General features: G+C 33.6%; 3 protein-coding genes and 4 long non-coding RNA genes across 8 annotated transcripts; 3 read left to right on the top strand and 4 right to left on the bottom strand.

Annotated features, from left to right (window-relative positions):
• Nucleotides 1-27872: 27872 nt before the first annotated feature.
• LOC136274337 (uncharacterized) lies at nt 27873-55262 on the bottom strand. The gene is made up of 4 exons (XR_010712631.1): nt 55141-55262; nt 50906-51003; nt 35778-35907; nt 27873-29775 (listed from the first exon to the last, which is right to left on the bottom strand). It is a non-coding gene; the product is annotated as an uncharacterized lncRNA (long non-coding RNA).
• A 7122-nt stretch (nt 55263-62384) lies between these two features.
• On the top strand, nt 62385-65196 carry LOC136274334 (uncharacterized). The gene is made up of 3 exons (XR_010712629.1): nt 62385-62618; nt 63468-63523; nt 65046-65196. It is a non-coding gene; the product is annotated as an uncharacterized lncRNA (long non-coding RNA).
• A 32573-nt stretch (nt 65197-97769) lies between these two features.
• Nucleotides 97770-102885, bottom strand: LOC105336680 (uncharacterized). 2 transcript variants are annotated; one of them, XM_066080872.1, is made up of 12 exons: nt 102640-102885; nt 101463-101537; nt 101120-101218; nt 100798-100869; nt 100410-100517; nt 99983-100075; nt 99779-99854; nt 99470-99624; nt 98918-98982; nt 98735-98826; nt 98305-98414; nt 97770-98093 (listed from the first exon to the last, which is right to left on the bottom strand). In XM_066080872.1, the coding sequence occupies exons 1-12, from the start codon at nt 102796-102798 to the stop codon at nt 97770-97772; spliced, it is 1428 nt and encodes a 475-aa protein (XP_065936944.1). In that variant the 5' UTR covers nt 102799-102885. The 2 variants fall into 2 exon arrangements, with proteins under 2 accessions (XP_065936944.1, XP_065936941.1); XM_066080869.1 differs by having other exon boundaries at nt 101120-101221; nt 102640-102883.
• LOC117685221 (uncharacterized) lies at nt 100070-101135 on the top strand. Its single transcript, XR_010712625.1, has 3 exons — nt 100070-100219; nt 100427-100533; nt 100818-101135. It is a non-coding gene; the product is annotated as an uncharacterized lncRNA (long non-coding RNA).
• A 219-nt stretch (nt 102886-103104) lies between the features above and the next one.
• On the top strand, nt 103105-110999 carry LOC117683854 (uncharacterized). Its single transcript, XR_010712621.1, has 4 exons — nt 103105-103263; nt 105055-105154; nt 106845-106965; nt 107267-110999. It is a non-coding gene; the product is annotated as an uncharacterized lncRNA (long non-coding RNA).
• Nucleotides 111000-118198: 7199 nt separating this feature from the next.
• LOC136274330 (uncharacterized) lies at nt 118199-122826 on the bottom strand. The gene is made up of 2 exons (XM_066080863.1): nt 121400-122826; nt 118199-119714 (listed from the first exon to the last, which is right to left on the bottom strand). Exon 1 carries the CDS (start codon nt 122632-122634, stop codon nt 121408-121410), a length of 1227 nt encoding a protein of 408 aa, XP_065936935.1. The 5' UTR covers nt 122635-122826; the 3' UTR covers nt 118199-119714; nt 121400-121407.
• Nucleotides 122729-124367, bottom strand: LOC136273718 (uncharacterized). Its single transcript, XM_066078954.1, has one exon. It carries the CDS (start codon nt 124217-124219, stop codon nt 122729-122731), a length of 1491 nt encoding a protein of 496 aa, XP_065935026.1. The 5' UTR covers nt 124220-124367.
• Between the last annotated feature and the right edge of the window lie 19812 nt (nt 124368-144179).

Raw genomic sequence — 144179 nt, 5'->3', positions numbered from 1 at the left:
AAGCAGCAATGTGGTTTAGGAAAGAAGAAGGGATCAGTAAAGAAAACAATCAAGGCACAAGTTGATAATCAAGTTTTATCCAACCAGTTCACCGGAGAAACAGATATATCCTCACTAGATCTTAGTGCATGCACAGCGTTAACAGAAATCGCCAATGAAACTGTAGGTCAACTAGCTCACGCCCTTGCCAACGGTATCCTCAAAGGTTCGTTCCTCAATTTTAACGACTTGCTCCCGCTGCTGAAGACTTATGACTTTTCAAAATGTCATCAAATAATCCCTTCAGGCATTAAAAACAATGTCTATTTTGTCGTGCAGAACTCATCGAGTATCTGGAAACGCTCTCAAAAGGAACGGAGTTTTTTCCCTGACGACTGCGGAACTTGGAATGGATCCGGAGCAGCTTCGCCGACGACGTACTTCATCAAAACCGAAACTTGTGAATACAAGTCAGCATTACTGAAAAACGACCAATACTGCTACCGAAGGATTGTAGATGGTAAAACCAGCTACTCGGTAATCGAGCCACAACCGGACCCTTCAGATGTATTGAAGCTTTGTCGTTATTATACAAGTCTGAAAGTCGACCCCTCTTACAAGAAAAGGGTGTCATGGGTAGATGATGGAGGTATTGAAAGTATTGCTGTCGTAGAGTACCTTGGTATATTTCCAGGTATTCCGGTATTGAAAACCACAACAACAGAAAAACCAAGACAAGCGAAACGGAAAATGCCTAAACAGAATAACTTGACCGAGAGGTATGGTGCATCAGAATCTCAGATTGGTGAAGAAAATGATCACACGCGCTCAAAATTGGTAAAAAGAAACTCTCCTCAGAAAGTTACTGAATCCGGAACCAAATCATTGCCAGTTTGGACTCTAACAGACGTTGAGGGTTCGACAGAGTTCGCTGCAAGTTTATTGTCATCTATTAACGACGATGTTCCAGTGAATGAATCAAAACGAGCAAAAGACAACGGTCGTCTTAAAAAATCATTCCTTAAATTAGAAGATTTAATGAACATACTTGAGAGTTGCCCTTATTTAGATTCGCACCCAACAATTCCCTTAGGTATTAAAGACAACGTTTATTTTGTTGTTCAAAACTTTGTAAGCATACGTAAACGTTCTTACAATGAACGGGGTTCTTTTCCGGATGACTGCGGATCTTGGAATGGGTCGAATGCTGGCTCTCCACATACCTATATATTCAAGACGGACTCCGGGGAATACAAATCAGTGAGGGTGAAAAAAGGCCAGTTTATGTTTAAAAGGATTGTGGGGGGTAGAACGGAGTTGCTTCCCCTAGACCCTCAGCCCGACCCCTCCCAAGTTGCGAAGCTCTGTCGGTATTACACTACTTTGAAAGCCGACTCGTCTTACAGAAAGAGGGTTTCATGGATTGAAACTGAGAGTGCAAAGGAAGAGTGCATAGCAGTCGTGGAGTATCTGGGAAAATATCCACGTGAACCGACTCGTGGAAAACATGAGGACAAACCGACCAAGATGGGCAAAAAACTCACTTCTCAAGCAGCTGAAGGAATTGAACCGCCCAAATCAAGAAAAATGTGTGGAGAAAAAAGTGTGTCCAAGAAATCATCGGAATTGATCTCAAATAGTATGCCAGTTTGGACGCTGGAGGATTGCCATATGTTCACACAAAATAAATCTGACGTGTCAGTGAATGAGTCAACGTTCCCTGTTAATGAAACTGTTTGTGCTGAAGCCAGTGGTGTTCTCCAAAACTCCTTTCTTAGTTTAGAGGTTTTGATAGAAACTCTCCAAAACTTGTCACATTCAGCCGTATATACATCTATTCCGTTAGGCAGTAAAAACAATGTTTACTTTTTAGCTCAAGAATCTGCTAAAATTTCGAAGAAGTATAGACAGGTGCCGTTTGTCGATGATTGTGGGGCTTGGGATGTTTCTTCAGCAGGCTGTACCAAAACACACCTATTGAGATCAGAGACAGGCGGATACAAGACATTAGTATTGAAAAATGGCGTGTATGTTCGTCGGAAAGAAACAGCGGGAAAAATCAAGTACGAGGAACTTGATCCACAACCTGATCCTTCTCAAGTACTGAAGTTGAGTCGTCGCTATTCTTGTCTAAAAGGAGTCTCCTCTTACAAGAAGAGAATATCGTGGTTAGACAGTGGGAGCACAGATCTGGTTTACGTCGTGGAATATTTGGGAATATTTCCTGGGCTACCTGTTGATTCCAGCTATGAAGTAACCAGAGCAAAGAAGGATGAGGTAAACGAAGACACGTCTGATGTTGATTTTGACGAATTCAACGAACATCCAGACGAAGGTCGTATTCAGGATGTGGAAGATCGGAGCAAGAAAAAGAGACGCAATGACACGGAACAGCCCAAACTAAAACACAATATTGAAGCACACATTTTGGAATTGGAAATGTCGCCAGCAGAGGTGAAAACTATTGTGAAAAAAGACAAATATACGCCATTTTGTATTGTTCTTTATTCAGATGATCAAATAGCAGATATAAGAAACATTTGTTGTACCAGGAAGAGTGTACTTACCGTGGAAAAAACGTTCAAATTCGGTGACATGTTCGTGACGAGTACGTGCTTTAAGCAAATTAAGGTAATGAAAGAGAAAACTGGAGAATGTCCTATCTTTATAGGGCCTTTACTGTTACACGATAATTGCGATGTGAAATCGTATGAAACCTTATTCAGTCTCATTGAAACTTGTTTAACTGAAACAGAAAAATCAAAACTAGTTTTAAGTTGTGACAAAGAACTCTCACTTGTGACGGTATTAACGAACGTTTTTCCAGAAGCCACGCAGCTACAGTCTGCGAAAAATGTTAGTGAAGGCAAGACACAGAGCTTATGTGATGATGGAGACAAGAAGGCCACAGGAGATCAGATAATAGATCTTGACGAGGTCATTCAAGCTGTAGACAGCATCCTCCCAGATGGAGTTTCAGTAGGATGTTCAAGCGAAATCAATCAGCGAATAAGTTCAGAACTCGTTGAAATGAGTTGGATGAGCGATAAAGGTAGACCGTTACATCAGGTTTTGAAGCAGTGCGTTCGCTGGAAATCACAACCACTAGAAAGTTTGACTAGCACCTTATCAAACCTGATTCGATCACAGTACAAAGAGTTGAGAAAAGCGCTTATTGGATTTGGGAATTATAAGTTAACAGAAACATATAAACAGTTCAGAATATCGCAATCGGCTTGGACATCTAAATCTACAGAAGAACGAGACAGACATTACCATCGATTTTGTTTGTATTTCCCAAGACACCAAACTCAGGTTTCACCAAAAGATGGGGGAAAGGCGACAATAAAAAGGCCTCTTAGTAAATTAGGCAAAAGAAATGCTGCAAAATAGACTGATTCAGTTCTCAGTAGTGTGGTTTTGATTTTCCCTACACATTATTTCATTCAATTTTTTATTACATGAACTCGGATATTTACTAATTAATTTGTAACCCTGGATACTATTGTGATTGTTGATTTACGGCCTTTTTTCCCTAAGATTACAAATGAAGATATTTTACATTGTATCAGAAAACACAGGGTGAAAAATGGATTTCTGAAATCTAACGTAAAGGAAGTTAACGAGGTATTGAAACTTGACTAAAATTAATAGTTAATCAAATTAAAAATACAAGACTGCACGGAAACACACAGCTTAAATGAAATAAAACCAAAGGAAGTTGCTTACAAAACTCATATTTTTATGGGCTTTTCAACCTCAATTTTATGTTTGATGTAGAAATTTTAAACATAATGATAATGTATTGTTGGTATATCATGCTTGGAAAAATATTTTACCTGGAATTCTTCAGACTGTATTATGGAGTGTACAATGTATATTCATTTATGTCAAATACAAGTCAAACATACTATTTTATTTTGAGGATTTATTGTGAAATACCAAGTGCAAAATGTCATGATTTTGCTAAATTTTTGCTGTACCACAGCCTGTCAAATATCCGACGTGCATTGCTTATAACACAGTCATTTATAAATTGTATGTAAATTAATTAAAATACATGTGTTTAGTGAACCAAACAAGGTTATAAAAACGATTTATATGCAGGAATTGCAGAATATTCATTAGATTTATTACCATTTATAAAGAACATGTATGAGTTACAACGACGTAATACAAAACAAAATGTTGAAAACTTACTGCAAATAGAGAAATATTGCCCCCCCCCCCCCCTTAATAAAATAAAATGGCACTCGTTCGTTTTGCCCTCATTGTCAAGGGCGTATTTAATGGTTTTATAGGTTCGTGTTGTAGACGTAGTTTCGAGTAAATTATCTTTATCTTTCAAAAGGAAATATTACTAAATAACTGAATTTATTAATTCATGGATCAGAGGTATCTACGAATTTACAAAAATTGAACCACCACGAAATGTAATAAATCCAGCACACTGTGTTATACTATTGTTAACTTTTTTTTACCTTGATTGCAACTTATTGACCTTTACATATTTTGTATCTCAAGGTCAATCATTGGTATGAAAATATGTCTAAATGACATCATAAGGTTCCGTTTTTAAGTAGCCTTAAAAACCGTAGATAATTGACCTACATGTTAGGAAAAATTAGATATACTTTGTTTTTAAAGGTCAAGCGTTTTCTGAAAAATATAGTCCGGGCACTAACTTATAATTTCTTGATCATATATACTTTAAAAATGTATCATAAATAGATGATTTAAAACCTAGCTGAACTCTACCAAAACCTTGACCTAATAATTCAAAGTTTGAGATCATATATGAAAAAATCATATACTGAATATTCTTTTCTGAAAGGCTTCGAACTTAAAACAGATTTTAAAAGAAGAACAATGATAATACAATACCCTCTCCGAAAGAGAAGGGGGTATACTGTTTTGTCCTTGTCTGTCCGTAACAAAAAATTCTGTCGCTAAGTTCTCAGCAACTATTTATTGCAGATAGTTGAAATTTTAACACACGATGTGTTTAGGCATGCCATATCGTGGTATATATTTTTGTACCAATTGGACGTCAACTTCCTGTATAATGACGACTTTATTTTTAGCCTAAATTTCCAACACATTTTCGTCAAATATTTCTCAGCAACTATTTATCGCAGATGCTTGAAATTTTAACACACATTTTGTTTAGGCATGTCATATCGTGGGATATATTTTTTTTACCAGTCGGACGTCAACTTTTTGTTAAGGTTGTCCATCCATAACTGTCATATTTCATATCTCATGAATTGCAAGTTGGATTACTAAAATCTTAGTGTCATTTCAAAGGGTTTATTTAAAAATATAGATTCATCTTTAAGATTTTGAAAATTTTTGAATATTAACAAATTTATCCCATCTTGAAATTACCATTGAAGTTTATGGGAAAAATGCATTTTTAAATATATCTTTATAGTACAAAGAATTTTCTCACAAATCTCTTGGTAAAAAGCTGCAAAAGCTTCACATGTCTTTGATAATGTTAAAAAAATTAACATATTACCGTACATATTTTTAATAATATAATTTTACTAATTTATGCAAGAGGCAGATAACTCTTTAAAAAAGTTCTCCGAGTGCAAAAAGTTCATTTAATGGACTGCATACATATTCCCGAGTTTGGTTTAAGTCGGCCTCATATAAATTTCAAAATAGATAATCAATATAGTTCATATCAACCAAAGTTGTTGAATTCACCTCAGTTATGGATGGACTACCATAAATGACGACTTTGCGTATTTTGCATATTCACATTACAGCGGGGAGGTCACAAGAGAGCATTGGCTCACAGGTATCTTGTTTCGTTCGGCGGTTTAAAAAACCGCGTGTTGTTTTTCAATGGCTTTTTAAAAAGTGTATAACCTCTTTCACACAAATCCAAAACATTTGCGTTTTAAAATTGACATCAACTGTTTATATTTCGTTGCTAGTACCACTTTAACGTACAGACTTTGATATAAATATATTTTCCCCAAAAATATGAAAATTAACATAGTAATGAGTTTAAAATTATGAAGCAAATTCTTAGTTTTGGAGTTATGATAAATATAGAAAAGACCCGAAGGGATAAAAACGAAAAAAGAGTTGCTTTCATTTTGAACGCAGATGGTCAAACGTTGTTAATTACGTTTTTATGAACAGATAACCCAGTCACCATGAACCTTTAAGAAAAACAATTAATAAAACGTATAATATTAAAACAATCACAATTTTAATCTAGAAAATAAATTCGATATTAACAAATCTGAACCATCGTTACTCATTGTTCAGTTGTTAGGTGTATCGCTCTACTGTCATAGTATGTTCAAGTCTCAGTTGTATCGCTCTACTGTCATAGTATGTTCAAGTCTCAGTTGTATCGCTCTACTGTCATAGTATATTCAAGTCTCAGTTGTATCGCCCTACTGTCATAGTATGTTCAAGTCTTAGTTGTATCGCTCTTCAGTCATAGTATATTCAAGTCTCAGTTGTATCGCCCTACTGTCATAGTATGTTCAAGTCTTAGTTGTATCGCTCTACAGTCATAGTATATTCAAGTCTCGGTTGTATCGCTCTACTGTCAGAGTATGTTCAAGTCTCAGTTGTATCGCTCTACTGTCATAGTATATTCAAGTCTCAGTTGTATCGCTCTACTGTCATAGTATGTTCAAGTCTCAGTTGTATCGCTCTACTGTCAGAGTATGTTCAAGTCTCAGTTGTATCGCTCTACTGTCATAGTATATTCAAGTCTCAATTGTATCGCTCTACTGTCATAGTATATTCAAGTCTCAGTTGTATCGCTCTACTGTCATAGTATGTTCAAGTCACAGTTGTATCGCTCTACTGTCATAGTATGTTCAAGTCACAGTTGTATCGCCCTACTGTCATAGTATGTTCAAGTCTCGGTTGTATCGCCCTACTGTCATAGTATGTTCAAGTCTCGGTTGTATCGCTCTACTGTCATAGTATGTTCAAGTCTCAGTTGTATCGCTCTACTGTCATAGTATGTTCAAGTCTCAGTTGTATCGCTCTACTGTCATAGTATATTCAAGTCACCCGTTTTAATCCTCTCCGTCGCTTTGACCAAGTTATCGCGGTTAAGTTAATACTTTAGCTAGTTGTTCTTAAACTATTTTGTATTTGGTGTTTTTTAATAATGTGTATGACCCATTTTCATAGTAATGACAATTCAATAAACTCGATGTCCAAAAAGCACACTCCATAGCAGGCTGATCCCCCCCTCCCCCCCCCCCCCCCCCAAAATTAAGACATGGCAGAATCTTTGACCATATTATCATGGTGGAAGGCAGTATTTATAATGTAGCTAGAATTTCTTGCACGCTTTATATTTGGTGAACCAAGAGTTCACCGATAATGATGGAGAAACCTTGTGTTTTTGAATGTATGACCCATCATCATATCTATGACCATCTAAATAAACTCGATGTCTATTTAATAATGGAGTTTATAAGGTGTACGTATCTTTGATTTCTGCTTCTGTTGATATACTGCTTCTGTTGATATACTACTTCTGTTGATATACTGCTTCTGTTGATATACTACTTCTGTTGATATACTGCTTCTGTTGATATACAAATGCAAACACTGCCAATGAACGCTGAATTGACGAAAATATGTTTGAGCGTTTATGGTTTGAGACAGCAACAAAACGAACAATTATTCTTTTAAAATTCAGAATTAGACACGCACCTAACTTTCAGTGTCACTTAAATATATTTTTGTGAAAAAAATATAATAGTTTTAGCCACCAGCATGACAATTAATGTGACATGGTAGAAATATAATCTGGTAGATTACCAGCGGCAAACAAAGCCAAGTTTTCTCCTCCCGACGTGAATGTATTTCTGTAAAATACACGGCTCAGGATATGAACCGAGAAACGCTGGCCCTTTTCAGTCCGTTAGAGACTTTGTAACCTGTAATGAAGATTTATTGAAGTCCTTAAAAAACGTCTCGTGAGAGTATTACGTGGATGGCCATATATTTACAACATTCTTAAAGAATACTTTGCAAATGTTACAAAAATAGATTTTTTTATACCTTGAACATGCTATTTTAATCAAGAAGACAATTATGTACATAGACAATTTAAATAAATGCCTTCAGAGAATGAATAAATCTATTACCTTCATTCATGGCATCCATTTGTCCAAGAAATTTTCCAACAGGTAAATCTTCCCTCACTGCAGGGAAGCATTGAAAGATACTTTTATCGATTGTCATAGAATGTCAACTGCGCTTATAAAATAATTCATGTTCACATGCTGATACATCTAACAACGCATACTCTGTAACAACATATTGCCTCATACCTTTAGCATCCATTCTTTCTTTCTGTTCTGCTTTCTGACACGATCTGTTTACACAATCCCAGCCAACTATGTGGCCCGTGGAATTTTTAGTATTTGGGAAAACAAAATTGTTGTTAGGTTTAATTCCTTCTGCTCCCCTAACTTTAACATTGACTAAACATTCTTTGTTTTCAAGCGATCGATTGGGATTATGTTTGGGACAAGTTCTGCAATTTTGGAATCATGGACATGTGCTATTTTAGTGTAACCAGGGTTATATAATTAAATATGTACTTGCGCTTTAGCATTTGTTTTGAGAGTGTTCGTGTACGTGTGAGTGTTTATTTTTAGCCCAGTGACGACAGACTCATCTATAAATAAATGTCACATGATATCTAAAACCTGTTCTACCTGTTCCCGCCAGTATTCTGCACTAAATGCTATATGTGAAATACCTGGACACTTTCCACTTCGATGTCCAGACAGACACATCGGTTGAAAATCCTGATGATATGCATATTGTCTGTCTTGGGGGAAGCTGTCCCGGTAAGGCGTTTAAATAAATGTAATTGTGTAATTGCTTTATGTGAAATTATTATGTGTTTAAATATTATAATGAATTATTACAGGTTTTTGTATAACTTATAATACTAAATGAAGTGAACCTTTGACCAAATCGCGTTGTCTGAATTATTTCTACCGACACCAGCTACATTAGTATCACATAATTTTTTTCAAATTCATCATTAACAAAATCTATCATGCTCTTAGCTATCAAAAGAGTATATTCAGTTGAAATTTAATATCCCTTGCTCGAAGCATTCCTTTTTCGTTCCAGTCCTGCTTCCTGTCACTTTCTGTTGACATAGTCCCATCCAATAACATGACCCATAGAATTCTTAGTGTTTGGAAAAACATTGTTGGGGTTAATTGCTACTGATCTTCTCACTTCAACATAAGTTAGAATACTTAACGCTTTCAAGCAATCTGTTGGTATTATGACTGGGACTAGTTTAGCAATTTTTGAAGCAAGAAAATAAGCTACTTTTGTATTACACAAAAACTCTTTTCATTTAATCTTGAACAAAATGAATTCTGCTCCTGTCTACCCACTGTCTTGGTACTTGGTTCTCCTCCTCTTCTTTCTTTGAATTGAGTGAGTCTTGACAGAAGAGCATCTCTTAACTTACTGAAGTCCAGCAAGCAATACCCATTCTTTGTCAGATCTTGGATAGTTTTCTTTGTGTGGTCTCTAAGTTGCATTAATAAGAGTAAGTCTGGAAACGAGGGCATCTCTAGGTTTACAAAAAATGCATTTTGAAGTAAGATATATCCATCTCCTGTTAAATCTTGGATTGTTTTCTTGGTATAGTTTCTAATTATAATTTTCATGATATCAGATTTTTATCGGGGAGCTTGACGGAAGCCCTTAGTTCTGTTATTATTTTGGTAATTACATATTCTTCTGCATTCTTGAATGATGACCATGGTTTGCTAAGGACTACCATATAGTTTCAAAAATCAGCTGATTTTTGATTTTCCTTTTTTTCAGTGAAACACACATTTTTCACCAGATATATCAATGTAAGCTTCAGACCATTCTTAATAATAAAAGAAAATATAGCCACGTTTCGGAGGTTGAATCGTCTTGTCATCAGTTATATACACCAGAGATTTTAGCCTGAAGACAACAGAATCAATGTCATCGGAAGAGTTTTAATTATTACCTCTTACGTAAACTTGTTTCTAAAAGCGGAAATGACAGTTGACCTATTCCAACATGCTCAGGGACCCCCCCCCCCCCCCCCGTTAGGACAGGTTTGGCGCTTGCGTAGAGCAGTCACAGAATCTATAAAATGAAAACAATGCATATTATCTAAAGATTAACAAAAAATATATACAAAGTACAAACACAACCAATTAACCATTTATATACATATCTATATAAACCCTTTTATACTTATTTTAAAATGTGGGTTTTACATACTGTGTGTGTTTCTGCCTGTCTGTGTGTCCGTCTTTTCTTTTGTCTTTCCGTCCGTAACAGAAAGTTCTGTCGCATTTTTCTCAGCAACTAATCATTGCAACTGCTTGAAATTTGTACACACTGTTTGGTTAGGCATGCCATACAGTTGGAAATGTTTTTGTACCAATCAAACGTCAACTTCCTGTTAAATGACGACTTTGTTTATTATTAGCCTACGTTATAAACAAACAAAATAACTTGGTTGTGACCAACCTTTATAATTTCAAATCATGTTGCCTCAATCTCCTGGCACGTTGCTTCCTTAACAGCAGTTTCTTCGGCTGCATCAACTACAAAAACGAGAAAAAGAATATAAATGATTTGAACATGCTATGATTTTAGTTAAAAAATGTGCTATATCAAGAGAAGTTGTATGAAACATCTCAAAATTATGGAGCTCATCAAAAGAACAAAAGCATGAAACTGCAATGTACACTACTTCTTATAAGATCATCATAAGGAAAACTAAGGCTGCTGAATATTTTGGTTTGTATTTACATCTCATTTAAATTACTATCTGGCTATGACGTAATATATCACTCTATAAAGCAAACAATGAATCTCTGTTAGGAATAATCTGATGTAAGGAAGAGGACTGTGTCTTTCGTTAGGACCCCCATTGGGATTTTTGCCACCTTCCCGACTTTACCCTTAATCCTAATTTCTGTCCCAGGAGTGTTTTTAAGATCGCAATCACATCAGGAACTGCAAGGTTCAATGACAAATCTGATGATTTTTTTTCTCCTAGAAAATTGAAATGTAAGAGAAGGTGGATATGTTAAGATAAATATCATTACTTTTAAAGTGTACTTAGTGATAGTTATATGACCTCTTATATTTAAATACATGAACTCACGTATTAGCACAATCCTTCAAGTTCTTTCAGTATCCGATTCGCTGCTTGGCATGGTTGACGGGTTAAAGTCGTTTTCTCATGGTAGGACAGCAGCACATCCTTGACATAGGCCCGACCTCCTGCCAAAAATGCTCTTTGGCTGTTACCTCCAACATATAAATAAAAAAAAATATAAATGCATTTATTTTCTGTCATTGAAAAGCACCGTCTCTTCTATTGTGTCATGCTTTGTTTGAACAGGTGCTCTGTAAACATCAGGTTCTGTGACGAGTGGCGCACGGGCAATGTACGACTCAGCACTTTTTAGAATTCGGTCAGATATTTTAGCACGTGGACTTTCCCTATTATCATTTAAATCAACAAAAGTTTGCTTTGATTGACCATCTGGTACCCCGTAAAAATCTTTTTTTATCCATTTTTTGCGTGAATTTTATTAATGTTTATTGAAACAGGCTATAACAAAACAGCTGACTGAAAAATACGTGGGCGTGAAATACACAAGTGGTTTTACCAACAACCAAAAAATCACTCAAAAACCCAATTACAGCGGGCTCAAATCCTGGGTAGACGGCACCATTTTTTGTAATAGGACGACTCTGAAATATGTTTACCGTTTCCCATGTTGTTATAATTTATTTCCCAGTTTCTCTGTTTGTTTTTTGAGATTCTGCTTGGTCTGAAAGTTAAATTATATGTTTCACCTTTTGACACCTTTCAACACACTGTAATGAAAAACAGCAGCTTCAACAAACAACAATATTTATTGACGACTTTATGAAAATTAATAAAAACAAAATAATGATAACAATTGTAAATTACTGCCACGTATAGACAACAAAATATGTCGCCATCAATATCACCATCAAAATTATCAACAAAAATCACCCCCCCCCCCCCACCAATCTAGCGCACGGGAACGCTACCCCACCTAGCTGGGGGAAAGGCCATGGTTAAAATACAAAAATCACTTTTAATAAGAACCTAACAACTAACTTTTAGTTTAAGGGCCGAAAATAATTCAACAGGAGCAAATGACGACGACAAAATGATCAAACTATTCTCCTAACGGGTGCAACCTGTTAAATATCTAATAAATCGTGTTAGAGAAGTGAGAAACTTACAGCAAATTAATGCTTAACAAGTCCCCAAGAAACTACGAATTTCAGGACTTTATATAGCAAACCATGACAATAGTCAAATAAAACGTTAAATCTTGTGAATAGACTATAGGGGTATTACCTTTGACTACATTTAGCATAGACTATAGGGGTATTACCTTTGACTACATTTAGCATCACTCGAAAAAGGTTACTTCCGGTATATTAACCAATAGAAAAGTATAAACAAAAACTGGGTATTTTCTATGATGATCGAACACGTGTGAAGGATTATTATCGATCTATTTGTAAAAACGAAACCTATTTACAGTATCCACGGAAGTAATTATATAATCTAGAAACTTCCAAATATTATTATATGCAAAAGTAGGGGCAAATAGGGGATTTATAACGTGAATTGAACCCATTTCTGCTACACTCCCCTTGCTTAAGAATAAATAATATCATCATTTATTTTAAGTATAACGTTATATAATCATAACAGGAACTAATATAAAAATAAAACATTTTTCTTTCGCTACAAACCAAATTTAAAATTTAACAATGATATCAATCAACATATGGCCAATGATTAACAATCATTATAAAAACTAAGACAAAATGGTCATATGTTTCTTTTCCTCTGTAGAATACTTAATCTAATTCAATTGTTCCTTAATCGCACAACTTTCTCCTTGCTCTTCGGCCCCCAGAGTTTCTATGTCACGATTACAGTTTCCGTTCGTCGCAGGAGTTGGTTTCCTCTCTAACCAAAGGGCTCTCGTTACACGTGGCAAGCTTCCTAGTCTCTGAACTGTCTCCCACATATTGGCAAAAAGCCATTTCCTGGGTTTTTATATTTCTTGTTTAAGAAGGTGCTCGGCTCCAGGCCCTCGATCGGCTTGTTAGGATGTACGCGACTCATATGTCTCGTTGTCTGGTTTCTCCGCATGGTCGAAAACCGATACATGGTGCACTGGTATCTAGAGACAAACTCTGTGTGGATTTCCGACCAGTGTTTCCGACATTTCGTCATGCTGTCCAAGAAGACGTCACATCCGTTGGCTGGACAGCTCATTCCACCTTCTTGTCAAAAGGGACGAATATCCGATTCCACAATTTCCTCGTCATTGACTAGGATGTCCAAAATAAACTCCTCCATAGATATTTCTGAAATTATTCATGACAATTAAGTACATACAATATATACATAGCATTATTCATTATCTGAGAGTACTAGTAATTACAGGGTTTGGAAAAACGCGCTCAATAGACCAGCTGTTTATATATATATATTCCAATCCCCTTCTTACAAACAAAATTTAAACACAAATTTTATGAATATATCTGCATAAAAGATATTGATATAAAGAATTTATTATTTTAAACTTATCTGCAAATTATGGAGAGTAGATTTCTCTTGGTGTAACTATTCTCCCAGTTCTTGTTTTCACAGGAGAATTATTTCAACTGAATAGAATAACAAACACGTCTGTTGGCAGTTTTTTTTGTCATGGCTTTACTTTAGTAGTAAAATAAATGGCAAAGAATACAAAATATAGAATAAGACTTTAATCAACAATGAATTGAGGTATCAATGGTTAAACAACGGTCACAACAAAGATGATCAATGAAGTTTGATAAATAATCAATATGGTTAACTGACACAAATTCAATGTCAATGTTTTATGCACAATGGTCTACGCCGAATTTTTCAATAGTACATGACGTAGAAAAACAATAACAATGACAAAATGACGGAAGCCCATATTACTGGCCAGAGACACTTGACATAAACAGAATCTGGGGCGGGGCTTCATGCAAAATTCGGCCATATGTACGAAAGCATCAAGATGACTTGCTTGATGCTTGCGGACATCCGCATTTGAATGTTGCAACTTATGCAAATTAACACTATCGGCCTGAGTAAGCGCATGGCATGGTGTGATGTACTTGTTTGGAAATTGATAATATGGACTAAAGCCAAATTATCTGTATTTATATGTATTTTTGCTTACAAAGTAATCCTGCCATAAGCAGATTGCAACAACTATTGGTACAAGCTCCAAAAATGTAATGTCTCTGCAGACTTCAGGTGACCATGCATGAGTTAGACCACTTAATCACTATCACTGTCCAGTCCCCCACCACAGGAACCACAACTGTCAGAAAAAAGATTGCATGCATCATTACTGGACCAGGCTAACTCAGGGAATGGGGTTTTACCATTATAGTTTTCAGGAAACTGGATCCATATTCTAGCATCCTCCTTAATTGCATGGGTCACTTGAATTAGAAAATGTGATTTCTTTATGCCAATAGTAGCATTATAAAAGCGACAAAATGCCCTGCCACCAGGAAGTGCCTTAGCAAAAAAATTAAGTGAGCCGCAGAGTGATTGCATTTGTTTCAAGGTAACCTTTTGTGTTGTTAGTGCAGTCTGAAGCTCAGAGCATTTATGTGTTGGGATGAAAATATTTTGTGTAACAGTATCTTTATCCAAACCCAGGAAAGTTAGTTTGCTAGTAGGACCTTCAGTTTTGCTAGAATTGATAGGTATACCGACACTGTTGACACAATGTTTGAAAAGACTCTGCCAACTGGGTACAATGAGATGTGTCCCTACTACCCGCAAACAGGAAGTCGTCAAGGTAATGAATAATGTTTGGACTATTGCAGTTCTTAGCTAGTACCAAGTGAAGGAATGATGATAATTTTTCAAATGTAGAGCATGCTAAGACACATCCAAAGGGCATACACTTGTCAAAATAGTATTTACCTTCAATACACTTAATAAAATTCAGAGCTTACGAGGATTACAATAAATGTATCAAACATTAAAAAAAAATAGAAGAAAAATTTCCAGATAATGCCCAATAAAACACCAAGGATATGGAAAATACACATATTATTAACCTGACTGTGCAAATTGCACATGCATTGATTTAAGATTTACATGTAAAGGTAAAGACTGCGACATCATCTATTATTTTTTTTTTTTTTACATTTAACATGTAAAAAAAATCCTGTTCATTCACCTGATTTATTGGCAGAATAATATTTAATTAAACACCCTTTTTGCATTGTGCAAAAAAAAATAAATATCCAAACATACGTCAGGCGCAGAGCATTGGGCAGCCCCCCCCCCCCCTCTTCTAATTTTGATATTTTTGTCCCCCGCCACAACGCGGAGCGGTGACATAGAAATGCCGGGCGTCCGTCCGTGTGTCTGTGCGTCCGTGTTTCCGTCCGTCACATTTTTTTTGTAAGCGCTCTCATGCCTACATAATTTGACGGATTTTCATTAAATTTATACCACTATTACCGTGGTCAAGTTCGAAAATCAGATTTGGTCGATACTTTTTGTTGGAGTTATGGGACTTTGACCACAATAATGACTCCGTTTTATTCAAAAATTGACCTTGTAAGCGCTCTCATGCCTACAAATTTTGACGGATTTTCATTAAATTTATACCAAATGTTTATATCATTATTACCTTTGTCAAGTTCCAAAATCAGCATTGGTCGATACTGTTTGTTGGAGTTATGGGACTTTGACCACAATAATGACTCCGTTTTATCCAAAAATTGACCTTGTAAGCGCTCTCATGCCTACAAATGTAGACGGATTTTCATTACATTTATACCAAATGTTTATACCACTAATACCTTGGTCAAGTTCCTAAATCAGCCTTGGTCGATAGACTCGATACTAGTATACTGCTTGACCGGCGGGGGACCCAGGAATTCTATTCTTGTTAAAATATACGAGTGTAAATTAACATAGAATTTGCCCCCACATTTTGGGAGCATGTAAACATAAAGGTAAAAGGGAGGACATTAATAGTGAAATTAATGTTATATGAAGTTATAGGATATGCTTCGCTAAGCTACCCCCCTCCCCTCACGGATTAGAATTCTTATGATTTAAAAAAGGACCCCCTCCACTTTCAAAAACCATGCTACTATGGGTTGAAATACCACAAGCAAAAAGAATTGTCAGAGTAGACTACATATCGCTAGATATTCAGCTACGTTTCATAATATAAACGGATCGTTTATGTATGAGTAGTAAAGGGAGTAGTCTGCCGGTAGTTTGACGGCAAGGTCAAGGATATAGGTCAAGGAGATAGATCAAGGATATAGGTCATCTTCAAGGTTCATCTTCAAGGTCAAGGATTGAGGTCCTGTTGAAGGTCAAAGTCATCTACAAGATCAAAGATATAGGTCATCTGCACGGTCAAGGATAAAGGTCATATGCAGGGAAGTATTTTAAAAACATCTTGATGTATGAATCACCTCGATAAATAAGATTGATCATTCATGCTACCTACGCCTATAATGTGGAACAAAGTCAAGGTCATAATAAAGTAACAAGGTCATACCAAAGTCAAGGACAAGGACATTAACATTAACAAAGTCACCAGGACAATATCACGTCAAGGTCATAACAAAATCAAGAGCAAGGTCATAAAGTTTGAGGTCATCTTATTCGTCTGCAGGCACAGACAATACAGTGTTCTAAAACCTATATAAATCAGTATCTCAACACACGTTTTAATTCCTTCTTTTTTTCAATTATTGGTGAACACATTACATAGTGTAATTGGAAAAGTGTAGCGTGGAACTGCATTAAAGGAGACTAGAAAAAAAAAGTTTGACAATCATTCGGACAAAGAAAACCTTTTAACACGGAAAAATGGTACGTCTAATTTTTTTTCATTCTTCTTTCTCTATTTGAAAATTAGTAGAAATACATAAAGAAAACAAATTAGTATTTCACAGCTAGAATTAATTTAAAATAACAATTATGCTTCTTTTTTTAAAATAACCACATGTATTCATATATGATTTGTATTTTAATACTTTCCTAATTTTAAAACACCAACTCATATATTGCAAAATGCTTATAATGTCACACATTTAAATATTAATTAAAAGAAAAATACATATTAGAACGATTAAAGATGAAACAAGATGGATTTTTGTTCTTTTCATCATCAAAAACAATTTTTATCGAAAATAGATAGTTCCTTAATATCCATATAGAAATGCTTCAAAGAGATTCTTTTTCACAAGGGGAAAAAAATGAATCCCTTCATGTTTGGTTCGACTTATCTTTTCCCATCTTCCAAGTGCTGCTTCGTTGAGGTACGGAATATTAACAGTTAACATAAAGTGTTAAACTTGACTCTTTTCGGCGGTGGTTCATATTTTTCTTCTAAGTAATTCATGATTATCTCACTCTGCCTTCAACACTTAAATTCACTTGTTGATGTATTGTTGGGGTCAGTCAATCTTCTCTCAAGGGCGTAGAATTTCTTGTGATTGTTTCTTCTTAAAAGAATATTTTTATATGATTAAAATAAGTGATTAAAAATATATATAGAATAAATTGAATCAATTTAATTTACAACCCTTACAAAAATATTTCCAGTATTGTTTGACTCTATGATATTCAACTTTTTAAAATAAAACATTGTTTTTATATAAAAGATAATTTCCAACACAACTTTGTGAATTAGCTTACCTTAATGTTGTGAGGATAGAGTCTTCGGCATTCAAAAAGAAGGGCTTGTTTCATCATCAGTAGGTATAGATGGCGGTCAGTTCTCGTCATGGTCCGGAGAGTAATAGGGAGTGGAGTCGGTGGTCTCGCATGTAGCATAACAAAAATATATATTTACATTATTAAAAAAAACACGTTTATTTTGTTCAATGGAAAGACAGTTTATATCAAAATAAAATATTTATAACACCATACAAATATATCCTTACCTTTTAAAAGGTACTTCTGCAATTTACAGTCATTTTCCTCCGATACAACTGGCGTAAAAGATATTGGTACATTAGGTTTTTTTGACGGAAGTTGAAGCGGTCGTGGTTGTTATCGATTTCGTTGACGGTGTTGAATTTTTAAGCAAGGTTTTCAGAAGTGATGGTTTTTTCTCAGCGTCTTTTGTGTTCTGAGGGGTAGGCGTTTCTTTAAGAACGGAGGACACTGATGTTGGTTTAGGTTGGATTTCCAACTTCTCGGATACCGGATTCCAGAACTCTTCAAAGTCAGCAGATGTTGTAAAGTCACTGTATAAGTAAAATAAATAGATTCAATTTCAATTTGATAAAATAAAATAAATTTTACCCATAAATAGAGAAAAAAATATATACTAGTAACACAAGATCATGTACCTTATTTTTAATTCTTGCATGAGAACATTTCTTATAATTATCGGAATATGAAAAAATATCGCAATTGCATATATGTTAAGTTAAAGGCATAGTGTCTAAGTTAACGATAAAATTTTGGATGTGCAAAAAAACTGTGACAAAAAGAAATATAACACAAAAAAAAATGACTACAAATGTTGTAAAATGATTACAAACACATTCGATATGACAATAATTACAAAATGAATCTAACTGTACTGAATTCAGTTCATAACACAAGATAAATGACAAATCGTGTCATTTTCTCAATGAAATTAAACACTTAGATGTCCAATGTACATGGAAAGTAACGTGTAGTTGAAATATACGCTGCTGACATCCTATATAAGTGGTCATTTAGGCAAGGTCAAGGTTGTTGGAAAATATGGTGCAAAATTCGTGTCCGGTCATCATCTGTCTTATGGAGAAGCAGAATGTTCTCACTTCACACAAATATTGCTTAGGACCAAAGGGTGTGTCATGATCTTGACCCAAGGTCATCTTGGCAAGGTCAAGGTCACTTGCAGAAAAAGTGCAAAATTCGTGTCCGGTCATTATCTTTCTTATGGAGAAGCATTGAATGTTCTTACTTCACACAAATATTGTTTATGACCAACAGTTTAAAAAAAATAGAGCAGTTGTTATTTATAGAAAATGGACGGTGAAATAAATTCATCTAATATTTTCTATAATTGCAAAAATACACGCATTATGATTTTTATCTTAGCGGGGGGTATCAATTGTGAGTTTGCTAGTTACTTCTGAGATGAACTTTATAGTTTTTCTACTATTTTTTGTCAAGCCATTTTTGGGAAATAAGATAGATTCTATGCCTTTAAAAAATAAAAGCTTTGTTAAAAAGAAACTATTAATTGACTGTACTTACAGAAACTCTGTTAGGTTAGACATTTTCAATCGTCCGATACTTTTGTAACCGTCTTAGGTCTCTGAAGTTTCTTTTTCAAAAGAATAATATTATTACATCTTCTCATTTTATACTCTGGTGAAAAGTATGTGGGAGCCTGACCAGTGTAAGAATATGGTTTTCCACGATAATTTCGCTTGCGGACGTCGCGATTCACAGCACCCCGTAACTTTATCGTATCGTCGTTATTGTCGGCCAATGGATCGTCTAAATACTCGTTCACAGTGTCCCAACCGTGTCTGTCCGCTATTTTTAAAATTTTGTTACGTTGACGCAATTCAGCAATTTCCTTATCAATAATCGCTTCTGCTTTTTCCAAGTCGTTATGCGCTATCAAAATCTTCAATTCACTCAACCTCTCCAATCCCTCGGCATTAAATGAGTGCTGTATTCTGTGTCCTTCATGCTGGAAGCCAAACTGACCGCCTTTTGCCGATTCCTCGTGTTCTTCACACGTGTTCGCGCGGTTTTCACTTGGCTGAGATTTTAACTTCTTCACAATGGAACTTACAATAACTTCGTTTTGCTGTTGTAAAGCCTTTCGCAGAGAACTGTTCAACAAAGACACAGCATCGTCATTCGAAAGTTGCTCACCGTTAGCCTCGCCTAATAAAACATTTTCAGACATATGTATGTCCGGATCAGAACTTGCATTACTGGTAGCCATCACTCCTTTACTACGTCCTAACGAGCGGTAGAATGATATATATATATATATATATATATATATATATATATATATATATATATATATATATATATATATATATATAATCCAAAATGAGTAAAGTTAATCCACACAAGTAATAAATAATAAAAAATAACAGAAAGCCGATTCAATTGAATCGGCTTTCTGTTATTTTTTATTATACATATATATATATATCTTTGGTCTCAGAAAAGTGTAATACTTTGACCATGATCTATATGGGTGGGGTCCATATGACGTCATTGCCTTTGTAGACTACAGACTACAGCGTCAGAATCATATCAATTCGAAATTATGTAATTAATGATTACCAATCGAATTAATTGACACTTGTATCAATTTTAATGAACAATTCATAATCAATCAATTTGTTAAATAAACTCAGTAGATGACGTCATAGGTATCCTCACACCCTGTGAGAATAATCAATCAAATTGTTAATTAAACTTATTAGATGACGTCATAGGTATCCTCACACCCTGGGAGGATACCAGGAGGAAACCCCATTTCTAATTTTTGAAAAATCCTAAGGGATGTTTAATCTAATTCAAAATTTTCTTAGAGTTCCTAGCTTGGGGAATTACGGCAGCAGTCCTCATTAAGTTGAAACACCTCTATCACTAAAACCCCAGATTAGCCCGTCCCCTGTCAGTGCGCATACAAGATCCAAAATAAGCCAAAAAAGTTTCAGTTTGAATCAATAAATTTCTTTTAGGTTAAATGTAAAAACATAAGTGTTGTCTGCTGGGTTCGAGCCTGCGATGTTTTGGTTGTTGAGCCATCGTATGTTCCACACGGCCACTCACGCTGTATTATTCTGGATATTTAAACGTTTCAGTCGTGTGTGTTATATTATAAGTACTATATTATGTATCGTAGCGATTTATGGGTACTTGGGCTCTAGGGTATTTAAATCCAGGAATCGGTCATAGTAATCATTCGACATTAGTTAGCCACACGACTGACAAGTTACTAAATTTCTCATTTTATTATTATAAATTGAGTTTTATTTTCAGATAAATAAGCATTGGGAATAAATTTCAGTCTTCAACAGTTGCCATGGTTTTTGCTGCATCCATCAAAGATCCAATCGATGTTTATTCTATGGAAGTAGAACTGTCCTCCTAATTACTTATGTGCAATTTGTAGTTTAATAAATGGCTAACTACGTCTATCCTATATTATGTGTTTGTTTTATTTTATTAGAATAGGAAATAATTTATGTTCGGCTGAGCGAAGCGAAAGAGAACATAAAAGGTTTAAAGCATGGGAGTGCTAAAAACTGACATGGGGTATGATGACACAAAAGTAACATTATTTCTTATGTAAGTGAAAGTAGACATTTATAGTTTGTATGCTGACTGTGTATATTTAAGGTCTTCCGTTTCCAACGGAAGACCTTATAGTGATTGTAATGTTTCTTATTAAGGTCTTCCGTTTCCAACGGAAGACCTTATTGTTTTCGTTCTGTTTCTTTTTCTTCGCTATTTTTCTTTTTTTTCCAACAAATTTTGTGCACGCGATTTCTCAAAAATGACTCAACCGATTTTCATCAAACTTTCAGATATGATAGATACGGATCTAAACTTTATACGTAATTTTTTATTTTGATGACGTCATTTCCGTTTTTGATATATTGATTTTAGCGATTTTCAGAGGGTCGGCTTGTCCTGGGATCTTCTCCTTAACGATTGAAGATATTGAGTTCAAACTTTCAGGGATTGTAGTCGAAAGATTGTAGATGTGTCTTTAGGTATTCATTTTTGTCTGACTCAAAAGGCGCTGAAGCTCGCCTGGACCCGAAAATTGAGATTAAAAAAACGTCGTTATTTTTTCTGGTTTTCTTTGTTTATCTCTTTTCTGAAAAATATTTTGTTAAGACATGTAATGTAAAAAACGTTTGTATTTACATGACCTTTTCTTTGAAATCAAGAAAAAGGGGCTGGCTCCTCAAATAAGGGGTCAAAAGGGCTCTAAAGTCTTTAATCTGTAGCTCTTTACTGAGAGATATTTTGTTAAATGTTATAGAAGCAGATATGTTTATCTCACAGTTATGTATCCACGCAATGTAATGATTTTGTCATGTATTACATAACTAGGGGTTTTTAGGGGCCAAAAGTATAAAATTTTGATCATCCATATCTCAGAAAGGAAAAATATTTTGTAATGCAATACAGAAGAAAAGTTGTTCAAAATGATGTTCTTAACGATATGCAACCTTCAAAATTTCGTCGAACGGCCCCTATAAGGGAATAAGGGATCGGCCCCTAAAACCTTCTTTCTCATTTATCTCCAGAATGCTAACGAATTTCTAAACACTTGTTGAACAAAATATGTATAGAATTAGATGACCTTTCATATGATATCAAGAAAAAGGGGCTGGCCCCTTAAATAAGGGAACCAAAGGGCTCTAAAGTCTTTTACATATATCCTTTTACTCAGGGATATTTTGTGAAATGTTATAGAAGCAAATATGTTTATCTTACATTTATGTATCTAAGTAATGTAAGGATTTTATCATGTGTTATGTAATTAGGGGTTTTTAGGGGCCAAAAGTCCGAAAATTTGATCACCCATATCTCAGAAAGGAAAAATATTTTGAAATGCAGTATAGAAGAAAAGTTGTTCAAAATAATGTTCTTAACGAAATGCAACCTTCAAAATTTCGTCAAACGGCCCCTATAAGGGGATAAGGGATCGGCCCCTAAAACCTTCTTTCTCATATATCTCCAGAACATTAACGAATTTCTAAACACTTGATGAATAAAATTGTTTAGAATAAAATGACCTTTCAAATGATATCAAGAAAAAGGGGCTGGCCCCTTAAATAAGGAGACCAAAGGGCTCTAAAGTCTTTTATCTGTAGCCATTTACTGAGAGATATTTTGTGAAATGTTTTAGAAGCAAATATGATTACCTTACAGTTATGTATCCAAGAAATGTAAGGATTTTATCATGTGTTATGAAATTAGGGGTTTTTAGGGGCCAAAGGTCCCAAAATTTGATCAACCAGACCTCAGAAAGGATTTTTTTTTAAATGCAGTATAGAAGAAAAGTTGTTCAAAATAATGTTCTTAACGAAATGCAACCTTCAAAATTTCGTCAAACGGCCCCTATAAGGGGATAAGGGATCGGCCCCTAAAACCTTCTTTCTCATATATCTCTAGAACGATACCGAATTTCTAAACACTTGTTGAACAAAATGTGTTTAGAATTAGATGACCTTTCAAATGATATCAAGAAAAAGGGGCTGGCCTCTTAAATTAGGGAACCAAAGGGCTCTAAAGTATTTTACCTATATCCTTTTACTCAGAGCCATTTTGTTAAAGGTTATTAAAGCTAGATTAGGTATAATACGTTAATATATCCTAACAACATAATGATTTTCTCATCTTTTCTATCTTAATTGGAAGAGTGCAAGTATTTAAAAAAGCAATGTCAGAGAACTTATAAAAAGAGATACCAAAAAAAAAAAAAACATTAGTACTCCACTCCTTTTTTCATATCATGTTTTCTTGTCGAAAATCAAAGTCAATGACGTCACATATCCTTATAATAATCGTACGGAAGACCTCCTCGTTGCTCGCAACGAGATCGTGTCTAGTTAAGGTCTTCCGTTTCCAACGGAAGACCTTATAGTGATTGTTAGGTTTTTTCTTTCTTTCTTATTAAGGTCTTCCGTTTCCAACGGAAGACCTTATAGTGATTGTAATGTTTCTTATTAAGGTCTTCCGTTTCCAACGGAAGACCTTATAGTGATTGTAATGTTTCTTTTTATTATTATTATTATTTTTTTCCCCTTTTTGTCTTATGAATTTCTCAGAGATGTATTGATGAATTCTTATAAAATTTTCAGGAATGACTGAAAATATAAACATCTAGAGGCTTTTTGAAATAGATTTTCTAAATTCACTTCCGTACGTCCGTTTCCTGTCCCGCGACAAAAAGCTTGTCACATCGAGATGTCAGAAACGATAAAGACTTGAACATCCAAAATTTGAGGGATGATAGACCTATAGATGTAGATGTGTTTAAACATTTTTGTTTTGTTCGGCGTAACTTCCGGTCGTCACCGGAAGCACTTCAATTTTTTTTGTTTTTACGTATTTAATTTTTTTCCGTAAAATAAAGATATTAGTATAGATCCTTACATATGTCATCTATGCGATGTTAATTCAACAAAAAAATTCTACTTCCGGTGAGATATCTCAAATATCTCAGGTAGTTTTTTTAAAACACATTTTGTACCCGCGAGATCTCAGAACCTATAAGTGATCAAAGCACAAAACTTTCATGGATGATAGACATTTGATTGAAGATGTGTTTAACCGGTTTCGTTTTGTCTTCCGGCACTTCCGGTCCACACAGGAAGAGTTCAAACAAATCGAACTGTTTATCAGTTTAACTTTTTTCCATTGATATTTGTAGTGTTCTGGATGAGAAACGAACTACAAAAGGCAAGTATACAAGAAATATTAAATACAATTAAGATTGAGCACTTCCGTTTGTCCGTTTCCTGTCCCGCGTTGAAAAAGCTTGTATCAACGAGATCTCAGAAACGGTAAACACTTGAACATCCAAACTCTGTGGGATGATAAACATAAAGCTGTAGATGTGTTCACACTATTTTGTTTTGTTCGTCGTAACTTCCGGTCGTCACCGGAAGTACTTCAAAAATAACTACTTTTTCGCATAAAATTCCTTTCTAATAGAATAAATTTATAAGTATAAATCTATGCATAGGTTGTCTATGCGATGTTAACTTAACAAAAAAATTCTACTTCCGGTGAGATATCTCAAATATCTCAGGAAGCTTTTTTAAAACACATTTTATACAAACGAGTTCTCAGAAACTATAAGTGATCAAAGCACAAAACGTTCATGGATGATAGACATTTTATTGAAGATATGTTTAACCGGTTTCATTTCCTTCCGTTACTTCCGGTCCACACAAAAAGAGTTCAAACAAATCGAACTTTTTATCAGTTTAACTGTTTTCCGTTGATATTTGTAGTGAACTCGATGAACAATAATGTACAAAAGGCAAGTATACAAGAAATCTTTAATACAATTTACATCGAGAACTTCCCTTTGTCCGTTTCCTGTCCCGAGACAAAAAACCTTATTTCGACGAGATCTCATAAACGGTGTCGACTTGAACAATCAAACTTTGTGGGATGATAGACCTTTATACGTACATGTTTTTAAACTTTTTTATTTTGTTCGGCGTAACTTCCGGTCGTCACCGGAAGCACTACAAAAATTATGTCTTTTCTTTATGCATTTCTTTTACATGGAATGAATATATCAGTATACAATCTTAGATGTGTCATCTTTATAATGTTAGATTTTTAAATAACTGTTACTTCCGGTGAAATATCTCAAATATCTCTATGTAGCTTTCCTTTTTACAAATTTGATGCCCGCAAGATTTTTGTCACTGTAAGTGATTGAGACACAAAGCTTTCATGAATGATAGACATTTGATTGATGATATGTTTAGCGGGGTTTTTTCTGTCAACTGTCACTTCCGGTTTTCACCGGGAGAATTCAAATAAATCATATTTTTAACAAGTTTAACTGAATTTCTTGGGTGTTTCATCTAGCTTGATAAACGTTTAGTGATGTACGCTAAGCAAATGTACGAAAAATACCAGCTTTTTTTATTAATCACTTCCGTTCGTCCGTTTCCAAAACTATTGTTTCAAAGAGATTTCAGACTTGGCAGAAATGTGAACAACCAAACTTTGAAGAAAGATTGACTTATGATTGTACAAATGTTTAACCTGTTTTGTTTAGTTCGGCTTTACTTCCGGTCGTCACAGAGATTTCCTTTTTCAATCTAGTTGTTTTACATGGAAAAAACGTCTGCATATATCATTCACAATAATTATCCTATCAACTATTTTCTCTATGTAAGAGAAGCAATGTCTACGGTTAAATTGATTCATTTATATCAAAACGGAAGACCTTTTTGTTGCTTTTGCAACAAAAGTCTAGTTAAGGTCTTCCGTTTCCAACGGAAGACCTTATAGTGATTGTAAGGTTTTTTATTATTATTTTTTTTTTTTTTCCTTTTTTTGTCCACAAGATTTCTCAGAGATGGCCGGATAGATTTTTTTGAAATTTTCTGGAATGAAAGAGAATGATAATATCTCTAGGCGTTTTTTTCATTTTTTCAAAAATCATTTCCGGTCGTCCGTTTCCTGTCCCGCAACGAAAAAGCTTGTCACCTCGAGATCTCAAAAACGGTAAAGACTTGAACAACTAAACTTTGTACGATGATAGACCTATAGTTGTAGATGTGTTTAAACTATTTTGTTTTGTTCGTCGTAACTTCCGGTCGTCACCGGAAGCACTTCAAAAATAATTATTTTTACACATTGAATTTCTTTTCCATAGAATTAACATAAAACTATAATTCTATACATAAGTTATCTATGCGATGTTATATCAACAAAAAAATTCTACTTCCGGTGAGATATCTCAATTATCTCAGGTAGCTTTTTTAAAACACATTTTTTACCCGCCAAATCTCAGAAACTATAAATGATCAAATCATGAAACTTTCATGGATGGTAGACATTTGATTGGAAATGTGTTTATACGGTTTTATTTTGTCGACCGTGACTTCCGGTCCACACAAGAAGAGTTAAAAAAAAATCGAGCTGTTTATTAGTTCAACTGTTTTCCTTTGATATTTTAAGTTACTTAAATTAATAATAATGTACAAAAGACAAGTATACAAGAAATCTTTAATACAATTTACATTGAGCACTTCCGTTTGTCCGTTTCCTGTACCGAGACAAAAAACCTTATATCGACGAGATCTCAAAAACGGTAACAACTTGAACAACCAAACTTTGTGGGATGATAGGCCTATGTATGTACATGGGTTCACACTATTTTGTTTTATCCGGCGTAACTTCCGGTCGTCACAGGAAGTACACCCAATCTTGATTTTTAAAAAAAATATTTGGTTATTTAGCATGGAAGTAACATTTAAGCTATAGAAATAGAAAAGATCATCTACACATGGTAAAAAAAGCATATAAAGTTCTACTTCCGGTGAGGCATCTCAAATAACAAAAACCAAACAAAGTTCCCACAAGATCTCAGAAACTGAGAGATCAAGACACAAAACTTATACGGATAAAGGACATTTGATTGAACATGTGTTTAACGGGTTTCATTTGGTCGTACGTCACTTCCGGTTCTCACTTGAAGCGTTCAAGCAATAAAATTTTTTTTTTACTTTTGATTTTTAAACATTTTACTCAACGAGATGTTTTTCGTTGACTGTTTCATTAAGCCTGATAAAAAAATTATGTACATTACGCAAATAAACAAGAAATACCAGCTTTTATTTTCATTGAAAATTTCCTTTCCTCCATTTCGGTCCCAAGAAAAAATCCTTCTCTCAACAAGATCTCGAAAATGGCAACGATTTAAACATCCAAACTTTGTGTAAAGAAACAAAACTTTAGATGATAGACATGGACTTGAGATGTGTTAAACTAGTTTGATCTTTTTCAACCCTCACTTCTGGTTCTTACCGGAACAGTAAAGACAAGAAAACTTTGTTATAATTTTAACGGTTTATCTTTGTCTGTTTTAATTGCTTGATAAACTGTATAATCCACAAGATAAATGAACAAGAGTCACAAACTTTTAATTTTATTCAACACTCCCGGTTCCTCACACTCACCTGACTGATATATCTCAACTTTGCTTGCATGGCATAAAGAAAACTAAAACAATTCATTAATAAAAGAATAAATATTTTTATTCAACAATACACAATTTGTTGACTTTATGGCATTATTTGTTAAACAATTGGGCAATTATATATGAAAAAAATCCAAAAATACAATATTAAGTTGTGAAAATTTGGAATAAAAATTTTAAAACAATAAATGAAACCAATAAAAAGTAACAATAACATGCTGACATGGTTAATCTAATAATTGAATACGTCGTGAAGTTATTCAAAGACAATAAACCTGCATATTTTGAATTTGTATACCTTTCCTTAGGTGTTATATGATTATTATAAAGAGATGGGTTACGTGTTACCTTTTTCGTGTTTTTTTATAGGCTGGCCATTGACACTGTCTTTACAATGATATGAACAATGTCTACACGTGTGGACAAGCAATTGACAAACGTGTATTTCCATGAGTATTCTGATTTTAAAAGGATTCAAAGTCCAACACGTTGATAAAATAATCAATCATTGGATTGTAAATTGGTGTATATGAGTGACCCAAAATATTCCCGAACATTTGTGAATTCAACAACAATACACATCAACTAACAAAGTAATCAGTTATTGAGTCTGTTTTCTTTATTGTGAGTGTTTCCGAGTGAAAAATGATAATTTAATTGTCAATCAAAATACTTAAGTTATTTTTCCCTTTCATTAATTTCAACTATATTTATATATATATACGAGTATGTGTATTTTGATTAAAAATCCTCCAAATGTTATGAGAGCATTTCTTTGGACAGACTATGGATAATGTTTAAAGATAATAACGCTCTTACATATTTAGCAAATAATCTCTAGTATCCAAAATCATTGCATGCACATAAATTGTCAAAGAAGAATACAACTACATGTACTTGTATAATGACAAAGTTACAGATTATTAAATTCAAATACACATATCAGATAATGCAAGGCACTCTTTTTCCTCAAGTAAATACAATCTTTCATTTTTCATGAATAAGAACATATGGACACATATCTAGGTACATATTATCTTCATATCACATCTTATATAATCACATCACATTATTTTGTCTGAATAAGAGGGACTTAAAGGCCAACTGTAGATGCAATGACGTTCAAGCATTATTGAGTCCAAATCCACACAAAACTAGACTTGGGAGAAAAATACATGTAAAGGGGGAAATGTCTGAAATAAATGATTATTCAAATTTGGCTTTTCTTCAAGTTGGTCAAAATTGGAGGGAGCAAAAAGCCCTTCTCCCACTGCATTCTGCAAGTATCTTTACAAAATCACCAATTCTTTGCAATGTACAAAACAAATTTGGCTGGAGTCAAAAACAATTTATTTTATCTAAACCAAAATTCTAAATTGAAAAAAAAATTCACATAGGAGAAGTTAATCTTACTTGAATATGCATATCTACATATTATGTCCTTATTGAGTAATTTCATGACACTATGTTAAGGGTCTCTCAGAGGAGTTTCAATTAAAAGAAAAAGACCAAAGTCGGACGGATAGACAGGTCACAAATATCATACCCTCCCCAACTGATTGTGTAAGGTATAAAAATATGGTAAGGATTGCTTGTCATTTATGGGCATCTACCAGCTTAACAATTTTTTGTGATAGAAAATATAATTAACCATGCTCTATATGCATGGGAATATCTAGCTTTACTTTACATGAGATATTTCAATGGAAATATTGAATGTCTTTGACACAAAAATTTAAATGGGTATGCAGTCCAGTAATGCATTTTCCATAGGTGGTATTAAATGTTAACATTAGGGTTCATAGCTCCGGCTCTAATTTTAGTTCACCAACAAGAGACCTCTTGAATAAAAGCTCATGAAATTGTCTCTCTCTGGTTCAAATTTCATGGTGTGAAGTCAGATTTGTTTTCTGGCAAAATGCATCTGTATTGAAAAACTCTGAAAATAAAAGGAAAAGTAGGGAATTTTACAGTTTTAGAAAGTGTGTACATAAAACAATTTGAATTCTTTCGTTCAAATGATAATTCAATTTTGACACTTGCTTTTAAAATTGCATATTCTCTTTTTGACATGTCAAGCATTCTGATTAAAAATGACACAATATATAAATAGTGCCTGTTTGGGAGGGTAACAGTTGAAATTGACACCCCGAGGAAGCCATTGTCAAACGACACGAAGCGGAGGTTGATAATGGTTTTCGAGGGGTGTCAATTTCAACTGTTATCCTCCCAAACAGGCACTATTTATTTTATTAAACTAATTGTCTTAATTTTGGAGAATTTTTTACTGGTTTGCTTGAATTCTACAGTGAACCATACGCGCATCATTTACGCGCATGTAACAATTTGTTGCGTTACCCGTTGCTAAGTGTGTTGCTAACGCTGAGGGTAATAGAGCGGATTATCAACTTTGTCTTAACCAATCAGATTTCAGTATTTAACATGAAAGTATAATAATAAATGTATATACAATCTGCAAGTACAAGAACTATTTTGCTGAATGGCACTACTTTGTTGTCCTGCCGGCTCTAAAAATAGTTAGATGGATATACCCAATATGAAACAGTCATTGTGGTTATTTACAATTCTAAGCTTATATTTTCACTCTAAACACAATACAGAGCTATATGATTTCAGATCTGGAAAAATTCAATACATTATAATAGATTTTGCCGCATTCATGATTTCTGAAGAAACAGTCAAGTCAAATTTACCTAAACATCTAGTTCATTGGCTTTCGATGTTCTTCATATCCCATATATTGAGGAAACTTTCATCTCAAGGATTAAAACAAAAGTAAAACATAAACATTGAAATATTTTACCAACTCTATTTGTTCATATTCTTTTGAAAAAGCTCAATGATGTCTGATTTTTAAAAATTTATTTGCAGAATTTTGAAGTTTTTTTAAAGTTACCAAATAGAATAATTTTCAAATACCTTAAAAAAAGGTAAAATTAAAAAGTATAGGAATTTCCCTATCATTTAAGGTATTATATGTAGGTATTGGTCCGTAAATATTAAAGTTATATGACTCTAAATTGTGAAGGCCTTAGTTTATTTTTTGCTTCATTTTGATGCTAGCTTGACATTACCTAACCTATGGTGTCATAATGACTTTATAAAGATGAGTTGCTTATACTCCCGTAAGTGTAATATTAACTGTAACAGAACTTTTAATTAAGCCAAATTTCAGAAGAAATGCACCATAACTTTACCCCTTAAAGATATGTCATAGGGACTTGTAAATTGCTAATAAGGAGGGTTTTTTTTACTCTTGTATATGGTTACCATAGTAACGAATTTAACAAAATTTATGAAGAAACATATCGTATGAAAATTCTACTGTGATCTATAGTTCAAAATATAAAAAAAAAAAAAAAGTCTGTGAAATATGTATAATCCATATCAAGTTTCCCAACCTTCTAAATTATCTGCATGTCAAGTACTGGGTATATAAATTTTTACAGATTGCTTCTTTAAACTTGGATGACTGTAATTAGATATCATTGTTACAAAAATATTTTTCACTTATTAAGTGTACCTCATTGTTAAGTTTTAATCTTTGATGAAGTTTCATTTCAATTAACATAGTAATGTATATAAAATGAAATATTTTGAATTTAATTCTACATGTATCAAATACTATCCAAAACATTTGCAATTTCATGTCACAAGCAGCCATATATTTTAAGTTCAGAGAGAGAGAGAGAGAGAGAGAGAGAGAGAGAGAGAGAGAGAGAGAACAAACTACATTTTCCATCTTAGCTAGCCAAGGGTTTTTGGTCCACTTTGCTACCAATAAACCCTTGGCGGGTTTCATTGTGAAAACTTGGTGATGATGGCGCTATCTAGCGAGCAACTTGAGTCGGCCCCTTGCATATTTACATTTTAATCGAAATAAACAACGAGCTATTAACACATCATGGCATTAATACAACTTGAAAACATGTTGACTACTGAATATCGGAACATAATTAACGATTCTATTAAATACGAATAAGTTATAACCTTGGGAAAGCACGGAATGTTTTATTCACAGTGTTTTGTAAGGACCTGTACCAGAAGTGAAAAAGTTGCCGATTTATATCAAAGCTTTCATGTCATAAAACCACATATCGTTGTCATAAATATTGCGGACCAAAGAAATTAAGTAATATAAATCTCATTGAACCTTTAAAAGCAATAACCATAAGCAGGAACGTATATACTAACAGGATAGGCAACTTCTACATTCGCCATGTTTACTTCCCATGCTATCATGCTAGCCTTGACAAGTTTGTAGAACTATGATCAATCCCAGTAAAATATATAGGTTTTTAAAGCGATGATCTGGTAAGACCGTCACTGGCGAGGCACAGTACTCGAGAACTTGTGTCTCAATTTGTTAAAAGCACCGAATGATTTACCAAAGATCAAACATGTGTTTTCTTTTAAAGTTTATATTTACAAGCACTGCGATTGGATCAGCTACTTGCAGCTGCAGCCAATCATAAAATGGAGCTCGTCACCAAATTTTCGCAATGAAATCCGCCAAGGGTGTATGGGGAGCACAGTGGACCGAAAAACCCTTGGCTTGAGAAGATGTACATTTTCATGCACAACACATTTCTGCAACCTAAAGTACAACCCCCCTCAAACATTCAAGATAACCCCCATCCCCAACTAATATATCTATTGTTTTAAAAGTATAAAAAATAACAATAACAAACCGTCAATAGTGAATAGAATAGATAAATATGAAAAGATAAATAGATAAATTACCTGTAAATATCTTCTTAAAATGATAACAGATAATTTCATTCAATTTTAATTATGATAAACAAAGACAGGTTTTATGCATTAAGTTTTAAGCAAAATGATACACTTTGACTTGTTCAAGTGTGCATACATACATCTACATAATTATGTCACATGCATGACAGATTTTTTATGCAGATTCAAGGTAAAGTTTTAACATCTACCGTTTAAAGACTGTCATAACTTTAATACAAAATCCATGATGTTGAAAAAATTCGTTTAGTTATTGATATACATACATTTTACTCCGACAATAAGTGATAGGAATGTAGGTTAATTAAATGATTTGTTCAACAGTTGTTTAAAATCATGATAGGTTCTGAAAATAAAGATGACAGAATGTTTTATTTGTCATGATTTACAGCATTAAAGTACTATTTGTAACATATTAAAGTTTATTTTATAGTTTATTAATTATCATGTATTTATACCTTTTATTATTTTTTCGACATCATTTCTAAAATTGAACACAATAAACAAAGATAGATAAACATATTAAGAGTTTTTAAGGAATTCTTTCCTTACAAACATTTTTTTCCTTTTTATGGTAGAAGAGTGTTTCCATTAAGCTTTCATGACATTAATATAAAATGAGGCTTTGTAGGTCTGGAGTACGTTATAAGAAACAAGATATCTGTCAGCCAATGCTCACTAGTAATACCCCCGCTCTGATGTGAATATGCAAAATAAGCAAAGTCGACATTTAACAGAAAGCTGGCATCCGATTGGTACAGAAATATATCCCACAATATGGCAAGCCTAGTGTGTTAAAATTTCTAGCATCTGCGATTAATAGCTGCTGAGAAATCTTTGACGAAAATTTGTTTAAAAATTTTAGCTAAAAATAAACAAAGTACTCATTAAACAGGAAGTTGACATCTGATTGGTACAAAAATATATCCCACTATATGGCATGCCTATACAAATACTGTGTAAAAATGTCAAGAATCTGTGATAAACAGTTGTTGAGAATTCTTTGACAAAAATTTGTTTGAAAATTTTGCTAAAAATAAACAAAGTCGTCATTTAACAGGAAGTTGACGTTTGATTGGTACAAAAATATATCCCACGATATGGCATGACTATACAAATATTGTGTAAAAATTTCAAGCATCTACAATAAATACTTGCTGAGAAATCTTTGACGAAAATTTGTTTGAAAATTTTGGTTAAAAAATATGCAAAGTCGTCATTTAACAGGAAGTTGACGTTCGATTGGTACAAAAATATATCCCACAATATGAAATGCCTTAACAAACACTGTGTAAAAATTTCAAGCATCTGTGATAAATAGTTGCTGAGATAAATGTGACAGAAATTTTTGTTACGGACGGACAGAAAGACAGACAGACAGATGGACAGACACACAAGGGTAAAACAGTATACCCCCTCTCCTTCGGAGGGGGGGGGTATAATAACATTTCAAAAAGTAAAAATTGTACCCAGTTGAAATTTTATACACAGAATAATGCTTTTTGGGGTTATTTTGCTGAATTTTTCAATGAATCCATAACCTCAATCTACATTTGTAATACTCCATATTTATAGCAAAATTTGGTGCAATTTTACATTTTGAGATAGCTGTCCCTAAACACCAGACTGTAGAATTTAGTTTTTTTTTTATATGTGAGTTAGAACATGATGACTTATGACATATTTCTATTTGAGTCAAATTCCTATTAATAGAAGTATTTTAAAAATTTGCTCAGAAGAGTGTAAAATGACTATTTATTATACATTTTTACATGAGGTAAATATACCTACATTTTGAGATGGTCTCCCCAAAAAATCCAGATGGTCAATTTTCTTAAAACTTTGCAAATAACCTATAGTTGGTGTTACCATTACATATGGTTGAAAAATAAGAAGTTTTGCTATTGAAGTTTTTATGCCAAACAACCCTAAATTGGTCTCCTTAAATGAAATTTTTACATATATATACACTAATTTTCAAAAAAACCTTAAGGTTAGGTATCAGCATAATGCATGAGTTAAGTATATGTTGTCTTGGAAATGAGACAAGCGAACACAGAGTGCAGAATTCTTATAGCTTCCGATAAATAAAAATCATATTCAATTTCTTAATTTAGTATTCAGAGTAAAATTATTATACGTGAAATTTATGACATTATGCCAAACAAAACTTTTCTAAAGAAAATTTTTCTCTTCAAATTTTTTTTTATTAATAAAAAGAATCCGTTAATTAAGGGGCCTCACTTACATAATGAATTTAGTTTGTAGCAACTCCTGTGATAAAAACGCAAAATACATTCTTACAAAATTATAATTCTGGTTATTTTAAAAACTTTGAGCAATAATTACCCGGGAGAATTAGAAAAGACATATTTCTATCAACAAACCTGTGAAAGACAATCTTCGCGAGCCCTGCATGCGTCATGTATATAGTAAATATTCATGCATAATAGTATAGAAGGCAGAAACCTGTAATACGTTGCGATGTATATATTTATGAGTTATTCATAATTACATCATTAATTTTAATGAAAACAATTAGATTGACTTCATGGAGATATTCATCATTTTCTCAAATTTAATAAACGAGGCGCTGTACTGTTTCTTCAAGTATTTCTTGGAAAGATACAAATTATGTGCATCTTTTTTGATTAACCATAAACCATTTTTACCTAACTTTGGGTAATATGGAGCAAAGACCTACTCATGTGGAAATATTGTGTTTTGAGTAAATGAACCTTTTTGTCCATAAATGGTATTTCAACAGCAAATTATTTAATTATTTTATTCAGATTTTTTGCAAATTGATATGAAAGAAAATTTTGTTATCATGGAGATGTATCATCTTTATTAATTTGTTATCCTATAGACATTTGGCTCACTTCATTTGCCCATATTCTTAAGTTTTCTTTCATTGACAACATAAGAAAGATTTCTTTGCTTAAAGTATTAAACCTAGATTTCTTACTAAAAATATTGAAATATTGAATGCATAAAAGAAGATGTACATATACATGTATACGCTGTACAATATGTAATACATACAAAGAAAAGAACCTATATCATGAACTTTTCTGTTTAAATTATATTGCAAATACAGTTTCTTAAAGTTCCAGCAATTGGAATTGTAAATCAATTCATTATTAAGAATTTTTGTGGCATAATTACCTTCAAATTGTAGCCATTTTTCATTTTTCAGCTCTTCGCCTTATGTACATTTCCCATTCTTTATGTATATTTCATGTACTGTTAGGATTTCTGTATGCATTGAGAGTCCAACCCATGTCTCAATAAACATCTGTCAAAACAACAATGAAAAATATAAGTACATATGTATAACTGATATAATCCATTGTAAACACAGTATCAATTTGATTCTCAGTATCTCATAAATTTAGCACTGCACTCTTCTATTTAAAAAATCACTTTACACAGATATTAAATATGTCCTCTGAGCATTGTTATGTCATAGGAATTAAGTATGAAAATTTCTTTCAAATTGAAAAGGCAACATATTTTATAATATTGAAGAAGACGTCATCTTTTGAAAACTAAGGCTTCCAAATAAAGAAAGTATCTAATAATATATCAACAACCAGTAAATTCATTTTTCATCAGGCAAAACTAAAAATAGTCCTTGTTAAAAAGATTGTGAACTCAAAATCAATCTGAACCTTTTTATTTAGTTCTCACATGAATTTCAATAGCTTCATGATAACTGAAATAAAATGAAGCTTTGTGTACACAGGTTTTTAAAGGATCAGTTACATATACATGATCTAATATTGTTCCACCCTCTGTTGTGTAAAAATGCACTATTTGCATAAATCCCATTGTTTCTAAGAAACTCCATATGGGTCCTTGCATTTTGGCATCTTCATTCATGTCACCTATAATAATCAAGTTGCAATAACGTCTCTTATAAAAATCCACCACTTTTAGTAATGTTTTAAGAAAATTGTTTACAGGCAGTAAACTGGGCCGGTAGAGTGTAATGATCGCAATGTCTTCCTGATGTATTTCTATAGTTATTCCCTCTATGTTCTTGTATTCCAAAGCATTGATCAAAATTGTCTCTTTTGTTTCCTTTTTGTACACTCCAACTCCACCACCTTTAGCTTTTCTCAGTCTTGTCATCAGATCTTCACTGTCATCATAACACTGGTTACGTACAACATGGTGAAAATCAAAGCCTGAAATTTCAATATCTTGAATGTCCTCCTCTTCTTTCAACCATGTTTCTGTTAAACAAACAAAATCTGCTTTCATTAATCTGTTGTCACAATTTATCTCCTGAAAATGTCCTCTCAAACTCTGTACATTAAACAAAAGAATTGTTTTGTAATTTCCATTTTTTGCTACATTGCATATCCAGTCTTCATCTAAAATGTATCTCTCCATACTCTTAAGAGCTAATTTCACATCTAAATCTGCATATATTTTTTTCTGCAAGACACTTTCATCATTAGTCTCAATGAATAGACCATCTTTTGAAGTTACGCGACTTATTGCTACGTATGCTTGCCCAGGAGAAAAAGTGCGATCTAAATTAACAACAACACTTTTGGTAGTCATGCCTTGAACTTTATGTGCTGTACATGCCCACGAGAGTTTCAGTGGAAACTGATGTCTGACAACACTCTTTACATTTTTTTCATTTATCTCTTCTTCTACTCTTTTAATTGGGACCACATTCCCCTTGGGTGTCATCTTCCCTTGGATTTTACCAATATTTGCACTATCAAAGATGACTTCAACTACTTCTACTGCATTTACAGGCTGTTTGCTTTTAAACACAAAATTTGAAATATATCCCATTGCACCATTCACTAGTCCATCCTCAACACTTACATTTCGTGTTAGCATTACTCGTGCATTTACGGCTAAAAGTAATGAAGCAGAGAGGCCATCAGCTCGGGAACTGGTCAAAGGTTTATCACGTAAAGTTAACTTTCCTGTTGTCTTGTTTTTCTGGTAATCATCAGCTTGGACTTCTACTAATTGTTCACAATTCCTATGCAACATTTTGAGATTGTATTCATTTGCTTCTTGGTTTGTAGAATAAACATGTAAAACATCATCTGGTCCTTCTCTAATGCATTCTTGAAGTGTTGACAAAGCATCATCTGATATAAGTTCTTCAGATGTCCTAATCCGCAATGAATTCAAAACAGTTGCAAATGCTTTATCTTCTCGTTGTCGCATAATTTCATCCAACTCCACAATTTTAAAAAAATCAAGCCAGTAATCAATTGGATATGAACCATTTTCTTTATACAACCTCTCATCTTTTCGTTGTTTGACAGGTGGAAGTTGGTAGAAATCTCCAACTGCTATCACAGATACACCACCAAAAGGTTTTTTACATTTTTTGATTTGGACAAGTCGTTCATGAATATAAAACAGTAGCCTTTTGTACACCATAGAAACCTCATCAATCACTAAAATCTGCAAATACTCTAATCTTGTTCTTATTCCACATAAACTTTGTTCCTTCAGGGGTTGATATGGAATTGGTAAAGCTTTTGATAAAGAAAAAACATGATGAATGGTATTTCCTCCAATATTGAATGCTGCTGTTCCTGTAAAAGCTGTCAAAATCACAGATATTGCATTTGGGGAAGGCAAAGTTTTTTCAAAGAGACGAGATGCTTCATAGTGTATTGTCTTTATCAGATGGCTTTTTCCTGTCCCTGCTCCTCCAGTTATAAAAATGTGCATAGGTTCTACATTCTCTCCAGATATTTTTTTAATACACCATTCATGAACAGCATAAAAAATCTGCCTCTGTCTCTCATTCAAACTGCGCAGTAAGGGAAGCATCTCTTTTCTAGTGTTTTGGGTTTCTCTCAAATGATAAACAATGTCTTCAGAACCACTAATTTCAACTTCGTGTGTGACTTCTGATTCTGTATTGTCTTTTTCCTTTGATTTTGATTTTTCATTCAAACATTCTCTTCGATTTAATTCTGATTCTGGACATAAATTTGCCCACGCATCTTCTGGTTCACCAAGCATTTCTACAGCATCCTGAGCATTTTCAATATCATCCTCATTCTTTGAGAAATAATCATGATTGCTATCCACAATGCTTTTCACTCTTTCTAAATCTCTGTTTGAATTCACTCTGACATATCCATTTTCATAAAAAGTCTGGTACAAATCAAATCCAGGTGGTTTCAATTGATTTAGATTGCAGTATGGAAGAAAAAGTTGCAGGCGACATTGATAAAATTTTTCAGGAGCATTGTCACGACTAAATCTTGGGTAACGTATAACAGCTGGGTTCCCTCTGCTTCTCTTTTGAATGTAACCCTTTCCATTTCTCAATTCATATACACCATCCTTTTTGCCCTTTGGAATTTCAGATTTGCTAAGTACTCTGTATTCTGAACAGAATTCAGCAAGACACATTTTATGGAAAACATTCAACTGAGGTCGGTTTTCATACCTTTCCACAATATTTGTCATCCATAAACTGTTTTCTTCATCACCATCATTATCATTGTCCGTAATCACATCATTTTCACCAATTTTGACTTTCTTGTTGTTTGTTATTTGCCGAAGAGGCTTACTCAGTCGAGTTGGATTTTCTCCCACAGGAATGAAATTGACTTTTCTTGAACTCTCCTTCATTTTAAGATTGCACACCCTGTAAACTGCTTCCTGTGCACTAACTTCTCTATGATTGAGATAAGCTGACCCTACTCTCTTGATGGTGTCATGTGCACTCAAATTCCCCTCTGCTGCTTCTAGTTTAGTTTGCTTTAGTAACATTCCCATTTCCCTTTCTGATTTTGAAATATATGAGATAATATAGACTATGCAGCTGAAAGGGTCCAATACATACTGTATGTCCATGTTAGCATCCCAGCTTTTGAGCAGGCATGGGTTGTATTGATTTGTCCACATTTCTGTTGGATTTCTTTTCAAAATACATGTGGTTTTAGAGGCCAATACTCTATGTGCTCTTTCATATAAATCCTGTGATAGCTGTATGTTGCTGAAAATTTCCTCTGTTGTTCTACACGTATTAGCATCATTAGTTACTTCATTCCATACATTCAACAAAATCTCCTTTGCCTGCACACAACTTAATTCATTCCTTGAATCATCCAAATTTTGTTCCAATTGTCTTGTAATGAATGAACGCTCAGATGGTGGTTTAGGAAAATTGAACCTACACTCTGTTCCTTTTTTTCTACATGATTTCGAGTGACTTTTGCTATGTTGTTGCACATCCAGTACAGTTTGTCTAAGTTCTTGGTCAGAGTCTTCTGATGGTAGAGCACATGTGATATACCTATCAATAAACTGACAAATACTCTCCTCACTGTCTTCATCTAATTTTGGGGCATTCTCAACCCAGTACAAGCAATGCATATGAGGAGAACCTCTCTGCTGAAACTCAACTCTTACAAAATAATCTACAATGTGTCCAATGGGTTTCGCTGGGGACATTATTACATTTTTCTGGAAAATATGGAACCTATGTTCAAACATCCTTCCAACTGTAACAGGATTGCTTCTCAAAATTTCACTTTTTTCAGACCAATCTAAATCGGAGGGATTTCTGTTGTCATTCATTTGTGACATAATCGAGCTCAATATTTCATTCCACCTGAATTCTGCAGCAGAAAAAGAACAGAACCATGTTGGAATTCCAAGTTGTCGAAGCATTGCAAAAAGATCTTTTTGTGCAGTTGACCAATAAGCAGGTGTTCCTCTAATTGGTTGCATAAATCGTAGGGCTTCATCACTCCTGAGCAGTTTTGCAAGTACGACAGGATTTTGTAACATTTCTGTAGTAACTGGTATCCCTCCATCAAGTTTTGATACAGATTTGCGAATTGAAATTTGTGTTTTCTCAATGACCTGATTTAATTCAGATAGATATTGACAAAAGAAAATATAATTTGTATCTTTTGCAAATCTATTATCTGCATTCATCAACCTGTTGTTAAAATATCGAGAAAGTGTTATCCTTACATCTCGACTTTCATTCCATGAATATTTTCCAGTTGGATATAAGTGAGGAAATGTCTTTGCTTCATTGCCCTCCTCTTGCAACATTCTTACTGGATTTTGTCCTTCACCTGGGGCTATATTATAAACATCGTCAAAGTAGTGATCTAAGACATCTTGTGCAATATCAACAGGTTGTAAACAAGTATCTGTAGCAACTTCTTCAATTTCATTGTTCTGTTCTTCGACTATTTCTTCATTGTCAAATACTTCTGGCTGGCTAAACAACATACTTTGGTCATAATCTTTCTCCCATGTTGTGTTGAGTTCAACATCATGATACCACTGATTGTTTTCTTTCAGATAATTGAGGGCTATTCTAATGTGATTTGGGTTAACAAACTGATATTCATAATATCCCTTGTAGGACAACTTTCGCTTGAGCTTAACTCGTAACAAGAGATTTTCATTTCCATCCAAAGGCAAACTACTTGTTTTCTTTATGTTTGATGGCACACATACAACAGGTCCATGCACATTTTGTTGGCCACCTTTTGGAAGCATTGTCACTTTCATGAAAGGTATATGCAGAGCAATAAGATGCTGTTCTAAAGTATTTAAGCTATTGAGCTCTGGTGGAATATCTTCCAAACTCATTTTGTTAAAAGCTGCTTCAGCGGGAACATTTCCACTGAGAATTTTTCTATGGCATGTAAAACAAATCCAGGTACGTGATTTGGGACAATTATCAAAACATGCAGATGTACAGCTATGAACATATTTCTTATCAATGCACAAATTTGCAACTTGAACTGCTTTGATATTTTTTTCATACATTTCAAGTGAACATCCTTGAATCTGGTTTTCAAACAAAAGGCGATGGCAGCAGCAGCATGTATATTCCGGTCCACGTCTAATGCAATTTTTAAATGATTTCACCACTTCATCAGTATTTTCAAGCATTTTGTGCAGTGCATTTCTTTGTTTTTGCACAGAAGCCTTTATCTGTATCTTTGTTTCTGCATTGGAATGATATTTAACTTTACCTGCTGTTTTAACATTTTCTTTATGCTGTTCATCTGTTTTATACTTCTGTATGCTTCTTTGTTTGACTTCCTCTTTGAACGACTGATCTGTTTTATATTTCTGTGTGCTTCTTTGTTTAACTTCCTCTTTGAATGATTGATCTGTTTTATATTTCTGTCTGCTTCTATCCTTGACTTCTTCTCTGTGTTGCTTGTTTGTTTCATACTTTTTTTTACTTTTTTCTTTCATCGTTTCTTTGTGCAGCTGGTCGGTTTTATATCGTTGAATACCGATTTGTATTAAATTGTCACGATAGTGTTCATCATTTCTGTATCTTTTCTTTGCATCTACAATGCATTTTCTTTTGAATTCTAAGTCTGTCTTGTACTTCATGTTTTGCTTGTACAATTTATTTTCTTTAGCACTAACATCTGACTTTTGAACTTTGTTGCTTTCATTATGGAATGAAACAGATTCTCGTAGTTGTCTCTTTCGGTTTTTATCTGCAAATTTCCTACTGCTTTCCTTTAAACATGATAGTTTCTGAGATGTTGTTGCAGGCACATTTTTTCCCAAAGTAATAGATGTAACAACGTTATAATGATTCTGATTCTTATGATCCAAATAAATGCCTCCCAATGATGTCATGTTTTCCTGTGAATCTACCATTAACCCAGAAAAAGTAACCCATTTATTCTCTGAGTACGTATGAATTTCAGTTTTCAGTAAATGGGACAGTGCAAGAATCTCTATTTCCGTTGCCCATTTTCCATCCATGCTCATACCTGATGAGGAAATGTGGTTTTCTATAGAAGTTTCACCTGGCCTTAAGAATGATGTGAAAAGCAACCCATTTTCCAACAGATGATGACATACTGCTAAACGTATCATGTGATGATAGTCTTGCTTTCCTGTTAAACACAATGAGATTGATCTAAAGAAGCAATTCCCGTCAGGCTCAACTGGTACAGTGGTCATTGACACTGTTATTTCCTGTCCATACTGATGTTGATTTTCACATCTGTGCATTGAATATGGTATTCTTAACATTTCACAATGTGTTTTCTTTTGATCATCAGAAAGAGGTAAAAATCTATTCTGATGCTTCTCACACCCAACAAATTCTAGTTCATCATCATTTTGTAAACCAGTACTACTAATATTGCATTGAAACTCTGCAGACTTGTACAGTTCACGTTCTTCATCACTGATATCCATTTGTTTTCGAATACCTTCTTCTATACCCAATGAAAGCTGTTTAATTGAGCATTGCACTCCAGTTATTTCACATTCAACTGCTTCAGAATAACCCATTGATATAGCTAGAGAGGATATATGATTGCATACATCTTGAACTGATTCATACAAAACCCGTGTACTTCTACCATTTACACTCTGTAATCCTGCAGATGACCTCGAGTGGGAATCAAATGTAAAAAAACTATGAAGGCATTTCCCAATCAAAAATGTATTTCCACCAAAACACACAAAACAACCATCGTTGTCATCAAGGGCAATATGAAGTGCCTCTAATACCTGATAAGCATTGAAGTCATCATAATTCAGTACTACATCTGCCAAGTTAATCAGACTTGGTAAAGACTCGTTTGCTTTAAACTCAAACATTCTACCAAAGCATTCAAAAAACGGTGGTAATTCATTAACCAATAGGTATCTGTTTGCAATTGTTGAACTACACTGTAGAAATGAATACATCTCATCTCCTGTTGCCAATATTTTGTTCATATCTTCAGATTGCCATTGCTCACAATTCTTTAATTTATGATATGCCAATGCTGTTAAAGAATTTGCTACACACTGAGTTCCAGCATTTTCCCCAAACATTGGATCACCCTGATGAAATGAACCTTGCACAGACCAATTGAAATGTTTTGAACATTTATCATCATTTTTTCCACCAGTAACTGTAGGTTTTCCATCATATATCATATTGTTTTCATTCAAACATGTATTCCCATTTTTTTCAAATTCAAATTTCTTTCCTTTTGTGTTATTTGTTTTGCATCTACCAATACATGTATTATATCCCTGCACAAATATCTCTTTAGCATTTCTCTCATATCTTTCTGATTTCTCTGTATACTTGTTTGATTTCTTTTTAAATTTCTTTGATTCTTCTATATTTTTCTTAGTTTCCTCTATATTTCCTTTGTGTTCCTCTATCTGGCACTCATCTTTTTTTAAAGTCCTGCTGACCTCTTCCCCCATGGAAGGTATCAGCTGCGCCTGACCTGCTGAACTTGACATCATCCAAATGTCTGATTCAGGTACTCTCGGTGGAGTACAAACCCACACTGGGGAGTCAGGGGATGCTACCTTGTCCTTTGGGACAATCAGACGACTTCCCCGAGGAGATGGCAACCTCGGGGCCAAGTGCATTCTCTCACAAGGAGAGGCCTGCACCCTGGCCATGGGTTTTTCCTTAGCAGGAGGTAACCCAATCAAACCTTGCCCAGGAGGACCCAAGTCAGCAGGAGACTCTGTCTTAATCTCATTTTGTGGATTGTGATCTTGTCTCTTTTGCCTTTTCATCAACTTCCTTTTCTCTCGCTCCTTTCTACCAGTCAATGACTTTCTCTTCGGCATCCTTAACATTAAAAAAAACTTATATATGTAAATACAGTTTGTGAAACGTTCTACTTTCCCATTTTTTGTGCTCACTGTGCATTCACAAAGCGTTCACCTTGCGCTCACCGTTCATTCAGTCTGTTCATTTTCATTTTTAACTCAAAAGAAACATATATTTCACATCAGAAACTTCACTTTTTAAATTAGAATCTAATCCGTATAATTTAAAGTTCACATTCTTGAGTAATCAACGATTCAACACATATATAAATAGACAAAATTATACATAAGAAACGTGTGTTTCAAGATTCACATAATTCCTTTGATGTCCGATCATGATCAAATTAAGAAATGAAACCTTACTATAAATGGGTGTGAATAAAACAAAATCCAATTGATTTATCAATTAATGCAATGTTTTTACTGAGTCATCTTAATTTGCCAAATCATGTTTACATTTCTAGCTGAATGAATCGGCCCAGAATGCATACGGGGGAGCCGGAAGTTCATTTTTAAGCCGATTACCGATAAACTCACTTAAAGTCAGACGACACGTTCCTCGAGCATCTTTTTTAGTATCTGCTCGTAATAAAGAGTTCCAGTAAGAATTATTATTTTCATAATTAAATTTAGAATGATTAAAATTTTCTTGTGTATGGAGAAGTGCCTAGATGGCTGAGTGGGTAGAGCCATGGCCGCTCACCGTCAATAGTGTAGGTTCTAGAGGTTGCGAGTTCAAAGCCTGGCCTCAGCCAGGATAGAATTTCAATATAGTGAATTTCGCTGTCCTGTATATTTATTTATTTTGATATCAGCAATTGAAGTGTATTTTCAGATGATCATATAGGATATTGCACACTTTAGTATTTTGCAGAAATGCCTGGTAAGGTATCTTAATTTTTTGCAAGAAAGCTTGTCAAATTAGTAGTAAACCAAGAGTAAATTCCTGGAAAAAGTTGTATAAAATTGAGGAACGTGTCGTCTGACCTTAATTATTATATGATAAGAAAAACAAGAGGCCCATGGGCCATATCGCTCACCTGAGGACCAATAGATTTATAATGGAATCGTAATACAAACTATCTGGACAATGTACAATAAAACATGTAGATCCTGTATAAATAAAATCCATTTCCCCCCCTGGATATTCTTATGTTTATAATCATTGGTCCCTTTTTTAATGTGGTGATTTCTTAGTCATATTACATGTTGAGTATTGCAGTTCTCAAAAAGATCCTTAACAATTGTTTATACATGTATATGGGATATAAAGCTACATCAAAGTCTGAACCTTCTTGTGAGGCCGAAAAATTGTCCTGGGGCCAAACTCTTAACAATTATAGAAATCATCTGGCTGATTAGTTTACTGAGAAGAAGATTTTTAAAGATTCACCTTATGTATTCCCATGAAAAACTTTAACACCCCGCCCCCAATGTGGTCCATCCTACCCCCAAGGATCATGATTTGGACAACTTTGAATCTACACTACCTGACAATACTTCCACACAAGTTCCACCTTTTCTGGCTGATTAGTTTCTGAGAAGAAGATTTTTAAAGATTTACTCTATATATTCCTATGTAAAACTTCCACTCCCCAATGTGGCCCCACCCTACCCCCAGGGATCAGGAGTTTCACAACTTTGAATCTACCTACACTACCTGAGGATACTTCCACACAAATTTCAGCTTTCCTGGCTGATTAGTTTCTGAGAAGAAGATTTTTAAAGATTTACTCTGTATATTCCTTTGTAAAACTTCAACCCCCCAATGTGGCCCCACCCTACTTCTAGGGGTCATGATTTCCACAACTTTGAATTTACACTACCTGAGGATGCTTCCACACAAGTTTCAGCTTTCCTGGCTGATTAGTTACTGAGAAGATTTTTAAAGATTTATTTTACATATTCCTACGTAAAACTTTAACATCCCCCCCCCCCCCCTCCAGAAAGAATAATCTTACCGTGACCAGGCTACGCTCTGGTCAGAGTAAGAATTCGTCCAATATACTTGCAATGTAGCGGATCAGCTTCGCGTCGATTTTAAGTCTGTTAAAAATATTCTGCATGGGAAAACCACATTTTTTTACATTACAAACCTTTATGAACATGCATATATAGTTTAATCCACAAAATATCCATTTACTGAGTCGAACCAAGGCATTTTGTTGATATACATGTTTGAATTTGCCTGCCATTTTGTCAGAAATCGCACTTGGAATGTCTCGGATTTTTTCATTAACATGGCGACCATAAACAGCGAGTTTTCAAACATGATGTTAAAAGTGGTAGTGATTTCATTGCAAAAACAGTTAATCTGGTAATATGGGATTATAAAAGAGCAACAATGTAGAGACCAATCATATAAAAATTTAGGCCAGATACAGTGCGATATAAATTTTTTATTTGCTACAAAGCGAGTACATATGACACAAATTCTATCGTTGAACCGGGTTCGTAGGACATCTGTCATTTTAACGATAGAACATTCTATCTATCCCCCCCCCCAATCTGGCCCCTCCCTACCCCCAGGGATCATGATTTTAAGAACTGTGAATATACACTACCTGAGGATACTTCGACACAAGTTTCAGCTTTCCTGGCTGATTAGTTTATGAGAAGAGGATTTTTAAAGATTTACTCTATATATTTCTATGTTAAACTTTGACACCTCACCCCAAATACTACCCCTGGGGGTCATGATTTTCACAACTTTGAATCTACACTACCTGAGGATGCTTCCACACAAGTTTCAACTTTCCTGGTCTTATGGTTCGTGAGAAGAAGATTTTTGAAAAATTCTCAAAATATTCATAAATTCCTAATTATCTCCCTTTGCAAAAAGGCGTGGTCCTTAATTTTCACAACTTTCAATCCCCTTAGGCTAAGAATGTTTTGTGCCAAATTTGGTTGAAATTTGCCCAGTGGTTCTTGAGAAGATATTGAAAATGTGAAAAGTTTACAGACAGACAGACAGATGGACGACAGACAAAATGTGATCAGAATAGCTCACTTGAGCTTTCAGCTCTGGTGAGCTAAAAAGAACAGTTACATTATAAACATTACTACAGTATGATATGATAAAATATAATAATAAATTATATAATCTCTACACTATACTCATATAAAAAGTTACAAGCAGGGACAATGTGGTGTCAACTTGATAGTGTAAGTTAAAAGTACAAATATGTACGACGATTAATCATAATCATAACTCTTATTTATGAGGTAATTAATGGAGATAAGTTTTCATATGACTGTGTAAGTAATACTTAAGTAAAAATATCGATGTCTCATAAAATCATATCTTTATTATCAACATCACAATGATAAACCAATTAAAGCGCAATATGAGATCCTTTAGGTCATCACCACAAAATAAACATTTATGCATGTTAATAAATCCTATTCTGCTTATCGAAAACATATATGTAAACCACATGAAACCTATCAATTAAACCAAAGGTAGGACATCATTTGTCAAAACAGGCCTACCCCGAATGCGTCGCATGCCCTTTGGATACGTGATATGTTATTTTTCCAGGTTATGTTTACCATCTATAGTACACAAGTTTTTCTAACATGCATAGCAGAAAGAGGCCGCAGAATGCATAAAATAGGGTATCATTATGGAAGATAAAATCATTTTGGAAATTCTGCGGAGGAACTACATGTACTGAAAAAATCTGTGTTTTGAAGTACTTTTAATGAAATTGCATTGCTATATATTTAGAAGTTATTGTCTTTTATTTAAATGTATGTAGAAGTTATGTTAAATCTGAAATATGTTTTTTAATACCGGGTAATTAAAACACAATGTTTTGGGTTTTAAAAATATTCTTAGTAAATTTTAGCAATTCTTAGTACAACAGTAAATCCAGTCTTCGAAATAACCTGGGAGTCCGATGCCAGGGGGCCTGGTAAATTTGCAGGCGGACATGTAAAAGTTGCCAAATTACATTACCGGAGGGCATGTGTAAATTTTCTGTCAACATACAATCTGTTTACTTGCCATTTCTTCCATCATACCCAAGTTATTCGCAAAACTTGCTTTGTGCAGTCTACATTCTCGGTACGACTTGTCAAATAATCGTCAATCGTAATCATTGAAGTCACAGTTTAGTTAAACCTATTGTATATATGTTTGCTAAATTATGAGACGTACATCGATGCCACATGTAGTCATGATTGGGCAGTCATGATAACGTTTTTGAAATCAGCTAAACTGGTCAAAAGACCAGCATGTGACTCTAAAGTGAATTATGAACAAAAACGTAAATATAAAAAATTTGAGTTGGGCATGTAAAAATTTGTATGGGCTGGGTTAAAATGATGGGTCTACATGCCTTTGCTGAAAAAAAAATTGTCGTGAAGACTGTAAATCTTATTAAATATCAGTAATTATCAGTATTAACACCAAAAACATCAGTAAATATCAGGACCCACATCAGTTATCAGTAACAACAGTAAAATTATCAATAAATATTAGCAATTCTCAGCACTAACAGTACAATATCAGTAAATATTATTAAAATATGGCACTTTCAGTTCTTTTTAGAGCCAGTAGTGCAGACAGCAACAAAGCAATATGTTCTCTCTTCTTCAAACTCAATTTACTTCACAAAATAGACAGTCACACAAATATATTTTGCATGTTTCAAGTTTTCCTTCACACGTAAACTGTTGCACAACAAGCAAATTCATCTTTGTCAGTTTGATCTGTTTGTCATGCGTCAACATTCAAACATGGCTGCTTTACACACAGAACTTTCTTTTTCAATATGGAATACCGAACCCGAAGTTATAAACTTGATTAACCCAATTTCATGTATTTATTAATTTTATTTTCATAAATTACTCAAATTTGAAACAGAATTAGCCCAAAATTTTTGCAATTTATATTCTCCTTTCCATAAGGAATGTTTATGCTAAATAACGTTGAATTTGACTCCGTACGTACTTCTTGAGAAGAAGATTTTATAAAATGCACCCCCCTTTTTCAACGGTTTCGAAGTTTTCTCCATTTTAAATAAAGATCGGTCTGTTATTTCTGCAATTTATTATCACCTTTCAATAGTGATGCCAGGGGTCGACACTAACTTTTTTATGCATTAGTCCTGCCGGACTACTGTCTGTTAACTTTAACTAGTCCGCAGGCAATTTTATTAGTCCGTCAAAAATAAATGAAATTCATTATCGTATTTTGTCATATATAAAACACTGTTTTTTATTAGAATTTGTAAGAAGGAATTTTTTGCCGCCATTACAGATGTTAAAAAAAGATCTGTGCAATAGATCAGGGAATCGAGCTACCATGTTCTTTTTGTTATTTTAGTTCTTTAAAAATCAGGTATAAATAATAAGCAATTTAAGACAAATGATTTAAACACAATTCATTAAAATTAAACAACAAGAAATTTCCTTTCACCTTTTAGTTTTTTTTTTTTTAAACACCTAAGCGTCTCTATCAAAGCCAGGGTTGTTTTTCTCAGACATCTCCTTAGGGCAAAAAAATTATCAAATCACCCATAACATCCTGCATACCTCTGTTGTTTTCACTCGGTAACTCTATAATCACCAAAATGTATCATATATCAATTTACTGTAAAAATAAACTCGGCGTTTTCCAGGAAGTTGTCAACAATATTGCAGTGGCTTTGCAACATCGATAATTTACACAATTTTTTAAGCAGATTTTTTTATTAGTCCAACCGGACTTATTAGACAGAAATTTTGTTAGTCCGACTCAAAATCAATTAGTCTGTGACTAACGGACTAAGGTTAATGTCGAACCCTGGATGCTTTGTACCAAATTAAGTTGAAATTGGCCAAGTGGTTTTAGAGAAAAAGTTTAAAATGTGAAAAGTTTACAGACAGACAGTAAAAGACCATTTAACCTACAGTAATTTTTTTTTTCAAAATAACCTGATACTAAAATAATCTTATGAATGTTATTTCCATCTAATGTCTCTGCCCTCTCCAATTTGACATTCAAATTAATCTTTTACCATATATACTCGCTTATAAGTACGCAAGACACACAATCAAGTACAATTCCTTCAATCTTGCAGCTTTTCTGGCTCATCAGTTTCAGAGAAGAAGAATTTTAAAGAATTTTCTCTGGGAAGAAGTCAAAAATGTAAAAAGTTTACAAACAGGCAGAGAGACAGACTCCAGACAACAATTAATCAGAAAATCTCACTTGAGCTTTCATTACTCCAAACCTTTGACCCTATTACAACCATTATGCAAATGATCTTTTATTTTTGAAAATAACTGTTAACAATTTTCTTAATGTTTATTTCAGCATTAATTTTGTGTTGTTTGTTTTTAAAACAAATTTTATACATTATTTTGTACATTTTTCATTGAAATATGGCTTAATTGACCGTGAAAACTACTGCAATGTCTTTTATTATACATGTAGCCCAGATAATAACATTAAAAAAATGTGCAAGGCATTCCAAGTAGTTCCGAATGAAGAAAAGATGTAAACATTTCCCATTACATATCTCCATAAGAAATCTTATTTCATTCCTGTGAACTTTTATGAGTCAAAAATGAAATGTCAATTAATGTAGATATCTTGAATATTTTCCCTTTTATAGATTTCAAATGTAATTCTTTCACAGGTATGTGTATTTTTATTAAAAATCCTCAAAAAGTGATGGAAACAATAACTTGGGACAGACTTTAAAAATTGAACTGTTAGTGCTCACCTTACAACTGTTCACAGGTGACCTTGATTTTCTCTATGTCACACTTCTTTGTTCTTGACAAGTACTCCTGGGTAACAAGGCAGAAAAAAGGTTCTGCGCTAAAATGTTCAATGCAAAACAAAACTCTGTACAATTTATTATATATGTTAATATTTGAATTTTTTTTTTCAATATAAACAAAAGCAGTATCATGTAGTACAATCTCTCTCTTTCAAAGTTAAATAATATGTATCAATATTGTTGTTTGTTGTGTACTTTTAAATCGTTGAACAGTTTTGTCAAACACTGTATCCAGTACAATATTATAAGGCCAAAAAAAAATATTTGTGTTTCCTTTTCATCAAATTTTAAAATAGGGTAGAAAGGTCGCTTTTTTTTTTTTTAATGAGCTTTTAAGTTTTCCCCTTTCCTAGCATATGATTTTTCTATACAATAAGAAAATGAATTTTAAAGGTGGAGCAATTGTGGATAGTGACAACTGTTACAGAATTAAAGCTTTCTTAAATCTAAGGTTAATTTGGAATGACGTATTACGATTATATTAAGATTATATTTTCATGTAAATAGAAAATATAAATATGACAGCCACTATAAATTAACAGAGTTAATACTCATTACCACAAATATATTATATATTAGTTATTAGTTCTATTTTCTTGGTCAACTGACATAACAGTAAACATTAATATCGTAACTGTAAGTGTTGAATTCAGAAACAGAGGAAATTCTGGTTGATCAGACGAGAGCCTTAGAATTAAATCTTTCCAATTATTTAAAAAACAAGAGGCCCATGGACCACATTGCTCACCTGAGGAACAATAGGAATGATAAAACCAGCTTAATGGAGTCATAATACAAACAATCTGGACAATGTACAATAATACATGTCGATCCTGTATAAATAAAATCCATTTCCCCCCTGAATATTCTTATGTTTATAATCATTAGTCCCTTTTCTAACAGGATGATTTTATAGTCATATCACATGTTGAGTATTGCAGTTCTCAAAAAGATCCTTAACAATTGTTTATATATGGGATATAAAGCTACATCAAACTCTGAACCTTCTTGTGAGACCAAAGAATTGTTCTGGAGACAAAGTCTTAACAATTATAAAGAATCATCTGGCTGATTAGTTTCTGAGAAGAAGATTTTTAAAGATTTACTCTATATTTTTCTATGTAAAACTTTAACACCCCCCCCCCCCCCCCCAATGTGGCCCCACCCATGGATCATGATTTTCACAACTTTGAATCTACACTACCTGAGGATGCTTCCACATAAGTTTCAGCTTTCCTGGCTTTCAATTTTACTCTATATATTCCTATGTAAAACTTCCGACCCCCCATTGTGGCCCCACCCTACCCGCGGGGTCATGATTTTCATAACTTTGAATCTACACTACCTGAGGATGCTTCCACACAAGTTTCAGCTTTCCTGGCTGATTAGTTTATGAGAAGAAGATTTTTAAAGATTTACTCTATATATATATTCCTATGTAAAACTTTGACCCCCCAATGTGGCCCCACCCTACCCTTGGGGTAACGATTTTCAAAACTTTGAATCTACACTACCTGAGGATGCTTCCACACATGTTTCAGCTTTCCTGGCTGATTAGTTTAGGAGAAGAGGATTCTTTAAAATTTATTCTATATATTCCTTTGTAAAACTTCGAGCCCCCATTGTGGCCCCACGTGAAAACGGGTGTCACCCTTAATTTTCACAACTTTGAATTCCCTTTGCCTAAGGATGATTTGTGCCATGTTTGGTTGAAATTGGCCCGGTAGTTCTTGAGAAGATGTAGAAAATGTGAAAAGTTTACGGACAGACGGACAGACAGACGACAGACAAAATGTAATCAGAATAGCTCACTTGAGCTTTCAGCTCAAGTGAGCTAAATATGATAACATACGGTAATTAATGGTTTAAAACTAATTTTAAAAATTTCATTTGCAATTAAACTGCAGCATTTTAAAATCATATTTATAATGTGAATGATTCTTGGGCCTATTCAAAGACTTACGATGTTTACAGTCTCCACACCCATAAATAAAAAAAAAAATTTGCCTCTGCTTTTTTTTTTGTACATCTTTATATTAATTTATAACACATCACTGCCCTATGAAACTATTTATTGCATTGATAATTTAGCTAAAATAACCAAGAATAATTAACTTTCATTCATGCTGTCAATTCGACTTAGAAATCTTTAAAACGCTTTGATAAGTAGTGTTTTCTATTGAATTGTTCCAAGCGTTTTTTGAACTCTGATTTGTAAAGACTCTGTCGTTTAAACCAATTACGGTTGGTAATCTGGAATATGGAATAAAAACTGTTAGGGTCAGCGCATAAAAAATAGGGTCGCTCCGGCAACACAAATAATTTTTTTGACATATATAACAAAAGATTAAATCCTGATAACACAAATTGTACATAAATTTTCTTTCTGTCCCTCTTTACATTTTATTGAAAAACCACAAAAAATATGTTTCAAGTAAACTTACCCAGAATTGGACAAACTCCTTGAATTTCAATTATCAATAAGTGTTAATTTAATTGAGCTCTTATCATGATGAACAATTTCTGACAGATAACTGAATGCATGTGCAATATTTTGCCCACCACTTTCACAACAACCACGGTGCAGCGTTGCATAAATAATAAATAAAGCAGCATGTTGAATTCAGATGAGTAAAAATCTCCAAATCAAAAGCGCTTCATTCATAATATCGTTTCTCAGATGGTCTGTAAATTTTTACCAGTACAATTTCTTCATTTAGCTATATAGTTTGAATAAGCTATATACTTTTATTAAGCTATTCAAAATAGCTCCATAAAACTATTTTTATGCAGTTTTTCACAAAAATGTTCAAAATTTCATCATTATAAACCGTCAACAAATTTAATTTTGAAATAAATTTGGGGATCTCGAAGCCGTTCGTAAATTCCTTGTCTAGTTTTATATTATATATTTTTTTAATATATTATATATTATTATACGTAATTATTAAATGTTAATTAATGTATTTTAAAAATTCTTCTTCTTCAGAATACTGAGTAGGGCTCTTCAAAGAGCATTAACACGTATACAAAGAAAGAGTTGTACTAAAATAATTTAATGCTGACTGAAAAACTTTGAATGCCATCATAACTTACTATTGAGGTCGCATTATAACATAACCTTGTTAAAAAAATCAAGCTGTCTTCCTAGCTACTATTATGCAACATCAATAGATCAAGGTCAGTTGACGGAGCATCTTCTTATGATTGAGGTCAGTTCATCAAGGTCAACTGCATTACTGAATGAATCTTTCAATCGAAATTCTTATGCATGAGACAAAATGTGCATTCTTTAATTAATAACAGGTCGAACTGTATTTTATGTATGTTTGCATCTCTTAGGTAAATGAATTGAAATTAAACGGAGTAAAATGTTATATAAATTCTTAACCAAACTTCAAGTTTTTATAATAACTACTTATGCAAGCGGAATGTGTGCGCACGTGGAAGCATTTGCTGGATGCCTCATATGGAATACAACAGCTAGTGATCGGCCAAAGCTGATCACAAAAATCACAACTACTCATCAATGACCATTAGAAAAGTAACCCTAATGATATTAACATTGCAGCGTTTAAACATTTGTAAGCCTAAAATACATTTTCATTGTTTCAGTAATTGTCCATCACTTTGAGCAGATTGTGGCATCGATAAGAATGATTTAAGCTGAATTTATATTATTAATTACCAATCAATTTTCTGCTTTACCATAACTAACCACTTTTAAGAAGTAACTGTTAGGTTACAATCTGTTGTCCCAAAACTTTTAGAACTGTAAGTGCAAAGTCTCTTAAGGAGACACAGTTTAATGAATAATCTTTATATTTACATGCAATCTGTTACATATACAGTTCAAAGTTGAAAACCATTACTGTGCAAAATTAAGTGCAATTTTTAATACCAGCCTCAGAGTCAAGCTGATAATATTACACGTTTCCAAAAAAAATATATGACAAAAAAGCTAATTCAAGTTACTCTGAATAGCTTAATGAAGCTAAATAGCTTATTCAAACTAAAGCTGTATATAGGTAACCTATTTTATAAATCAAGAGATTGTACTATACTATAGAGCTGTTAACACCGTAAAATACGTAGCCAAGTCTACTAAATTATGTTTGTACAAAAACTCATCGGAATGTGAATTTGATACAAAAGAAGTCACATCAAGTACTTACCATGAAATGTGTAAATCAAAAGCAAAATTTGACAATAATTAACAATAGCCAGGTACAGAAATCTTCTTGATCTGTTCCTTCAATTACTCTCAGCAGACGCACAAAACACAACGTCACAAAACGGTGTCTCGTTATTTCGTTCCAAATAGATTTCAGATCGCTGAAATGTCGCCCTATCGCCTCGTCGGGTTTATATTTTGCCACCTTTCCGCACAGTTTCTTAAAGAAACCTCAGTATATTTTATTGATATTCTGAAATATGACATACAACATAATTATCTGTTAGTGTCTTTTTTCCCATGATGTAATAAGTGACTTACGGGTTTTCAATTCTTTTTAGATTAATTTGATACATTGAATATAACACGTTATACCAAATATATTGCATTATGGCAGATATATATGAAAGACCAGAAGACATTTAGTGAAAAAAAAACCCAATCCAAATTAGTTTTACACACATCAATAGAAAAATTAACATGTATAAACATGCGCAAATGCCGTTCTTTTTTTCAATCTCTACCCAGAGTTATCGTTCCTGCTTCGCTCCACTTGTAGCGCAGCGTAATACGCCCTCTGGTGAGAGATTGAGTGTGCATATAAAGGAAAAGATAACTCCTACTTCGATAGCTCGAAATATACTTATTTACCAAAATATACTTATAAACAAAATAGTATATTTCATTATATTGTAAAAATGTTAAAAGATATTATAAAACATTATTTTCATATCAGTATGCAAAAATGTACATTTTAAAAGTTTAACGATTTTAGCCGATGTTTATAAACTCGGGCTGCTTCGGAGCTAAAACCCGCGAAATTCTGCACGTGCCGTTAAAGACGAAGAAGATGGCAAACCAGACAGGTGGAAGTATAGGAATTGGCAACTTGAACATGCTGAAATTAAGAATTTACGTGATGGCTGAACCGCACACACGAAACGATAACATGTCCACAGTAGTGTATGATAAAACCAACGACGCCATAAAAAGCATTTTTTTCCCTCCTAAACTAAGAGAAACGTTTGAAAAGGGTGCTTTCCTTATGGTCCACGCATCAAACGTAGGAGCAGAAAGTATCAGGATATCTGAAAATTCGAGGGTAAGTTTATGAGTGTTAAATTTAACATATGAATACATGTAGGCCTATAGTTTGTATACGTTAGCACTAACTGGCAATCTGCAACATATATTTTATCAAAATTCTCCCAACCTGTTTAAAGAGAAGAATGTTGGCAACTTCAGCAGACACCATATTGAACTCGTGTTTTAATTGTCAGTGACGAAAGTCGTCTTTCTGCGTTATTTAAGTGACAGGCAACTATATTTTTAGTAAACTTTTACTTTTACTGTCTTAACAATTGTGATCATCTACCTGATCTTTTCAATATATATAGCTGCTATAATGTAGAACTCTCGGAGTCTACGATTTATATCTGATGGCCTACTGGAGCATGGAGAGGGCTCGTACAATTCTATAGGATCTCGGTAATTTTTTAATGCGGCTCACTTCGGTCTGTAAAGATCGATTTTATATTTGATTTTCTTCAGATAAAATGATTTTTTTAAATTCAGGTTCAAAAAACTAACTGTATATATATCAAAACCAGATAAAACACATCTGCATGTGTACCAGTCGTCTTTTTCAACAGCCATGACAGTTCTCACGTGATTTTAAGGGATTTACGCTTGGGAGTTTTGATTGGCTTGATAACGTGAATATCCGTGTAAATAATAGATCCTACGGTACCTCGTTCTATTACTCATCATTTCAGGAAATAGTAAATAATAGAAAATTCATATTTACCGCGTTAATTATGTTTAAAATAGGGGAATTCCTATGTTCAGCTTAAGATCCGCTCCTAAATTCTCATTGGCTGTCCCAAAATAAAACCCGGTCAAGGTCAGTAAACATGGCGGACAAATATTCAACTTGCGTTGTTGACATACACGAAAAATAACCGATATATGGACTATACCTGATATTTTTGGATTTATTTATGCCATAGACATCAACAATGTTTAAGTTCAGGTAAGAAATACAGATGTTATTGTCATTTATAGACGATTTCAGACGAAATTGTTGCGGGAGTGAATCACTCGGTAGCAGGACTTTTAGGCCCCAAGATGTTTAGGCATTTCATTGATAAGACGCTTAGGCCCCAAGATGTTTAGGCACCAGTCTACATTTTTCTAAGTTAATTATAATTTTATTTTTTAAATGAATAATGGTTTAGGCACCAGCATACATTTGTATAAGTTAATTATAATGTACATTTAATTATTTAAACTTCATTTATTTTAAAAATTATAAAGAAGTATAATGTGCATCTTATGCATAATTTATTAATTTTTAAATATCATATTATTTTGTTCCATCCTATTATTTTCTGTATTTGATTTTCTATTAAGAAATCAAAGAAACGGTAAAGACTTTCATTTACCTTGTGTATGACATGAATTAAATTGTTAAAACAACACCCCCACCGTATCCTGCTCCCTCTCTAGATAGGTGCTAATTAGGAGAATATAATGAAGAGATCTTCTAGTAATACAATGAGGGTTTCACACCTCACTTTGGAAGTAAACAATGAAGAGACTGGTCTCCAAAAGAAGACAGGCCAAATACAAGTTAAGCTTCATTGGCAGAAAAATTACATTATTTTGGGAGATAGAAATATGATCACAAAAATAATATTTCACTTGTATTTGGGTAATAAGTAGGTTAATTCTTTTGGGATATATAAGGGTTCTTAAAAATATTATGTATAAATCAGTTGCCATAAATAAGCTTACTGAACAATTTTATGACATTCAAGTGTTGTATAATTCCGATAATAGAAAAAAATGCAATAATTTGTTTTCTTCTCTTGAAATATCAATAATGAAATACTTCCCCTTATATAACATTTGTTCGTTTCTTTGTGATGATAGTATGATTTGATCATGGTATTAACTGATTTAAAGCACGGACACATAACCATGCTGGATGATACTATCATTGATAGCGTGTGCATGCAAGTTTATACCATAATGTTTTTCGTGTTTAAAGTTTTTCAAGAACTTGTATATGAAGTAAACAACGCCATGTTTGCGTAACGATTGTTAGTTTACTACAAATTAAAGTAAATTGCATTTATTGGCTCCAAAGTGCTTAAAAGCCATGTTCTTTCAACTATCAGTTGTTATTATTATTATACCCCCGCAAACGAAGTTTAGGGGGATATATTGGTTTCACCTTGTCCGTCCGTCCGTCTGTCTGTCTGTCTGTAGACGCAACTTTGTCCCCCCTATAGAATTTTTTATTACTGCATGGAACAGTTTGAAAATTTGTACATATGTTGAACACCATCTGAAGATGTGCACCTGCATTTTTTTAAAGATCAGACAAGATTTAATGATTTTATGACAATTTTCATTTTCCTTATTCTATATATTGTACACTAATGTTGAAAAGTAAGGGAGGTAATCCTTACAGATTTTATTAATTAATTAATAGTATTAAAACACTCTAAAATATATTTATATAAAAACATCCAGATTGAGGTTTTTTTGTCTTTATGTCTTAATTAATAAAAAAAATTATTTTTTATAAGTATTCCATCAACTGACATTGCAAAGTTTTTGTTTGTCAATGATAAATTCTTGGGAGCTAATGAGAACATCAAAGACAAGTGTGACTGAATTCATTTGTCCCAAGGGACCCATTATCTGATCCATGGTTCAGATGGAGCATGTGTTTAGGGGAAATTGATAATCTGTAAAATGGGTGATGGTTTTGGGACTTTTTAAAAACTGTTTCATGTAAACCAAAAGTTTCTATTATTATAAGGAAATAAATATCATTATTAATAAAGAAGTTAAACTATTTTAAGAAGTTGTTTAAATTTATTAGTCAAGTAAATTGATGAAGTGACCCTATTGAGCATTAATTTAAATGAAATTCAAAATTACAGATATGATTGTCGTGTTTTGGCAGTTTTAAAATTGTTTGTAATATTAAATTATTTTTTTTTTTTTACATATTTTTACATAGTATGGTAATTATGGTAATGTTTTGGGAGTTTATTAAATTTAACAAGCTCATTAAAGAAAATCATAGTCCTATGGGATCAATTTTCTGATATGGAGTTCCATTGTGCCATAAGGGAAAGTGAGGAAAATTTGAAACAACTAATTGCATCTGTCAAGACTGTTATTAGAAAGATATTGAAAGTTTTATCAACAAAAGAGCATTGCTAGGCTACTGGTATTTCCATTTACTGCAAAGGGAGGGGTTATTGTCATTTCGTTGGTATTTCTAATCTTTAAATCAATTAAAATTAAAAAAAAAAATATCATCAGATACATAAATTTGTAAATGTATTACTGTTATAGATATGTATTTACCGTGAAATTCTGACAATTTTGATTTTAATTTTTCTTTGTTAACTAATTTTTTTTTTACAATAATAGAATTTTTTTTTTTGTATGTGTTCCAAACCTTTATTATTCAATTTGATTATTTGTCTTATTTGAAATTAGCCTTGCGGGGGGTATAAGTCCCATTAGGACAGTTCTAGTAAACAACAGGTGCCTAAACATGTTGGGGCCTAAACATCTTACCTGGGGCCTAACCGTCATGGGGCCTAAACGTCTGCAATTCGGGCTACATTATTGCAGCTACAATTTATATAACACCACTCTAATGTTCTCTTTTACTAAAAATAGCTGTGACTAAACTTTTTCTGTTATGCAGAATGAACGGGTTAAGAATGGCTAAGCATGATTTCAAATAGTCTATTTAAACACACACGCACACACACCCCCCCCAACCACCCAGAATCAGGGACATGTATAATAACTATATATCTCTGTAGTTCTAGCAGGGATGTGTACAACGTCTAAATTTAACAAAATAACAATTATGTTGTTGATTTAAAATGTACACTTTCACTTTAGATTTCAGGAAATCATTAATTATTGTCAAGTTTGAACTTAAGAACATAAGATTCCTAATTAAATATTGGTGTTAAACAATAACATAAATTATATTTTAGGATATAATGCATAGGATTTTGGGAATCTGAGAAAATTGTCTTCTTTACATCCATAAATGTGGGAATAAAACTGAATGTATCGGTATGTCCACAAACTCCTCTACCTAAATTGTGAAATTCATAGCCCCTAAGCCAGAGGTTCAAGCCTTAGGGGCAGGGGGAGTAATATGTCCATATTGTGATAATGCATGATATATATCTCATCTGTAATGTTTAAGTATCTTCTTTTCTTCTCCCACACACTTGTAAGGAAAACTGAATTCTTAATTTTATCGACCAGGACACCCTCCACCAAAATTATAAATTAAATGTCCCCTAATGTAGGGTCTGACTTAAGTCAGGCCAAAATAGTCATGGTGTTAATACATTTAATGCTTTAAAAATGATCTTCAATACTTCTATTAAAAATAAATAAAAACTGACTGCAGTGTTAATTGCCAAGGTTACTCAGACCATCTGATAAATCCGATAAAAATTTTATGAGGTCTGATTAAATACAATTGGACCAACTATCCGGAAAGATTTAATGAGTTCTATTTTTCAAATTTGGCGAAAAACTTACTACATGCACATATTTAGAAAAAATATTTAGATGTCATCTTTCGGAAAGCTACACTTTCAAAGTTACTTTGAAATGCAAAATTAACAAGCAAGTATTGATTTTCAATGCAGGTATTTCAAATAGCCTCCTTTGAACTTGATGATGGTGGCAAAGTACACAATTATTTAAACCCACCAGAAAAAACAGTGGAAGAAACCCTCCAAACCCCTGTGAAAACTCACATTTCTGTGAAAGGAATCTTACGAAAGGTAAGAACTTTCATAATGAGTTGGCAACTTCCGGCTTTCATACAAAACAATTAACTTGTTGCACTTGGTTATAGTAACCCACCCCACCTTCACAAAACAAACCTCAGCAGAAATAATTCAATTGTTGTCTAGCTCTATCTATTCACTCATATTAATGTCAATCAAACAAACAAAAACAGGTTTCTGGTTTGCTTTCAATGAAGATGAAACAAATTATGGTTCATAGGGCTTTTCTCTCTCGATTGATCAAGGACCAACCTAGGGGGCGACTTGGGCGAAATAGTCGCTTTTTGATCGGTAACTTCGCCGGAATTTCCTCCGAAAGAGAAGTTGAAGTCGCCCTGTATTATGAGTTCACAATCGTGTAAATTAACCCCAAAGGCAATAAAATGATAATTAACTAATTCTAAAGACATTTTCACAGCCTCAGTTAACCCCTGTTGTGATTTATTACTCAAGGCTGTCTTATCTTTAGGGGGTTATAAATATGGGTGATGCAACCACATACTGTGCAACCGATGTTTATTTCTTTTAGTGTTGATGTTACAATTAGTTGGTAACTTGTAATTAGTTAATAACTCTGCCAAAGTAATGCTAAAACAATCATAAAACCGTTTGTTTACAGTTATCTTTAAAAATAAGATCATCTACATAACGGTTGTAATTGGGTCAAAGGGTTAGACTAATACCTCCAAAATACACAGAAATACAGAGACTGATTTTATTTGTCATTTAGCTAACACAATTACAACACATTTCATCTATAAAATGTATGAATACATCAAATAAATTAAATTTAATAAATTGGATAATTTTTTTTTAATTTTTAGAAGTTGTTTTATTTTTTATTGACTTCTAATCTAATTTAATTAAATTATTAAAAGTTGAGTCATAAGCATTATGCTGTTGTCAAGTAATGGAAGTCTCCTTGATTTCTCAAACTTCTCTCTATTTTTCTGTTAGGGAGAAGTGAAGTCTCCCTAAAATTTTGCTCTAGGTTGGTCCCTGGATTGATCTTGATCTCCCGATCATTTCTTCAATAGATTCAATACTACTCAATGCTATTAATTTGGATAAATTAAAATAAAGTTTAAATATTAAAAGATTTCAAAGTAACATTAACCCCTTCTAAATTAAATTTTTTATTCAAGAAAATACATTCTGACAATCTTTTTTGTTTCTCATTATTTTTACTTTGAGGTCCATTTATACTCTATGATGTTTCATATGTAAACATAAAATTTGCAATATGATGAATAGAATTATTAATAGCAGTACTATGAAATTATATGAAAAATGGATGAAATCACAGAGAATCGGAGTTCATTCCAGTTTTACCAATATTCTCAATTTCGTATTCTACAATACCCTTTGTTCTCTGATAATGGCTACATGTTTCCTTTTTTTTCACTAAAAGAGTTCGGATCTCATTGAGTCGCCAAACAGCAGAAGAAAAGAACTAATACTGGAATCTATGGAAGGAACATCGAAAATTGTATGCAAACTGTGGGGCAATTGTGCTCTGTTTGATGTTCCTCCTCAAGACTCGATAATAACACTCACAGGCATGGATGTCACTTCATGGAGAGGAGAAATCTCCTTGAATTCTTCAGTACTTACAGAGTTGAAGGTATAACTTCGATTGCAGATATTCTAATGTTTTAATTACTTTAGGAAAAGAATAAAATTCAATACCAGAAATCAAAAAAAATAATAATAAAGGGAGGGCATAAATGCTGCTATTTATTGATATTCTAAATACAGAGTAGATTCATATTACAGTCATGACCATGGACTAATACTGCGGCCCAGGAGGGGGTCAAAGTTATCATATATAGCTAGGTGTGTGTGGAGAGAGAGGGAGGATAAAATGTTTGAAAGTCTTTTGAAGAACTTCATTGCCACAATATGTCAGTTAACAGCACTAGCATGTAGATAGATTCTAGATTGTTCTAAATTTAACATGCAGACCAATTCCCTGCCTCCAGGACATGTTTAAAGTTTAATATTAGAAAGTTTTAAAATCTTCACAAATGCTTTAATGCTGTAACTTGTGATATCATTTGATAGAAAAAAAATCTTAACTGTTCAAATTATTCTCGTATCCCCTCTAACACTTCTCTCCATGGCTGGAAGGGGTTCAAATTTTAACACCTGAATAAATTGACTAAACATCTCTACAAGAACCATAATGCATCAGTTTGTGGTAGCTAATCATCCCTCCCAGATTCAAACATTGACCACAGGTGGGATGCAAAATTCTAAATAGTTTACAGGAAAATCTTTAAACAAATTTTAATTTATCATAGCACCTTCTACCACATGTCTTAAACTCCATTAAGGTCAAAATTTGTTATGAAAAATGAAGAATTAATTAATGTTACAAAACTGTTTCTCAGTTTACTTAGGTGAGTGATTTAAGCCATATAACTCTTTTTATTCTATTTTAAAAATAATTAAATATTTATGTTCTTTGCAGGAAACAGATGAAGATGGGACATTTGAGGGAGAAATTGAGGCAGTTAACTTTTCTGAGTATGTACTTTTTCTTCAATTTAATGAGCAGTATTACTTTGAATTTAAACATTTGATCAAATCAATCTTTTGAAAATTTCAAATCATTCAAAGAGACATATATATATTCAGGACATACTAAATATTATTTTTAGGCCTAAGAAAAAAAATGGTTTGTTTCCGGTTTCATGCTGAAAAAAAGTAGGGTCAGTCGGTCGGATTTTATTTTATTTTTTCAAATATTTTTTTTTCCTTTAATATTGCAGTATCCATACATGCCGGTTAGATACTGACACTGCTGAATAGTATAAAATAAGAAATACTTTTAAAATCATTTCTGACTATTAAGCTTTCATGTTAAATACTGAAATCTGATTGGTTTAGATGCAGTTGGTAATCCGTTCTATTACCCTCAGCATTTGCAATGCACTTGGCAACGGGTAACACAACCAATGGTTACATGCGCATATATTATGCGCATACAGTTTGCTGTAGAATTCACTTCATTCTTATATAAAAGCATTAAATTTTTTTTTAAAATTAAGACATTCAGTATAATAAAATAAATAGTGCCTGTTTGGGAGGGTAACTGTTGAAATTGACACCCCTCGAAAACTATTTTCAACCTCCGCTTCACGTCGTTTGACAATGGTTATCTCGGGGTTTCAATTTCAACAGTTACTCTCCCAAACAGGCACTATTTATATAATAGCTTGTACTTAATTTTTTACCCCTGTGAGCATTTCTGATCCCCTTTTGTCTGGAGTTTGTCTGTTCATCTATACAGGTTTTACATTTTTACAAATCACTGGGCCAAACTTGGCATAAAGAATCCTTTGATGAGAGTGCTCTTAAGTCATTTTCAATGTACAACCAAACACATCAACAAAACAGTCAGTAGTGCACTGACCTTGACTCAAATTTTCTCCAGCAATTTCATAGATACCTTGAAAGTTTTACTGCTAATGTAAACTACTTTAGATAGTGTAGCACACAAAAAATCTGTGAAAAATATTAACAAATGCAGTTCAATTAGTTTTTCACAGGAATATATATTGATAGAAAATCTTTAAAGGTCTTCTTCTCAAAAATTTAACTTAGGACCAGAAAAACTATTTGTTTGAAATCACCCTCAGGTAATGTAGATTCAAGTTTGTTCAAAGCATGATCCTTGGGGTATGTTAGGGCCACAATGGGGGGGGGGGGGAGGGGAGGGGGGTCATACATCGGAAAACAAACAGAAAAATCTTTTAAAATCTTCTTGAAAACAGTTCAGTGAAAAAAAGCTGACACTTGTATGAAAGCACAGATTGTGCAGATTGAAGGTTCACAATGACTCCCTAAACAAAACTGGTGCAACAAAAAGGGCAAGGGGGGGGGGGGGGTTTAAAATGCAAATAAAGAAAATCTAAAACAACGAAAGGATTTTGATAAAATGTGAATAAATTTTAACTTTTTCTTGTAGATGTACTGTACTTAATTGTCAAGATAATTTGAATATGATACTGTTGTAAATAATGTCTAATAAAATATTACTTTACAGAAACTACAGTTACGTTATTGTGAACAGCAGAACATTCAAAATGCCCACAAAAACGGCCATTCAAATATTTGGAGGAAAGAAGTTTAAGGACAGCATAACAATTAAGGGAATGTCGAAAGGGACTACAATCACACATGTGTAAGTATTGAAAATGGCATTTACTGTGGAATCATCATTGTTCGCAGAGAACCAATCTTCGTTGCTTTCGAGGGTAACTCTTGCTTACAAATTTATTTCCTCATAAATGATTATCATGTATATATGAGCATTTTTTAAATTTATTAAAATTATACTTATTACAACAAAATTGCACTCCAACAAACCATGAAAGTTTTTCCTACATCTGAACATTGACTCCACAAATAAAAATGATTTCACAGTGTACAGGTAACTTTCAAAACGATGAAGTTGATGGGACATTATACCATACTGAGACCTTTAAGAAGCTTTTGACTTGATGTAACACTCAATAGTTGCAAGTTCTTGCATCTCTTTAAATAAAATACACAGGCAATGTATTTCTCTGAATTACAAATTAAGCAAATATATTCAAGGATAGACAGTAACGGTTGCCCAATTTCCTTAGGCAAGTGAAACTTTAAACTTGTCTGATCAGGCAAGCGAAAATTTTAATGAAAATAATTAATGGAAATAATTTAAAAACATAACATTAAACTTTCACTACACAACTTTGCACAAGGAAACTCAGAAAGGCCCCAGTGTTGATTATAGAAAAGTCATTCACTACAAACACTTAATCAATTATCAAATTTAATTCTATCTGCCCTGCTAGTTCTAATAAATTATACCCTCATCTCATAATTATGTTACATTCTTTTGATAAAACTGTATTTCATGATGGAGGTTATCTTATTTGCTTATCCACAGAATTTATTAGATAGAATATATTTGTCTTAAGACTTATCTTGATCATGAAAAATATCGGTAGCAATGACTGCACTTTGAATGGCTTTGTTACCATCTTTTCCTTTAATAATTTGTTAGTGGAGAAGCATCCATCAAAAAATTAAACAAGACATGTTATTAAGAGTAAATGAAATTTAATGAATTAATATGCCAAAAAACCTGGTGCATCAATGTTTTATCCAGCAACTGAGCTTACAAAAGTTCATATTTGGTCATATTTGTGAGTTACTCAAATAAAATTACTGGTAATGAAAGTGATATTGTCTTCTTACTGCATTGCAATTTTCAGGCTACCACTTTTTTACATTGGGGCGAGTGAGAATTTCAGTTTACTTGCCCAAAGGGCAATTTAAGTGCATTAAAAAGTTCATGTCTATCCCTGAAATTTCATCCTTGATAATAAAATTCTTTTAAACAGGAGACTTAACGTCTGGGTACTTTAATAAAGCATTAATTTATATTTTATTGACAACTTGGAGTGTTTGTTATATACTTTTGGAGCTTAATTGGATAGCAAGAAATACCTAAGACTATACCTTGTTGCAGGGTTAGACACTGACGAAAACCTCCTAGCCTTAGACAATTGAAACTTAGGGCTTGCTAATAAACAAATCATAAAGCTTGTCGTGCAGGTCTACTGAAGTTTTAAATACCATCCTATCACTCAAAGCAATGTGTAAACATTTTAAAAAATATGTATACAAATTCAAAATATTCACTACCAAGATTTTGAATTGTCAGTCTGAAATAACTCTGTCTCTCAGCTTTCATTATTATGGGTTCTGTTTTGAATCTCTCTATTTCTGTAACAATAGATGGATTCGCTTGATATAAATCTTTGCACTGATACTTTTTTTTTAAAATAAAAAATTTGAGAAATTTATTTAAGGAACACACAAGGAATAATTCTTCAATTATTATGAGGTTATTATTTTGGTCAGGTATGATCATATCCAATAAAGCCCAAAGGGCTTAATGCTAGATTTGATCATGCCCTACCAAAATTATCACTTCATAATACCAATGCAAAGACTGATTCCTTATTACTTATAATTTCATAATTTTCAGCGGTTGTACGATTAAAATTAAAATATTAACTATCCAAACCCCGCTTGTGCCCCAACAAGTATGTCATTTGAATTTATTGGACTGTATATTACAAAATCAATTAGTAGTGTTATCACAGACAAAGACACTGAAAATGTAAATATATAGGTCTAATGCTACTTGCCTTTTTAAAATTCTTTCATTATTATTAAAATAAGATTTATTTAGGGAAAAAAATTTATTTTATTATTTAGTGACAATTTTACAACAAAAATAAAGCCAGAATGCAAGATTTGGCATGCTTTTAACCCCCCCCCCAAAAAAAAAAAAAATTCTGGGGGATAGCCCCCTGTACACCACCCCCACCCCCAAGCAAAACTTTGGATCAAAAACGTCTCAAATTATCATTCCATGTAACAAATGTATTTTCCACCACTATACTATTTAGCCTTATTGGTCCAATCATATATTCAATATACTAGGTATCTTGACGTTCAAATTTTTATCTCAAGAACTTTTATAAAGGTTTCAGATATAGACTTTCCTCTTCGTTATCAATTGATAACCAGAGGTAGAATTGTAACAATTATATAAACCCATTCATGTTCACTATTATTTTTTTTTCAGGGAAGTGTGCAATCCAGCAAAGAAACAAAAAAAAGATTGAAAATTGTGAAGATTTCAGAGAGTACCGGTAAACGCATTCAACTTTTGCTAATAAATGCAAAACTTTGTGCATGGAGGAAATATGTAAAGACTATATAAATACATATTATGCATAAAGTTGAAGAAAGTGCGTCTTGCATGCAAGTACATGTATATTTGAGGCGGTATTGAATTTTTTTACCTTCCATTTTTTGTCATTTTTTATATTACTAAACATGATGGACATCCATGTTTTAATCAGTTCATAGTACTTATGCATAAAGTTAATGAAGAAAGTGTGTCTCGCATGCAGTTACATGTATATTTGAGGCGGTATTGAATTTTTTTACCTTCCATTTTTTATTTGTAAAATATTGCTAAACATGATGGACAGCCATGTTTTAATCAGTTCAGAGATAACACCACAAATAAGATCCTTTCTTTTTAATCAACATATATTGTTAGTATCTCTTTCATATCTTCTTTATAAGAATCTTAAATTGTGTCTATTTTTTGACAACCTGTGGTCATATATTTTGAAATTGCTTTTGACACCAATATATATTACACACTAATGTATACTAAATCTGTTGCAAATTTTATAACGTGATATAACATAAGTAGATAACTTTGAATATTGTGTTTATTTTTTTAATGCAGTGATCATATATTGAAATTGCATTGTAACAGAAAAAATGCACACTTGTTTATTAAAGCTGCTGCACAATGTAAAAACGTAATATGGCATATGTGGGTAACTTAATAACTTTGTTCTAGTCATCTACCTGTAAATCTTGTGTTTAATTTTTAGTAACCAGTGCTCATGATTTTCAACTTGCCCTGTAATAGCAATATTACACACTTGTGTACTAAAGCTTAATAGTTTATGCACATTTTTCAAATTTAAAATAATAAATGTGTGAATACCTTTTCCTCCCTAAAAATCTTGTTTATTTTTTGGACAACAAGTACCCGGTATTCATATATTTTGAAAGTGCTCTGTAACAGGAATAATAAACACTTGTTTATTAAAGCTTCTGCACAATTTTGTAACGTGATATAACATGCATTCAGTCTATAACTTTTTATTTCTGTTTTTATATAAAGTATACTTTAGGTTCTGCATGTGTTAAGGTATTTCTCTATTTTTGAACTAAAACTATTCATGGATTTAGAATGATTTTTCACTCAAATTAAACAAATTTATCTTTAATTTTTGTTGTCTTGATAGATTGGTAACCAAATGATATTTATACATACTGGTACTGTACCAGTTATCGGCCAAGACCAGTTATCGGCTAAACTGAGGGTTCGGGTCTATAGCACACGAATATCCGAGATTTTTTAATTCAGTCATCAGTTTCTAATAAAGATAAGTAAGTTTGCTTGAAAACTTTCTTCAATATGTTTTAAACATGAGCTTTAACGATCATTGTTTACCGCTGATTTACATCTTTGCACTTTCAGCTGTGGGGAAAGTGACGTAATAAGTTAAAAATAGATTATGACCTCTTTGTGATACGTAATTATATCCCTTCTTTGATTTGACATATAATATCAATACATATAACATTTATAAAGAAAAGGAACTCACTAAATTCCAAGAGATTCATGGCGCAGTTGAACGCCTGATTGTATAATCATGCATTGATTAGCGTACGATTGTGTGTATTACCGTATGATGATAAAAGAATATTTTTTTGAATTTAATTTATGTATAATAGCCCCTACGACCTATAGGCTGACCCTGCAAGGGACATACCGGGAATTCAATCAACACTTTGCAGAATATAAAATCAACATGTACTAGGATTTTACTATGTTATTATCACGAAGCCGATAACTGGTACAGTAAATCATAAAACCTAGGCAAATTCGGGGCTTGCTAAAAAGCACAGAAACAATATGTTTTGGGTTCTAAATGATGATATAATCTAACCGATGGATAGATAAGGAGTTCACAATTTAAAGTAAGAAAAGTTTTATTCCAATATATCAAGAAATAAGGAAACACGAAAGGAAAACGTAAAATTATAGCCGATAACTGGTACAGTGCCAGTTGGGTAATTTAACCATGTATCGGACACATACCTTGGATCGGACAACTTTATTTATAAATATACAAATAAATGTGCATGCTTTCATGTGTTGTTTCGTATATTCCTGAATTAGAACAAATGAACTTTATCAGTATTAAGAATTGGCAGTCACATTGTCAAAGAAATAGCAAAAGAGACATCTTGAAATGACATCAAATACGCCATTATTGAAAGTTTAGTTACGAAGATTTTACACTAAAGCATTATTTGAATGTTGTGCGTTTGATTGTGAATTAGTGAAAGTGCACTCTCTGCGTAAAATAATTAGTAAGTTTTGAAACAAAATTTGAGTAAAATAAGTCCAAGAAATTTCAACAATTAATGTCAAGGTCATTATTGCACCATATGTACATTTCACCATGGATCGGACAAAAGTTAACCATGCATCGGACAGTTTTCCCTGCATGATTTCTTCTAATAATATGGAAGTTATGTGCCCATTCCTTGTGATATACTTTAAATGTGAAGTAAAATAAAAATTATAATTGATACAAACATTTTCCTCAAACCACTTAAAAATCGAGTTTTACGGACACTCCCTTTTCAGTCCAAAGTTCCTGTAGGAGCTGGCACGATAAAGAACCCCTTATGATAAATATTCCTTTAAACAGAAGCACTATTCTAAATTCCTATAGGCCCTATGTAGATTTGTGGATTTACATTAAGAGAAATATGAATAGCAATTGAATTAATTAGTTTTTCCAAACCTTTGTATTTTTACATTAAAACCAAAAAATGTTGTTATTTTTAATCTCTACTGTACTGCTATAGCTGTCCGATGCTTGGTAAATATTGTCCGATCCATGGTGAAATAGTTCAACACTTCATTAATTTGCTTTATTTTCTACATTTTTAACAATTTCACAATTTTTTCTCCAATAATTTTTATTTATATTTGGACGACATTTGCTGCGTGAACAAAGGGGAAAATCCAAAGGTGTCCGATGCATGGTGAAATCGCCCTATGTATGAAACATTAAGAAATAACCTCACAGTTGATATACTTTGGTATTAAAATATAACATTGTTATTAGATTTTGCTTCCGATTGTCACAGGAAGCAATCAGAAAAATTATAGTGTCCGGTGTTATGCTTTCAACTGTCACTTAATTGGTTTTTTAACTCAGCTTTGTTCTTTTAATGTACTAAGGAACTTCAAACTTGAAATGCAGACTGAAAAAATGAAGTAGCCAATATTAATAAAAAGGTATCACTGTTAGTCGTCACTGAACTATTCTTTTTTATTGGTATATCATATGTTTCTATTTCACATTGATGGATGATATTATTTTTTCCCCAGTTTTTGTCCACCAGATTTCTAAGAGATGGCTCGATAGATTTACTTGAAGTTTTTTAGGACTGATAGAGAATAATCATATCTCGAGATGTTTTTTTCATTTTTTGAAAATTCATTTCCTGTCGTCCGTTTCCTGTCCCGCGACAAAAAGCTTGTCACATCGAGATCTCAGAAACGATAAAGATTGAACATCCAAACTTTGAGGGATGATAGAGCTATAGTTGTAGATGTGTTTAAACATTTTTGTTTTGTTTGGCATAACTTCCGGTCGTCACCGGAAGCTCTTCAAATTTTTCTGTTTTTACGTATTTAATTTACTTTCCGCAGAATAAAGATATTATATAGATCCTTACATATGTCATCCATGCAATGTTAAATAAACAAAAAAATTCTACTTCCGCTGAGATATCTCGATTATCTCAGGAAGCTAGCTTTTTAAAAACATTTTTTGTACCCGCAAGATCTCAGAAACTGTAAGTGATCAAGACACGAAACTTTCACTGGTTAAAGACATTTGAATGAAGATATGTTTTAATAGTTTCATTTTGCCTTCCGTCACTTCAGGTCCACACCTGAAGAGTTCAAATAAATCAAGCTGTTTATCCGTTTAACTATTTTATGCGATAGTTTTAGCTACTTTGATAAATAATAATGTTATATAGGCAAGTAAATAAGAAGTAACAAATCTATATGTCATTGAGCACTTCCGTTTGTCAGTTTCCCGTCCCGAGACAAAAAAAAACCTAATTTCGACGATATCTCAAAAACGGTAATGGTTTGAACAACCAAACTTTGTGGGATGATGTACATGTGTGAACACTATTTTGTTTCGTCCGGCGTAACTTCCGGTCGTCACAGGAAGTACACCCAATTTTGATTTTTTAAAAATATTTTGGTTATTTTTGGTTATTTAGCATTGAAGTAAAATTTTAGCTATAAAATAACAAAACGTCATCTATGCATGGTAATAAAACATAAAAAGTTCTACTTCCGGTGAGACATCTCAAATATCACAGGACGCCTTCTTTTTAAAAACAAAGTACCCGCAGGATGTCAGAAACTGTAGGAGATCAAGACCCAAAACTTTTATGGATAATCAACTTTTATTTCATTTGGTCGTTCGTCACTTCCGGTTCTCACTCGAAGCGTTCAAGCAATAGCATTTTTTTTAACTTTAGAATTTTTTAAACATTTTACTCAGTGTGATGAACAGTTACGAATCGTAGGTAAATGTACTAAAATATGTATTTTCAATTTCTTAATCACTTCCGTTCGTTCGTTTCCGGTCCCATGACAAAAACCTTTTCTTTAAAAGAGATATTATAACAAACAAAATTTTGAACATCCAAACTTTCAGAAAAGATAGAGCAATATATAAAGATATGTTTACTATGATCTGTACGATCCGGCATAACTTCCGGTCGTCACAAAAAGTACTCAAAAATTGACATTTTGTCTTTGTTTTTATTTCTAGAAAATTCTTTTACAGTATACATTATATCCATTTTTTGTTTAGAAGATAAACGGATTTTTTGTACAGATGAATACATGAGGAACGGAAGACCTTTTTGTTGCTATAGCAACAAGAGTCTAGTTATTATTTTTTTCCCCTTTTTGTCTTATGAATTTCTCAGAGATGTCTTGATGAATTCTTATAAAATTTTCAGGAATGACTGAAAATATAAACATCTAGAGGTTTTTTGAAATAGATTTTCTAAATTCACTTCCGTTCGTCCGTTTCCTGTACCGCGACAAAAAGCTTGTCACATCGAGATGTCAGAAAAGATAAAGACTTGAACATCCAAACTTTGAGGGATGATAGACCTATAGTTGTAGATGTGTTTAAACATTTTTGTTTTGTTCGTCGTAACTTCCGGTCGTCACCGGAAGCACTTCAATTTTTTTTATTTTTACTTATTTAATTTATTTTCCGTAAAATAAAGATATTAGTATAGATCCTTACATATGTCATCTATGCGATGTTAAATCAACAAAAAAATTCTACTTCCGGTGAGACATCTCAATCATCTCAGGTAGCTTTTTTAAAACATATTTTGTACCCGCGAGATCTCAGAAACTATAAGTGATCAAGACACGAAACTTTCATGGATGATAGACATTTGATTGAAGATGTGTTTAACCGGTTTCATTTTGTCTTCCATCACTTCCGGTCCACACCGGAAGAGTTCAAACAAATCGAGCTGTTTATCAGTTTAACTGTTTTCCTTTGATATTTTTAGTTAGATAAATGAAAAATAATATACAAAAGGCAAGTATACACGAAAATTTTTATAAAATGTACATTGAACACTTCCGTTTGCCTGTTTCCTGTCCAGAGACCAAAAATCTTATTTCGACGAGATCTCAAAAACGCTGACGACTTGAACAACCAAACTTTGTGGGATGATAAACCTATGTATGTACATGTGTTAACACTATTTTGTTTTATCCGGCGTTACTTCCGGTCGTCACAGGAAGTACACCCAATTTTGATATTTTTAAAAATATTTTGGTTATTTAGCATTTAAGTAACATTTTAGCTATAGAAATACAAAAGTCAACTACACATGGTCAAAAAAGTTCTACTTCCGGTGAGACATCTCATATATCTCAGATAGCCTTCTTTTTTTAAAACAAAGTATAAGTAAGATCTCAGAAACTGTGATAGATCAAGATACAAAACTTATATATATTATATTCATTTTCTGTTTACAAGATAACTGGTTTTTTGTGCAGATTAATACATGAAGAACGGAAGACCTTTTTGTTGCTATAGCAACAAGAGTCTAGTTATTATTATTATTTTTTTTTCCTTTTTTTGTCCACAAGATTTCTCAGAGTTGGTTGGATAGATTTTCTTGAAATTTTGAGGACTAATAGAAAATGATAATATCTCTAGGCGTTTTTTTCATTTTGTCAAAATTCATATCCGGTTGTCCGTTTCCTGTCCCGCGTCGAAAAAGCTTGTACATTCGAGATCTCAAAAACGGTAAGGACTTGAACATTCCAACTTTGTGGGATGATAGACCTATAGCTGTAGATGTGTTTAAACTATTTTGTTTTGTTCGTCGTAACTTCCGGTCGTCACCGTAAGTACTTAGAAAATAACAACTTTTCAGCATTTATTTCATTTTAAATAGAATAATATATAAGTATAAATTTTATGCATAAGGTATCTATGCGATGTTATATCAACAATAAAATTCTACTTCCGGTGAGATATCTCGAATATCTCAGATAGCTTTTTTGAAAAACATTTTGTACAAACGAGATCTCAGAAAGTATAAGTGATCAAAGCACAAGACTTTCATGGATGATAGACATTTGATTGAGGATGTGTTTAACCTGTTTCATTTGGTCTTCCGTCACTTCCGGTCCACACAGAAAGGGTTTAAAGAAATCAATCGGTTTATCAGTTTAACTTTTTGTCTTTGATATTTGTAGTGTGCTCCATGAACAATAAAATACAAAGGGCAAGTATACAAAAAATATTTCATAAAATTTAAATTAAGCACTTCCGTTTGTCCGTTTCCTGTCCCGAGACAAAAAACCTTATTTCGATGAGATCTCAAAAACGGTGACGACTTGAAGAATAAAACTTTGTGGGATGATAGACCTATGTTTGTACATGTGTTTACACTATTCTGTTTTGTTCGGCGTAACTTCCGGTCGTCACCGGAAGCACTTCAAAAATAATTACTTTTACGCATTAAATTCTTTAGCCATAGAATAGATATATAAGAATAAGTCTATACACACGTTATCAATGAAATGTTATCTCAACAACAAAATTCTACTTCCGGTGAGATATCTCAAATATCTCAGGTAGCTTTTTTGAAACACATTTTGTACAAACGAGATATCAGAGACTATAAGAGATCAAAGCACAAGACTTTCATGGATGATAGACATTTGATTGAGGATGTGTTTAACTGGTTTTATTTTGTCTTTCGTCACTTCCGGTCCACACAGGAAGAGTTTAAACAAATCGAGCTGTTTATCAGTTTAATTTTTTGTCTTTGATATATGTAGTGTGCTCCATGAACAATAATGTACAAAAGGGAAGTTTACAAAAAATATTTCATAAAATTTAAATTAAGCACTTCCGTTTGTCCGTTTCCTGTCCCGAGACAAAAAACCTTATTTCGATGAGATCTCAAAAACGGTGACGACTTGAAGAATAAAACTTTGTGGGATGATAGACCTATGTTTGTACATGTGTTTACACCATTCTGTTTTGTTCGGCGTAACTTCCGGTCGTCACCGGCAGCACTACATTTAATATGTTTTTTCTTTATTTATTTCTTTTACATGGAATGAATATATCAGTATACAATCTTAGATGTGTCCTCTTTAAAATGTTAAATTTTCAAATAACTGTTACTTCCGGTGAGATATCTCCAATATCTCTATGTAGCTTTCCTTTTTACAAATGTGATGCCCGCGAGATTTTTGTCACTTAAGGTGATTGAGACTCGAAGCTTTCATGAATGATAGACATTTGATTGATGATATGTTTAGCGGGTTTTATTTTGTCAACTGCCACTTCCGGTTTTCACCGGATTCAAATAAATCATATTTTTAACCAGTTTAACTGAATTTCTTGGGTGTTTCATCTAGCCTGATAAACAGTAATGTACGCTAAGCAAATGTACGAAAAATACCAGCTTTTTTATTAATCACTTCCGTTTGTCCGTTTCCCGTCTCCAGACAAAATCTTTTGTTTCAAAGAGATTTCAGACTTGGCAGAAACGTTAACAACCAAACTTTAAGGAAAGATTGACTTATGATTGTACAAATTTTTAACCTGTTTTGTTTAGTTCAGCATTACTTCCGGTCGTCACAGAGAGTACTTCAAAAACTTATTTCTTTTTCAATCTCGTTGTTTTACATGGAAGTAACGTCTGAATATATCTTTTACAATAATTATCATATCAACTATTTACTCTATGTAAGTGAAGCAATGTCTTCGGTTAAATTGATTCATGTATATCAAAACGGAAGACCTTTTTGTTGCTTTTGCAACAAGAGTCTAGTTATTATTATTTTTTTCCCCTTTTTCTCTCGTGAATTTCTCAGAGATGTCTTGATGGATTTTTATAAAATTTTCAGGAATGACAGAAAATAAAAAGATCTAGAGGATTTTAATTAAAAATGTTCTAAATTCACTTCCGGTCGTCCGCTTCCTGTCCCGCGACAAAAAGCTTGTCACCTCGAGATCTAAAAAACGTTAAAGACTTAAACATTCAAACTTTGTGGGATGATAGACCTATAGCTGTAAATGTGTTTAAACAATTTTGTTTTGTTCGTCATAACTTCCGGTCGTCACCGGAAGCACTTAAAAAATATTTTTTTTTACGCATCAAATTTTTTGTCAATAGAATAGATATATAAGAATAAATCTATACATAGGAAATCTCTGCGATGTAATATCAACAAAAAATTTCTACTTCCGGTGAGATATCTCAATTATCTCAGGTAGCTTTTTGAAAACACATTTTGTACCCGCGAGATCTGAGAAACTATAGGCGATCAAGACACGAAACTTTCATGGATGATAGACATTTGATTGAAGATGTGTTTAACCGGTTTCATGTTGTCTTCCGTCACTTCCGGTCCATACTGGAAGAGTTAAAAAAATCGAGCTGTTTATCAGTTTAACTGTTTTCCTTTGATATATTTTAGTAAGATAAATGAAAAATAATGTACAAAAGGCAAGTATACAAGAAATATTGAATACAATTTACATTGAACACTTCCGTTTGCCCGTTTCCTGTCCCGAGACCAAAAACCTGATTTCGACGAGATCTCAAAAACAGTAACGACTTGAACAACCAAACTTTGTGGGATGATAGACCTATGTATGTACATGTGTTAACACTATTTTGTTTTATCCGGCGTAACTTCCGGTCGTCACAGAAGTACACTCAATTTTGATATTTTAAAAAATATTTTGGTTATTTAGCATTGAAGTAAAATCTACTTCCGGTGAGACATCTCAAATATCTTAAGTAGCCTTCTTTTTAAAAACAAAGTACCCAAAAGATCTAAGATACTGTGAGAGATCAAGACAGAAAACTTATATAGATAATGGACATTGATTGAACATGTGTTTAACGGGTTTCATTTGGTCCTACGTCACTTCCAGTTATTACTCGAAGCGTTCAAGCAACATAACTTTTTTAAAACTTTTATTTTTTTTAAAACATTTTACTCAATGTGATGAACAGTAACGTACTGTATGTAAATGTACTAAAATATCTACTCTCCATTTCTTAAATCACTTCCGTTTGTTCGTTTCCGGTCCCGAGACAAAGACCTTTTTTCAATGAGATAGTATAACTAACAAAAACTTGAACATCCAAACTTTAAGAAAAGGCAAAATGTATATATTATATCCATATTCTGTTTACAAGATTTTTTGTGCAGATTAATACATGAGGAACGGAAGACCCTGTTGTTGCTATAGCAACAAGAGTCTAGTTATTATTATTATTTTTTTTTTCCTTTTTTTGTCCACAAGATTTCTCAGAGATGGCTGGATGGATTTTCTTGGAATTTTCAGGACTAATAGAAAGTGTTAATATCTCGAGGCGTTTTTTTCATTTTGTCTAAAATCATTTCCGGTCGTCCGTTTCCTGTCCCGCGTTGAAAAAGCTTGTACATTCGAGATCTCAAAAACAGTAGAGACTTAAACATCCAAACTTTGTGGGATGATAAACCTACAGTTGTAGATGTGTTTAAACTATTTTGTTTTGTTCGTCGTAACTTCCGGTCGTCACCGGAAGTACTTCAAAATTAACAATTTTTACGCATTTAATTCCTTTTCAATAGAATAAATATTTAAGCATAAATCTACACAAAAGTAATCTTTGCGATGTTCTATCAACAACAAAATTCCATTTCCGGTGAGATATCTCAAATATCTCAGGTAGCTTTTTTGAAACACATTTTGTACAAACGAGATATCAGTGACTATAAGAGCTCAAAGCACAATACTTTGATGGATGATAGACATTTGATTGAGGATGTGTTTAACCGGTTTCATTTTGTCTTCCGTCACTTCCGGTCCACACAGGAAGAGTTTAAACAAATCGAGCTGTTTTTCAGTTTAACTTTTTGTCTTTGATATCTGTAGTGTGCTCGATGAACAATAAAATGCAAAGGGCAAGTATACAAAAAATAACATATAAAATTTACAATTAGCACTTCCGTTTGTCCGTTTCCTGTCCCGAGACAAAAAACCTTATTTCGATAAAATCTCAAAAACGGTGACAACTTGAACAATAAAACTTTGTGGGATGATAGACCTATGTATGTACATGTGTTTACACTATTTTGTTTTGTTCGGCGTAACTTCCGGTCTTCACCGGAAGCTCTCCAAAAATAACTATATTTACGCATTAAATTCTTTTGCCATAGAATAGATATATAAGTATAAATCTATACATACGTTATCAATGCAATGTTATATCAACAACAAAATTCTACTTCCGGTGAGATATCTCAAATATCTCAGGTACTTTTTTTGAAACACATTTTGTACAAACGAGTTCTCAGAAACTATAAGTGATCAAAGCGCAAAACGTTCATGGATGATAGACATTTTAATTGAAGATATGTTTAACCGGTTTCATTTTGTCTTGCGTCACTTCCGGTCCATACAAGAACAGTTCAAACAAATCGAACTTTTTATCAGTTTAACTGTTTTTCTTTGATATTTGTAGTGAGCTCGATGAACAATAATGTACAAAAGACAAGTATACAAGAAATATTTAATACAATTTACATTGAACACTTCTGTTTGTCCGTTTCCTGTCCCGAGACAAAAAACCTTATTTCGACGAGATCTCATAAACGATGTCGACTTGAACAATCAAACTTTGTGGGATGATAGACCTATATAGGTACATTTTTTTAAACTATTTTAATTTGTTTGGCGTAACTTCCGGTTGTCACCAAAAGCACTTCAAATAATATGTTTTTTCTTTATTTATTTCTTTTACATGGAATGAATATATCAGTATACAATCTTAGATGTGTCATCTTTATAATGTTAAATTTTCAAATAACTTCCTTCCGGTGAGATATCTCAAATATCTCTATGTAGCTTTCCCTTTTACAAATTTGATGCCCGCAAGATTTTTGTCACTGTAAGTGAATGAGACACAAAGCTTTCATGAATGATAGACATTTGATTGATGATATGGGTTTTATTTTGTCAACTGCCACCTCCGGTTTTCACCGGAAGGATTCAAATATATCATATTTTTAACAACCAAACTTTGTAACCTGTTTTGTTTAGTTTGGCATTACTTCCGGTCGTCACAGAGAGTACTTCAAAAATTGATTTCTTTTTCAATCTCGTTGTTTTACATGGAAGTAATGTCTGGATATATCATTTACAATACTTATCATATTAACTATTTTCTCTATGTAAGAGAAACAATGTCTACGGTTAAATTGATTCATGTATATCAAAACGGAAGACCTTTTTGTTGCTTTTGCAACAAGAGTCTAGTTTTTTTTACTTTCTTATGTTTATTTGTAAATGAGAGGAAAAAATGGCATTTTTTCCAAAATTTCACACATTGGTAGTGTGATTTATTATAAATTCATATTGTGTATATTGAAAACGTCAAAATTGTTTTGTGATTTACATATGTGATTTGTAGCCTCTTTCATGAGTTATGTGTATTTCTGAAACATCAGAATTTTCCATATACACAGTTTTTTTGTGATGCGGTTTGCACATAGGTAGCGGGATTTATCTTTTTTTCATGACATATTGTTAATTTTGAAAATGTCAAACTCTTTTGTGATACAGAATTTTAAACATGTGATTTACTAAGGAGTTTTATGATGTTCTCTGAAATAACATTTTGATTAACAGTTGTTTGTTTCTGATTAGAAAGGGAGAGAACCTAAATTTCTACTTTTAATTTTTATTTTTTTATTTTGAGTATAGGTTGTGTTGTATCCTCTTTCATTAGTTGTATTATGTATTCTCAAAACATTTTGCATATCCACATTTTTTTTGTGAATGAGTTTTTTTTAGCTCACCTGAGCTGAAAGCTCTTTCTGATCACCTTTTGCCCGTCGTCTGTCTGTAAACTTTTTACATTTTGAACTTCTTCTCTAAAACTGCTTATCCAATTTCAACCAAATTTGGCACAAAGCATTCTTATGTCCGATCTATATTCAAAGCGGAGAAAACCTTGAAACTGTAGAAAAAGGGGGTGCATTTTTAAAAATCTTCTTCTCAAGGACTACTGATTCCAATTCAACGTAGTTAAACGTAAATTATCCTTATGGGAAGGAAAACATAAATTGCAAAAATCAAGGTTTAATTTTGTTTTAAATCTGAGTTATTACGAAAATAATAATAAAGGAAAAGCGTGTTTCAATCAGTTTAATAGCTTCGGGTTCGGCATCCGGTAAAATGGGTAGACAAGACTTGGTCTGGGCAAAACAACAGATTGGCAGTTATTAATCTGCCAATCTCATTAAAATTTCAGGATATTTGATGGACCAGTATATTTGTATTTGCTGTAAATATTGCTGCAAAATAATGCGTATTTGGAATTGACGATTGCCGATCTGCCTCGGCTTTTATTTTGCCACGGCCCGGGTTTTCATACCCATTTTACCAAGACCCGTATTCCATACTTCTAAAACGAGGTTCTTCGTTTAAAGCAGCCATGACATAATACGAAAAAGGGTCGATCTGACTATGATGAATTTGCTTGTTGTGCAACAGTTCGCGAATGAAGGGAAATTTTTGAAACATGCAAAATATATTAGTGCCGATTTTGTGAAGTAAATTGAGGCTAAGTATTTCAATGCGTTGACAGTTTTCACACATGACGTTGGTGTTAGCTTGTTCTGATTTTCGTTTCGTTTTCATTATTTATGCTTTGTAACCTGGGAACTATCGTCTGTATTTCGTGATTTTTACGTATCAAATCAAACAGAGACTTCGGTAAATCAAACAGTTAACTGTTTACCTGCGGAAATTAAGCAAAATCTGATGTATCAAAAAGAACTGAAATACAATTCATTCTATCGGTAATTCGGCATTATCTTTTGCGTAATGGTAGATTAATGCAATAGGTTTTGTTGAGATGCTGGGCATTTTCTCGAGTGTATTCAGTTTAAATAGAGTTTGATATCGCTGTCGGAAATATGTAGGTATATATACATGTACGAGGGTTGTCCCAAAATAGCGTAGACAAGTGGCGTTATTCAGTTAATCGAAGACAAAGGAAGATGAAATTTGTGCCACAAAGGGTACAAGAAATTTGCATTCAAATAATGTTTTAAAATCGAATATTGTTTGAGATTAAATTAGTGAAATGAAAGCATGTTAGTTCAGAACTTCGACATGCGGCGCAATGTCAAAAACAAAAAGTTAAAATCAACATAATGAATTGAAAATTGGGCGGAAAAGTACTTTTCAAATGAAAAAATTCAAATGAAACATACACTGATATTTGATAATAGTTCTATTATTTACTCAGAAAATGTTTTGGCTAAAACAAAACTTTTTAATATTTTATAGCGCGTTTTGTGACAAGTTGAAAAGTTAACTAGTAATAAAATGACGTTGTCAGCGTTTAAGGCGGCGCAGTATTAACTGATACAATTTTGTAAAGACCATGAAATAAATCCTAAGCGGCTTTGGAAATAAATGAAATTAACAAAATCGATGACAAATGCGTTTTATGAATAAGTAGTTAAAAAACATTCAAAATATTTGAACAAGTATGATGACAATAAGTGGAAAAAAGAAACCCCGAACGATATCAATGGACGTCAAAATGTTGAACGACGCATTTCGGTAAGACGGACGTTAGACAACAAGTAATACATGACAAGTTTGGAGCGGACAGATCGTTTGTACTTAAAAAATATTTTAAAAAAAATCAAAACTAGAAATATATATTGAATGTACATGCTGGGTACATGTTTAAAGATATTATTTTTTCTAAGACATTTTTGGAAATAAAACGTAAATGTTATCGTAAACGATGTGGAGGGTTAAAGAAGAACGTAAAACTGGAAATTTTCGACGTCGCACATTGCGCCGCCTGACAAAACTTGTTGTTACTAATTATTCATCTTCTCGAGAAATAAATAAAGTACAGATCTGAACTTTTCAGCATTGTTTGCCAAAGGGTCATTGAAGAAACGATAGAAGTCTAATGAAATTGCAGTGAACAGATTATAAATTATGTGTCTTGTCTACATTATTTTGGGACAACCCTCGTATATATATGATTCATTTTGAAAAAATAAATTGTGTTCTTTATTTGTTATAGTGCATGTTTCTTGTGTTTAGTTGTTTACAATTACTATTTACATATTTGAGTGTTAAGCTTCGAATTATAAGCAAGATACAGAGATTTGCTCACACTTCTATGTTTGTACACAGATCTTAAAAACTAAAGATGTCAATATTTATTAAGAAAATTTTCAAAGTCCGTTCTTCCAGAAACCAACTTTAACAACTTATTGTATTGTAAACTTAACCTTTTTGCATCATTATTACTCCTACTGTACATGTGATCCTTGACTGTGTGTGTGTACATTTGTATAAACTGATTTTGAACCTCAAATACCAGTGAACTGGTCTTGAGTGAATAAAAGAATTGAAAATCTTAGGCCATTCCTTTTTTCCATTTTAAATGCTGAATAGGAAATACCAAGTTAAAAATCTTAAGCTGAATGTAATAAACTCATGTAAACAAAATATGACTCAAACCTAGGCGAACTGTATCTTGCTTATAATTCTATGATTGACGCTAGAATTTTGGTTAACAATTAGAAATTCTATATGAATTAGAGTATGTTAAATACTTGTACAAACAAAATAAAGAATGATATTCTGTATATACCTACTCTTTGGGACCCCCTCTTTATACAATAAATAATGTGAAATCTACATCAATTTTTATAGTTTTTCAGACACGGGTAAATAAAAACGACATCTTTAAAACAGTTTCCATAGTTCTGACATTTCTGTTGCGGGGATAAAGTAATTACCGCTATTCCTAAGAAAATATCACAGCGGAAAATTATCCTGGTTTGTAAGCGAAGTAAATAACAGTCATTTAATTATAATCGAAGGTACCAATTCTTCTCACAAGCACTTCACTTTGAAAGATTTAGTGACAATTCTTCTAAAAGCTAGAAAAGCTTTGAAAATAGACTCTGAATTCATTTTCATTACACCTAAAAATTCAAAACTGATTAGAGGATCAGACTGTTTAAGAAAATTTTCAGTAAATTGTGGTGCAAAATGTCCTAAGCTTTTGACTTCTACCAAATTGAGAAAACACCTGGCAACAATGTGCCAGGTACTGGAACTGAGTGAATTAAATCAAGACATTCTTGCCAAGTTCATGGGTCACGACATAAGGATCCATCGAAAATTTTATCGTTTGCCTGACTCTACACTTGAGTTGGCCAACGTTGCCAAAGTTCTACATTTAATCAACACTGGTGAGATTGCCAAGTACAAAAACAAGGATTTCGATGAGATCGAATTTGATAATGCAGGTAATAATTTCATGTGTTCACAAATACAGATATACCAGGGATGTAAATTTAACAAATAAACGTGTGTATATATAGAAGGAGAAAACCACCATAAAAAAGGAAAAAAGAAATGACGAAAAAAAATATTTAAAGATATCTAAAAAAAAAAAAGGGAAAAAGAAGAAAGTTGTAAAGTGCACGTTAATAGTATTGCATTATTGTTCGTGCTACGTATGTGTAATGCAATTATTTTATTTAGTTAGACTGTCGGCTAATTATCATAGTGTTGTCATGTTGTGAATTTTGAATTTACCGGGTGGCAGTAAATACAAAATTCATTGTCATGTTGTGAATTTTGTATTTACTGCCACCCGGTAAATTCAAAATTCACAACATGACAGTGTGTCGGGACGTCACACTTAGGAGAGGATGAATGTTACAGGGCCATCCTCTTGGGTTAATTGTCTTTAATAAGTGTTGGGTGAAAAATGTGGTATGAAAGGTTTGATAAGGTTGCAGGTGCGCGACGCAGGCGTTGTAGCCCCGCTTCCCAAGAGTATCATTTCAGCTCGTTAGAGAGAGCGAACATGAGTTCATAATTTCTGTGTTAATATCTGTAGTTGTCATTTGTTTATTGTGCATGAAAACGTTCTGACAGATGAAAGTGAGCAGTTGATTGAGTTATTGGTGAGTCTGAGGAGTGAGGAATAATTGGTAGTGACTTACCATGGGAACTCGTAGGAGACAGGGGAGAACGACTTTGGATGTTAAAGAGTGAGGACGCATTTGTGATATAACCTGTGTTTCCTATATATTGTGTAATTCGTGTTCGTTGTAAATATGTAAATAAACTTGTAAATAAAACAATAGTTATCAATCAGTGCCGGTGACAGGAAGGAACCCCCGTCACAATACGACTATAATTAATAAATAATAAAGATATCTTCAGAATAGAGGTGATCTAATATGGCTACCCATTCCCAGAATATTTAACCCTTTTAAATCAACACATAAAATTGAATAACTAAAAATTTGTCCTTAAATCTATACGGCAAAAAAAGGATAAAACTGGTGTTAAGGCATCCCCAGGTAGTGTAGATTCAGATTCACAGTTGTTAATATTTTCATCTCAAGGCGTAAAATGCGGCCACAATGGGGAGGAGTTTTCACCTTGGAATTTATAAAGTATAATCTTTAAAGATCCTTTTCATAAAATTCATATGGCCGAAAAAAGCTGTTATTTTGCTGGAAGAATCCTCGGGTTCTGTAGATTATTATTTTATTCACAAGATTTGAAAATCTTGTGAATAAAGTAAATATTTAGGCTTTTCAAAATACATTTTGTTCTGTTCATCTGTGTCGTCCTAGATGAAATGCTATAACTATATCATGTTGATGTCATTTTCAAATGTCTTAGAACACAATTTTTTTTGTATCGTAATCTGAAGGGAACAGACATATGATGTGATTTGAATACCGTTATAGGCCAATGACTAACAAGACGTGACCTTGTATGAAATGATGTCATGGAATACAAATTACAAGCTTTCATTGAAATATCGACCAATTTTAGATGTCGTTTCACTTTTACATTTAGATGAAAATTTGGATGCTGAAAATAATATTGCTGTTCTTTCAAGGTAATTTGACGTATTTCATAATTTTTTTAATTACTGCTGTTTTACAGTAAAATTCTTTACAAATGAGGCGACCTGAACCAAAAATAGAAAAATAAGTTAAAAGCTATTAACAACTGCATTATTGATGGAATAGATTTTGTAACAGCTACAAAAAAATAAAAATAAATGAACTCATATAATTATGTTTTTTATACTATGGACATGTCTGGTGTTTATAAATGTGTAAACAATTTTGCATGCTTATTTTACAGTGATAACATATCGAAAAAATGTATAAAAGTTCAAAGGATATGAGTACAATAAAATTAAGAGTAATCTCATACTTTCCTTTTACTTTCTTAATGATATATTTTCAAGGGATGGTGCGTCCAGATGCGGAGTATTTTGTGCCGTCTTCAGCGCCATACAACAACTACAACAGGATCAGGAGGTGGACATGTTCACCATTGTCACACAGCTACAGAGTCGTCGTCCGGAAATGATCTCAGTTTTTGTAAGTATATATCTATACGAAGGTCAATCAAAAAAATACAAACACAATGTGGCTGTCTATTAAATATTTTTCAGTGAAGTCATAATTAACAGATTATTTTATGCAACAATATTTATCTTATAATATTCACTCCAAATAAAAAGGATTTTCTAAAAGACGTACATACCCGTATGCTTTTGGGTATTTTTACATCGATAGGAAACAAAAGAGCTCCGTGCAGATAGACCGCAAAGATATTTACATATAAAAGACATTCCTTTTGCACGCTTTCGATTAATTAACATGTACAACAAGAAATCATATTGACGCACGCGTCAAATGGGCCGCAAAAATATAAATGTTGTATGCATCATCATCGGTTAACATTAAAAAAAACACAACAAAGAAGAAAATAACGAGTTGGATGTACTAATTTTTATGCTAAATTTTAGTATATTCTCAGCAACACGTTTTGAAGTTTAACATTTTACTACTATTATTAAGAATCGAGTTCGTTACTGTAAGCATTTCTAACAGTCATTGTGTGATCATTGCCAAATTATAAAGTAATATCATTTATATAAAACTTCACGTCATTCAGGTCTCTAGTATATCAGATCTTTAGTATGTTCCGTATACCGATCCCGATTTGAGAGAAAAACCCCGAAATTTCCGGAATAGATTATAGTCTCGATAAAAACGCATATAACACGACAGACTTTACATTTACGAACCCAAAAAAATGTTCAATATTTTTTAAAAAATAAGTTGGTCTGTGGTACACATACACACTGAGGCGGCCAGAGCAGTCCCCACCAACACACTGCTCAGCAGTATACGGTTGTTTGTTGTCACTGCGGCAGTTGTTATCACCATGTTGATTACCACGATGTATAACAGGACAAATATCATCATTTTACAGCGCTGTCTATACATCTGTAGGTAAATTAAATGTTGTATAGTAGGCTGTTCAAAGAATAACATTCAATATTTTAAAGCAAGCATAAAAACATTCATTTAGATTTGAATCGAATGCCGCTGATGAATAGTTTCGATGAATATATATTCACCATGTCAGAAAGCAAGGAAACTTTGTTACGGTTAGATAGAAGCATTTTTATTCGTTGTGATTTTTCATAAAAAAAATATTCACAGTGGTGTATTAAAATCTAAGATATATTGTGCCTTATTTCTAAACACCAAAGATGTTTTACCTTTACTTTCAATTCTAAACATCATTTGGAGGTTTAATGTGAAATCATAATCTGAAATACTCCTACCTTGGTAAATTCATAAGCAGAATTCACATTATTCCCCAAAACCAGTAAATAACATAAAATCGTTACATAAATATAACAGAAATAATATAAAACATTGACCATTTAACTGCAAACATACATTCTTTGTGTTCTGGCAACCGACATCCTCAAAAAGACATAATGTATGCTTTTGTGTTTTGTATTTTTGTGATGTAATATACAGTAAATGTTCTCATAGTTTTGCCCTTGCAAGCTAGTAAACCATTTGTGGTTGAAAACCTTTCGCTAAGAAAAAAAACCCACCACAATATGTGCAGATCCTGAAAAAAAAATCTAACGGGGTTAGGGTCCGAGTGATATTTAAGTTTGACGGTTGGAGGGGGAGGGGATCCGAAGCATATCTTCGATAAGTCTACAATGTAAATTTATTCATTTCAAGGAGGAGGGGGAGGCAACTCAACCGGCGCATGCACTAAACTCCATGCAAAAAAAGTATCGACTAAGGTACACATACATTAAGTAATATGCTAACTTGCTGAGAAGTTAACTTTGCCGGGTATCCTATCTACAAATTATAATATGATGACAAGTTTGATAAATCACATATAAAGAATGTTCTCAATATATGCGACTCGTTAAACTTGTGAGAAAGTAACATTGAGTGAGAAACACTACACGGTAAGCATTATCTCAATAAATTGGATTTTAATAAAAAAGTAACATAAATGTAAAGAGATCTTACCCTAAGGTTCGGACAAGATCACACCAGTCAATCATCCAAAAAAAGTTATTCAACAGAAAACTGACCTGACTTATATACGTGTCACCACCCGTTTATGACAGAGTTCCTAAGACATGTTAACCCTGAGGTCTTACGGGCATGCGTAATTCGGCACTGATCGGGATTTTTTGCCATTAAGAGGCATCTGGTTACATTAACTTTCTTGTAACGAAATATAACATCCTCTACTTATTCACACATGAAGTATATATCTACACATATTATAAAAGTCATGCTTAAAGGAACAGGTAACATGGTGGGAGGGTGGGACTCTGGATAAAACTGTAAAACCTTCTTTCTTCACAAAATGTGTATTTCCTTTTTGACTATTTGTTGCAAGTTATAGTCCTTTATGTTTCAGATGAATTTGAAAAAAAAAAATCATAAATTTAACATTTAAGGAGGTTGTTTTTGGTTGTCTTTTTGCGTAGAAACAACAATAGCAAATTAAACCTCTTTAATTTTTGTTCTTTTATGCTATTTTAACTATTTCTAGTTTAGTTAAAAAGGTTTAAAAAAAATATTTTTTGGGGGGTTCTTTTTAGGGACAATCTCAAAATTTACTATAAGAATATATAGGGAATTGTCATTTCCGCAAGTAGTTTAATTACTTCGAAGCAAATTTAAATATACTGTAAAACGAGTTTCTTCAAATAGAATAAAAAAAAATGTGATTAGTAATTAACTGGTTTTTTGACCTTTCACAGGATAAAGCTCTGCTATTCAGTCAACTGAATGATAACTGATTGGAAAGGTGACTGAATGGCACAAATATGCCATTCAGTCACTTTTCCGTTACCTTTCAGTCACCTTTCAATTGTCTGAATGGCAGAGATTCATCCTGTGTTTGTTGTAAAAGTACGAAATTCTACCGTCTTGTTTTTAGTGGGAGTCATTTCAAAATATCAACATGCACCCACTGTTGCTATACTCCAGGAGTATTACAAATGAAGAGTGGTACTGTGGATTCATTCCAATTCAAGAAAAATAACCCTGTTGATAGGATTATTCTGATGTAAAGGCGTATATATCTTATTTTTCTCTTAAATACTACTTCTTATTAACAAATTCTACATAGATTCATTTTATCATAAAGTAATTATTGCACAATGGCAAAGCTTAACTATTGATCAACAGAAAATTCGTTTAAAAATATTTTTATTATCAAAAATCTTAATATTTTTATCTGTATTTTGTTTATTGTGATTTATTTTTTGGTACAAATTATTTTATAAAAAGTATAAATACACTGTATTTTTTCTATAATGCGCGTAAGCATATTTTATAAAAACTATAGTGGTCTATTATTTACCTATGAGGCAGTCAACATTTTTCTCTGTGTTATTTTTTAATGAGAAAAAGAAATGTTTATAAAGATAAAATGAGCTCTTTTTTTTTGGGGGGGGGGGGGGGGTGTTGGTAGTTGCTCTTTTCTTTTTTGTTTTTGGTAGCAGGTAGCACTACTACATTTCACTTGACACTTTCGTTTTAATGTAAAATGCAACGTTAACGCATATTGCACTGCAATTTTTGATTAACTTGCGTAAGAACAAGTGTTAATCAGATCAAAATATGCCTCGGGGCATGGATGTTACCGACTGACGGCTCGTTCAAATAATTATAATCACTATTTAAAACTACTGACCTACGTAGTTCTCAGTGATGAAAAAGTATCGTATAAGGTAATATTTCTTGAACCAATCTTGACAATTTGTCTATTTATTAGATTTTTTTAGTGAATTTGCTGCAAATAATGTTTTTCTACTGGTAAACATCAGATGCATTTAGTAGACTGAAAAATAAAATATGTTTCGCACTTCTATTTATCTCTTAAAAGATAATTGAAAATGGGTCTTAAATATAAAATATAAAAGTTAGCTCCGCAGAGACAGAAGGCTTTCACAACATTTCAAATTACAAAACCTATCCCCTTAATTGCACTAAAATCACTCACCTGTACTTATTTTCATTAAAAAAAGTCCAGACTCATTCAAGTACTTGTAAATGTACCACATAAAAAATCGGTTTTACATAAATAATGAGCCAGCGCTGAATCCGCCTTTGTATGCCGCTATGTGGTGAAATACATTACAGAAAAGAAGACTTGATACCCCCCTTTTTCCTATCCAGCAAACACATCCACATCTGTTACTCAAAGTAAATTCACCCCGCCTTCCCCGAAAAAATAGTCTAGATCCGCTTACTTACCGCTACTATCCAGATAAATAAACATATTGTTTCACAATGCAGGTAACAATCGTTGATATGGTGGGTATTTCTAAACGCCCAATAGCGCAATCTAGTAGAAGAGTACTCGACATACCAAAAGCGTGCCAAAGTTATTAAAAATTATTGAGGCATGTAACAACAAGGGAGGTGGTGCTGGGTCCAAAGTAATGTTTGAAGGCGATACACTTATTTGAATTCAAATATAGAAAAAGAAACTTTGAATGGAACGAATTGAATCCCATGGCTGTTTTGAAGCAGGGGAAAAAAGTAAAAAAGAATTTTTTTTATAAAATATTACAAGGAAATGTATCATAATAATAAAGTATTAATGAGGCAATATCTACATGACTATTCCTCCCCCCCCCCCCCCCCCCCGATGGATTAATTCTTTTTTTTTTTTTAAATATAACTAAATTTGATGTACTTGTTCAGTGCATGTATAGTACATGTTTGATGTTTAAGGCCAGAGAATATTTTGATGGAACATTTTTATTTCTCTATCTAAAGCTCGTTCACAGAGCTGAATGTATTATAATTGGGAAAAATAAATGTGACCAAGACAATTACAAATTTTAGACTTAGTTATCATCGTTTGAAACTTATGGCATTTCAAATGTTTAAAATTGAATAAGGCTTTTCTATTATGCGGGAGCAGATATGGGAAAACAAATTGAAAAAACCTAATATCTCATTTGATTCAAGACAATATATCCCTATATTGATATCATACCAATTACTGGAAGATTATTCACTTGATCTTCTTGATCTTCCGAAAATTTAGAAACTGTGTCAATTTATCATGCACTGTATGTAAAACATGTATGTAAAAAATACAGGTTCTGATATGAGGATTAATCTAGTCAAAATACTCAAATACCAGACCTTGAACACGCCTTCTTATGTCTGTTGAGAGAAGACCTGTATTTAAACAATTTCCCACAACAGCAAGGATATGCAGGAGTGGTTTCATGTCAAAATTAAATTTTTTTAATGTGCACTTTCAGGCATCTTCTCAATGCTTATTTTTTGTCGCAATGATGGCAAGAATACCTCTGTTCTGATTTTTCCTTTGTGCAATGTTTCGAATGTTCTTTTAAGTTTTTATTGCAAATGGAGCAGTGCTGTGCCTTTTCTTCATGAGGTGACAAATGTCGTTTTAAACCGCAATTGTCTTTGAATTTAAGTTCACATATGCTACATTCATTACCCCCACCCTTTTGCTTAAACCTTATATGGTTTGACAATGCACATGAAGTGTGGTATGCTCGACCACAATGGGGACAAAGGAGGTTTCTTGGCTCTGTATGGACATTGCTAATATGAAGATTCAAGTAATGTCGCGTAAAATGTTTTTGGGTATTGATTGCATTTAAACAGTTAATTTTTGTGAGCATTCAGGTGTCTATAGAAGGACGATCTGTGTTTAAATGACTGAGCAAAATTTGCATATTAAGGATCCTTCTTCATCATGAACTTCCTCTGAATGATCAATTTCTATCACCATCTACAAAGCAGTTTTGGACTAATTTAAAACATTTGATCAAAAGATTTATCAATATACATTGTTGAAAGTCTGTACCTACCGTGTGTTGTGCTAACCAAGCTATATACATGATAATCTAGAATGATCCAAGACAATATGAACAGCTGCATTATAATAATAAATAAGCATTAAACATTTTCCATTGATATTATGCACTAGTCTCTGCAAGAAATACCGATTGTATACACCCCTTGTACAACACGTTGTATACACCCCGTGTACAACATCACTTTTTCGCAAATATTTCTGTATTCGATTGATTTTATTCACAGAAAATTTATGAATAATCAAACACTGATGGTATGCAATTGTTGGTAACAAAACAGTGATGATAAACGGAACCTTTGTCCAGATATTTGATCATTAACGTACGTCAGGGTCAAACTCACATGTTCAATTGTGTTGAAGTGTTTGAGAAAACTAGAACATGTACAATGCAATAAAACGTGTCTATGCATTCCGTAATTCATGCTTTCTTCCGTAAGCATACTCTTTTTGGCAAAAAAAGTCCTTTAATTAAATAATTGGACAAATATCGTACCTTCGACACCGTTTTCTCGCTTCGGAAGCCTACACCCCGTGTACAACATAGCATACACCCCGCATGTTGTGTTATACGTGGTGATATTACTAGGATTTTGATTTCTGATAATTTATGAAAAAAATACTAGCTTTTGAACTTAGTCATTTTTTGGCGAAATGTTGCATATACATGTAGGGTTCTCCATTTCACTGGATAAGGGTTGATATGGATTATGGATACAGTTTACATAAAAGAAAACCCGGTTTGCTGTCACGTTGACAGCTTTTCACTTGTTAATTTTATACTGCGATGGTAAAATTTTGCTTTTTCTAATCACTATGTCTAGTTTTCTTCATAGCATGATTTGACATATTATCAATTTTTGAAAAATCTAGCAGCGCTTCATCACTTAAACTTTGTTTCATATGAATCGATTGATATTGACTTTGATGAAAATCAATATGAAATTTAAAAAAAAAATATATGGCAAAATTAATAGCAGAGGGATATTACACCTTAAAATTAAATGATTAAGAATTGTGACATTTTTCAGACGTAAATCATGACAATTACTGTTGTGGATCGTGGGAAAATGCCTTTAATGATTGTAAGTTGTTGGTATTGTATATATACTTTACCTAATTAGTTTTCAAAGTAAACATATGATGAGGTTACATTTTATTCTATGTTTCATTAAAGTTTAACCTTCGTTTGGAAAACGTATTGTAAAAGAAAAGAAGTAGAACATCCTTGTTTTGTTGTAAAAGTTTAGATTATTTTGGCTATTAGCACTTTTTTTTCCATTATCCTTTGTCACTATGGATTTTTCATTTGTTTTGGTATTAAAAATGCTTAATTAACATTATTCTTTAAACAAAACAGATAATACAGGTAATACAAATTAATTATAACTTTTTCCCCCTTTTCTGGTCATATTAATTTAATAATAGAATTGAATTGAAATTAGGAATAAAAGATTCAATTAAAAAATATGAAATAAATTAAGGTTTCTTTATAAAGGTGTCTGCAAAAACTGTTATTAATAACAGTCTTCATTCGGTAACACATTGACAAGGAAGCAAACATGTTTGTTTATCGAGAAGACCCTGACGTTATATAGATGAAGCTTCAGTTTCGCCACGTTACATCCAGATGATACTCTCTATGGAGTTTGATGCGGTATAGATCATCAATACATACTAACAGGAGCACGAGTTGTGGGAATGTGTTCTAACGCAGGAGCAGTTTTGTGGTATCTTGGTTTTTCGAGGCATGAACATATGGAATGTCCATACGATGTCCAGAACTTGGGCGACTCGCTTCAGGATGAAGCAACTATCGACGATTCCGAATCTGATTACTGCATTTGCAAGGATTGATTCTTCATGGAGATCATCGAATGGTTTTATAATATATATGAAAATGTTGTACAAAGTTAATACATCAATCAACAGCCTTTTTTAATTATATAATTTATCTTATAATAAACAACCATTTTATATGTAAAATTAAAAAAAAAAATTATGCAATTTTCATATTGAAAATTTTAATCGAATGAGGTAAAAATAGTTTCTGCTTATTGTTCGATTTTATTGTAAGGTTAGAAAAGGTTATAGTCCTGGGTATATAATCCAATGACATGTAACTTTTCATGAAATCAAGTTTTTATAGAGACGATGGAAGAATATCAACCAAAGACGACACTAAAATATTACATCAATATAAACTGTTTTATAATAATTACATGTACATGTATTATAATGGGACGATTGTTTTGTAGTAGTTACCCCATATAATATTGTTGGTTATGTGCAGATACCCGATGGGCGTGGTCATAATGACACGAGGGAGCGTAGCTCCCGAGTTTCGTTATGACCACGCCCATCGGGTATCTGCACATAATCAACAATATTATATGGGGTAAGTTACTTGTACCATAGTTTACGATTATTCATTATATCTTATTATCATAGTAATATCGGGAGTGCACTTGCCTCTAAACTATACGGTGCCAATGCGTTGGTCTTTATATATGTACACTGTACTTCGTGAATTTCCGAAATGACTTCCTATCCCCGACAAAGATTAATCATTCTTCATTTTTTTTAAATTCATAGCCCTAATAAATAGATTGACTTCTCGTTGTTTTATTTTTATTTCATGTTTGTTCATTTTCCGACTTATAGTATCGATATCTGCTTCAAAGAATTAAACGTATTAACACAATCTTATATTTACGAACCCTAAATTGTGCAATGCTTCAGTTTAAACAATTGAAATTAAATTTAAATTGATGAAGGTAATTAGTTTTTTTTAAATCTTATTTGATACTCTGTATCAATGTATGTTTTTTAAAAGTGGCTGAAAAAACATGTACATATATATTTTGAACAAAATCAACTAATAAGCATTATAAAAAAATATTATTTGAGAAATGCCTGTCGCGAAACCGTGAATGGAAAATGTCAAATTCGATTGGCTATCGCTATTCACTCTGTCCACAAAACAAGTATTCTATTCAAACGCTTTCCTATCACGTGACTGACTTTCTATGAAACCTTTAAACAGGATACCCCTATTTCATTTAACACACGTTTCTCTACTTGTCCGCATACATGGAGGGGAATATTAAAATAGAGTCTTTCTGACAAAGCCATTGCCGATATTGTTTTGACTCGAGCTAAAAATGAGATTTATACGACGAACTAAGTTAGTCGAGTCATTTATCCGTGTTGAGTTTTGGCAATTTTGATCTGGAGGAAGCTCTTACTGTGGAGTATTATGGACGCGCTAAAAACAACTTTGTTGATGTTGTTTTTACTCGAGATAGTGGGCGGAGTTAAAAAAAAAAGTGTGGGGTATGTACAAATAACCCACACTTTTAACAATAGAAAACTCACCAAGCTATGGTACAAGAAGTGCTAGGGGATGTGATTGCTGCATTAGGTTCACATCAAAACTGTTGATAATCACAAATTATGGGTTTTTTTTATATTGTGTCGCCCATTGTCTGCATGCCGAACCACATTCCTTTTGCCAAATATGGATTTAAAGTCTTTAACAGAATCCATTGAATGATCACACAAAGACATGACATCAATCGATGAAACGCTTTCCTTGTAAAAATACCAACCTTTTTGTAGTGTCAAATTTCATTGAAGAAATAACAATTATTGATAGAACAAAAAAATCCATTTCTCTTTTAAAAGAAAATGGATACAATATATACTGTAAAAGAATTTCTAAGAAATAATTTCTAAGTTAAACAAAACAAAAAGACTAAATGTCAATGTCAATTTTTTAGTACTTTTTGTCACGACCGGAAGTTACGCCGGATCATTCATAACATAGTAAACATACCATCATACATTGTTTTGTCTTTCCTCAAAGTTTGGATGTCCAAGTTTAGTTAGTTCAGAAAAGGATTTGGCCTCGGGACCGGAAAAGGACAAACGGAAGTGAATAAAGAAATTAAAAGTATATAGTTTTAGTACATTTACCTTCGGTACGTCACTGTTCATCACACCGAGTTATATTTTTAAAAAATCTAAAGTAAAAAAAAATTCTTCTGCTTGAATGCTTCAAATGAGAACCGGAAATGACGTACGACCAAATGAAATCCGTTTAACACAAATTCAATTAAATGTCTATTATCCATATACAGACCCTGAAACGTGCTACTACACCAGTTGCAGGTTCGGTTCGTTACGTTTTGTGAACGGAACGGTTCGCTTCTTGCACGGTACGCTTTGCTAAAAAAAGTTGCACGCTTTGTGAACAGTTTGCGCGCTTTATTAATGAGGTAGGCGTGGCCTGAACGCTTTCATTTTTCTCGATATAATTTTTTTACCCGTTTTTATCTACTTCAGCAAGGTGGTAATTATGACTTAGGATGATGAAATTTTTGGTTTATTTATATGATATTTTACAAATGTATTTCAATCTATTTAAAATCAGAACTTCCATCCGTTCCCCTGTTTTTAATACGTTTCGTGAAACCTGTACTCAGCGACAACAGGGAAGCGGGGGTAATTTTTATTTTGATTTGTCTGTTATTATTATTATTTAATTTTAGATAAATGTAATCATTAAGATAGATTAAAAGAACTATTTGACTTTAATCCGATATATTTTTGTTAATTCAGCGAGCTGTCGATAATTTTACAAAGCATCTTAAGTTTTTATTTCTATACATGTACTTGAATTGAAGTCATTAAATATTTCTAATCCTTTTTAAAACTGCTATAAAAATTGTCCCGACTTTATTCCGATGTTTCTTAATGTTCCTTAATCGTTGTCTTGATTCTCGGCTAGTTGTTATTTTTACAAGCATCACCTTTCTTTTTCTTTATTCATAGTGCGTATGATCACTCTTTATTGCGTGGTACTGTACATAGTACTATTGCTAATCAAATTCCCTTAGTGAATAGACGATGTAAAATTACAAGCAGTTAATGATAAGATAAACAATGAATTTCAGATAAGAAATCTTGAAATCAACTGTTATATAGTTTTTTGAGTAATGACACAAATTTTTATTCATTTAAATATTGATTCTATGAATTTCTGCACTTGTGCGTATACACAGATCATACCAACATGTTACCCGTCATCGCTTTTTTATCTGAACTAAGATCGCGGGTATGGTCAAAATATGACTCTTAGTTTTTGTTTTTCCGTTAAACTATACATGTACAGGTAGCATATATCTTACGATATGTATATACACAAGTCAAAAGCATTTAATGGCGATATTTATCATTCTGTTGAACAAGTGTCCGCTCTTCATTTGCATGCGATTTAGCTGACGATTTATAGATGCTGACTAACCTGTTTATATTTTATTTACCTTTTTACATACATACTTGTAGTAAACAGATCACGGAAAAATACCCGGTAATCAACAAATGAATGTTTAAAGTGATAAATATATTATGAATTTATCTACTAACAGAAATAATACGACAGCGAGGGAAAAAGACTCTGATCGCCTGTACATGAGTTATGTAATCATGAAGTCGGAAGGGAATTATTGCTGAATAATTTCAAATAGGAACACTCTTCACTGCATGAAAAAACAGCTTTACAATACATGTAAATATATTGTAAATTTTATATTTACATTACCTTTAATTGTATTTACAAAAATTTACTTAACCAAGACAAATAAGTTAAAGGTAATCTTTACTTGACTTTACATAAAAGTAAATGAATTGTAATGGCCTATTTTACAAAGCAATTTTTTTTCCAGTAAAGCTAATCTTTCAGTTTTGTAAAACTGGCTTTACAACAATTCAATTATGAAATTTACTTTTAAGTTATGATAATTAAATATAGTTGTAAAGACATCTTTACTTTTGTAAATCTAATGGAAAAGTTTGATTTACACTTTAAATTTTAAAAATTCATTTAGCGATAATACCATTCAAGCTTTCAGAGTACTTTTTAAGCTTATTACATAAATGCCTTTAATCATTAGAAAATTAAAATGCTTGAAATAAAAACCAACAACACCATTTAAAACATCATCATAATAACTCTTTATTTCAGTAGAGACATGATATATAATATAATATATATATATATATATATATATATATATATATATATATATATATATATATATAGTTCATAAAGGATGACATTTATTCAATGCAAAAAAACAAACAAACTGATGGCTATTTAGAACAATTTCCCCAGTCCTGAATTACAGATGTTAACCTTAAGGAGACACAATCCACATGAACTGTTCAGGAAGCGTTGGAGGTTCTTCATCCTTAAGACTTCCACGAGTCCTTTTGGAAAGCAGTCTTTTACTCCTGACTGGACAAGTCTCCAGGAACTTTTTGTCCAGACTGTCTTTAACACTCCGGAAGCTTTCACTTTCCCAGGAAAAAGGGTGGGAAATAAAGCCATCATCCCCTTCCTCGTCGCTACTCATGTACTTATGTGCTGACTTGCTGGAAAGTAATCCACGCACAAGCTCCTTCTTGTCCTTTGACCATTTTGTTTTCTTGTCCAAGGCAGACAGCCGACGTCTAAGTTTCTGCAATGATGAACAAAGATAATGAATTTTAAAATAGTTTAAATTCTTTTGAAAAAAGAAAGAACAAAAAAGCTTGATATGCCTCTTAAATCAGCTTCTCGTATCACACAATCATAATAGAAAGAATCCCAATAATTAGAATAAAAATTATTTAGAAATATCTGAACTGTTGAAATATGACATGTTAAAACCATTCTCAATCTAATATTACCTCCTTTTTTCTCTCATAGGTTGCCTGCCTCTTTTTGTGAATTTCTGCCTTGTTTTTTGACATTCTGTTTTCTGCCTCCTTCTTTGAGGTGAAATATCTTTTGATGGCACCTGCAAAAGAAATTAATGAATAAGAAATGTTCTCAATATAAAAAATCAAGTAGTTTTGAATCAATCTTGTTATCAGGCCACAGTAAGCTGGTTCACCTTCTCAGTTGACTGAGAAATAAATCGTATTAAATAACTGCATCACGAAATGCATATACATGCACATAACCTCATTCATATTTACAGTTGTGGTTACACTACCAACTTTGCAAATTCGTCTATGGTTTTAATTTTATATCAACTGCCTGTTAATATAACAGTTGTGTTCACAGATCATAGATATTTTACTTTAAAAAAATGTATAAATGACATTTAAAATTTACCATGTATAACTTCCTCTGAGGTATCTGGGGCAATTCCTTGCACACTTGTTTTAATGTAATTGGTAAGTTCAAAGTTGTCTTCATCTGTATACCTGTGAGCAAATATCAAAATATTTGGGAAACTGATTTTTAGATTTTCATTTAATTTCATTTGGATTCTGGCAAGAGTTAATCTAGTAATACCTCTTTTTCAAATTCCATGTCATGTCTCTCTCAAGGCCACTTGTGTAAAAATCTTTAACTGCAACCTGAAAGCATTCAGAATACTTAAGATACTTGGTCATGCTCTTCAGTGTACATGTACAGTTGAACTTCGATATCTCGAACACTGATATCTGGAATACATGAAATTATCGAAGTGATTTTTAAGTCCCAACCACTTATTTTTCAAGTATTTTACCCTCAAATACTCGGATATCTCAAAGTTTTTAAATGGTCGCATATGCATCTAGTTCGAGATAACAAAGTTATCTGTATATATCTTACCTCCTACTAAATTGTAAGGAAATCATTAGTTAATAGCAGTCACATGAAGACCGTGTATAATCCATACACAGTCAGTTCGTAATATATCTCCCCTTGAGCATGATGACGTCATTCTTAGAGTATTGTGATGTCAGGTTTTGTACCAACATTGAAACTTCTAACTCTGTTATAAACTTTTTGAAACTTCTGTTACAAAAACATTAATTGAAATTATCATATATAAAATCTATAAAAAATAGTATGACTTACTCTTATTTTACTTGGAATCTCTACAGGTTCATTTGCTTTTCTTTTTTCCATCTCTCCTTTAATGGTTGAAACGTCTTTTTTCAAGCTTGTGATCCCCTGCATCATTTCCTTTTGGTTTCCAATGATTTCTTGAAGTTGTTGCTTAAGTGATTTTCCTTTAACAAAGAAAGTTGTTTTTTACACAGACTATAAAAAAGAATATTAAGTGAAATGAAAGTATCCACTAATGGATTTTGATATCTTGTAAAATTAAAGCAACTTTACCCCTAAGCCCCTGTCCCTTTAAAAAAATGAAAGTACGAATATTACCACTGGATATTTCTGCACCAGGTGTTACATGCACATTTGGTTGTTGAGTCATATCATTTCTTTGGGTTCTTGAACCCTGCATTTATATAAAAAAAAACCCACATAAATACATTTTTGATAAGAATGCTTGTACCACCACAATAATGAATTATGATACTTTCTCCATTTATTGGGTATCCTGGTTTTAGCTGAAAGGATACCTACCAAATTTCTGCCTGTTTGACTTTGATTTGAAGCAGGAGTTAACGTTGTCCTTTTTCTTGGGGACTTTCTAGTTGGTGATTTCCGAATTCCAGACTTAAAGAAATGTGCATATGGTTATAAAATAAAACGAAACAAACATAAATTATATAACAATTGTTTAATACAGATGTATATAAAAGGAGCCACGGACAGATGCCAGACAAGAGCTCTCTTGAGCTTCCAGCCCATTACGTACCAGTAATTAAACTAAAAAATGATAAACTGCATGATTGTTTGGGCATTATGATCATGATGGTCTACTCAGAATTCGAAGAAAAATTTATTTGTGGTAATAAATCTTTGTCTCCCAAACATTCGTGCAATAAATGTTTAATAGGGTTACCCCTTCCTGAAACAAATATCAATAATAAATATGTAATTTATTTACCATTTGATTTCCACAAGGTGCATCGATATCACTGCTGTCAGAATCTGATGGCATTGGTACTCTTCCAATTTGAACCACATTCCTGGCTTGTGGGGTTTTCTCTTTTAACTGTTGGATTTAAAAAGTAAGAGATAAAAATGAAAATTTACAAAATATTGAGAATTATTTAGTATGTTATAGCATTATCCAAACATATGATGATAAGTAAATTGTTGTGCTATTTGAAAGTTGATACATGTATTTAAATAGTGTAGCCATATTCTATATCTTTTAAATAATAAACATGTATATGCTTGGCTAATGCTTGAAATAGAAACTATTCATATGAGGATTGTATCAATAAGTACAGGAAATTGTTTAAGTTCTGTTGTTCCTGAAAGCCTCTTACTTGTGATTTTTTGCATTTAGATGTCCTCTTTCTTGGGGATTTTCTAAGGGGAGGTAAAGGACCAGGAGAGCTCTGTTGAGACAAAATCAAAATATTGATACAAAGTACTGAAAGTCAGACTTTTGTTGATGTTTCATTATACCGGTACATCAAGATCAACTCCCCATTTCTTCATCACAACTGTTTAAAAACTGATATCAAAAACAAAGTCTATGTCTATATTTTTGGATTTTCCAACATGCAACCAGATGCATGGTAATTAGATAAAGAGATGGTTTGTGCATAATAAAGATAATGGGTGTCAATAAATATTTTTACATACCATGTAAATAGACAGATCATTGCTGTCAGAATATGAATCTGATGGCAGTAATAGTCTCCTAGTCTGTACATTACTGGCCTTTGGGTTTTTGTCTGTTGACTGCTAGAAATAAAGCAAAAATCTTTTAATATCAAGATAATCATGTTAATCAAAGGTGCGTGTTATTAATACTATTGATGTGATTGACAATTTATACCGTATTTTTTTCTATTGTGATTTGCTTCTTCAATGCATTTAAAATATTCACGAGTAGAAATAAATAAATCATGATAAATATTATCATGATATGTACATACTGGGCATCAAGTGAATTAAGTACATGTGCATTATGATAGATCCTTACTTGTGATAGTGACTTATGAATAAGTACATGTTTCCTTGGTGACCTTCTGAGGGTAGGCGTTTGTTCTTGAAATTTCTGCAAAAGAAGACACAGAAAATGTTATCTCCAAAAATAAATTATTCATGTCAAGATTTATAAATACTGTAGATTCCTTCTTAAATGCAAGGAATGTAAATATCTGCGTTAAATCTCAAGAGGCACATCTCGCAGATTTTATAACCTCGCTTCTATTTATCAGACAATTGTAAACTACCAGGTAATTGAAAATTTGATAAAAATTCAACATTTTATATTCTCACAATTTAATGCAAAATATTTAAATCATGGAATTAGAATATCATGACAGTTTCTGCAATTTTAGAGCTAATACTAAAGCAAGCAAGTAGCAAAGGGGTAAGGGTGGGGGAACATGCAGCCCCGCCTCATCCCATACTTTTATTTTCGGGAAACCAACTACTACGCGCATTGATGCAGTTTTCCGGTCAATTTTTTCTTTGATACGTCGATCAATAAAAAAATTATTATCTTCATTTCTTAAATCAATCAAATTTCAAAACACAGTGTATATGAACTCAAATGTAATAGCTGCATATGGACTTCAATACAATGTTAAAATAATTCAATGGCAAAAATAATTCTTAAGACTTGGTGTTCTGCATATACATGTATAACAGTTTTATCTTAAGAAGCGTACAAGTTTTACAATAGATATCTTTCTTTTAATGTATAACACAAAGTCTGTATGTATATAAATTGATTACAGGCAGGAGTCACGGGACATAGCACCAGAGATGTTTTTAAATTACCCAAAATATACCTCATACACCCCCCCCCCCCACCACTTAAATAAGCGTGAGAGAAAAAAACCCGGAAAAATGTTCTGGATCCTCGCATAAAACCATTATACCTCAAACACCAGCCCCCCCCCCCCCAAGGCAAACTCAAATAAGCGTCAGAATTCCCTCCCCCCCCCCCCCAAAAAAAAACGGAAAATTTTCTGGATCCGCGCATTAAACCAATATGATATGAAATATCGGGGGGGGGGGGTCGAACCAGAGGGAAGTGACACCTCCCGTCAATGAAGTTTCATATATATAGAGAGAGAAATCTAAATAAACTGCCACAAAATAAACAGAAGACCTATCATAAGGCTAGTGATGATACAATGCATTCTTACCTTTTTCTTTGATCTGGGTGCGGAGAGAATGCTTTCAGATCCCGATTCCGATTCAATGGGCGAAAGTCGATGATCATCAGCATCCGGCGTTTCCTCAATATGCAAATGAAAACTCTCTTGCTCATCTATGTCTGTGTCTAGTTCGGTTGTTGAGTCCATAACGATAATTTGAGCTCAGTAACGATCGTTCTCCCCATCTTCGAGTTTTATACTGTTCAAATGCGATTAAGGAAGCTCTCGGTGGCAGTGATTGGTCAATTGACCACAAGCGCGCACACATGCACGTGTTCTCCTTTTTTGGAACAAGTTATCGGATGCCTGTACCTACCCTTATTTAATAAAATATCAAAATGTTAAATTTGTACGGATAGTCAAATAAAAGAATAAACAATTTTAATAAATATCGGACATGCATTCCCCCCTGCTTTATTAAATAAATAAGGTTACGCTAATCACTAGCTGATTATAGGGCACACGTACGAAATAAATAAGAACGGGTGAATTCCGCCTCATCTTTGGCGCGGATTGATGAACAAAGGAAAGTTGATGAACTACAACATTTTGTACAACGTTTGTGATTGATTATGACAGAAGATAGAATATTGCAGAGTTGATACATGTTAGGTAAGTGGTAACATTGACTTATAACCATGATAACACATATATACATAATAAGCATGTATGAACGGATATTTTTATAGAACAGCGGTAGAGGGTCAACTGATCGTGATCGTGATTATGCGATCGTGATCTAGCGAGTGGCCAAGTTTTTCATATTGGGAATTCAATCCCCAAACAAATTCAGCCATGTAAAATCCCGATGTATGCTGTAGATCTAATGTTTTAATGTTTAATTGATCATGACTTAATGACACTGGTGTGTAGAGAGAGAGAGAGATAGAGAGAGGAGAGAGAGCTCGAGAGTTGTCCCAACATCCGACAACATTTTTCGCGGCTCGAGGTACGGGTGCTTACAGACAGGAGATGTTATGTTATACATGTAGCAGGGACGTATATATAAGTATATAGTTTTATACATCCCTGGTTATAGTTTAAATTTTATGTATTTATTTATTTTTTTTGGGGGGGGGGGTGTCACACACATTGATTTACACTTTGATGATGGTCTTAGGACTTTCAAAAGGAAATACTGTACTACTGTACAATTACCAAAGAGAAGAATGTTTTTATTTGTTTATTTTTGCTGGGGGGGGGGGGGAGGTTCTGGGGATTCTATCTCCCAACCAATAGATAGCACAATTGGGGGAGGTTAATCTGAAAATACATGTACAAAGCAGGGACACCTGTTGTTTTGATCAATTTGTTTGGCCCACAGTCATTATATAAACTTGTAGAGTTTCTTCCAACAAACAAGGGGGATTTGTGGGAAGAATATTTTTAAGGTTTAATTTCAGGTTTTATGTTTTAAATTGCCATTATGAAATTAATACATATCAACATACATGATCTTAATTACTAGCAGTCGCGTTAAAACTTAAGTTGGTATGGGACATCTGTCGATATTAATGTGGATTAAAGTGCATTATAATTAGAATACTTTAACCAGTTTAGAATTTTCACATTTTACAAATTTTAGCCAAAAATTTGCTTATAAAAATATTTGGAGAGGTAAAAATTGTAAAACCCCCATCGGGAGTCGAACTCATGACATACAGATTCGAAGTAAACCTGTTAGGTGACTATGTTGGGAAAGAAACAACTAATATAATTATACTTCATTTTATTGTTTATTTCGATAAACAATATGTCACAACATGGAGGTGTCCCATACCACCTTAAAATAAGTCAGAAAATGCGCCTTAAAATTCAGTTCCATTTAATTTATTGTAATTGTCAATGAGCTTTACAACTAATTGGATTACAAAATAACATCCCAGGTTTTAGACAATTAAAAACCGTGTTATAAGTTAAGTTATGTTACATCATATTAACATAAGTTAACTTTTCTCGATATCTGTTTATAATAAAGTTAAATAGTGCATTAAAACTTTAAATATTTGTAATTGTATTCATATAATTCATGATATTGATACATCCAAATCAGGCCCTACCTTCACCAACTTTCCACAAGTCAACACTCAGCATTTTTACCTCTAATTTATTAGGTTAATCCTTAACAGGAATTGAGTTGAGGATTGAGTTAAGTGAATTAAAAATTTTGATGATGGTGAGGCCAGGTTGTATACATGCATGTCTCCACAACCTCTACATTTGTTACGTTTATTCATAATTGAATTATTCAAATATACCATATGGTAGATATATTAGAAAAAAATGTGCAATAACATATGCTCATAATAATTATAAACTTTGAATTAATGTTTAAAGAATGCATCTTTTTTAGGAGAGACAGAGAGAGTACATAATACATTTATTTATTGTCATTTTTTACAGACTAAACAGTGAAAAGGATAAACAGAATATTTGCTGGAATACTACACTTCTTATTCCTGTAATTGGTCAACGGTTATGGATCTACGCAATATACATTTATGTAAGTAACCTAGGAGTCTGGATTTAAGTAATTGTTATATTTTCATATCTGTGCACATATTTTTAAGGATGTGTTATATTGCTGAAATTTTTTTATGTAAGTTGCTTACTACTGGTATTCAAATACTGTTAGTTGAGAGCATTAATCGGGTTAATCCTCTGAAACATGTTTTGCACAGTTCTTTCTGTTGCCTTTAGATGTATGTTGTTAAAACTAATGGATTCCCAAGATCAAAACTCATGACAACGAGCTGTTATTATCTGTTGTAAATATTTTGGGAAACATTGAGCTTGGATAACATGGACCCCTCTTTGCAGGGCACCCTTTTTGATGTGTAGGATTTCAGTGTTTCACACTGTTAGGTGTAAATTAACAACATGGCACTGCATCTGGAAGTCAGCAGCAGTACATAGATAAACCATCTAGTATACACATGTCAGCTATTATTATCTCACTTAAAATTCCAACAGTCATTAATATCCAACCGGGATGATCCTTGCTCTCTACAGGTTGTTTATTATTTGTCTTGGTATGTGATAGGAACCTAATGCAGCAATCCATTCTAAAACTATTGTATTAGTTTTAAATCATTCAAGTTTATTAGATATCATGTACTTCCATAAATGATAATGATGCATCATTATTATGAAAGTGTTTACAGTTTAGAAATAAATTACAATGAAAAAATATACCCTGTGCACAAACAACTTGAATTAACCAGTATCTTCTTAGTACACATGCACTACCAGACTGACACTTTGTGCTAGCCTAGAAAGATCTTGTGATTAAAAAAAAATTGAAGAATTTCAACAAAAAGTGTTTGAAAAAACCCCAACAAATTCATCATTGAAGGAATCATTATTTCTGAGGTTATTTTATTTAATGCTTTTTGAAAGTGAACTTTATATATTTCTTTTTTTTTTGCATTTCTGGTATTGACTAACCAGAATTTAACTTTCAAAAACTTTTTTCTAATGTCTCATTTTTATATAGATACTTATAAATAGATAAACCGGTGTTTTCCACCCAATTTTATCTTCGTGATTTTTTTTATACAATTTTTATAAAGTATTTTGAAGTAAAGAAAAATTTAAAATTGTTTGATTTAAAATCAAACAGTTTCTAACATCTTTATATATAGAATGGAGCTCTCCCTTTTCAGGAGATACCAATAAATAAAGCCTAAAAATGACCTAGACCATCCAACTCTCAGAGTAGGGGACAATTATTATGCCTGTCACAGTGACCCAGAAAAACTGTATCTTTTCTTCTAATACCTGATCACAGATTTTTTAATTAGTAAATTTTTTAATAGAAAATTTATTTCACCCACAAGAAGTTTTATTTTTTTATCAAGGGTGATGTTTAAATTTTGGTAAATGTCAAGCTGATTAGATCTTTAAACCTCTCCAAAAACCTTCTGTACCGCTCTATTAGGAGTGAATCAAAGAACTAATTTAAATTGGAATGGTAAAAATGTATGATCTCTGCAAAAGCATCACAAGACATCAGCTTTCCTTGCATATGCATCGAAAATATAGCCCTCTCACCATGTACAAGTTACAAACAAGTACAAGTTGTACAAACGTCTGAAACACTCCCATTATGAGGATTGGTTTTGTGTACAATATGAAAATGATTTCTTCTTGTTAAAATTTTAAATAAACAGTGTCACAATATTTTTTTTTAGATGAGAAGAGCATTCTGTACTAGTATCTACCTGGGTTAGGGCCAAAGAGAAGAAATATAAAGAATAATATTTGATTAAAACTTGTCAATGCCACTTATTTCATATTGATTATGGAGTCCCGGTAAGTTTTATACATGTTTTATTATATTTTCATTCAATTCATAGTTATCATGTCAAGAGATAAATTTGTTAGTCTGATAAATATATTTCTGTAAATGAAGATATAATTGAATGAAGCACTGACTTTAATTTGATACTGGTTGTATTATGTATTCAGTAATTCTTGAATTATAATGTACTATACTATATGTATTTTTTGAGGCGTCGAGCTAATGCTCGACAGCATTCTAGTGATCGTCTGGATTGGCAATTGTCCAAAAATTCATAATTATATTGATTCTGAATGCACGATTTTATTTTAGCCATGAAACATCATCAAGAAAAAGAAGATATTGCACCATTTGTCAGCAAGACTTTAGTGACAGATATTTCAGGAGACACACTTGTGAAGAGAAGGCCGAAAATATATCTCAACCGACTCAGTCTAAATGTGATGAACCTATTTTGTTGCCAGCATCTGAACCAGAAATGGAAAATTTTGAAAATCAGATGGAAGAATCAGACATGGAGGAGGAATTCCTTATGGGACATTTATCATCAAGTTCATCTGACAGTACCAGTGAAGAGGAGGTTCTAGATACTGAGTTATTTAATGAGTTTTATTTAGATAACATTGAACACAGAGAAAATGAAAGTGAAAAGCAATCTGTAGATATACAGGGGGGATATCAAAATTATGTCATCGCAGTGTTGAAAATCTTGCTTGTGTGGCAAGTTGTGCACTATGTTTCTGATGCAGCATTTTCAGTTTTGTTGTTTTTATTAAGATCTTTGTTTTACGTTTTTTCATTTTCATCTGATTTAGCTAAATCTTTTTACCAAAGTTTCCCAGTTACAATGTACCAATTACACAAATATATTTCATTTGAAAAAGACGATTTTGAAAAATATGTCGTGTGTCCAAAATGTCATTGTTTGTATGAATTTCAAGATTGTTGTCATTTGGTTGAGGGCATACAAACTTCAAAATTGTGTTCAAATGTTGTGATGCCAAATCATGTAATGAGTCATTATAGGAGACCATGTGGTGAATTATTATTGAAGTCAATTAATGTTGGAGGAAAAAAGAAATTGATTGCTAGAAAAACATATTGTTATAAAAGTTTGAAATTGTCTTTGCAAAGATTAGTTAATAGAAAAGATTTTGAAGAAACTTGTGAACTTTGGCGTTTTAGAGAAGTGCCCCATGATGTTTTCAATGATGTTTATGATGGGGAGATATGGCAGAAATTTAATGGCTTAGAGTATAATTTTTTTACTTCTGAAAGAAATTATGGTGTAATGATGAATGTTGATTGGTTCCAACCATTTAAGTACTCAAATTATTCAATAGGTGCAATTTATCTAACCATTTTGAATTTGCCAAGAGAGGAGAGGTTTAAAAAGAAAAACATGATACTTGTAGGTTTAATTCCAGATATGAAATCAGAACCTCCAACAAATTCTTTCATAGAACCTCTTGTTGAAGAATTACGGGAAGCATGGCATGGATTTAGTTTGAAAAGTTATAAGTCAAAAACACCTGTTATTTTCAAACTTGTCTTATTATGTGTGGGATGTGATATTCCTGCAAGTAGAAAACTTTGTGGTTTTTTGGGTCATGGGGCAACAAGAGGTTGTAACAAGTGTATGAAACAGTTTGAAGGGGGTATAGGCGAGAAGAGTTACGCCGGTTTCAATTTTTCAGAATGGGAAATGAGAGATGCAAAGTCTCATAGAGATATTGTACGCAAGATTGTTAAGTCAAAGACTAAAGGTAAACGAGAAAACTTAGAAAAATTTTATGGTGTTAGATATTCTGTATTATTAGAGCTAGATTACTTTGACCCCATTAGAATGACTATTATAGATCCTATGCACAACTTATTTTTGGGAACAGCAAAACGTGTCTTGAACTTGTGGATTGATTATAAAGTTTTGTCAGCTGATGATTTAAAACAAATGCAAGCTAGAGTAGAGAAGGTACATTGTCCATCTGATATTGGGAAACTTCCTCAAAAGTTTGCCAGCAGTTTTGGTTCCTTTAATGCTGACCAATGGAAAAATTGGACAGTCTTATTTTCAATCTATGTTTTAAAAGATATTCTTCCAGTGGATCATTTAGACTATTGGAGGAAATTTGTTCTTGCTTGCAAAATACTGTGTACAAGAAGTTTGACTAAAAACAATGTTAAGGTGGCACACCTACTCTTATTGTCATTTTGTGAAAAAATAGAAAAAGCTTTTGATGGTAAAGGTCTTACCATGAACATGCATTTACATGCACACTTACAAAGGTGTATTTTTGATTTTGGATCGGTGTTCTCATTTTGGTTATTTAGTTTTGAAAGAGAAAATGGCATTCTTGGATCATTTCCAACCAATAAAAGATGTATAGAAATGCAGTTGATGCGAAAGTTTGAAAAAAGTATGCATGTTTTTGATATTTCTTATAACGAAAATGTAAATGATGACTTCGGTCCAGATTTTTTGAAAATGTTATCATTGTATGATGAAAAAGACAGAGGTTCTTTGCAACAGATGAAAAGTGCTTCAAAATTTTTTGATTATATGAAAATGTCATCAAGGCACACACGCTATGATGTATGGGACTGGACATTTGATACAGATAAATGTTTGTCATTTTCTTCCACAAAAAACTGTACGTTAAGTGAAAAAGAGACTGAATACCTTCAACAGATGTACTTAAAATTATATCCAAATGTGCCACATAGTTCAATGGTTGTATGTATGTCATGCAGATCAGTAAAAGATGTATCTATTTTTGGTTCAGTGCTAGGAGTTAAGAATGGACGGAGTAGCCGTTCATCTATTGTTGTAGCAAATTGGTGTGCTGAAGATGGCAAAATTGCAGATTTTGATGATATGGAACTTGATTCAAGACCAGGTCAAATATTAAAAATTTATTTGCATAATGTTATTATTAATGGTAAATCTTCTGTCCATGTAATAGCGAAAGTTCAGTGGTATGGAAAGTTGGAGGAAGGTATGAAATTTTATTATGGAAAACCAGTGACTGTGTGGAGGAACAATATTTTTGAACAAGAAGGTCCAGCATCATTTATTCCTGTTCAGAGAATAAGGTGTAAAGCAGTGTATGCTTTTGACATTGTTTGTGGTGAAAGAAATGTTATTGTAATTGTACCAAGAGAACGATTTCTTAGCTGATCTGTGATTGAATTAAGTAAAAAAGTCTTAAGTTTATGTGGTTGCATAATTATATTGAGTATCAAATAATTGTATATGTATTTTTTGTCAGGCAAATGCAGTCAAGCACACATGTATGTTTTCGTGTGAAGCTGGACACATGAAAAATACATACTGCATTCATATACACATTTTCGTGAAGTCGAGCACACATGTTTTCGTGTGAAGCTGAACACATGAAAAATACATACTGCATTCATATTCACATTTTCGTGAAGTCGAGCACACATGTTTTCGTGTGAAGCTGGACACATGAAAAATACATACTGCATTCATATTCACATTTTCGTGAAGTCGAGCACACATGTTTTCGTGTGAAGCTGGACACATGAAAAATACATACTGCATTCATATTCACATTTTCGTGAAGTCGAGCACACATGTTTTCGTGTGAAGCTGGACACATGAAAAAAAATACTGCATTCATATTCATATTTTCGTGAAGTCGAGCACATATGTTTTCGTGTGAAGCTGGACACATGAAAAATACATACTGCATTCATATTCACATTTTCGTGAAGTCGAGCACATGTTTTTGTGTGAAGCTGGACACATGAAAAAACCATACTGCATTCATATTCACATTTTCGTGAAGTCGAGCACACGTTTTTGTGTGTATCATTTCTTTTAACATTTTTTTTTTATAGTGTGTATTCGTATATGCATTTTATTAATTAATTAAAGCAAACAACAGATGTGAACTCCATGATTTCTTTTATTTATCACCACAATTATTTTATATTCAGTAAAACATTATGCAGGTTATATATACTTGAGTTTTATTTTGTACAATAAATTTTTATAATGAGAAATTTATTTTGCTTTTTTTTTTTTTTTTAAAGATGCATTTAAACGTAAATTATATACAGTACTGAGCTAAATAAAGTTCACTTATAATTGAGACATAAAGAGAGGTAAAGATGATATAACGGTTTGTTTCGTTGTTTTTAAGTAGAAGTTATGTACTGAAAATTAACCTTACATGCAGTGAAGTTTAGTATAAAACATTTAACCAACCAGGTGTCGAGAAACTGAAAAAAGTTAATATTAAATATCACCTTTAATTTTGTATAATGTTGCATCAAAGGTAACCATTCCTTTATCTTTCTTTGTAAACATAAGATAAAGTTGATCTTTATCTTTGATTGAGACGTAAAGATAAGTAAAGGTAATCTGTTTCTTTGTATTGAAGTAAATGTAATGTAAATAGTAACTTTACATTCAGTAAAGTCAATGTAAAGTTTAACCTGATTTTTATTATACCTTTACTGACCTTTACTACCAAAGTAAATATTTGTAAAGATGTTTTTTCATGCAGTGCTTTTTAATAGGGATTTAAGAAAACATAAAACAAAAAAGTTTTCGTTCGATAATTTTCTTCTAGCCATATAGGAGGAGCCAAGTAGCACGCGGCACATGGCTTGATCTGTACTGTTATACTTAAACTGATTGACAGGCGAATCACGTGGAGTCCTGAAATAAAATCCCGCTCAAATGATCACCTATAGTAACCTAAAGCGAAATAATATAGTTCAGAGATAAAACTTAAATTCAAGTAATAAAATAAACACACAAGTTCTCTCTCTCTCTCTCTCTCTCTCTCTCTCTCTGAGAGTGTATGTAATTGTATGCAAACAATTTGGAATTATTAGATTTTTATTTGTATCAATTTAATTCATTTATTTTAGACTCATGGTTTTCGCAACGATTTCAACACAATGACTAAAAGTTTGTACAGTAGACGATGTACATGTATTCAGATTTACTCGACGGTTAAAATTTTGACGCTATTTTACATGACACATATAAGATTGAAAATAAATTTAAAAAGAGCTGTGTATGTGCTTACATCTACTTGCAAAATGTTAAAGTCCCATTCAACTATTTACAAAATAATTAATCCGTTGTTTGGTACATTAATGTACCCGGTAAATGATATTTTATTGCAAGTTAATATCTGTGAAAATCCCGCATGTATAGGGTCGCTGAATTGTCCTACGGATCCACGCGCCGATAGTCTTCCGTGTAGTTGTTTGTGTACATATCTACAGACAGTTCTTTTGTTTTTTTTTAGAGATTCAGAAGAGCCACGAAACAAAGTAGAAGTAAGATATATTCAGACTATACACACGACAGGTTGTAATGAGTTACCAAACACGTGTCCGTGGAAAGGTGTGAATACCGACATCTCGTGTACACCTATTTAAGCGTTCAAATATACAGAGTTAGTTGTAAAGTACAATAACTGCCATAAAACAAAATAAGACAATAACACATGTTGTGTATAGAACCCAAGATGAAAGACGCTGTTGTGTTTCTGATCAGCTTCTGTACCCATATATCGCACGAGTGATTTTTGTTCCTGTGAAATCACGACGCCATTACCAGCCATTCGGGAAATTTATTTCATGAAATGTGTGTACTTTTTTTTCGTTCAATGCTTGCATTTAATTTACTAAGATTATGTACATGTACTTATCTATGATATATCATATAAAAGTGGTTTTTTGTTTATTTATTGCTACATAAATAGCTGAAGTACAAATCACTCGAGTCACCGGTAATATGTGGTTGTCATTTACTACAGCACATCCACATATATTTAAAAACATGATCTGAACTGTTTTCTTTTCTCATTTTTAATTGGTTTAAAGTGTAGCTGTAGATTAATTCACATATCAAAAGGTCCGCGTAACTTAAGTCGGCAATTTTTTTTATTTGAAAGGGATATAAAATTATATATCATGATATTTCAACCCTTGTTTAGCCATAATGTATTTATTTCTAAACATACGCTATTTTTTTAACGTCTCAGGTATGGAGATCTCTCTTTCTCATTCATCTCTCTCTCTCCTGAGAATCATTGCATAGATAACCTATGTATCGATTTATACTTGTATATTTATTCTATGGAAAAGGAAGTTAAAACGTAAAAATAATTATTTTTAAGTGCCTCCGACGACGACCGGAAGTCACAACGAACAAAACAAAATAATGAAAACACATCTACAACTATAGGTCTATCATCCCACAAAGTTTCGATGTTCAAGTATTTGCCGATTCTGAGATTTTGAGGGATAAAGGTTTTTTTTGACGCGGGACAGGAATCGGACGACTGGAAGTGAGTTTTCAAAAAATGAGAAAATTTCCTTGAGATATTATCATTCTCTATCCGTCCTAAAAATTTCAGAAAAATCTATCAAGCCGTCTTTGAGATATTCTGCCGACAAAAAAGGGGGAAAAAATAATAAGAAAGAATGAAGGGAAGAAAAACATTACAATCACTAGAAGGTCTTCCGTTTGTAAAATACACTGTTGAAATTTTACAGGAATTGACTTTCTAAGGTAATATTTTTCCTAAGCGCAAACATTGCCTTTCTACCCTGGTTAGATAATTGCTTTTCAGCTTTTGTAAATTAAGTATTGTACTGGAAAATCCCAAAATAAGTAAATTGTTTCACTATTTGTAATACAGTACGTCATTACCAATAAACCATTTTTCGTTCATTTGATTTTGCCCTTATTTCTAAAAGCTACAATTTTCTAATAGTTCATCATTTATACACAAGTTCCAAGTTTTGCAATACTGTGACAATTCATTTAAAAGTAGTTTTAGACCTTCAAAAGATTCAGAGAAAAGTATCATGTCATCTGCATACATTAGTAGTAACAAATTTTATGATAATAATTCGTGCAGTATGCATCCAGATTTAAAAAAAAAACATTTCAAAATCATTTACATATAGATTAAACAAATTGGAGATAGCACTAAACCTTGCATAAGACCGATATTGCTACAAAAATAATCCCGTTCCGACCTTGTCACCACCTGTGTTTCGACCAAAACCCGCGCCTCGAAAACTCCTGCAACCAGTTCGTCGTGAAGATTCCCTTTCCAACATATACCGGATGCTTCACCTCCCGTCGTTCCGGCCTTGTCACCATTAACGTTCCCACCAAAACCCGCACCTCGAAAACTCCCACAACCAGTTCGTCGACCAAGAAGATTCACTTTCCAACACTTACCGGATGCTTCACCTCCGGCCTTGTCACCATCTGTGCCTCGCCGAATCACCCAGGATACAGTCTCCCAGCCAGTGCCCCTACAAATCAGTCCTGCCTATACAGATGCTTCACCGCCCGTGCCGGCCTTGTCACCATCTGTGCCTCGCCGAATCACCCAGGATACCGTCTCCAAGCCAGTGCCACAAAAAGCCGTCCTGCCTACACAGATGCTTCACCGCCTGTGCCGGCCTTGTCACCATCTGTACCTCGCCGAATCAGTGCCACAAAAAGCCGTCCTGCCTACACAGATGCTTCACCGCCTGTGCCGGCCTTGTCACCATCTGTACCTCGCCGAATCACCCAGGATACCGTCTCCAAGCCAGTGCCCCTGTAAATCAGTCCTGCCTATACAGATGCTTCACCGCCCGTGTCGGCCTTGTCACCATCCGTGTCTAGCCTGAAACAAGCGCCTTGACGAATCACCCAAAATACCATCTCTCAACCAGTGCCACACAAACGCCATCGTTTACTTTCAGTGTCATCGCCAATCTCCCAACCAGTGCCCCTACAACGCCGTCCTGCCATTCCTTACGATGAAGGGACCTTGTACATATAAATCAAACACCCGGCCAATAGCACCGATCGATAACTCTTGAGTGTGCTAAATATAACCAGATCCCACAATGCATTGCACGCGACGGCATACTTTCGGACAATGACAATGGATGTGCAAAGTGTATCTCATGTATCAGCAGTTAATATTAGTGAAAAACACAGGCGTAGAGGTGCAACTAAGCATTGTGCTTATGGTCTATGTAAACGTGACTCTAGATACATGGATAGACCAGGTATGGAAAGCGTTTACTTTATTCGCTTTCCACAATTTCATCGGGAACCGGAGAAATGTACTCGATTGGCCAATGCATGTCGACGAGAGCACTTTACTGCTTTATCAGTAAAGAAGAATACTTACATATGTAGTTTGCATTTTAAGGGTGGTAGAGGCCCCACGGAAGAATATCCTGACCCAATTCCGGCAACAGCTACCAAATATGAGGTAAACAGAGCTGACCTACATGTAACAACTTTTTTTTTACAAGACATGTAAAAGGCCGCCTTGTCAAATGAATGGTTAATATCAGCTGTTTATCATATGGTATTATATTTATTAGTCTAAACTATCACACTAAGATTGTTTGTAGATATAGGTGAAATTACTAACAAATGCTACAACACTATACACATATATATCTTATTTCCTATCATATGCCAATGGCAATAAGGATGTTAAAATATATGTCATTGTGTAATTATATATGTGCTATTCTAATGACATATCACTGTTATAAGGAAAGTATGGCATTTTATCATAATTTTTATTTGTCATCGTGATATCCCATACCATTAATATGCCAAATTATATACATATCTAGAAAATGTGAATTCTTATTTATATATTTGTTTTAGCTTGACAAATTTGTCAGAAGCAAAAAAAGGCCGTTAATGCGTAAAAGTTTGACAAGGTCCCCAGAACCCAAACGCAAGAAAAGTGATTTCGTGGATAAAAACTTTGTTGAAATCAAGGCTGCTGGTGTACCGCCGGATATGGATCATCACATTACTAATCATGATGCAGTCCAGGCAGCAGAGGCATTATTAATGTTGCAGAATTCTAAAAAATAACCGAGTGAGTTAAACTTAGGGGTTTTGGAAATTTTTTAGATTCATATCAACAGGTTGCTATCTTGTGTCTATGGTGTATATTTTTTAAGAGGAGACATCTTTGGTCAAATGTGTTCTGCCTTTTCCATCTAAACAACAAGTATATAAAAATTATTTTTTACACTTTCACCTACTCTGTTAAAAATAAGTTAAAAGACCTTAAAACAACAAAATGATTTCATTGATACTGCATTACTCAGTAAATTGGTAAGTTGGTTGCAATAGTTGTAGAAAAATATGCATGTTATGCAGTTTTTCTACAATGCTTGCAACTGATTAGCCTACTTTATTCAACAAAGAAATCATTTACCATTCAATTAATCCTGATCAGGTAGGTAAATGTTAAATGCAATGTATTTCACCCCTGTAAAAGTTTTCAGTGGTTAACACTAAGCAAGTACCAATTTTTTGAAAAGAAATTGATTTTGAAAGAGTACGAGTCAAACTTATTTTATTTTTCAGGTAAACATTGATTCTGATGGGCAAAAAGGACCAAATGTCCAGGATCAACATTCGATGTTAAAGAATTCATGTGATGAAGAAACACAGACATCATCTTGTTGCTTAACCTTGAATGAATCTTTAGCACTGAAATTAGAAAATTTTCAATTAAAAAGCAAGATTTCTGAACTTGAAAAAAAAATGTATATGTATACAGTCAAAACCGTTGTCCATTGATGACGTGAAAACCGATGACAAGAAAATGGCATTTTACACGGGGCTAACTTAAGGGCAGTTTATGTGCTTGTGGAAATTTCTGGGACCAGCCACTAGAAATCTTTCTCGAATAAATTATTCCAGGAAACTTGAGCTTACACCATCTAAGTCAAGGGGACCGAAGAGAAAATTGTCACCAGAAGATGAACTTTTCCTTACACTGGTTAGACTTCGTCTCGGATTATTGCACACCGACCTAGCCTATCGTTTTAGTGTTTCAGTTAGTACTGTCAATGACATAACTTCAACATGGATACAGTTCTTATATTTACAGTTTAATAGACTACGTAGTGCTATGTTTCCATCTAGAAGAATAATTACCAAGCATTTACCAAAGTCTTTTAGAAAGTATAGAAATGTACGTGTAATATTAGATGCTACTGAGTTTTTTACACAAGTGCCTAGAAATTATGAGCAGCAGGGCAATCTTTACTCTTCTTATAAAAATCATTGTACTTGCAAAGTTCTGATAGGAATAACACCTTCAGGTGCAATATCATTTGTATCTGATGTGTATGAAGGGGCAATTTCTGATAAAGAATTTTTTTAAAAGAGCAAAATTATGGATAAAATCAATCCATGTGATCTGATAATGGTAGATCGGGGATTTACTGTTAAGAGACATTTTGTTGCAGAAAGGTGCAGATATTGTAATCCCACCATTTTTGGGCAATAGAACCAATTTGTCACAAGAAGAAGAAGCGCAAACTCGTGTTATCGCAAAATTACGAATTCATGTTGAGAGGGTAATAGAGCGCATAAAAAAATATAAAATTTGTAAGAAAATTGTACCCTTGAACACACTGTCAACTTTTCCCCAAACAGTCTTTATTGTTGCATGTTTGGTAAACTTTCAGAAACCAATAGTGAAATAAATGTGATGAAAATTTTTCTGATTTCAATGTAGATTTTAAAACTGAGTAAATTTATTAGTAGAAATTAATAAATTTAATTTTTACTTTTTTCAGGGGCAATTTCAGAATTTTCTTGTTCTTGAGGGTTTCGTCTTACCTGAAAGATTGCCTGTATGTACTTGTTAATTTACCTGTGAATTTGCAAAATAAAAACAGTATGCAAGAATATGAATGAAAACTTGATGTTTTATTATGTACAAATGTAAATTAATACTTGAACTGTACAATTTCAAGTTCACGAGGAAGTCGCATGAGGAAATATTCTGGAACAAGATATTCTCTATGGAAAGCCTCAAGTTGAGGACACATGTAAGACCACAAGTCATTATTGACAAATATTCTCTCCACTGACATACCCTTAGGAGACCAGACAACAAAGTCACAAAATTTTAATTCACACAAAGCTAACTGCGTTTGAATCTGATAATAGTATTTGTGATTTCTTTTGAGTCTCAATTTTCCTTGATTATCTTTAACACAACAAAAATTTCTACATTGCTTTGTTGACAAATTTTCTATGAAGTTCAAGGGATTGCAATTTTTAAGTACATATGGGCATTTAATTAGAAAATTAAACGAGACTTACCTTGGTTAAGGTGAAGTTTGATTGAGATTCTATGAGGAAATAGAATCAATGAAGAGATCACGTGAGATTGTACTGCGCATGTGCGGATTCAGAATTTAAAGCGAAATTTTTTTTTGTTAAACCAATTAAACAAATAGCATTATATCTATACAACATATTTGTATAATTGAAGTTGCCGAGTTGATAGATTTAATCTGATCATAGATTTAGAAACCCATTCCTTGTATATGCAGGGTGGGTGGGTGGCACGTGATCTCTTCATTGATTCTATTTCCTCATAGAATCTCAATCAAACTTCACCTTAACCAAGGTAAGTCTCGTTTAATTTTCTAATTCTATTTCGTAAATATCAATTACGAGACCACGTGAGATTTTAAAGAAACAAAACATTTTTTCTCTCTGAACACCCACAATTTATTCAGTCATAACACTATTTACAAAGTTTGTCTCTGCAGAAACAATTGGTTTGTTATAAAACTTTGCAAAAGTTCTTTCATTTGTCCAGCCAACTTTGCTCAAAATTTCATGAACAGGTACAGAGTTAAAGAATGCTTTTGAAACTGATGCTGCTCGAACACTGTGTGGAGAAAACACATTCATGTCAATGCCAGATTGTGTCATAATATATCTAATCCAGCGTGACAATGTATCTTTAGATGCAGCATTATGAGGTTTTACATATGAAATGAATAAAGCATCATCATTATCACTCCGTAATGGCAATGTTCTTTTTAAATATTCAACAAGAACAGTATAAACACAGAGTCTCCTATCTGCTGGATAGGCTTTCAAAACAATATTTGGTCTACGAAAACCTGGTCTACAAGTCTTTAACAAAGAGTTGAAGTTAAAAATAAATGAAGATTTCTTCTTCTGCATACAATTCAATTTTAAGGCATGAACAGTTTGTACTCTAGCAGCACAAGTTAAGCAGATAAGCATACAAAGTTTACAAGTAAGCTCTTTCAAACTCAGATATTTCACAGGTGACAATTTCCTAAGATATCTCAAAACAATAGAGACATCCCAAACATAATCATGTCGAGGAGCAGGGGGTCTTAAATTAAACACCCCTTTCATAAAACGAATAACAAATGGGTGAGATCCTACAGAATGACCATCAATAGCAAAACCCAGTGCTGACAATGATGCTCTTGCTGTATTCAGAGCACTATAACCTAAATTATTATGATATAACATAGTCATGAATTCAATAACATGGTTCACAGAAATTTGAAATTGATTAATCTTCCTTTCACGACAGAAAGAAAACCATTTTTTATGGAAAGTCTTGTACTGTTTCTTTGTGCTGCCTCTCCAAGCTGCCAAGAGGATAACGGTAGCATCCGACGAAAAGCCAGAGTTTTTGAAGTGTCTCCCGACAATCGACATGCCATCATCACAATGGATTTCCTCAAAGGATGAAGTTCCTTGGAATGAACAAGATACATAAGATCCTCCAGTTGAGGCAGGATTCGTGGGTGTTCGATCAACAGTTCCAGAACTATGTTGTACCACACTTGAGTTGTCCACACTGGCACCACCATGATGCACTCTGCTCTTTCCTCCATGATCTTCTGCAAGCACTTCCCTATCAAACTAAAAGGAGGGAATATGTAACTAAAAAATTTTCTCCAATCAATAGTAAATGCATCAACAAAACTTGCATTGGGGTCAGGCTTCCATGAGCAATAAATCTCTACCTGTGCATTAAGACTATTGGCAAACAAATCAATATTTGGCTTTCCAAATAACCTAGTTATGTCATTAAAAACATTACTGTTCAGTCTCCATTCAGTTTGATCATCAAACTTTCTAGATTTTCTATCTGCAACCACATTTTCTACTCCAGGTATGTGGGCAGCCAATAACTAAATGCTCCTATCAATGCACCAGGTCCAAATCTGACTTGCTATATCATTGCATAATTGAGAGTGAATACCTCCCATGTTATTAATATAGCTAACAGCTGTAACATTATCAGTCATAACTTTAATTGATGTGTCACGTTGGTCTTTGAAAAAGGATTTCAATGCATTGAAACATGCGACCAGTTCTAAGGCATTAATGTGATAAGATTGTTCTATATCTGACCAGTGACCACCTATCTCTTGATTATCAAAGGTTGCACCCCAACCCAATAGTGAAGCATCAGAATAAACTACAAACTGGATAGGGCCATGACATATTTGCCTACATGAAAAGTGTACATTGTTTATCCACCATGATAAATCGTCCTTCATTTGATCACTTATATACATTAGAGAATCAAAATTTCCCCTCGAACATTTGAGAGCATCAATTTTATTTCTTTCAAGGGATCTATAATGCAAGGGTCCAAATTCAATGGCTGAGAAACTGGACACAATCAAACCAATAACTGAAGCTACATTTCTGATTGACGCTTCGGATTTTTTGTGCAATTTTTTGCATTCATATAAGATATTTTCTTTCCTCTCATCTGTTAAGGTAACAGTCATTTTAACAGAATCGATAATATTGCCAAGAAAAGCAATTTTCTGAGCAGGTTTAAGGACTGATTTTTCATAATTCACAAAAAATCCAAGTTTCTCAACCAAGGTGATCATTGCACTTGACCCACTGCTACATTCCTGAATAGTTTCTCCCACCAAGAGGGAATCATCTATGTATCCAACATTCAAATAACCTAACCTTCGTAATGTAGCATACACAGGTTTCAATAGCTTTGTAAATAATCTAGGAGCACTAGATAATCCCTGGGGTAAAGAAGTAAATTGAAACAATCTCTTTTCCCAGAAAAACTGCAAGAATTGTTGGTGTTCAGTAGCTACTGGTATAGAATAATAAGCATTTTTAAGATCCACAGATGACATGAAGCAATTAGGGGTTATTATTTTCAAAGCACTTTCAAACGTATCCATCTTAAAATGATGGTATTTAATAAACTGATTAAGTTCTTTTAAATTCAGAATCATTCTAAATTCCCCATTGCGTTTTGGTCTCAGAAATATAGTCGAAACAAATTCAACATTTTCCAGATCAATTTCCATAATAACTTCCATTTTTAGAAGTTTATCTATTTCATTTTTGACATATAAGCATTCTTTGTTATTAAACTTAATTTGATGAGGAAGAGAGGTTTGAGATGGCACACAGTCATTTTCAAATTCTAAATGACAATGTTTTACAATATCAAGAATGCTGTCATCTGAGGTAAGTTTTTCCCACTCGGAAATAAATAGTTTCAATCTACCAGCTTTAAAACTAAGAGATTTGTTTTCTGGAGTTAAGTATTGACTTACCTGGAAGTCTACTTGTTGATGTTGGGCCGAGAGTTCCCTCGTCGCCCTCTGAAGTTTTTTGGCTCATTGTAACCCGAGTAATTTCTATTCTGACTCTGGGTAGATCGATTTTGAAAAGTGGATCTCCGTCCACGAGTGAAGCCAAATCTATTCCTGCCAGCGAAACTTCTGTCAGACCTATGCTGCAAATTGTTGAGTTTGTTACTGATGCGACTACAGTCGCCGATTTCTTTTACTGTTTTGGGGACATCGTCCCCAAAGAGATATGATGTGTATTTCACTTGTTGTGAGCAAAGGTGGGAATATTCCCCCTTCATGTTAGACTTCATGAGTTCTCTGCGAAGCATGTTGATTTGGTAATTAGATTGGCCAAGCAAAGCCAAAGCTTCCATATTTTTGTCTATTAATTCAAAAACACAAGGGTCATCTAGCTTTCCGATTTTGTCGCACACTTTAACCATGACAGTTGCTGCTTTTACCACAGAGGTCTCAATATTTTGTAACTTCTTATCAATTGTTCGAGTATTGGGTTGTAAAAATCCCCACACTAACTGGTTCGTTTTGACAGTGACTAGACTCTCACAATTGTCTGGTCTAGCATTCATAGAATCTTTCGTGAGTTCAGTGTATCTATCATCTTCGATACCTTGTCTGAACCAGTCATTGACACACGAAGCTAACTCGGCGTTAACTGAAGTATCACATACCTCTTTGATTTTGAGTTTTTCACCGGCTGATTTGAACTTGTCGTCAGCACCTGACGATGTCGTAGTGTCTTTATTTGCATTACTAGTATCAACAGAATGATCGGCGGTACAATCATCGAAAGTGACCACGTCACTGTCCGGAATAAGGCCATAGTCGCCACAATCATCGTAATCCTCCGCCATTTTGAAAAGTTCATCAACACGATGACTTAATACATTAAAATTTTGATCGGATTTGCATTGGCTTTCCTGGATTGTCTTAAGAACGTTGAGCACATCAGAAATGGATGGATCTGAACCACTCGTGCCCTGCGAAGCCACTGCAGTAGGTCTACGATCAGAGCCCCGGTCCTTCGACGACGAAGCCGCTGCCGAGAGACTCGACACCGAGTCTGATTTGGCGGATTTGCTACTGGGCTTCTTAGCAGCAGCAGACTCTGCTTTTCTTTTCCTAGTGTTCGTTTTTTCCTCAGAAACGTCTGTAGGAATAGCGTTATTCCTTTCCGGGGACAACATGGCGTTCGCCATCAGTAACTAGAAAACACGTGCACTGCACCACGTGCGAAAATATAAGAAACTGCTGCGAGTGTAGCACACAACTTACGACAAGATGCCTTAAACGTTAGGCGAAGTTATCAAACCTCGTTTGATAAAAATTATAAAATACTTTGTCAACCACGTTGACAATGTCTAAAAACACGTCCGCATCCAACACAAGCAAACAGAACACTGAATCCGCACATGCGCAGTACAATCTCACGTGGTCTCGTAATTGATATTTACGAAATAGAATCTCAACTAGACCCTTTGTTTCATTTAATTTATCAATGAATATTCCATCAGGACTACATCCAAGAGTAGGGTGTTTGGGGTTCAACCACAAACCAGTTTCCTGCACACTGTAGTTTGGATGTTGCTGTTTGTAATGTGAAAGAGCATTAGATTCATGTTCACGCCCATACAGTAGGGCTGCTGTTACAGGGGTATCTGACCACAGAAGTCTATTTACTATACTCGTTATACCTGTTCTGACACATTTAATATCTTTTGCATTTGATGCTGTTACCCTGCACCATCTATTTACCTGCCAGTCCAGAGATGATGCCTGACCTACTGTGTTATCAACTACAAATGGGGAGCATTTGTCAGAACACATATCTTTTAAATTATCAATAAATTGTCTACATTGAATCTTTAGAATATCTACACCATATTCATCTATACTGAAATTTTCATAATAAAAATCTAATAAATTTGTCCATCCACATTCTTGTCCATTTAAGACTAAATTTGATAGAAATTCATTTTTCTGTTCATTTGATAATTCATCCTCCCTCAGCTCTTCAGGTCTTGGATCAGAGTTTAGGATATTTTTCACTGAGGTTTTTTGACGCTTAAGAGTTTTTTTCATGGAATTGTATTCCTTGTTGAAAATCGTCTCAGGATTCTTTTTTTTTCTTCTACCTTTGTTCCACTGAAGTAGTTTGTCTGTGCATGTAGGCAAGTCAGTCCCAAATTCAATCGTGTAGTCTTCCAATGCAAACAACAGAGCTGCAACATGAGAACATCTACCCATGCCAGAAGCAGAGCAAGTACATGTTCCCTCTAATATTGATCCAGATGATTCGGATAATGTTACTGTACAGTTGTAGGAATGTTGTGAGTAGGAAGCCAACACTGATGCTTTGACAAAATAGTGTCCTTTACAACTGACATCATGTATGTTTTTCACATGACCACTCCTAAAGAGATTCATACCCTTAGTAAATGGTTTGCTAGTATGTACATCATCTTCACAGTCATCATCAGAGCTGTTTGAGTCACACTCTACTGATGCTACTGATTCCACAAGGTAATAGTAGATATACCCATGATTAAAATGTTTTGGTATAGATACAGATGGAAACTTCTTCCAGCCTTGAATTGGAACATAGGGAACTTGGGATTCAGCAGGCGTTGGATTCTTTTTAAGATTCAGCCATTTACCATCGTCAACTTTCAGATCAATTTTCACGTTGTTGTTTACAGCATTCTGACATCTGTATAATATTATAAAAATCGTTAATTTTACTGGCCAAAAGGTCAAAACATGTGCTTTTGTAGATGCAATCATGTATCCATTTAACTGACACGAAACATTACTGAGATTATTTTTTTAAAATATTTCATTGTTTACGTTATTGTTTCATTCGTGATAGCCATGACTTGTGTTGTTTACATAAAACGTAATCAGACTTTGGGTACCTTTCTATTGAATCCGGTCGTTTTCCAGAAGCAGGAAGACCCCGACATTTCAACCACCTTTTAACTGAATATTTGTGTGTTCCTCTACAGAGGCGTGAACAAACTTTGCCCCGGGAACGTCCTCCTCTAATAACAAATTGGCCGCCATCGTAACTTTTGTCCGAACCGACCGCAGCGCCTCTAGCGAGAAACTGATTTTAATTTATGCGCATAAATTATGGCGTAAATGTCTATCGATGCTATTAAAAGAATGCGCGAGAATTAACTTCGTCTAAATTGTTTTCTTGGTTGTAAGGAATACTGTGGATACTTATGAAAATTCACACCTGTTAATAGTTTGTATGTTTAATTTTATCTTCATTGAGTCTCCATTGTCGTAATGACATCTGACGGGATATTGGTGCTTTGTTTGTCTAGACCTGGATTCAATTGTTTTTGTATCTCTGATTATAGATCTATTTTGTTTGTTCAACTCGATAAAAAAAACCTGCAACTAACACAGAAAACACAAGATATACACAACAGGTTTGATTCATTCTCAACGTACACTGTATTGGTTTCCTCATCATTGGTTTTCAAATGATTACGTATACAAATCAAAGTTATGTTGGAGTAAAATCCAGATAAAATATGTCACATATTGAGTTCATTTATTTATTCCCACTTAGAAAACATTGTGAAATTCTCAGTTCCCATCTGGCCAACATTTTGATTTTCACAAGGATTTCTGTAAGCCGATATCTCCTTCGGTGGACAGCGCCACTTGGTATTCGTCGGTCAAGATCAACTCGACTTGCTAGCAGATGTAAACACATGGTATGTGGACGGTACCTTTAAAGTTGTCCTGCAATGGCTGCATCCGTTCGCCCAGTTATTTTCCATACACGGATTCCTTGGATATCAGCAGAAACAGGTTCCACCCGCCTTTGAGCTAATGAGCCGGCGCCAGACTTCGGACTACGCCAAAGTATTTTGTACCATTTTGCAAAAATTATCTCGAAAAGCAGCAGTAATATAAAAACAATCGTGGCGGACTTCGAACGAGCAACCTGGGCAGCGGGAAACAATTCCTGGGATAAATATCATTGGCTGTCACGTTCATTGGTCCCAGGCTGTATGGAGGAAGTCGGGTTGCAGGTTTAGTACAGCGAGGATATCAACATATACCGGACAGTCCGCCGAATCCTTGCTCTGCCGTTCCTGCCAATCGCCAATGTGCAAGCCGCTTTTGATACAATCAGAGCCAATGCTGTGGACAACGATAAGCTGGACCTCCTCTTTAACTATATAAAACGCAATTGGATAGACAGTTCTACCTTTCCTCCATCCACATGGAATGTATACCGAAAGGAGACCCGGTCCAACAACGATTGTGAAGGCTGGCATCGAAGAATATGTTGTTTGAAATGCCATATCGTGGGATATATTTTTGTACCAATCGGACGTCAACTTCCTGTTAAATGACGACTTTGTTTATATTTAGCCAAATTTTTCAAACAAATACCTTCGGAGCGGGGTATAATTATTGTATCAAATTATCCATATTAACAATATGAAAGTAAAACTTATTACTGAATTAATCAAGTTAATTGATAACAGCTGATTAATGTAAAAGAAGCCACAACCAGGGAGTAGCACCTGTGGTGGTGGTATACAGTAGTTAGGATCACATGGTGTCGGTCGCCACAAGTCCCCTGTCACTCCAATATTCCATCTGTGCACCTGTGAATTAAGTACGCAATGTTTGATTGGTCAGTTAGTAAAATTTACTTCTGTAGATGGTTTTCATTGGTTATTCCAAATCTGTATAAATAAGGTAGATCTTTGATTGAGGAAAGTTTTCACCGGAGTTTTAATTAGTTGACATTTCATTAGCCTGAATCACTGAAGATGCCACGCCGTAGACTTGTTCATCATGATAAATACATCAATTCAATAATATTATAAATAAATAAATTTAATTGTAATTTAAATAATATTTTTTACTCTAATTGAAGATCGAGATAAAATATTTTAGATTTTATTTTATATTTTATGTGAAACTTAATCTTGGTCCATATACAAATGAAAAAGGTTTTTGAATTACCTTTTTGTATTTTCCTTCATTAGTCCTTCATTGGAACGCAAATTGTTTAGATTTCATTTTTATTTGTTATAGATGATTATCTGAAAGCCAGAACAAAGCTTAGTGATGCAAAATTTCCATCAGATATCCAAATCGAAGCGGAAAATGATTCAAAATCATATCAGTACTATTTAAAGATATTTTATTCAATTTTTCATTTAAGAAATAAACAGCAATTTAAAGAGTTCACCGGGATATGAAGTTGGTTGGTCATGTGATTAAATTCTGTGAAGCCCGAAGGGCTTCTCAGTAGATTTGATCACGTACCAACCAACTTCATATCTCGGTGAACTTTTTAACATTGCTGTTTATTACTTAAATTTACGTTTGAAAAAGACAAATCGTTCAGAACTGTTAAAATTACCGAGATTTTAAGTTTACAATACTCCAAGCGACAAACGATAAGCGCGTGCTATGATCATTGTGACGTCATGAAATAGTTCTTACAGAATTGAACGTTTTCGCTATTCTTTAGGTTCATATAAGGAAACATATTTGCAAATGTGAATATTTTAAAATGAACAAAATGTATTTTAAATTGTTTTGCAGACCAAAAAGACGATGTGTGGAGTACTGAGATGAGATAGAAGAACAACCACCAAAAAGGAGGTAAAGTCAGGAAAAACGGCCAGACCCTTTTGTGCTACAACCTTCTGTGCTATTAGTTCCGTAAGGATCGTTTTTAATAAACAAACGTAAAATACATGCACAAAATGCAAACTATTAGAAGATTTTTTAAAACTTATATAGATAGATGTAACAGGAAGCCAGGAATATTACACCTCCAGTCCCTGCTGAGTACGGTAAGTAGGATGGAAAGCGCATCTTCTAAAACAGGTGGCTAACAATTTAACATATACCTCGACATTTGAAAACAGAATTTACGTTTTTGTTGGTAATCATTTTATAAATAAAAGTTGTATAATTCTATGTAAAATGGTATTATTCTGAATTGTGTGCGATGTGTAAATGTTCAGTACATTTCATCTTGTAGCATTAGAGGTGAAATTACAAACAACTCTCGGAAAGTCCACTTTTAAGTCTCCCAAAACACTAACTTCTCCAGTTGCTACTGGAGAAGGCGAAAGTCCTGATGAATCTTCTGCACTTGAAGAACTCCCAGTGGAGGTTCATTTTCCCATAGCAAATAGGGGGAAATTAGACAAGTTGGAAGATCAACTTGACAATGCCGATGCTTTTAGAGTTTTATGTATATGTCATATTTTATTCAAACATAAACAACTCTTTGAACAAAATTCTGATTTTCTTTATGAGCATCAATGACAGGTTATATATAAATATGATATGTTTTGATAGTTGATTGAAAGAGATAATATGAAGCAGATATGGGTTGGTTACCGGATATGATTTTATTTTTAAAAGTCAAAGAACAAGGTAGTATAGGTGGCGAGAACATGAATTTATCTATTAGAAAATTGGCTTAAAAGAGAACATTTTGTCCAAATATTCAGTAAAAATAATGAATAATGTGATATATAAATCTGTAAATATAGTCACATGCTTTTTATACACTTAACATATCGTGCTGCCTTAATTCGCGTGTACATCGAACACGTTTGTCGTTCATACAAAGTGCATAACATCTGCATCTTACTGTAGACCTCGACCGCATTACATCTAATGTATTCAATGAGAGTAAAAGTAAATCCAAGATAGTAGCAACGGGACATTGTTTTCTAGTCCATGCTATTTCTGCATGATTTACTCAAGTGTGCGCTTTGTCTATCTACGACACGATAAAAAGGTTCAGCATTGATCGAGGGATTTTGAAATATGTGCGCCTGGATTTAAGTCGGTTTTGTTTCGTCTTTCCTTGGATATTCGTTACCAGTGCAGCAGTTGCTATTCATAACACGTTCCTATAAATCTTTCCGTCCAATTAAACGTGTTCGGGTGAATGAAGTGCCTTAATGCGGTGAAGCATGAATAGTACTTTCGGTCTTATATAGGGGGTGTGAAGCGTAACAGAAAAAGCAAAACAACAGACAACATGGCAATATCTACGACTATCAAATCGTAGATAAAAAGGAAATAATACCTATTTATGAATTCATGTCAGCTTTAACACAAGTACTGTAAATTTTAATTTTTGCTCATCATTTGTTTTGTCACCTTTGAACCCGCCATAATTTCCCGACTAGTATGTTTTAACAGGTCGGGGAAACTATTTTCTGTGATGTCGGAATTAATTTACTTACTAAATGAGGCACCGACATAGCTTAATGAACTACGTCCTTCGATTTTTTTTACTTTAAACGTCAAATTCATATTAAAAGGAATCGCATTTTGTTTCCTTTATTTCGCCTTCACCTCTGTTTGGACGGAGAGAATCGTTACTATATAATGTTTCAGGTACCTTTCGCAATATGATTTTTTGAAACATAGATACTGCTCTTATTATAGTGTAGGTAACGAAACTGATTAGTCATTTTCTTTGGAAAACCTGCATTGAGAAACGAATAAATAGAACTCTGTGTGAAATGTCAGGTGAAATTCTGAACCTTGATAACTTCTGTAAAGGTACAGTTGTTTATAAAATACATATATAGTTTAATTGGAAATATCTGTTTATATTGGGCGTGTTTATACTCGGGCTGAATTAAACAAGATAAATTGTAAAAAAAAAAAAAAAAATAGAAAATAAACAGCAATGCTGAAAAAAATAAATCATTGTGATATGAACTTGGTTGGTCACGTGATCAATTAATCGGGATTTGATCACGAACATGTACCATCCAAGTTCATATCCAAGTGAACTTTATAACATTGCTGGTTATAACTTATATGAACGTTGGAGAATGGCAAACCGTTCAGAAACATTAATATAACAGTGCTTCTACATAAAATTGCAACCGTTATGCGAGTGCGGTTATCTAGTGACATCACAAAAACGTTCACACAGAATTCAACGTTTTCGCTAAAGGTTCATGTAGGGAAGAAGCATATTTGCAAATGTTAATATTGAAAAATAAACAGATGTGAATTTGAATTAAAGAGACCCTGCTTTGGCTCTATTGTTGTTTTTGCATCTATGGTATAATATGGCAACATATGAAATTATACCAAACATATCACGGTATAACTGCAACAATCGGAAACTATACCATGGTTTGCGTGTGTGTGCTTAAACTAAACTAAAATTGTATTGTATCATACCATAGATAATCATAACTTTTGAGATATGCCAAAACGCCGTAAAGTGACAAGAATTTGGACAAAGACTGTAGTTTGTTTGGCAGATAAAGAGTCTTCAAGGGTGCCATCATCTGCAGAGAAAGAAATTCTGTTTAAAGCAGGGCTAGGTACCCGCAAAATACAGTTTTTAACATCTGAGGCTGATGTTTTGAAGACTATAACTTCAGAAGATCAACAGAAAGTGGTCAGACTATTGGATTTCCTCGGCTTAATAAATGTGGTGGGTTTGAACTGCTCAAATGCACACAGAACAGCAGAGAACTCTCTCTAATTGATTGTGAGTGGTCGGTTTTTCAACTTAAAGCATATTTAGGGAGTCAAACCAAGATTTATAAACGACCAGTCCAAACAAGCCTCACAATCAAGAATAACTGTGCTCGGACCAAGCCTAATCCGCCGAAGTATACCTTTAACTTCAATTTCACTGTTCATTTCTTCATTTTAAATTCAATTTTTTTACATGGTCAAATAAAAGTCGAGGGGGGGGGGGGGGGGGGGCAACTCCATGTCATTCCAATTGTTTGAATGTAAATGTAATATAAATCTTTGCTGCGTAAAAATGTATGTGTGCGGGGGGGGGGGGGGGGGGGGGGGGTTGAACGTGCTAAGCATAAACCCAGAGAAGAAGACATATCATAATCTTTCTGAGAAAGTCAAAGCTTCTCCAAACCTCTGAAAATCAAATGGCAAAATGTGGCTAGTGAAGTCAATAGAGTTGGGGCTACAACTTTTCAGTAACAAAAAATTAGAATAACAAGGCTTAAATCGAAAGACAAATGTCAGAAACATAACTTTTGCTGCTTCTTATTAACTTATACTAGAAGTACATCCTGTACTTTCATTTCATTTCGAGGGAGGACGTGGTCTACTCTCTTCAGACATCAAATGTTATAACTTTGAAGCGTTCTTAATCTAGTTGTGGTTAAAATTTCATATTAAAGTTTTATGCATTACAAAGTAACGCATTTAAAAGTCTTTTTTGTTTTAAGCTAACGCGAGTAAAGAAATATGGCGGGTGCTCCTGATTACCGTGCAGAAAAGGGAAATATGAACCTTCTAAAGATAAGAAATTTTAAAACAACTACCTGAGGTAATGATGATAGCGGCAGTCTTAATTCTGCTGTTAACACTGTTCAAACCAAAGGGGACATTGCAATTATCAGCTATAGAGAAAGCAATGTCCAGACAGGATCCAAATGATGTTGGGGAAGAAGCTAGTGATCAGTCCATGTACTTCTAGAATGACCAAGTATTGTCTGATGTAAAGAAAGCAATGTCTTGGCAAAACCAGAAAACACTGAGGAAGAAACTGGCGGTCAGTCCTTGCATTTCCAAGAGGATCGAGTATTGTCAGAACTAGAGACAGCAGTGTCCAGGCAGAATCCTGATGGAAAAGAGGTACAGGGATATGAAGATCAACCCAAAAAACGTCCTTGTGGATCATTGATTGAAGATGTGATGGAAATATATGAGAATCTTGCTCTATTTGATTATCAAGTTAATAAAGACATTAAAAATTGTTTTCAATCATAAACTAATAAAGAAGATACAGATTATGTTCCATCAGACACAGATAACAGCTCTGATATGTGTGAAACTAATGGGAACATAGAATTTAAAAACTTTGGAAAGGAAAGTAATTCGGACCCTGAAAACAGTTGATGCTGCAGTAGCAGAAGTTTTAAGGAAAGGAAAAGAACAGGATGAAGTTGTATCGGGATAACAAAGAAAATGCTGGAAGATGTACAGAAGTTACAAATGTATTTTTATACCCCCGCTCCGAAGGAGAGGGGGTATACTGTTTTACCCTTCCTTGTCTGTCTGTCCGTCCGTCCGTCTGTCTGTCTGTCCGTCCGTAACAAAAATTTCTGTCGCATTTATCTCAGCAACTATTTATCGCAGATGCTTGAAATTTTAACACAGTGTTTGTTAAGGCAAGCCATATCGTGGGATATATTTTTGAACCAATCGGACGTCAACTTCCTGTTAAATGACGACTTTGCTTATTTTTTAACCAAAATTTTCAAACAAATTTTCGTCAAAGATTTCTCAGCAACTGTTTATCGCAGATGCTTGAAATTTTTACACACTATTTGTTTAGGCATGCTATATCGTGGGATGTATTTTTGTACCAATCAGAAGTCAACTTATTGTTAAATGACGACTTTGTTTATTTTTTGCCAAAATTTTCAAACAAATTTTCGTCAAAGATTTCTCAGCAACTAATTATCGCAGATGCTTGAAATTTTAACACACTATTTGTTTAGGCATGCCATATTGTTGGATATATTTTTGTATCAATCGGGTGTCAACTTCCTGTTAAATGACGACTTTGCTTATTTTTTAACCAAAATTTTCAAACAAATTTTCGTCAAAAAAATTCTCGGCAACTATTTATCGCAGATGCTTGAAATTTTTACACAATATTTGTATAGGCATGCCATATCGTGGGATATATTTCTGTACCAATCGGGTGTCAACTTCCTGTTAAATGACGACTTTGTTTATTTTTGTTTATTTGTAGCCAAAATTTTCAAACAAATTTTCGTCAAAGATTTCTCAGCAGCTATTTATTGCAGATGCTTGAAATTTTAACACACTGTTTTGGCATGCCATATTGTGGGATATATTTTTGTATCAATCGGACGTCAACTTCCTGTTAAATAATGACTGTGTATTTTTTGCCAAAATTTTCAAACAAATTTTCGTCAAAGATTTCTCAGCAGCTATTTATCGGAGATGCTTGAAATTTTTCGACAGTGTTTGTTAAGGCATGCCATATCGTGGGATATATTTTTGTACCAATCGGACGTCATCTTCCTGTTAAATGAGTACTTTGTTTATTTTAGCCAAAATTGTCAAACAAATTTTCCTCAAAGATTTCTCAGCAGCTATTTATTGCAGATGCTTGAAATTTTAACACACTATTTGTTTAGGCATGCCATATTGTGGGATATACTTCTGTACCAATCGGATGCCAGCTTTCTGTTAAATGTCGACTTTGCTTATTTTGCATATTCACATCAGAGCGGGGGTATCACTAGTGAGCATTGGCTCACAGATATCTTGTTTTTTTGGGGGGGGGGGGGGGGGGGTGTATTTCCTTTTTGTTTATGTGTCGGGCTCGGCGTCCCGAATTCGCGGGCTTTTGTCGCTCTCTTTTTTCTGGGAACATCGTGAAGTTCGCCACGCGCAGCCACCAGAGATAATCAGATATTGTAAGTCCTTGTCTTTAATAACCAGAATATATTATTTAATACATAATTGATTTGTTGGCTTGTTTTTGACCGCGGAAATCACTTCATTGGCGTCGCCGGTAGGATATCTGGCGGACAGTTTGGACCGGCGCGGTGCGTAGGGGACGCCGCGGGGTTCGGCCATGTGTTAACTTCTATAAATGATACGTAATGTTTAATTTTTTGTAAAGTTAAAATGTATTTTTGCTTATGTGAGTATCCGTGCTAGGCAACGGAGGTTCTGCTATCTACGTAGATGGCCCAACTCCATCTCCCACAGATCCTCCTCAGCCAGGTTGGGTGACCGCCGTGGGCTTGCACCCAACCAAGGTCTCGGGGGTTTCCATTGGAAACATTCAAGAGTTGATGGAGACATGTGTTAACAATGGGTGGGCTGTCGGGAAGGTTGGCCTCGACTTCTGTCGGGGCACCAACTGGGGACACCAGAGGTGGGTGTTAGGGGAGGTGTTTAGGATGGTTACGCCACTTATACCTCTGGTGCTTCATTGCCGGGGGCTCCCTCTGACCTGTTGGATTGCCAGTCGTTACTGACCCAGCATCGGACTCCGGCCTGGGTCCCATTATACCTACACTCGTTCACTAGGGGTCCTTCCCAGGTGGACGAGTGGGTAGCTACTGGTCGGGTAGTGTTCTTTGGGGTCAGCGGGTTGCTCTGGGTTTTTTTTATACAGGAGTAGATCCAGGGTATCAGACGCATACCCGCTGACCGGCTCCTTTTGGAGACTGATAGCGCCCACCTGATAATAGGGCCCTAGGAAATGACTCCGAGGCAAATTGGTGTAACGTATCGCCGTGGGGCGGAGATCCGCCAGGTTGACCTCCAGCAGTTGGTGGCCCAAGTGCGGACCAACCGGCCACCAGCTGCGGGGTGGCACAATTACCCGGGGAGTGTTAATCGTCTGTGCATTTGTGGACCAGCAGAAGGGATTGAAAGGAACCATCCTAGACGTTTTTATTTTTGTGTTTTATGAACTGTGATTAATGATTTGTATCTCGTTTTGGTTAACTGTAAATGTATTGTACTTTGTGACTGGTGGTTGCCGTGGTCGGAATTGGGGCATCCCTCCACAAAATAGGGGGGAGGGGGGTGTAGTGTTTTTGGGGGGTGTATTTCCTTTTTGTTTATGTGTCGGGCACGGCGTCCCAAGTTCGCGGGCTTTTGTCGCTCTCTTTTATCGTGGAGTTCGCCACGCGCATCCACCAGAGATAATCAGATAGTGTAAGTCCTTGTCTTTAATCACCAGAATATATTATACATAATTGATTTGTTGGCTTGTTATTGACCGCGGAAATCACTCCACAAAGAAGAATTAGAATTGATTTGATGACAGCACAGGCCCTTTAAGAGAAAAAAATCAATTAGAAGCAGTCTGTTTTGATGAGCGATTTCCAAATATGCACATTACTTTTCTTTGACAATGTCAGATCAAAGCATGGAAGAGACTATAATACTGTTCATGCCTGTTTTTATAACAGGAGATTGATTACCAACATTCCAATACATCTTGAAAACAAGACATGCAAAGGAAATTGAAATAAAAAAAAATAATGAAAATGAAGAGAAAGCTCAAAAGCATTGATTTTAAATTAAATTTTTACAATAGTTAAAATTAGAATTCATAGCTTTTATCTGTAATTTATATACATGTATTTTAAAATAATGTTAAAAGTTCATAATATTTTTTACTAGGGGATAGCAGTGTTTAAACTCGTAAAAAACTAGCTTAACACTCAGGGCTGACAGAACCGAGCCTCTGACAGTATATATATGACCGTGACTGGAACTCTTAGCATCGGAGGTGTGAATGCATGTGGAAAAAAATTGAAAAAAAACCAAAGTTCATATTTTGGGGGATTATTGGCTCAAAGCATATGCTCAACTTATATATGCCATACATGTAATGTATTCTTAATTTTATTTTCTTCCCTTATTCAGCATGACTTCCAGACCTAATAGAAAGAGGAAGTCAACCTACTCTCAATCATTACCCGTCAAACAGAATTGCCTTCGGCATCCACACGGTCTGGACCTGTAGCCACGGTCACAACATCGTCAATATCAGAGGGCGCCAGTGCGGAAGGATCTAACGATTGTTAATAAACTATTGGTCAAAGAAGTACTGGACTTCGAGTTGAGTATCATCGCCAGAAGATAACGAAGTCTGAAGGCTTACACTTACAAACGGGTAGGGCTCCCGAGCATGCCCAAACATCTGCAACCTTACTCACCCTTGGAGTTGATGATAAATTTTATATAATAATATTTTAGACTCTTATCCATCTATCACTTCAACAGATATTGATAACATACCGTATGAGATTCTAGAAAGTATTTTCCACGATGCCAAAAAGACAGTTCTTCATTTTTCGTTATCAAAAGAGAACAGAAATCTGATCAATTCAAAGTGTAAAGGTCTACATACACATCCTTGTTTACATGTTAAACTAATTGTAATCGCTACAATAGTTATAGGCTTTTTGAGCATACAATCATCAATCTATTGTAACATATTTTTGAATTATATTAAACAATTTAAAGCAAAGAAGATGGGGGAACAAGACGGCGCAAATGCCCCTTTGGTTAAGTCGTAAAATAAAATTTCATTTTTATTCTTTTTCCAACTAAATATACTTGATTATGCTATAATACAAGTTTACCAAAGCACAATTTCTAACTATACTCAGTTTTAGATATTTTAACAAACGATAGGATAAAACTTGAAAAACAAATTCTGAAATGTAATATAACAATAAAATTATATTTTAATTAACTTTCATTTTATAGAATAAACTTCACAAAGTGTTATAAGTTTTGAACAGTTTGTCAATATCAGCAATAATGCAGCTGTAATATTTTTTTTTTTTACAAATTATATATTGTGTAGAGTTGATGAACACCATCACCTATATTAAAGTGTCACCATTCGTCATCGTCAATTAGGGGATAGGAGTTTTAGGTGCTTGTGCTACCCCTATTCTGTTTCTAATAATATAATTGGAATGTCAAATCCAACGGACTCTTAAGTAAAATTGATCCACCAAACTCCTCCACCCCCCTCTACTCTGGACCCTCCAAAGTGGCGGGTTCATCGTCAGAATTTAACATAACCCCCCCCCCCTTCCAAATTATCGTACGGAGATTCAATAAATCGTGATGACCCCTGCCATGGGGAAAACAAATTCGTACCAGATAACAACAAACTTTTCTTCTTCTTCCAGTAAGGGGTTGACCTCATTAACTGAGTGATGGTATTGGGTATTGAAACAGGAGGCTTTTACTTTTAAAAATGTTAAAACTATTTCTGAGTCGTCTACTGAGCTTGCAGCTGAGTCCAGGGGACAATGGCTGGTCTGGTTCTTAACTTTTCTATGGTGGATGCTGCTGTAACCGGCTTTGGTACACGATTCCAGTCTCTCACCGATCGCGGGAAGAAGGAACTCCGGTAAGCTTCTTTTCTGGCCTGCTGCTGTCTGAGTTTGTGACTCCCACTAGTTTGTATGTCACCGGTTGGTAATACCTCTCTGGATCTATGTCCACAAGCTGGTTTCGTATCTTGTAGCATAGGACCCCCGTCTCTGAATGGTTCTCCTAAGCTGGATGGAATACCATTCGAGTTGGTGTAGGAGTCTGTTTACACAACTGATGGAGGTGTCACGATAGCTGTTAATGTTACAGTCTTTGTCTAATAATCGAGAACAATTATTATTTCATCATTAAATTTATTCAGACACAGTGACTCTAACATTCGTTAGTACATAAGTCCTGAAAACTACTAAAACAATATAATTTATATCGAAGTATACCATAAGAACAATATATGTATTGCCATCAAGTTATTATTTTTTACATCATCTTACTATCATTGTACTTTAAACATCTAGTGGGGTAACTCTTATAATATTCATGAATGAAATTTCTCCAAAATAAGTCATACAATATATTTATCAGATAAAAATATACAAAACACTTTACCACCATTTTTTGGGGGAACAGACTCGTTACACTGAATGCTTGGCGAGATAGTGACATTGACCTCGATTCTGTAATTTGAACAGAATAATTCTAAAAATATTTATTACTGAAATAATCTTATTGATCATATAAATGACTAATTTAATCAAATATCTGATCATCAAATAATTCTTATATACAAATTGAATTGATAATCAATTTATACTATAATGTAGTGGGTTTTTTTTTTATTTGTTTATGATAGTTTTAATGCATAATAAAGATATTTTGTTTTATTTCTCGTTATATAATCACTAGGTAGCCCAATGGCATCCTAACGACATTGGGTGTCTTAGGCAGGGGCCTAATTATGTTAGGTGCAGAGGCCCTATTGCTTGGTGCCTAACGCCTGATCAATAGTATTTTTACAGCAAGTTCACTACTATAATCATGATAATATATCGTGATATACTGGTAATTTTTTTTATGAAAACATTGACTTGCACATGCAGGTTATTTGTTTGTTAATTCTTTTCAACTGTGCCCTATCGCATCATTTCAGGAATAACCTGATAATGAATGTGTTAGTGCTTCTGTCAAGTTTACCAAAACTGAAACCTCCAAGACGTTTAACATGTTTAACATGTTTTAGTGTATATCTGTTCCTAAACTGTTAAACACTAAATTTGGATGAATTTCATTTACATATTGATCAGGAGACCCAGAAATCATCAGAAAAGTGAACATGGCGAACAAGGTGAAAACAAAGCAAATTATCTTTCTTCAGCATGTTCAGGCCCATATGAAAGGTAGGTAGTGGAAATTGTATTAATATATAGAGTGATCATGGTGATATATGCTTTTCTTGATGATGTTTATGGTCACATGGTTTAGCTGGTTTATAAGTTTGCGCTTTTTAATGCTTTGCATCAAATATTATTTGGCTTTGCGTTGTTGCAAGCAAGTATTACCTATGTGCAAAAAATTATAAGAGCTTACATTGTTATATTTTTTTCAATCATATATTGCTACACTATTCAAATACTCAAAATGTGCCATAACTTATCAATGCTTCTGCTTTTGAAACTTGCATGACAAAGTTATGCTACATATTAAATAAAGAAAACAATTTATTCCTACATATTCAATAGAGAAAACAATTTTTTCCTATCAGTGATTTGGAAGTGGAGCCATTAGTTCCAGGGGTTTCAATAGAGGAACTTATCAAAATGGCATATCAAAATGATAATCCACTGGTCAGAATAAATGCTTTTTCACCAAGTTTGATAGGCAAACAATGTTATTAAGAATTGTTATTAGTTACATTTTCTCGATGGAGTTGCAAAAACAACTCTGGTTATTATTAAAAATTTTCCCCCCACTTGATCATTTACTTTTATCATGTTTATATAGGGCATGGAAGATAGGCATTGCAAATGTTATTTATATTTTCAACTTTAAACTTGTTGCACAATAGGCATTAGAGCATGCTTGTGATTTTTAAATTGTTTTCAAATTTTGTATCATGTGCATTGTGTTTGTTGAAACACTAACTATTTAAATTGCTATCTAGTCACTACTGTATCATCCCTAATGAGCGCCCTAGATGAATAGAAATTTACAAAAAGGAGACTATTATATGGGTTTTGTACGAAAAAAAATTTCTCTGATGTTTTTACTCAGGAATGTTTGAAAAAAATTGGGTATTTAGAAAACTCATTAATGATTGTTTTACTTTCCTACAAACCTAACCCTTGATTATGAATTGAATCAATTTTATGGTCAATTTTAAATGTCAAAAAGATTGAACACATGATCTTCAGAATTTTCAGTGGATTAAAAATTGAAAAGAAATATCAAAATCAGAGAGGTAATCAATATGCAAAATTGATCATAAGTAAAAGCTTAAGGTAATTTTAATGAGCAATGTTTAATTTACTTTGCTTTATGTACATGTATATAAGCATTCGAATGATTTTTCAGGACGAGCTGAATAACAGTACTCATGATGATGATGGACGTGATCATGATGGAGAATTGGAACGTGTAAGTGTTATCAAGAATTTTTTAAGCAGTGTTTAAAATAAGTGAATTTAAAAAAAAAATTATTTTATTTAGTTTTTCTTTTATCTATACTAGAGGACAAACCAGCAGCAGGGCACAGAGTTATCTGTTGGTGCCTATGTGGAAATTTTGCATGGCCAGGAAACCTTAAAAGCTGTGGTAAAAAAACTTTCAATATATCTTAATGTACATTAAAAGTTCAATTTATGTTTCATTAATATCCCTCATCTTTGTGAAGGAAGTTTTATTTGGTCAATGGGTTTTGAATTATTTTTTTTGAATAGTTTACCTTATTTTGTTTATTCTAGTTACAATATAAACAGAGGAATATATTTAATGCTTTGCTAATAATGAATATAAAATTAATTATCAGCACCTGGTTAATATGAATATTTTTTTTTTCAGATTGTAAGGCCATCTACACACCCAGTAGGATACTGGGTGTGCTTTTTCAAAAAACCAACAACTAAGAAACCTTTGTTGAAACTGGAGGAGAAGGAGTTTTTTGTCTTTCCTAATGATCTAACCACAGAAATCAAAGAACCCCGACTAGAGGCCTTTGGAAGCCGAATATATTATAATTTTAGTGATTAACCGTGTTAACTCTTTGAACATGATATATCCCCCCACTGTTCTCCCTAAAAACAAACTAACAGTTTAACACCCCCCTTTCCCCCTCCACCTACACAAGTGCAGTGCATTAGTTTTCTTTATATTAGTTTGTAGTTTGATAAAGTTTCAGATAGATGTATGTTGTAATAGATTTAATTGCAATATGCGAGTTTTAAGTGTGAATACATTACAGAGATCAAGTTAACAGTTACAACAGTTACTATTAAAATTGAAACTGCTTTGTAAATCTTATTTGGAATACCTGTTGAACTGATTTACCTATTTGTATGAAGGGTTTTTTTTTTTACACTTAATATGTATAACAAAGCGATACTGTTGTGAAATGCTGTTCCTATTGTGAACATGGTGAAGTTATGATCTGTAGCTGTTCACAGTTTTTGATGCCTTTATTTAGTACAGTTGACTGAATGTCTTTTGTTCAGTATGTTAGTAAATGTACATGTAACTTGCTGTAAAATTTGATCTTTAAAAACAACTTGAGCCAATTATATCAAATCAAAATAACTTGTTAGAGTTATTGATGAAAAAGAATAATTGACTCTGCTTTGTAAATCTTTTTTGGAATACCTGTTGAACTGATGCACCTATTTGTATAAAGGTTTTTTTTTTACACTTAATACCGAGCGCAGCGAGAGGCGGGCGAAGCCCGCCTTGCGAAGCGAGGATTAATGGTAACACGTATATATAAGAAAATCGATGAAAAATGAAAGTTGCGTCAGAGGTACTGAGGCCAAAAAAAATTTCTTCCAGCCCTGGGCGCCGCCATATTGGCAGCCATTTTGTTTTTAAAAAGTTAGTTCGATCATTGACTGGTACTTATAGAAGTTTATTGCCCCATAACTCGATTAAATAACTTCCAGTGTTTCAATAGAAGGTGATTTGAATTAAAAAAATAAAAAGAAAACCAGATTAGTTTCAATAGTGTTTTAATCAAGAAACACGACTTGTACTATGTATGTCTTATCAAATTATCAGATGGAAAATAAAAAAATTAACGTCAAGGAACTGATCTCTTAGATACTGAATAAGGTATTCAATTTTATTACAGCGGCATTCATATGAATTAAATTGATGAACAACGAAAGAAGAAATTAAAAAAATCGAAATCACGTAACTCTCTTCGGCTATTTCCGAAGACAAAACTTGAACGTTTTACGTCTGAAATATGACGTCATAATGTAGACTGAGCACGCGACGTTTAGTTTAACTTTGATGAATGATTTGAGTATATAGCATTAGGCAACCATGCCGGAGGATCCTACTGTGTGACTTTTAAATAGATTATATAAACCAAAAATCAAAATGCACTGTGTTAAATCTGCGCTCGGTCCAACGGTCACACCGTTTACATATTATGTATAATGATATGTATAACAAAGCGATACTGTTGGGAACATACGCTGTTCCTATCGTGTAACTTGCTGTACAATTTGATCATTAAAAACAATTGAGCGAATTATATCGTTAGAGCTATTGATGAAAAAAAAGAATACATGATGAAAAAAAAGAATACATAACTTTTAGAATAACTGGTTAAAGTTTTGAGTAATAGAAAAGAGAGTTAAGCGCAAAGAGAGGTAACTCACTTTGACCTTAATAATAACTTGTTTGTCTAAAAAATAACCTGTTTGCATTATGCCCCTGACTGCTGATGGTGGCCTTATCTTGTTCGGTAGCAAGAAGCCCTATTATTTGGAGCCGAATGGATGCTTAATAGGAACCATACGGCTCCAACCATAGGAACTATGTTTGGCTGTTATCTAGTATAAATATAGGGTGAGAAAATGTGTAAAGGGACTTCTCCATTATTCTGCCTTACTTGCTGTAATATTGGTGTACAATATAATTTGTTATTCAAAAGTATGGTGTTGTTCTTCATTGATCTAGCAAGATCGCATATCCGACGCATGTGTTGCGGGTTTTGTGACGTCTGAGGTTGAAGTGGAGTTCGACAAACTTGTTAACATCATCACCCCCCAGTCGCGTTACAATATATAAACCAAATATTGATCTCTATAATCAACACTGTATTTCATTAACAATTACGTAAGGTTGCAGTTTTTATGTTGACCATTACAACAATGGAAGTAAAAATTCTATTTACTCGCAAGTATAGCATGTCCTTCGATGCGGTCATCCTTTATAACGTACGACGTAACTGTACGCACATCGGATTAACATATGAGCGAGTTACTTTACATAATGACCATAATGCATTGTCAACCCGTACGTTAAATTATTCGCCTGACATGAATTTATGCACGAGCGAGTTATCTTTCAATATGAACACGACACACTGTTAATTTGTACGTTTAATCGATTGCCTGAGGGCTCCGTCTTCTGAAGACCTGATCGTTAAGATGACCACGTTGTATCGGTCAGCCAAATTAAAGCTGTCACCTGTGACCCAAATATCGAAAATTCACATGTCGGGGAGGTGCAAGCTTGTCTACAAATTCAATTCACACTTAATGCGCCCGTGTGCTGATCACCATCCATATGGAGCTTTTTAATGAATGATTTTACGTCGTATATGATTTAATTTAAATACAATATGACATCGCAGTTAAACGTAGCATGAGTTATCACTATTGTGGATTAGGACCTGCTTTAATAATCATTATCGTTGATGTGTGATCTTTTGAACGGCAAAGTCTAATAGTCTGTCCTAAAATATTTATGCAGCACATGTTGCCGATTTTAATGAGAATACACATATCTGTGAAAGAAGTGCAATTGAAATTGATGAAAGGGAAAATTTCCAAGATGTCTCCAATGACACATTTATCATTTTTCACTCCTAAAAGTTCACAGGAATTTACATTTTTGTTTACATTACTTTTCTACATTCATAAGTCACTCGAAATACCTCGCGCAAGTTTTCAACGTTATTATGTAACGTGCAGTTAGAGGGGGCGTTTCAACGGAAAAATGTGGATTCCACAATATTTCATTTTTACTGTATATGAGTGGAAACTATGATCTTAACACGTATTTAGTCATGTTTTCTTTAAATACAGAGGGTAACGATTTCATTGTTTACTATTGCTTATATTCCATATCCACGTAATGAAACAAACACACACCATGTAGCTTTTTCTAAATCTTTTATCTACATATATACAATCAACTAACTCATCGCCATGCATTCTTCGAGAGGGGTCTTATCTCGAAACAGTGTCTTCAGTTTTTTCCTTGGGTTGTCGACATCAGCAGATTCGTTGGTATAGCGCTCAATGACGTCATCGGTAGAAATAGTGTTAAACAGTCTTCAACAAATGCATCTCTTTGATCCTCCCCGGCGGACAGACACCCAAGCACAATGTGTAGTTTGTGGCTAGGATGATTTGTCATACACCCATGACAATGTACTTTGGCTTTTGCGAGAATTCTTTCTTTTAACACACGTTTGAAAGAATGTCGCATTTGTTTGTGATTCCCTAGTTCGTCGTCAATTTTAAGGGACTGGGTAAAAAACTGTTCCCATTCTTTGATGGTAATGGCAATCCCAAACTTTGTCGGTAGTTCTGGCGATATGTGGAAGTTAAAAATACGAAAATCCACAATGACAGCCCCGCTTTCAAATTTTTTGACCGTCACTCTTTTGTTGCCTCCTGCACCACGGAGTATGTCCCATGTTTTATCTGCCGTCTTGGTTTTGTCTAGAGACAACAAAAAAGTGTTAATATCCTCTAAAAGACCCATCAAAAAGACCCACTCAGGTCTGAAGAATGAAATGTTTTTCTCCGCGTGGTTTACATATCTCATTCTTATTCTCTTCTCTCCCTGGTATACACCGGTCGTCAGGGTAATGTTATCGCTCAAATCCATTGTTTTGTTTTTTTTTGTCGTTTGGTTTGACTGTAGGGACCGTTAATTAAACCTCGCTCATATATAGGGGTCTGTATGCAACGTCATCACACCGATGTTAGCAATAAATCCATCAGCGGTAATATCCTTCATCGCAAAATCCCGTCAACCAGTCACGAAGTGCCCAGTAATGGTCTTTGCGCATTCTTCTTACCGCTCGATCCATGCTTTTAAAAAAACAAGAGGGATAAAATTCAAGTTGTAAAGTTTCTTGGCAATGTTCAATAACGTTGCAGATATTGCGCTACACTCTACAAATTAAAAGCCCCTCTGGATCCTGTGCGATGCCGGTGTCGTCCCATCCTTGAACAGTAATCCCTCTGTTCCTCCATAATCCTAATCTGACGACTTCTTGGGTTAATTGCATATTATTATAAATCCTTTTTAACCTCAATAGTCGTCGGTCTTTGCATGTCGTATTCTGGTAATGATATATATTTTTAAAAAAATTCTTTTTCCCGTTTTTGCATCATACTGTCTACAGCAAATTCGGAGTAAAGTTGTAAAGACATCATTTTGAATAACAAAATAGTGTATCTTTGTACAAGAAAAAGGTATATTCAAACTTTTATACTATTCTCGGTGCTTCATAAAAATGTTTTATGATCAAGCATATAGACATAAACATATCATATTGGATGCTATTTTCTAAACTATATTACCATCTCGCATCGTGACACCATACTATATGTTGAATGAACATATTGAAAGC

Source organism: Magallana gigas, chromosome 1, assembly GCF_963853765.1.
Source record: "Magallana gigas chromosome 1, xbMagGiga1.1, whole genome shotgun sequence".
Taxonomy (NCBI): Eukaryota; Metazoa; Mollusca; class Bivalvia; order Ostreida; family Ostreidae; genus Magallana; species Magallana gigas.
Note: the sequence above shows the minus strand (reverse complement) of the source record. Positions and strands in the feature narration are given on the sequence as shown.

Bases quoted from the DNA above. Each gene is read 5' to 3' on its own strand.
- LOC105336680 (XM_066080869.1), bottom strand. From the start codon at position 102,798: ATGGACTCAACAACCGAACTAGACACAGACATAGATGAGCAAGAGAGT. The intron at 100,518-100,797 runs GTAAGAGGCTTT...TAAATCCAACAG, and splicing joins CTAAATGCAAAAAATCACAA to TTAAAAGAGAAAACCCCACA. The intron at 98,827-98,917 runs GTATTACTAGAT...ATTTGCTCACAG, and splicing joins ACATGGAATTTGAAAAAGAG to GTATACAGATGAAGACAACT.
- LOC136274330 (XM_066080863.1), bottom strand. From the start codon at position 122,634: ATGGCGAACGCCATGTTGTCCCCGGAAAGGAATAACGCTATTCCTACA.
- LOC136273718 (XM_066078954.1), bottom strand. From the start codon at position 124,219: ATGATTGCATCTACAAAAGCACATGTTTTGACCTTTTGGCCAGTAAAA.